This window comes from Schistocerca piceifrons, unplaced genomic scaffold (genome assembly GCF_021461385.2).
Source record: "Schistocerca piceifrons isolate TAMUIC-IGC-003096 unplaced genomic scaffold, iqSchPice1.1 HiC_scaffold_1682, whole genome shotgun sequence".
Classification (NCBI taxonomy): domain Eukaryota; kingdom Metazoa; phylum Arthropoda; class Insecta; order Orthoptera; family Acrididae; genus Schistocerca; species Schistocerca piceifrons.
In genome coordinates, this window is record NW_025727548.1 from 3,206,916 (window position 1) to 3,351,094 (window position 144,179).

At 40.5% G+C, this 144,179-nt stretch overlaps 1 protein-coding gene and 2 long non-coding RNA genes across 3 annotated transcripts in view; all 3 read right to left on the reverse strand.

The window, feature by feature from the left end:
• Positions 1–35,173: 35,173 nt before the first annotated feature.
• LOC124735540 lies at positions 35,174–75,748 on the reverse strand. Its single transcript, XR_007009444.1, has 3 exons — positions 75,559–75,748; positions 61,863–61,950; positions 35,174–35,222 (listed from the first exon to the last, which is right to left on the reverse strand). It is a non-coding gene; the product is annotated as an uncharacterized LOC124735540 (long non-coding RNA).
• A 47,743-nt stretch (positions 75,749–123,491) lies between these two features.
• Positions 123,492–135,397, reverse strand: LOC124735538. The gene is made up of 4 exons (XR_007009441.1): positions 135,238–135,397; positions 134,932–135,128; positions 134,629–134,813; positions 123,492–123,612 (listed from the first exon to the last, which is right to left on the reverse strand). It is a non-coding gene; the product is annotated as an uncharacterized LOC124735538 (long non-coding RNA).
• A 610-nt stretch (positions 135,398–136,007) lies between these two features.
• LOC124735545 overlaps positions 136,008–144,179 on the reverse strand; it is a 9,002-nt gene continuing 830 nt past the window's right edge. Inside the window, exons 2-4 of the mRNA XM_047248565.1 lie at positions 142,200–142,438; positions 136,163–136,255; positions 136,008–136,041 (exon numbers count right to left, since the gene is read on the reverse strand). Coding sequence (XP_047104521.1) covers positions 136,167–136,255; positions 142,200–142,438 — 328 coding nt within the window. The 3' untranslated portion in view covers positions 136,008–136,041; positions 136,163–136,166. The remainder of the gene's footprint in view (positions 136,042–136,162; positions 136,256–142,199; positions 142,439–144,179) is intronic.

Genomic DNA, 144,179 nt, shown 5'->3' on the forward strand with positions numbered 1-144,179 from the left:
GTGGTTTTAGAGTATTCATCTAGTTGATTCTGCTCTATAGCATCACACGTTCATAACAGTTTGTAATAATGCACCCGTTTTAATGTAGTTTTGTGTAATAATAGTGGAACAGCTTTCTGAAAAAATATATAAATAGTAACTCAGGTTGAATGAGCTTCAATTAAAAAAGAGGATCAAATGAGGAGCACTGGTCTTGCAAGAGTTGCAAGAGAACTTCTATGAAGTATGGATGGTCCAAGCTTACCCATCCAGTGTGGAAGTTAAGGCTGAATTTCAGGATGTGAATCAAGTGGTAAACCTGAAGATGCATCTATAGTGATGGGAAACTGGTAGTTAAGAATGAAGCACCTTCATACAGCTATGCAGCTTTTGGAAACATCCCACAATTCTTGACTTTTTAATTGTTGTAATTTTTATGACAATATGAATGGTTATTGGGTGTTGAGTGTTGTTATTGTCATTCATAATGTCTGCTTATCATATCTGGGTGGATTGGCATGAATGAAACATAATTTCATTGGGATTTGTTGCATAATTTCCTCCTTGGAAAAAGTCATGAAGCTTCAGGCTCAATTTATTGCCAAAACAAGTGCTAGTGTATGCCATCTCTATTAACAGCCACTCCAGATAAGAAAATGAGTACATTACACATTATAAACACTAATATTTATATTTTGAGAGTTCTATCTCAAAATTAATTAAAGATTGTATTATTAATTCTGTAGTGTCAGGGTTTGCAGTAAGTAATAAGCAACATATTAAGTATTTCTGGTAATTAACAGTTTTTTTAGTATAGTATAATGCAGATACCTTTTAGCTGAATTTTCTTGGTCAAAGACAATAACAGAATGGGAATGCAGATTGGCTGATCAGTTATTTTATGAATTTAATTGACCAGTGAGTAGACTACAACATGGTCACCTTTTGACTTATCCATACAATATCACTTCTGGAATACTATGTGGTTACTGACAAAGACCGCAAACATCACAACTCAAACTATAATGCTATGATATGTTATAAGCTGTGCTGCAAGCCAGTGGCTGATAGTGCTTAGGTAGATCATAATCAAACAATGTGCACTGTGTCATCTCAAAAACTGATCTGTTAGTTATTTCCATAGTACCATTTTCTTCTAGACTATGGAGGACACTAATCTTAGGCTCAGTCCAACTCTCTCTTGGAAATTAATCCAACTTAGAGTTTACAAACTCATTGCCATTGTCAAATCTAACAGCTTTGATGTTTGCATCAATCCTATTTTCTGTCAAAGTTTTAAACTAAAAAAAATAAAATTAAAACCTAATGCTTGATCTTCACTTTTGAGAAACTGGCACAATGTCCTGGAATAATCGCTCACTAGTACCTGTATGTACTCAGCCCTAGTATGTGATGTTTGCTCCATGGGACCACATAAATCCATATGCATCAAGCCAAGCACCTCTAATGCACATTCCCCTCCAGTCTCAGGAAATAAGAATTTAGACTTTTTACCAAGCACACATGATTTAATTTATGTTTGTCAACAAGTTCAAAATCACAACACTCCAACCTAGTGCCTACACCCTCTAAACATGACTTACGTCTAGCATGAACTGTAGCATGGCCATGTCTAGAATTCTGTAAGTCTTCCATGTTATTAATTTTACTAACAGACTGTAATGGGCCATCCTCCTCTAGCATTACTTTTCTTCAACAGTAATAGTTGATACCAGTAATATTTTTCAAATTTTGGACGTGTCAATATTATCTCAGCTGTTTTTCTGAAAAATTTCATATACTTCTGTACACAATATGTTATATTTCAGAATAAAATCTGTGGAAAGGAATTATTTTACTTTTGATGTTACAATCAATATCTACTAACTCTGAAGGTACAGTTAAAATTATTTTCTTTTAGAAACATTTGAAAATTATGAATTATTTGGCACACATAAAATTTTTATTATTAATTTTGCAATCTAGTGCTGTTTATTATGTTTATTTCTGAATTCATTTATAAAATAGTAATTGTACTTAATAGAAATTAATTTGTCAAGAAAAATAGTAAACCCCTTCGAATATTATTACGACTGCAGAGTGAAGTAGCAATAAGCATGCCTCTGATGTGAACAGACTGTTTTTGTATTTTGGATGAACAATGTAAAATTGGTTTTGTTGATGTGAAAATTCAAAACACTGTGTTATATATAAAAATGTGACAAAGTACATTAACATAAAAACAAAAACTCTGTAACAACAATCTTCAAAATTATTTAGATCAATTGAACCATGAGAACCTAAAATGTGAGAATTTCAGCTTCAAGAATCAGACCCCTAGACAAGACCAACTGGAGTCAACTCTACAAGAAAAGATAAGTAAACTAAAAAGTTTATTTTGATCTTACACCTGTCAAATCTTCAGAGAAGACTTTGCACATTGGTGAACAATAGCAACAGCTAGGAAGGATGGGGTAGATTACAAAGAAGAGCATGCTTATCTGAAACCAGTTCAACATGTTTTCATTTATAAATGTGATTTGTTTCTGAACCAGAAACAGTAGCTCTTACCTTTTGAATCTCTTATATACACCTTCATGAAAACAACATTTATGCCTTTCTTAATCAAAGTAGAAACTGGCAACAAATTAGTGGCTAAGCTACAGATTGGAATATCATTGCTGATTGAAGATATACCTGATGAATTGGCACTAGCATTTCACTTCTCTTCACAATTTTTTATTTGAAATTTTCTGGTACAAAATCTTTGAAACCATCCCTTTCTTGAAGTCGTGTCTGACGATGCTCTGAAATTGATGATCCACTCACTCCTGTTAACTCTGACACATCAAGTAAAAAAAAACAATGACTTTTCTTCTCATCTGGAATTGACCTTTGATGATTCTTGTTTGTGGGAACAATCAGACTTGAAGTGACCATACCTCCAGCAATTAAAGCATTTTATTTTTTTTTATTTTCTTGTTTTTCGTTGTAAAGCTGCTTTTATGATATGAAATTTTCATCTATTGTACTGGACTCTATAATTGCCCCTCTGGTAATGTAGATAAACTTCTGGTAAGCTTCACAGCATACTGAATGGAATTAGTTCATTGTAAATTTGTTTGTCTATGCTCTTAACTTTTGTTGGTTATATACAAAATAAGAATTACATAACCGTGAAGACTTTCTTCAGATCTGGATAATGTAGTGTGCAACAAAGCATTCCAAAGATTCATCCATTTAGTTTTGTTTTTATCAGCAAGCAGGTTTTTGAGGACATACCAAGCTTTGTTTGCCTTTGTTATGTTTCCCACATGTAATAAATGTAATAGCTTCATAGTTAAGTAACAGAAAATAATATGTCTCAGTGAGACACAGACATTGTGTGGTGAAAATTGTTGAGACTGGGCTAGCATAGGGATCAGTTCTAGGACCATTCTTTTTCATAATTACAATCAATGCTTTGCCACATCATATTTCCTAATTTATTAGCTGCCATACTGATGACACAATGATAATTGCAACTCATCAAGAAATATCAGTATTACAACAAATGTTATTGACAGGGGATCTCAAACTGATTCGATATTTCTAGATATCCAGAAGGCTTTTGACACCATTTCTCACAAGTGACATCTAATCAGATTGTGTACGTATGGAGTACCAGATTATCACTTCAGTTGTGTAACTGCATTCATGATTTCTTGTCAGAAACGTCACAGTACACAGTAATTGCTGGAAAATCAACTTTCAGAGGGAGAAATGATCATCATAGTAAAATAAAAGAAATCAGAGCTCATACAGGCAGATTTATGTGTTAATTTTTCCCATCCACTGTTCAAGAGTGGAATGGTAGGGACATAGTCTGAAGATGGCTTGAAGAATCCTCTGTGAGGCATTTAATTGTGAACTGCAGAGTAATCATGTAGATGTAGGTACAAATATATATGTCACTTGAATAATTAGACACTGTAGGGAAATGGTTCTCCTCTACCAAACTTCTGTGTAACACTGCAGGGCCTTTAATTTTCCATCATCTAACAGAATAGAAAATAGAATGGTTAAAATTTTGGAATTCCATATTGACTCCAAGCTGATCTGCGGAGAACATATCAATTACATCCACAGGAGAATATCTAGGGTAACATACCTAATGAGCATACTGAGAGATTTAGTTTAGAATATTTAACATTCATCTATTTTGAACTGTTTCATTCTCACATTTCATATGGACTGCTGGTATGGGGGGGGGGGGACTCTTTATATACAAGTGATATACTGAAGATATAAAAAAGTCCTAAGTGAAATGTGCAGGGCTGCACCAAGAGATCACTGTTTATTCTGTTAATATGTATATACACTCCTGGAAATGGAAAAAAGAACACATTGACACCGGTGTGTCAGACCCACCATACTTGCTCCGGACACTGCGAGAGGGCTGTACAAGCAATGATCACACGCACGGCACAGCGGAAACACCAGGAACCGCGGTGTTGGCCGTCGAATGGCGCTAGCTGCGCAGCATTTGTGCACCGCCGCCGTCAGTGTCAGCCAGTTTGCCGTGGCATACGGAGCTCCATCGCAGTCTTTAACACTGGTAGCATGCCGTGACAGCGTGGACGTGAACCGTATGTGCAGTTGATGGACTTTGAGCGAGGGCGTATAGTGGGCATGCGGGAGGCCGGGTGGACGTACCGCCGAATTGCTCAACACGTGGGGCGTGAGGTCTCCACAGTACATCGATGTTGGCCCCAGTGGTCGGCGGAAGGTGCACGTGCCCGTCGACCTGGGACCGGACCGCAGCGACGCACGGATGCACGCCAAGACCGTAGGATCCAACGCAGTGCCGTAGGGGACCGCACCGCCACTTCCCAGCAAATTAGGGACACTGTTGCTCCTTGGGTATTGGCGAGGACCATTCGCAACCGTCTCCATGAAGCTGGGCTACGGTCCCGCACACCGTTAGGCCGTCTTCCGCTCACGCCCCAACATCGTGCAGCCCGCCTCCAGTGGTGTCGCGACAGGCGTGAATGGAGGGACGAATGAAGACGTGTCATCTTCAGCGATGAGAGTCGCTTCTGCCTTGGTGCCAATGATGGTCGTATGCGTGTTTGGCGCCGTGCAGGTGAGCGCCACAATCAGGACTGCATACGACCGAGGCACACAGGGCCAACACCCGGCATCATGGTGAGGGGAGCAATCTCCTACACTGGCCGTACACCACTGGTGATCGTCGAGGGGACACTGAGTAGTGCACGGTACATCCAAACCGTCATCGAACCCATCGTTCTACCATTCCTAGACCGGCAAGGGAACTTGCTGTTCCAACAGGACAATGCACGTCCGCATGTATCCCGAGCCACCCAACGTGCTCTAGAAGGTGTAAGTCAACTACCCTGGCCAGCAAGATCTCCGGATCTGTCCCCCATTGAGCATGTTTGGGACTGGATGAAGCGTCGTCTCACGCGGTCTGCACGTCCAGCACGAACGCTGGTCCAACTGAGGCGCCAGGTGGAAATGGCATGGCAAGCCGTTCCACAGGACTACATCCAGCATCTCCATGATCGTCTCCATGGGAGAATAGCAGCCTGCATTGCTGCGAAAGGTGGATATACACTGTACTAGTGCCGACATTGTGCATGCTCTGTTGCCTGTGTCTATGTGCCTGTGGTTCTGTCAGTGTGATCATGTGATGTATCTGACCCCAGGAATGTGTCAATAAAGTTTCCCCTTCCTGGGACAATGAATTCACGGTGTTCTTATTTCAATTTCCAGGAGTGTATATTGTTCATCACTCTACATTAAACTAAATGTAGAATAATGTCAAATAACAGGAGATATAGACTAACACAACACTTGGAGAAAAATTAAAATGGATATTCCAAGACACAGATTGGTAAAAACACCTTATTTGCCCAGAGCCAGGTCCACAGAAATCCTTAACAAAGTACCGCACTCAGCATAGTCCATGTCTTGTAAAGTATTTCAAAGGAAATTGTAGAAATGGTTGGCTGAAAATCAATTTTGTAATGTGAAGGAATTTTTTGATTTACAGATTGTGAGCATATGTTAAAATTTAAAATGCATCTCTAAATGTCTATAATTATGTGTGTAATTAAGTGCATTTATATTATGTATGAGAAATCAAGAACATTGTATATATGGTCAATTATTAATAAAGAATGAAGATGAAGGCATGTGTTGCAGCACTTGCCCCAGGACATAGGTCCAAAATTTTTCATTCACTAGAATTAGTTTCATCTCAAACTTACATGCATTGTAATTATCTTTTTATTTTAGTTTCCCTAGCACTGGAGTCATGGTTTTTGTCAAACTGACATCTGAAGACATTTTTGGAAACCTGAACCATAACAAATAACACAAGTAACATGGACACATAAGGTAATACACTTATTCAATATTTATATTCCTACCAGCATGACATACATAGTTCACTGCAGAGATTAAGCCCACAACCTATCACAATTTGCTATTGTTTATGATATTATGGATAAATCATTCATAATTATTATATTCATGCATCAGCATTGCATCACACATACAGACGACAAAAGCAACAACACAGAGATAATCCATTGACTTGTAGATGGTTACAGCAAAGATTAAATCATGTGCTGGGTCACTAGGATAACCACAGAAGTGCTTTCATTTGCTTGATGTTCCCACAGCATGTGATAGGATATTGAAAACACAAATGCAAACTATACTTCTAATGATACATAGAAATTTATTAATATTCAGCTTACAGGCACACATGGTCACAACTGAAGTACAAACAACAGTGGTCACATTAGTTGACGAAGTCAACCAGAGTTCCTAGTTTTGCTCTGAATTCGAATTACTCATTGTGGGACTGTTGGACCTCTGTTTGCCATCTGTATTGTTGCCAGAGATGTATCGAGAAGACATTGGCAATAATTGCTACTTATTTTTGTCTGTGCTATGTTTGGTCTATGAAGTCAATCACAGGATTGGTAATATAAGTAATTTTTTTTCGTATTAATTATTTGTACCACCATTTTTATGGGTTGAAATCTTTCCATATAACATGAGTTTCATTTTTGCTTGTACTTTTAGGGCTCCATTCAAAAAAGAATTATCAGAAGAGGAAATTGAAAAGGTTCTAAATGAATGTTCCACTGACCACAAGCATTCTTAATTTGACTGGTCCATCAGGCAGGAAGAACAAATATGAGTTAGTGATCACAAAAGTGAATTAGAAATAGAAGCAGATCCTTTGGAGGGAAATGAACATATTCATCTTGAAGAAGATAAAATGCAACATCATGAAGAAGACAATGTTGGTGATGACAATGTAGATTTTATTTGTGCGTCTTTTGTTAGTAAAGATGATAAAACTAAACAGTCCAAGGAAAGTGTTATAGCCAGAACAGCAACATTGCCCTCAAGAAAAACAATAAAAATCCTTCCTTTTCCAAACAGGCTGGCTAAGGATATTACACAGGAACTGACAGTATTCAGCAAGATTACTAGTGCATAAATGATTGATTTACTTGTGGAATACACCAACTTCCATATTAGAAACCTGATATCACAAATCAACTATTCTAAAGAGAGCTGTGTAAAAGGGACTTCAAAGAAAGAGATCTGTGCTCTTGTTGGACCCCTTACCTTTATTGGCTTGAAGGGTTGAAATGAAACAAATGATGAAGAACTTTGGAATAATGATGGCAATGGAATGATAATTCTCAGAGCTTGTATGTTATACAGATGGTTCTTATTTCTCCTCAGAAGTGATAAGAACATAAAAATCTGAGAAAGATAAATTATCAGTGATCAGGTCATATTTGAATAAATTTGTTACAAGTTGTAAGGAAATCTATAGTTTGGGAGAGTTTGCAGCTGTAGTTGAGATGCTGACACCTTTTCGAGGAAGATGTTCATTTGTTCAATACATGTATAACAAACCAGTGAAGTATGACTTGACATTCTATTTTCGATGCCAAAACATTCTGCGCAGCACCAGTTGAGTTATATTGTGCAACACAAGCAGATGGCCCTTACAAGGTGTCAAACAAATCATATGATATTGGGCATTGACTTGTAGAAAATGTGAATGGAACCAATTGGAATATTCAGAATATTATTTTTGATATTTAATATACTAGTTATTCACTGACAGTTTCACTTTTGTACAAAAACATCACTTGTGTTGGAACTCTGGGAGAGAGAGAGAGAGGGAGAGAGAGAGAGAGAGAGAGAGAGAGAGAGAGAGAGAGAGAGAGAGAGAAAAGGAAATTCCTACTGCTGAAATTTAGGAGTGTAGGGTCTTCACTGTTTGGATACCAAAAGGATATCACAATTGTGTCAGATGTTCCAGAAATAAATAAATAAATATGTCGTTCTACCTAGCTCCAAGCACATGAAGGTGCAATTGATGAAGGAACCGATAAACTACACATTATCATGTACTACAACACTATAAAGGGATGGGCTGACACAGTTAACCAGATGTGTAGTAAATACTCTGTAACTTATGTAACTAGAAAATGGACAATGCCTTTATGGTTTGCTTCACTAAATATTGCTGGCACCCATGTCCATATATTGGTTCAGTTCAATGCAGGAAACCCAAGAGAACCAAGGAGGATATTTTTGAAACAGCTATCTTAACAACTTATGGAAGCTCATTTAGTTACACCAGCCTACACTCCTACGCTTCCAGATGACCTCAAAATATTTTTGGCACCTTATAAATTGGAAGAACCTTGAGAGCTGGAAGAGTCTCCAAACAAAAAGAAGAGTTGCTGCATTATGTGTTGTAGAAAAGAGAATGTTGTTATCATAATTCATTGTTGTGAGTGTAATATGGTTGTGTGCAGAAAGTATTCTTTCACTGTGTGTGAAAAGTGTGCATGTAACACAGTGGATGATCTGGAAGAACAGGATGAGTAAAATTTGTGTATATAATAACAAACAACAACAAATCTAATAAATAACCCGAATATAGTACAATTAGTGTTGTAGAAGTAGTATGCACTGCGAAATCAATGTAGGCCAAGTGTGATGTGAGATTATGATGTGTGTTAGAAATTAAATGATTAAAATTTATGTATGTAAAAATCAAAATAACATTAATTTTTTGCAGTAGCAAGCAGTATGTTTTGTGCCTCTAGAGAACGTGTGACAGTGTCAATCATGTGACCACTGATGTTAACAAAAACTGACACCACTGCTTGAGGGTTAAGGAACACGTGGTGTTCATGGATGGCACCAGCCTCTCTTGAATTCACAATTCCATTCATTTTTTAAAAGTCCTGTCATACTGAATATGCCATAAACACCATTCTCTAACATATCAGTTCAAATACATACTGTTCAAGACAAGAAATTATATCAGTGTACCCCTGCTTTGTCCGTCCCTCGTGGTCTCGCGGTAGCGTTCTCGCTTCCCGAGCACGGGGTCCCGGGTTCGATTCCCGGCGGGGTCAGGGATTTTTCCTGACTCGAGATGATTGGATGTTGTTGTGTCATTTTCATCATCATCATTCATCCCTATTACGGTCGGAGGAAGGCAACGGCAAACCACCTCCAGTCGGACCTTGCCTAGTAAGGCGGTGCGGGTCTCCCACATCGTTCCCCTACGCTCTGTAAAGAAGCATGGGACTTGATTTCATTTCACCCCTGCTTTGTTTAATTATTCCAGTATCTTTATGGGACTCCAAGAGAAATCCTTCCTAACCAGGACGCACTTTTTATCTCTCATCTCTTTAAGATGGACTTTGTTGATAATCTGGGTCTTTGAGAAGGATAGCCTCTGCTCTTTCTTCCTGAACTGAACACCTACTTCCAAATCTGCATCATCTATATACTTTTCAACTCATTCTTGAGTATTGATCTCCACCTTTCTCATGATTCAATAATATTCTTTGTTGATGTATAAAGCAATAACCACCAACAGAATATCTTCATTTTACAGTTGTCAACATTTTCCTATATAAAAAAATCACCTTGTTTACGGGCTTTGCACTTGTGGGTGTCACAGTCACAGTGGAATGCAGTAATTATCTCCAAATGTGTATCCTGCCCAGAAGATTCAGAAATTGATTTTTTGTGAGATTTCTTCTCATGCCAGCAACAGCTGAACAAGTTCCACCAATAACTGCCACAGTTTCTTCAGTATCCGCACCTTTTGTATAAATGATGAACTCTTTCAAATTTGATAGGTGTGTGTGTGTGTGTGTGTGTGTGTGTGTGTGTGTGTGTGTGTGTGTGTGTGTGTGTGTGTAAGAGCAGAAGCTCAAAAGCTACTGTGATTTTCCCATGTTCTAAATGTGCCTGTGCACCACTGTAATGTTAAAAGGCTCTGGTATGTGTTGTAACTGAATCAATAACTTCACTAATGATCTGTCATCTTTATGTTGTTCACGAGCTTTTACCTTGACTGTTTTTGTATGGTCACCTTCTTGTAGTTTCTTGGTGCTCACAGTGGAGATTTTCTAGATACTTAAACAATGTTTTTACATGAATGTTTTTCATCTTGTTGTGCCAAAGAGGTGAAACATGTTTTTCTAATGAATAGCATGTTCCATCACAGATCCCCCCATAGAGATGAAAGATATCATTTAAAGTAACTTAATTAATGAATTAGAAATTTGCTATAACATTGTGCTTTTTACTAAATTATTAACATTATTAAAATAAATGTCTTGTAAGACTGAAATCAGTTCCTCCTCTCAACATGGCATCAGCACCAGCACCTGCATGTGATGCATCACTGTCATCAGTGGCATTATCAGTAGCAGCATTAGAAAATGAAGCAACTGTAGATTAAAATTGAGCTGTTGGTTTGAAAAAGTGATGTATTTTTAATGACAAATTTCATTAAGGAATAAATATATTGGGAAGCAGTAGTTAGTATCCCTAGTTCCTTAAACAGGCTTCTGCATGATGTTCTTGAGTTCAAGCCACATATAACTCTTGTTGCATGGTTTTGTGCCTGGAAAACTTTAGCTTGGCTTGATGAATTACCTCAAAAATAATCCCATATGACGTTATGGAATGAAAGTAAGCATAGTGTGCCAGCTTTTTCATTTTTATATCTCCTATGTCTGACACAATTCGCATTGCAAATAGAGATTTCTTAAGACGCTTCAGCAGTTCTGTGGTGTGCTCCTCCTACTTGAATTTATTACCAAGCTGTAATCCCAAGAATTCAACACTGTCCATTTCTTCTATCTGCTTGTCATCGTATGTTAGGCATATACTTGTGGGACTTCCTTTACAAGTTCTGAATTGCATGTAATGTGTTTTTTTCAAAGTTTAGTAACAAGCAATTGGCTGGGAACCAGTGATTAATGTCCACAAATATGTTATTAGCTGATTTTTCTAAGGCTACACTTGATTTGCTATTTATTGCAATGTTCGTATCATCAGCAAACATAACAAACTTGGCATCTGGTAATGTTACTGATGAAAGGTCATTGATATACACAAGAAAAAGTAAGGGCTCTAAAATGAAACCTTGTGGGACACCACATGTTATTAGTTCCCAATTGGATGATGCCTGGTATCTTAATACATGTCTCTTTGCTGATAACACCCTTTGTTTCCTGCCAGATATATAAGATTTGAACCATTTGCAGCATTTCCTGTTACAGCATAATATTCTGATTTACTAGAGAGGATATTGTGATTTACACAATCAAATGCCTCTGACAGATCACAAAATATACCATTTGCCTGTAATTTTTTGTCTAATGAATTAAGTACATTTTCTCTGTAAGTGGTAGATAGCCTTCTCAGTATCAGATCCCTTTAGAAATCCAAATTGTGACCTTGACAGTATGTTAATTGTGGTAAACTGGTTATCTAGCCAATTGTACATTAGCTTTTCTAAAATTTTTGAGAATGCTGGCAAAAGTGAAATTGAACGGAAATTAGATGATATTTCTTTAGCTCCTTTCTTAAACAGGGGCTTAACTTCAGCATATTTCAACCATTTAGGAAATATTCCATTGATAAACAACTGGTTACACAGATAGCTTAATATGTTACTTAACTCAAAATCACATTCTTTGATTAACTTTGTTGATATCATCACACCCACTAGAAGTTTTTGATTTTAAAGACTTTATGATGGACATTACTTCTGCTGGGGTAGTGAGGGTCCAATTCATATTATGTAAGTTATTTGAAATGTCTGGCCTGAAGTATTCCATAGCAGCGTCTACAGAACCTGACAACCCCATCTTGTCAGTAATAGTTATAAAATGTTTGTTAAAAAGTTCTGCAACACTATACACATCTGTCACCAATGTATCATTTACTCTTAATGCTATTTGTCCCTCTTCATGTCTGATTCTACCAGTCTCCTCCTTCACTATATCCCATATTGTCTTTATTTTGTTATCTGATATGACTATCTTTTCCTTGTAATATATTTGCTTTGATGTCCATATTACAGTCTTTAATATTTATCAGTAGTTCTTGTAATGTGCTATAGCATCAACATCAGAACTATTTTGGATTGACAGATACAGTTTTCTTTTTGTTTTACAAGATACCTCTATTCCTTGAGTAATGAATGGCTTCTCTGTAGCCTTTGCTCTAACTTTGATTAGTTTTGGGGGAAAACAGTGTTCAAATAATGTAAGCACTTTATTAGCAAAAGTGTTATATTTTTCATTCATGCCATGAGCACTGTAAACATCACTCCAGTGAATGTCTCTGAGGAGTGTCCTAAAGTAATCAATTTTTGGCTTATTGATTACCATCTTGAGCTCAGATTTAACAGATTTTATATCCTGTGCAGTATTAACACTTAGCAGAAGGAACTGCATGTCATGGTCTGAGAGGCCATTGACTATTGGTTTTTAATATAATTTTGTTCATTGGACTTTTCTATAAAGATGTTATCAATGGCTGTTTGTGAGTAATTGGCTACCCTAGTGGGGAACTTTACAGCGGGAATGAAGTTGAATGATAGTGTTACTAACTCAAATAAGTTCTTATTGGAAGAGGTTGTAAGGAAATCTACATTGAAGCCACCAGCAACCACTATTTCTTTGTTTCTGGTTCTTAAATGGGTCAGTACAGCGTCAAGGTGGTTTATGAACAGATTAAAGTTAGCTGCAGAGGCTTGATATACACGTAATATTATGAAGGATTTTTGAGCAAAATTCTACTTCTCTTGCACATGTTTCCATATGCTGTTCTAGGCAAAATTTATGAATGTATATGGTCTTAAATTTATGACAGTTCCTGATGAATGTGGCAACTCCTCCTTTCTCCATTTCTGCTCTACAAAAGTCAGATGCTAACCTAAATCCTGTAACACTTAAAAGTTCTATACTAGTGGTCACATGATGTTCAGAGGGGCAGATTATGTAAGCTGAGTTTGAGGACTCTAATTCATTTATGCAGAGAATTAATTTATTAATTTTATTTCTCAGTCCTCAAATATTTTGATGCAATAAAGATAGCTGACATTTCACATTGACTGAGTTGAAATTTCTGCTGATTGTTGAAAATTCTTAACCAATAGCTGTTTGTGCTGATGTAATAAGCTACAATTATGTCTTTCGGTTTCTTTCTGAAACTGAAGGTTTTTCTCAATTCTAACCTCTCTTAAAACTTGGTTTCTTTCTGTCCTCCCTATCCTAAAAAGGGTCTTTTATGAATCCTATAACCACTGGTATTATATCACTCATGGCAATGCTTCCCCCCTTTTACTTTCCTGCTTTTTTCCCAGCCAGTTTACCCTTCCTTACACAAGCCATAAAAAAAGTTTCTCCAGTAACAGTACCATCAGGAGAAGGGAACAGAAATGCAGTTGAAGAAAATGTGTCAGCTGTTATGGGTAAGCAGAAAACAGTGCCTCCTCTCTGTCTAAACGATTTTTTAGTGGAACGCAGCAAGATGAAGAGGCTCAGTAGATAAGTAGTGCAACAGATACTGTAGTTTCTCACCAAAGAGGTTCAGTCTGAAGGGAATAACAATTTTGAGATTAAAATTTGCTACCTAAAAATTCAAGGAATAAAAGATAAAGAATTTTTTGGGAGTAGCCTACTTTTGGCCTGGATAATAAATTTGATTTTTTTGTTTGAGTGAACATTGGGCTACTGTTGGTGAACTCACAGTTGTGAAACTTGATAACTATAATACAGCAAATAGTTACTGTAGAAAATTGCATAGAAGAGGTCGTATAACAATCTATTTTAACCAGTCACTCAGTTGCTCCATTAGTAGGGTGGATGGAGAGTATTTCTGTGATGAACAGAATTTTGAAGCTACTGGTATAGTCGTTGATAGTTTTAAGTTAGTAGTAATATCCCTATACAAGACACCTAAGGGTACCACCAGCGTATTTCTAGAAAAACTGGACATGTTGTTGCATGTATTTAGAAAGCCAAAATAGTTGCATTGTGATGTTGTAATGGGTGGAGATCTGAATACAGATTTTGATGTAACAACACACAAATGTAGTGTCACTGAGCTGAAAAACCTTATAAGACAATGCAATTTATACCTTATCAATAATGAACCCACAAGACAAGCATGACTTGATAACATTTTTGTCAGTTTTGAAACTACAGAAGACTCATGTGATGTGACAGTATTTCTATTCTTGGCCCATGATTCTGTATCCTTAAATTGTAAAACTAAATTTTCTGCTGATAAGAGTAATATTGCAAGGCATATCCCAAAAGCTGTAATCACCAGACCTGTCACAAATTATAAAATTGTCGGGTTTTGTGAGTCCCTTGCAGACAGAGACTGGTTTGGCCAGTGTTACAGTGATACACATTATAGCTTATATAATGATTTATCAACAAAGTTAACATTTGAAAAGTTCTTTACAACATTTTTGACACAATTTAATGACAGCTATCTCTTAAAGAAATGCAAAATAATTGACAAAGGCTTCAAATCGAGGGCACAACTAAATAAAATCCATGGTATAGTGAACAAATAACAAATTTGAAAAACCAAGTGATGCTGTTGCAAATGTATAATAAAGTCTGAAGAATGACCATACCAGATCAGTCTATCTTACATATAGGAATGAGTATAAAAATGCCATTGTGGAAGCCAAAAATGCACACAATTCCAGCAGTATTGAGAACTCCACCAATAAGTGCTATGCTGTGTGGAAAGTAATAAATGGTATTGCTAAAAATGAAAGAAACAAGAAAATTGATGTGTCCCCAAAAATTCAATGATTTTGTTAAATCAGTTGAGAAAGAAGGAAATTCTATTATGAAACACGATATTAGTTTATAATTTCGTAGGCTTCCGCGGCCGGAGTCAGTCGACATAAAAGTTTTCTGGGTTTGGTACCGCGTCATAATGTAAAACTACTGCTGCTATAGAAAAGCCAACGTTTAGGCCACGATTGCAGCGGCCTTCTTCTGGGTCTAATGGTGCATTCTAGCTATACAGTGTCCTTTATATTTTGTTGTTAGTGTTCATTGCACATGCCATTATGTCATAATTTTAAAAGGATGTTAGTTTATTGGTCACTAAAGGAAGAAGGAGAGGGAACTTTATTTTAACAGGTTATTGCGGTGGAGGTAGAACATGACCTCTGTTGTCCATTAGCTCTTGTGTTATGTACCATGATTGGTGGCCACCGTCGAATGAGAAGTTGGCTGCTGTTTACCAACTGGTGGACGTCAGCCGCGCGGCGGCAGTTACTCGCCGCTAGTGCTCGTGCCTTGTGTGACAACCTTAGTAAGGCCTATCACTTTGCCTCCTACCTCTCTGATATCTTTACCATCCCAGACGATCCCCAGTTTGATTACTTCCTCTTCCCAGATGTCCACGATCGAACTGACACCTCTGTCCCTCCCCTCGCTCCTGGTTTCCAGTACTTGGACAACATTGCACACAACAAACTCAATGCCCCCATCACTACTCAGGATATCATCACTACGCTCCGCGCGAAATGCAACACCGCTCCCGGTCACGATCGTGTCACCTATCGCCACCTTCGTGAAGTTCCTGCCTCCTTCCTCTCCACCCTGGCCAGGCATCATAATGTGGTCATGTCCACTGGCTACCACCCCAACCAGTGGAAAACCTCCCATATCCTGATGTTCCTTAAACCCAACAAACCGCCATCCGCTGTCTCCTCCTACTGTCCCATCAGCCTTACCTCGGTCTTCAGCAAGGTCCTGGAATCCATCCTTACCCGACGCATTTACCAGCACCTCCGCCACCACCGCCTCCTTCCCATTACCCAGTGTGGCTTTCGGCCGTCCTTCTCTACCGATGACCTTCTCCTTCACCTCACTCATCTCCTCTATGAACAGCTCAACTCCCGTCACTCCACTATCTTCCTCTCCCTTGACCTTGAACACACCTATGACTGGGTTTGTCATTCCGGTCTCCTCTTCAAGCTCCAACCCTTCACCCTTCCTATCAACTACGTCTGTCCTTTCTTTCCCAACGTCCTACCTACGTCACCATCCAAAACACGGATTCTTACACCTTTTTCCCCTCGGCCGGTGTGCCCCAAGGTTCCATCCTTTCCCCTCTCCTATACCTTTTGTATACAGCGGACATGCCGCTGTCTACACCCCCCATCCACCTTCTCCAATACACCGATGACACCGCCTTCCTTGCCCTTGCCCCCACCCTGCAATGCTCCCAACACCTTCTCCAATCCCATCTTGACCAGTTCACTGCTTGGTGCAACCAGTGGTTGCTGAAGGACAATCCTTCTAAGACCTAGGCGATCACTGTAGGCAAAACCACACCTTTCTTCCGTCTCCTCGACTTCTATGTCAACATTTATGGCCATACTATCGCCCTCACCCCCACCCTTAAGTACCTTGACGTCACCCTTGACCATCGCCTCTCCTGGACCCCCCATCTCTGGACAATCCAAGCCAAGACACGCTCACGAGACTGTCTCCTCAAGCTCCTCTCTGGCTGCACATGCGGTCTGGGCCCCTCCACCATCCTCCACACATGTAAGTCCCTCATCCGCCCTATCCTCTGCTACGCCAGTGTCGGTTGGTCACAGCCAGTGTGCTCCCTGCCGCCGTTGGATAAGCAGCTGCCAGCAGCAAGTCGTATACTCTTAGCTCACTTACTTGTTACATAGTTTAATTCTTAATTTCTTTGCGAGTTTTTGGGCACTTGCTTTGTTTAATTCATAAATTTCGGGCGTATTATAGTATTTGAGAGTTGTAGCATCGCATTTTAGTTCCTGAATAGTGTAAAATCTCCTTCTGCCGCCAAGCAGTATGTCAGCAGTGCGCAAGTAGCAGCATTACTGCATTTGCTAGGCAGTCTTGTATTTTAAAAACTGTTTAAATTTTGTGTCGAACTGTTTGTGCTCTCTGTAGATTAGTTCAGACGTTCTTTGCACAACAGTATTTAGCATGGATAGGGACTGTGACTGCTGTGTTCATATGTGGGCTGAGTTGGCATCCCTTCGCCCCCAGCTTCAGGCAGTGTTGGCTTTGGTCACACAGCTTGAGGCTGTTGCCAATGGTCATCACTGTGGGGGTCCGGATGGGGGTTTGTCAGGGACGGCCAGCGCGCCCCACGCATCCCCTGATCAGACTATGGCTGTGGCTGCCCATGATACTGCCCACATTGAGACTGACCCCTCACCCGTGGTAGAGTGGGAGGTCGTCTCGAGGTGTGGCAGGGGGCGAAAGACATTCCGAAGGGCTGAACGGAAGGCCTCTCCAGTTTGTCTGACGAACCGGTTTCAGGCTCTGTCTCAGGCTGATACTGATCTCCGGCCAGACATGGCTGCTTGACCTGTTCCAGAGGTTGCCCCTCAGTCTGCAAGATCCAGGCGGTCGCACAGGGTGGGGTTACTGGTAGTTGGGAGCTCCAACGTCAGGCACGTAATGGGGCCCCTTAGGGATATGGCAGCAAGACAGGGGAAGGAAACCAATGTGCACTGCGTGTGCATACCGGGGGAGTCACTCCAGATGTGGAAAGGGTCCTTCCGGATGCCATGAAGGGTACAGGGTGCACCCATCTGCAAGTGGTCGCTCATGTCAGCACCAATGATGTGTGTCACTACAGATCAGAGGAAATCCTCTCTGGCTTCCGGTGGCTATCTGATTTGGTGAAGACTGCCAGTCTCACTAGCGGGATGAAAGCAGAGCTCACCATCTGCAGCATCGTTGACAGGACTGACTGCGGACCGTTGGTACAGAGCCAAGTGGAGGGTCTGAATCAGAGGCTGAGACGGTTCTGCGACCGTGTGGGCTGCAGATTCCTCGACTTGCGCCATAGGGTGGTGGGGTTTCAGGTTCCGTTGGATAGGTCAGGAGTCCACTACACACAGCAGGTGGCTACACAGGTAGCAGGGGTTGTGTGGCATGGACTGGGCGGTTTTTTAGATTAGATGGCCTCGGGCAAGTACAGAAAGGACAACAGCCTCAAAGGGTGCGAGGCAAAGTCAGGACATGCAAGGACCAAGCAGCAGTCGGTATTGCAACTGTAAACTGTCGAAGCTGCATTGGTAAAATACCAAAACTTCAAGCGCTGATAGAAAGCACTGAAGCTGAAATCGTTATAGGTACGGAAAGCTGGCTGAAGCCAGAGATAAATTCTGCCGAAATTTTTACAAAGGCACAGACGGTGCATGCAACTGGTGGTGGAGTGTTTGTCGCTGTTAGTAGTAGTTTATCCTGTAGTGAAGTAGAAGTGGATAGTTCCTGTGAATTATTATGGGTGGAGGTTACACTCAATAACTGAGCTAGGTTAATAATTGGCTCCTTTTACCGACCTCCCGACTCAAGCATTAATGGCAGAACAACTGAGAGAAAATCTGGAATACATTTCACATAAATTTTCTCAGCATGTTATAGTCTTAGGTGGAGATTTCAATTTACCAGATATAGACTGGGACACTCAGATGTTTAGGACGGGTGGTAGGGACAGTGCATCAAGTGACATTATACTGAGTGCACTATCCGAAAATTACCTCGAGCAATTAAACAGAGAACCGACTCATGTAGATAACATCTTGGACTTACTGATAACAAACAGACCTGATCTTTTCGACTCTGTAAACACAGAACAGGGAATCAGTGATCATAAGGCCATTGCAGCATTCCTGAATATGGAAGTAAATAGGAATATAAACAAAGGGAGGAAGGTTTATCTGTTTAGCAAGAGTAATAGAAGGCAGATTTCAGACTACCTAACAGATCAAAATGAAAATTTCTCTTCCGACACTGACAATGTTGAGTGTTTATGGAAAAAGTTCAAGGCAATTATAAAATGCGTTTTAGACAGGTATGGGCCGAGTAAAACTGTGAGGGATGGGAAAAATCCATTGTGATTCAACAACAAAGTTAGGAAACTACTGCAAAATCAAAGAGAGCTTCACTGCAAGTTTAAACACAGCCAAAACCTCTCAGACAAACAGAAGCTAAACGATGTCAAAGTTAGTGTAAGGAGGGCTATGAGTGAAGCATTCAGTGGATTTGAAAGTAAAATTCTATGTACCGACTTGACAGAAAATCCTAGGAAGTTCTGGTCTTGCGTTGAATCAGTAAGTGGCTTGAAACAGCATATCCAGACACTCTGGGATGATGATGGCATTGAAACAGAGGATGACACGCATAAAGCTGAAATACTAAACACCTTTCTCCAAAGCTGTTTCACAGAGGAAGACCGCACTTCAGTTCCCTCTCTAAATCCTCGTACAAACGAAAAAATGGTTGACATCGAAATAAGTGTCCAAGGAACAGAAAATCAACTAAAATCACTCAACAGAGGAAAGTCTACTGGACCTCATGGGATACCAATTCGATTCTACACCGAGTACGCGAAAGAACTTGCCCCCCTTCTAACAGCCGTGTACCACAAGTCTCTAGAGGAACTGAAGGTTCCAAATGATTGGAAAAGAGCATAGGTAGTCCCAGTCTTCAAGAAGGGTCATCGAGCAGATGTGCAAAACTATAGACCTATATCTCTGACATCGATCTGTTGTAGAATATTAGAACAATGTTTTTTGCTCGCGTATCAAGTCATTTCTGGAAACCCAGAATCTACTCTGTAGGAATCAACATGGATTCCTGAAACAGTGATCGTGTGAGACCCAACTTGCTTTATTTGTTCATGAGACCCAGAAAATATCAGATACAGACTCCCAGGTAGATGCCATTTTCCTTGACTTCCGGAAGGCGTTCGATACAGTTCTGCACTGTCGCCTGATAAACAAAGTAAGAGCCTACAGAATATCAGACCAGCTGTGTGGCTGGACTGAAGAGTTTTTAGCAAACAGAACTCAACATGTTGTTCTCAATGGAGAGACGTCTACAGATGTTAAAGTAACATCTGGCGTGCCACCGGGGAGTGTTATGGGACCATTGCTTTTCACAATACATATAAATGACATAGTAGATAGTGTTGGAAGTTCCATGTGGCTTTTCGTGGATGATGCTGTAGTATACAGAGAAGTTGCAACTTTAGAAAATTGCAGTGAAATGCAGGAAGATCTGTAGCGGATAGTCACTTGGTGCAGGGAGTGGCAACTGACCCTTAACATAGACAAATGTAATGTACTGTGAATTCATAGAAAGAAGGATCCTTTATTGTATGATAGCAGCTACTTCTGTAAAATATCTGGGAGTATGCGTGCGGAATGATTTGAAGTGGAATGATCAAATAAAATTAATTGTTGGTAAGGCGGCTGCCAGGTTGAGATTCATTGGGAGAGTCCTTAGAAAATGTAGTCCATCAACAAAGGAGGTGGCTTAAAAGACACTCGTGCGACCTATACTTGAGTATTTCTCATCAGTGTGGGATTCGTACCAGGTCGGGTTGACAGAAGAGAGAGAGAAGATCCAAAGAAGAGCGGCGTGTTTCGTCACAGGGTTATTTTCTAAGCCTGATAGCATTACGGAGATGATTAGCAAACTGAAGCGGCAGACTCTGCAAGAGAGGCGCTCTGCATCACAGTGTAGCTTGCTGTCCAGGTTTTGAGAGGGTGCATTTCTGGATGAGGTATCGAATATATTGCTCCCCCCTACTTATACCTCCCGAGGAGATCACAAATGTAAAATTAGAGAGATTTGAGCGCACACGGAGGCTTTCCGGCAGTCGTTCTTCCTGCAAACAATATGCGACTGGAACAGGAAAGGGAGGTATTGACAGTGGCACGTAAAGTGCCCTCTGCCACACACCGTTGAGTGGCTTGCGGAGTATAAACGTAGATGTAGATGTAGATGTATGCCCACCCTGCCTGGATCTCCGCCTTTCCTACCTTTTACAATTCCCTTCAAATTCTTGAACGTCCTGCTCTCTGCCTCACCTATCGCATCCGTCTCCCCTCCCCCACGCAGATCCTGTACGGCCTTATTCTGTTCCCACACCTCCTCCTTTTCCTCAAATGGATGCGGATCCTCTACGCCTCCCGTAAACTTGATTCCCCTCACCCACTTTTCTCTCCCATCCTCTTCCACCCCCTCCGCTGCCGCGCCTGTATTCCCACATCCCACCTGCTGTCCATCTCTCCAGTCTCGTTACCCTCTCCCTAGGTGGCTTCCACCCGCTCCCCATCCCTGATGATGCCTTCATCCCCTCCATCTACCCCTCCTATCAACTTTGATCCTCCCCTTCCACTTCCTGTGTTTTTTTCCTTAGGACACCCTCTCTCTCTTCTCTCCCTCCTCCCTTCCTCCCCCAGGCTTCCCCTACCCCCTATACCTTCTTTCCTCACCCCCATCTCCTCTGCCACTGGTATCTCCACTCTCCCCCCTCCCCTCCCTTTGTCGCCTTTTGGCAGGTCCCCGAACTCGCAGATGTCACGTCAACATTAGTGCGCTTGAAGGTCATCTCCATCAGTTGTGTGTGTGTACCGTCGTGTTTGTGCTTCAGTGTTTTTCGCCACCTACGCTCCATCATTCACGTGTGTTGTCTTAATCATCAGTGTTTGTGTACAGTGCTAACAGTTTCTTTGTTTTTCTTTGCGTGTGAACGGCTTCATGTTTTTTCGTTACTGCATCTACTGTTATTTGTCCACCGTTACGTTATGTGAACCATGGACCTCGCCGTTGGTGGGGAGGCTTGCGTGCCTCAGCGATACAGATAGCTGTACCGTAGGTGCAGGCACAATGGAGGGGTACCTGTTGAGAGGCCAGACAAACGCGTGGTTCCTGAAGAGGGGCAGCAGCCTTTTCAGTAGTTGCAAGTGCAACAGTCTGGATGATTGACTGATCTGGCCTTGTAACACAAACCAAAATGGCCTTGCTTTGCTGTACTGTAAACGGCTGAAAGCAAGGGGAAACTACAGCCGTAATTTTTCCCGAGGGCATGCAGCTTTACTGTATGGTTAAATGATGATGGCGTCCTCTTGGGTAAAATATTCCGGAGGTAGGTTAGAAAATTTAAAAAGGGAAATGGATAGGTTAAAGTTAGATACAGTGGGAATTAGTGAAGTTCGGTGGCAGGAGGAACAAGATTTTTGGTCAGGTGAATACAGGGTTATAAATACAAAATCAAATAGGGTAATGCAGGAGTAGGTTTAATAATGAATAAAAAAATAGGAGTGTGGGTAAGCTACTACAAACAGCATAGTGAATGCATTATTGTGGCCAAGATAGACATGAAGCCCACACCTACTACACTAGTACAAGTTTATATGCCAACTAGCTCTGCAGATGATGAAGAAATTGATGAAATGTATGATGAGAAAAAAGAAATTATTTAGGTAGTGAAGGCAGACGAAAATTTAATAGTCATGGGCGACTGGAATTCGATAGTAGGAAAAGGGAGAGAAGGAAACATAGTAGGTGAATATGGATTGGGGGAAATAAATGAAAGAGGAAGCCGTCTGGTAGAATTTTGCACAGAGAATAACTTAATCATAGCTAACACTTGGTTCAGGAATCATAAAAGAAGGCTGCACACATGGAAGAATCCTGGAAATACTAGAAGGTATCAGATAGATTATATAATGGTAAGACAGAGATTTAGGAACCAGGTATTAAATTGTAAGACATTTCCAGGGGCAAATGTGGACTCTGACCACAATCTATTGGTTATGAACTGTAGATTAAAACTGAAGAAACTGCAGAAAGGTGGGAATTTAAGGAGATGGGACCTGGACAGACTGATTAAACCAGAGGTTGTACAGAGTTTCAGGGAGAGCATAAGGGAACAATTGTCACAAATGGTGGAAAGAAATACAGTAGAAGAAGAATGGGTGGCTCTGAGGGATGAAGTAGTGAAGGCAGCAGAGGATCAAGTAGGTAAAAAGACGAGGGCTAGTAGAAATCCTTGGATAACAGAAGAAATATTGAATTTAATTGATGAAAGGAGAAAATATAAAAATGCAGTAAATGAAGCAGGCAAAAATGAGATCGACAGGAAGTGCAAAATGGCCAAGCAGGGATGGATGGCTAGAGAACAAATGTAAGGATGTAGAGGCTTATCTCATTAGGGGTAAGATAGATACTGTTTACAGGAAAATTAAAGAGACCTTTGAAGAAAAGAGAACCACTTGTATGAATATCAATAGCTCAGGTGGAAACCCAGTTCTAAGCAAAGAAGGGAAAACAGAAAGGTGGAAGGAGTATATAGAGGGTCTATACAAGGGCGACGTACTTGAGGACAATATTCTGGAAATGGAAGAGAATTTAGATGAAGACAAATACTGCATGAAGAGTTTGACAGAGCACTGAAAGACCTGAGTTGAAACAAAGCCCCGGGAGTAGACAACATTCCATTAGAACTACTGATAACCTTGGGAGACCCACCCCTGACAAAACTCTACCATCTGGTGAGCAAGATGTATGAGACAGGCGAAATACCCTCAGACTTCAAGAAGAATATAATAATTCCAATCCCAAAGAGAGCAGGTGTTGACAGATGTGAAAATTACCGAACTATCAGTTTAATAAGTCACAGCTGCGGAATACTAACGCATATTCTTTACAGACGAATGGAAAAACTGGTAGAAGCCGACCTTGAGGAAGATCAGTTTGCACTTCGTAGAAATATTGGAACATGTGAGGCAATACTGACCTTACGACTTATCTTAGAAGAAAGATTAAGGAAAGGCAAACCTATGTTTCTAGCATTTGTAGACTTAGAGAAAGCTTTTGACAAAGTTGACTGGAATACTCTCTTTCAAATTCTGAAGGTGGCAGGGGTAAAATACAGGGAGCGAAAGGCTATTTACAATTTGTACAGAAACCAGATGGCAGTTATAAGAGTCCAGGGACACGAAAGGGAAGCAGTGGTAGGGAAGGGAGTGAGACAGGGTTGTAGCCTCTCCCTGATGTTATTCAATCTGTATATTGAGGAAACAAAAGAAAAATTCGGAGTTGGTATTAAAATCCATGGAGAAGAATTAAAAACTTTGAGGTTCGCCGATGACATTGTAATTCTGTCAGAGACAACAAAGGACTTGGAAGAGCAGTTGAACGGAATGGACAGTGTCTTGAAAGGAGGATATAAAATGAACATCAACAAAAGCAAAACGAGGATAACGGAATGTAGTCGATTTAAGTCGGGTGATACTGAGGGAATTAGATTAGGAAATGAGACACTTAAAGAAGTAAAGGAGTTTTGCTATGTGAGGAGCAAAATAACTGACGATGGTCAAAGTAGAGAGGATATAAAATGTAGACTGGCAATGGCAAGGAAAGCGTTTCTGAAGAAGAGAAATTTGTTAATATCGAGTATAGATTTAAGTGTCAGGAAGTCGTTTCTGAAAGTATTTGTATGGAGTGTGACCTTGTATGGAAGTGAAACATGGACGATAAATAGTTTGGACAGGAAGAGAATAGAAGCTTTCGAAATGTGGTGCTACAGAAGAATGCTGAAGATTAGATGGGTAGATCACATAACTAACGAGGAGGCATTGCATATAATTGGAGAGAGGAGGAGTTTATGGCACAACTTGACAAGAAGAAGGGACCGATTGGTAGGACATGTTCTGAGGCATCAAGGGATCACAAATTTAGCATTGGAGGGCAGCGTGGAGGGTAAAATCGTAGAGGGAGACCAAGAGATGAATACACTAAGCAGATTCAGAGGGATATAGGTTGCAGTAAGTACTGAGAGATGAAGAAGCTTGCACAGGATAGAGTAGCATGGAGAGCTGCATCAAACCAGTCTCAGGACTGAAGACCACAACAACAACAACGTTATGTTCATTCTGTGTCTCCATTGTTTTCTCTTGTACTGCCTGTGGCTGAAGAGCGGCGTACTGTTTTGCTGCCAGCCCACCTTGTATAAGGTGTAAAATTTCAATAAAGAAAAAAAAAAAAAAGTAAGCTCAGCCTGCCAGTCTAACAATGCATACGTCTCAGGATATATCGCCTCGCATTAGACAGCGTATTTACTTTCGTGTTTTCTATACGAGTGAACGTGGTTGTCTTTTTGGTTTTCTTGACTCTGTTGTCCATTCTTGTTGTTGTCGTGAGGTCCTTCATTGGTCGTGTCTGTTCTCTCTCGTTGTGTTGTTATTCGCGGGCTGCTCCGCGGGTCCCACTGTGTTTCCGTCACTTCAACCCTGTGACTGTTCCAGTTGCCGTTACAACAAAGTCACTGAAAAAAGTTCTTAGTTCTGCCCAAGAGTCGATACCATGACGTCTGCACCTGTAGTGTGCTATTTAGCTACTGAAACTACAAATATAACAGTCCTGCATATTACTTTTGAACATATGTGGGATGCTACACTAATATGAAAGAAAAGTGTACAACACTTAAGCATGATAGCTGTAAACACACCGCTACTACAGGAAGAAATATTGGTGTTTAATGTCCCTTTGATGAGAGATGAAGAACCAGTTCCAGCTGAGGAAAGCTGAGGTTGGAAACTAGCAGAGGTCTTACTAGAGCAACAACACCAGAAAGTGTCTTAAAAGTTTAAATGTGTTTATGTGACGGGAAATTAAGCCACCTCCCCCCCCCCCCCCCCCCAATTGCAATAATAGTTTGCTACCACTTCACCAGTAGTGGAACAAGGGCGGCGTCACCCCCCTCTGCATTGTTGCCAAATTTATTCAAAATGGCGGCGATAGATATGGCAACATTGTAATGACATCATGGTGGGAAGTTCAAATTTTTGTGGGAAAAGTACGTCAATTGAGCTACCTCCGTTAACCTAACCTTTTTCCCCTTCTCCCCCATAAAATGCTGTACCTAAGAAAATTGCTGGAAAAGTTTGGCATGAAAATAGGCCACTTGGGCTACCTCCACTAACCTAAGTCATTGGACCACCACGTTTTCCTTGGAATTGCTGGGAAAAGGACTCATCCTGCACTGGGCTGCTGGAGAGGAAAGACTGTACTTTATTTATTTTCGGTGGGAAGTTGGAACAATTTATTTAGGGATGGATTTCACGGAGTTTATTTATTACACTGATGTGTTTGGGGTCACAATACACAGCATACAGAGCTGCAAAATACATATAAATCATGGAAATAATGCAGTATATTGATGTACAGACACACAACTCATAGATTGTCAAAGTAATGCATGTAAAACGCTCTGCAGACATGCTCACTAATTATGAACAGTTGAAATAATGCATTGCCCAGCCTACAGACCTGTTCACAAAATAGTACAACAGACACATTCACTACACATAAAATTGTCAATGCATATATAGAACTCAGCCCACATGCTCACAACACTTAAACAGCTGAAAATAATGCAGTGTGCAACCACTCACTGCACGTGAAATCACTTTCAAACTATTGTTAAGAAATTCGACTGCAGTATATCAGTGAATTGTTCCCTACAGAGGTCCAATGCACTTGTGCACCAGTATGGCCTGACCTGCAAAGTGACGATGTAACTATCAGCTGATGGGCCAATTGGTGTCCATTCGGGTCCTGCAAGCATTAGGTTCTGGCATCCCTTTCATAAATGACACTTGCAAAATTCCTGTCAAAACACATATTTACCTGGCCACTGTGGCTGATGCATAGCTGCAGGTCCAGTGCCGAGCAAGAGATGTTTGCATAGCAGTTCACGTTCGCAGGTGCAGCTAGAAGATTGTCAGGGTTACACTGACAGTCTATGTAAATAACAGCCAAATCTCCCTCTGGATGCACTATAGAAATCTGTTGCAGTGCTTTCAGTAACTGTTTATGAAAATATCCCACAATAGCACAGGGTGCATTCTTCCTAGTGATCCTAACGGGACATCTGTCCCACATACAAGACACCTCCGGCTACATACGTGTTTACCCAGCCACCGTGACTGAGGCATCACTGTGAGATGTTTCTCTAGCAGTTCACCCGTGCAGGTGCAGCTAAAAGATTGTCTGTGACATACTGACATCTAATGTCTATGTAAATAACAACCAACTCTCCCTCTTGACGTGCTATAGAAACCTTTTGAAGTGCTTCCCAGAATAACACAGGATACATTCTTCCTAGCAATTCTAACAGGGCAGCTGATCCGTTACATATCAGTCCCTGCACGTAAATCGTAAAGTGTCACAGAAACAGTTAACAGTCGCTATTGTTGTAAGAGCTTTCGTGATGTCTGAGCTTGCCTGCATGGAAATTCTTGTTCTAACAGGACCTGGTTACAAAAATAGCTCAGAATAATACCAACTGCATTCTCACTGATGGTCCTAATGGCACATCACGTGTTCCCTTCCTGGAAATCGTGACGTCCTGATTTCAACATGTCTCAGAGACAGTAAACATTCTCACTGTTAAAAGCATTCATCATGCCCGTGCATGCTTTTGAAAACACTGTTAATCATAAAAGCATTCTTGTTATTTGGAAAGAGAGACAATGGTCGCATCAATCCCTTCCAGGAAATAGTGATGTTCCATAAAAGCTCCTCATTATCTACCCATCCAAATGAGGCTCTCTCACTGGTCACCTCAGTCTATATATAAATCCACAACCAACCACACACCTCTGTGTGTGCGTGTGTTTTATTCTCCAAGATGAAGAGTGTAGCGGCAAGAGGCATACAGTTCTAGAGACAGGATTACCAACTGAATAAATAAGTGGTATTTTGAGTGTAAATTTTTGTGTGTATGTTAAATTTGCTTTATTAATTCCGTCTCCTTGTTATAGTACAGCTTCAGGAATTTATCTTGGAGTGTGAGGAGAGACAGGAGGGGGCTGGACCTTGGCAGACTCTCAACGTCCAGCCATCCATGGTGGGTTCACAGCTAGCATTGCCATATGAGTATAATTTTCCTTGTAATTTGTTCTTGTATAGTAGTGATTCAAAATCTTCTTATTTCATACTTTTTTTTCAATTTATGCATCTTGCTTTTTGTTGTTGTGAGCAAGACAAACCAGTTGCCTGATGCCGATTCTGACAAGGACAGTGATATGCCTGAATGGGACAGACAAAGGGTCATTGAACCAAAGGAGGATGAAATCTGGCCCTGCTAAATGATGATGATGATGACTTCTTTGAGGGTGTGGTGGAGATTTCTGATGAGGTGTTAATGCCTTGCAGCCAGAGCGAAAAATGTAATCACTCACTCTGCTTATAACCTTGAGATCGTCAGTATTCTTTCTTTCACTGTGCCAGCAGCGGTAAGCAATGTACTTAACTATTATTTTTTTATTTCTTCTTTTACAGCAGTCCCGTCTTCGCAGCCACAACACAGTGTGGCGCACATACCAATGGTGGCTAAATCTTCTTCATCCCCAAAGCGGCGCCCCGTAAGGCACGCATCACCTATAAGGATGCCGCTAGTTGCTGCGAGGGAACTGCAGCCACCGCTGCCCAAAACACCACCGCTCTGGCGTCCATGAGCCAAGCAACGAGCCACCACCTCTCAAGTTATTGGGTCAGTTCTGCAGCAGCAGCAGTAACAACAGCATTGAGAACCATCACCGCAGCCTGGCTGTTCCCATCAGTCTGACCTGGTAACACTGCAGCATCCTCCTGCATCATCATCATCATCATCATCATCATCATATGAGCCTTGTCAGAATCGGCGCAAAAGCCAATGGATTGGTGAATACCGACTGGCCCCTCCCTAACACCATCATCAACAGGGTGGACTCAGAATGAAAATGCGGGGCATGTCAATTGCCGGGTGGTTTCGTAAATCCACCTTGAGTGCTATACTGGCCCGGTTTTCCGAGATGGAGGTCGGAGGGTCAGCTAAAGCACTCAGCTGAATACTACACCTGGACATCCATATAGATGTCTATGATCTGGTAAATGGAGAATCAAGCTATATCAAGCTCCCTAAAGATATAGCTAACAAGAGAGCATGCAATAATGTTGAAAATAAAATCAAGCAGGTTTGTTTCGCATGATCAGTCCTGGCTTGTGAGAGAAATTACAACTACATAGATCATCCTCAGTATCCCAGTACACACCATGTAGGTGATAATATTCGTGGGTGTTATAACTTTGATGGTATCGATTTCCCCATCAAGATGCAGGACATACATAAATTTGAGGCACAAAATACTGGAATATTGGTTCATGTTTATGGCCTGGAGAAGAAAAGCAAGTCAGATGAGCGAGACAAGCACATTGTTGCCAGGCTCTTCCATTTCTCAAAATTTGCAGGTGAGCGTGAGCTGCATGTGAACATGCTGATCTTCTCTGAAGGTGATAATTATCACTACGTTTGGATCAAAGACATGTCTCAACCCCTTTACAGCCAGTTGTCGAAAAAGTAACATAAAAAGCGTATTTTCTTAAGGTGTCTGAATTATTTCTCCTCAGACAAGTTATTAGTGGCGTACCTAGCAGACTGCATTTCCAATGGACCGGTAGGTGCTATCACACCTACTGAGGAAAACAAATTCAAAAAGTTTAAGAATGCTCACCGCCAGGAGTAATGCCTGTTTGTAATGTATGTCAACTTTGAATGCCTCCTCGCTCCTGTGACGCACTGTGGAGGTAACCCTACAGCCTCACACGTCACATTTACAGAAAAACACGTACCATATTTGGCAGTGTATCAAACTGTATCGTCATATGATTCCAGTCTTAACTGCTACAAATGTTATGTCAGGGATAATCCTGAAGTTTGGCTGCTCACTGAGCTCAAAAAACTTTCAAGGGAAGTTGATAACCTTTACAGCGACAACATACCCATGACCAAATCGAAGGAGAATGAAAATTTGTATAATAATGAGGAGGGAAATGTCTACTTTGAAAAAAGAAAAAGAAGAAAAGGGAACTGCTTCTTCCATACATTAATTAGCTAGTGTTTTAATTTAACTCTTCAAACAGAGTGTTTCAGCAACTTTATACAGACCACAACCAGCTGCCTACATACTTGCAAACATAAACACAATATTTATTCTTGAGTACCCTTGAGTACACTGCACATAGAATGGCTACTACAATCTTTTATTTCAACTTTAAATATGTGGATATTTTCAGTTTCTTGTCATAAGCCAATATATAACCAATTATAACGTTTTGCACCAGAATAAATAAGCTCCATTCTGAAAACTAGAGATTTATATTTAATCTATATCAAAATTATATTTAATTCTAATATTGTGTTAGTGAATTTATGAATTCACCCTAAATTCACTTTTATCATCAACCAGAAATACCAGAATGGAGCATATGACTGACATGTAAGTATATGAAATCTTAGCTCCCTGAAGAGGCTTCTTCAAGATATTTACTTGTCAACTTGACAAAATGTTCTTATTTCAACTTCTGTAGCAATCATATTTTTTTTTTCATTTAAACTTCAACAACTTGCAGATTATACCATAGGACAGAACTGAGTCAGACAAGTGTGTGCAATGTAGTTGTAGTTGCAAATATGGAAAAACATTAGCTGTATAATGGAGTGACAACAAAATTTTTTTTGTGCTGGACTTAGAATTGTGACAGATTTCTGACTTATTGATAGCTGTCAGTTTACCATTAGCTACCTGTGTATTCTCCATGTATGTCGCCAACCTGCACTTGTACATCTGTTATGTATATTCCCATACAGGAGAGATATTTTAATTGAAAGTCACTAGCCCAGTATTGGTGGATAAATAAAATACTGCAGTGGCTTTGTTGTTCTGAAGTACAATGCAATGTTCCTTTAGATGTGCATCCATGTGGAAAGGAACAGGCACACATTGGACAACCGTCAACTGTATAACTGAATGACAATAATGAAAATTTGTGCTGGACCAGGACTCAAATGCGGATTTCCCACTTATCGCGAGTGGTCACCTTACCATTAGGCTATCTGAGCCAGACCCAAATTTCCATATGTTGTCAATCATGTGTCTGTAACCAGCATTCATATGTTAATTATGTATATTGCCATACAAGAGTGACATTTTTAATTGAAAGACACTTGCTAATTGTTGGTGGATAGTTATAGTATTGCAGTGCCTGTGTTGTTCATAATTATGATGCAATGTTCCTGAAATTGGAATGATCACATAGATAATATTTTGAGGGAGGCAAACCAAAGACTTCATTTTACTGGCAGAGAACTTAGAAGATGCAACAGGTCTACTAAGGAGATTGCCTACATTATAATTGTCCATCCTGTGCTAGGGTATGACTGTGCAGTATGGTACCCTTACCAGATGGGATTGACAGAGGACATTGAAAAAGCTGAGAGAGGGGCAGCTCATTTGGTATTATCAAAAAATAGGGGAGAGAGAGAGATGGACATGTTACGTGACTAATGATGCCAGCCATTAAAACAATACTGTTTTCCAGAGCAGTGATATCTTTTAAGCAAAGTCTGTTTTTCCCATTCACTGTTACAGAGTGAAACGGTAGAGGAATAGTAAAAGTGTTTTGATGAACCCTCTGCCAGGCACTTAAAGGTGACTTACAGAGTATTCGTGCAGGTGTAGCTCAAGGTGACACTACCTCAGAGGTGCAATGAGATTTATTGTTACTTCAACTGATGTTGCTAAATAAAATGATGTACTATCGTGTAGGAGATGTGATGAGATGAACAAAAATTTTGTCATACTCCTGTGTCATCTCTCACTACAGGACCGATACGTAGAGCTATCATCACTATCTGACTGCGTATGGGCTATTCTGATGTTGTGGTAGATAATTGCAGGTGGCCTTGTGATTGCGATTGAGTATGGAAACATAATAGCAGTGTAGAGTCTTACTGTGAATGGTGTTTTGCACTATCGTCAATATCTTGGCTATTTGTGTGTCAAGTCATGGCAATACAACTGTTGTGCAAATCTTATGGACAAAAAGTTCATAATTTTCACAAGATGTGTCTCTGCCAAGTAACATGGTTCAATGAAATGTGGGCCATTCATAGAAAGAATTGCTACAGTGTATTAGAGAAGGTTACTGAAAGAAGTGCGCAATGAGAACAGAAATAACTTCATTCAAAGTCGAATTACACTAAAGTGTCCGCATTTCATGATGGTCCCCTGGTATTACAAATGGCGGGACATGGGTCTTAACGGAATGTGTGATCACCACTGATGACAGTGCATGCTCTATTGCGTCCTCCTATGCTGACCATGCGTTTGGTAAAAAGTTCTTGTGGCAGTGCGTTTGATTCATCTACCAGCAGGACTGACAGCTGTTGGATGGTCATTGGTGAATGTGGATATGCTGAAACACGTTTTCCTACTGGATCTCACACGTGCTCAATGAAATTTACGTCACGGGACAGGCCAGCCCATTTGCCAAATATCCTCCTACTCCAAGAGCACCTCCAACAGAGCTGTTCAATGCGGCTGGACATTATTACTCATCAGGAGCCCTGTACGAAACTTAAGTGCTTTCATAGTTTTAAATAACGACAGTATTTGGGATAAGAATGTAGTTGGGATACAGATGGTTTGTGAACTGATAAAAATTCTTTAAAAATAAACCAAAAAAGTGAAATAATAATCATAAATTTATGACGCACACTTTTCTATATATTTCCACACAGAAAATTTGAACGAAATTGTTTCCAGAGCTTTAGTATATCTAATTGTAAATGATATATTGCATAAGAATTTGAGCTTCATGAACTTTTTATTTTTCATTTTCCTTAAGAGATAAGAAAATGTTGGTTGATTTATTTTGTCCTGAAATGGCTACATGCGACTGCCTGTAAGTAAAGAATGGATATGGTAAATACGATTTGAAACTTTGTCCCCATAACTTGCTTATAGTGACAGCAAATGCAATTTTAATTCGCTTCTTACCTGGTATTCACTAAGACCTCAAATAAATTCTAACTGTATTTCAGGATTCTGATTGCATTTCGTACTTCATGTAAGCACGTTAGGTCATAGCAGCAATACGTAAATCATAATTTATGTTGGCAGTGACTAATATTTTTGTCATTTCGAAAGGCATATTCGTATAGGAATGCCAACCTGTACAACGGGCAGAGATAATGGACTACTGCAGTGGTCACCGTTATAGTCTATGACGCTGATGTATACAAATTATCCAGTTAATAAGACGTAATTTGTAATAAGATAGGGCATGGGTGTGTGTGATGTCCTTAGATTAGTTAGGTTTAAGTAGTTCTAAGTTCTAGGGGACTTATGACCTAAGATGCTGAGTCCCATAGTGCTCAGTGCCATTTGAACCATTTTTTTTTTTTTTGTAATAAGATAAAATGAAAAGTGAGTCTCTTGTTCGTGAGTAAGAGGTTAGCTTCACAAACTACAGGTATGATGCCGGACATCTATGATGCCCTTTTGCCTACGATAGTTCAAAATTTTCGACAAATAGTAAGTCTCAGCACAAAACCGGTATGCAGTATGAGAAACGATTAAAAATTTTCTAATGATGCCTCATTCATCTCTGTACGATTAGCATGTCTTGAAGAAAAGGGATGTTGACTTGAGAAGTAATATATATGAATAAAACTGAAGCCAGTGCCGAATGCACCTCTGGAAAGACAAACGTGGGGAACAAGTATAATGTCGCAATAACATTATGCCTTTGCCCACCATTAACACCTGCATCATGAAAACAGTCATGTTAGACAATGTTCTAGGATGCATTAGCTATTACCACCTCTCACCACTTGGGGGAAGATTCAACTTCCCAGAAATAGTGTTTTGGTACAGCAGTGGATATCTACTATGTGATGTGCAATACCTGACATGTATTTACATTTCCCTAAAAGCTAAAAGTATCATTTTGCTACAATGGAAGAGTAAAAATAATGTGTTTCACTTTCTGACTTTCAGTAATAGAAAAAGATCAAAAAATGTTGTGTGAAAGAGCTGTTGGCTGTGGTCCAGCTCAAAACACTGTGATCTAGAGTTTGCCTATGTCACACCAGACTCTGGCCACCAATTGTGGAAGTCGGCTGATAGGGACCGATGGCCAGTCATGTGACTGTGACACGTCATTTACTGAACCAATGATGTATGCTGGTGCACTCGCTCTGCCAAGCATGAAATTATTTCCTTTTTATTTTGACTTTTCATGTGAAATATCTGTGATGAAGCGAATGAATACAGTGTGGTAACTTAACTGGTGTGACCTTTCTCAGGCAGAATATGTCAAGAGGGATGTTTAAGTGTCAAGATTTCCATGGGAAAAAAGTCAGGATTATTAGTTTGTAGCTGTGTCTGTGATGACCACAGATAAATTCTTCTCTATTATAAGTTTCTTTTCTCAGGCATTATCTCTCAATCTAGGACTGTTATACTCTGAAGATGGCTTCGAAAACATGAAGCTCTGGAAACTTTGTCTGTATTGAGAGTTCTGCCATGAAGAAATTGTGAGGCTGATGACGCATAACATACATTGCTACAGATAGGCTAAGTGGTTGGCAGTGAACGCCTTCAAGAATGCTGTTAAATTTCTGATGGAACAAGATGCTGAATGAAAGTGAATAAGCCAATGCATGTATCGTCGTGTAACTAATGCTCCAGTACAAAGCTAAAACAGATGCCCTACACTGATCTCAGTGAAGGTTGTTACGCGAACTATTAAACAATGATAAGTTACTCTCAATGAGTATTCTCATGTTGCTCAAATAATTTGTTTATTGTAAACAAAAATCAGTTTTAAATGCCAGGTAAACATTTCTGACTGTACTGATGTTAGCCTCACAATGATGTAATGTTTCTGTTGTGGTAACAGCAGAGCCACAGCGTCTCCAGCCAATAGGTGATGTCTTCTCTGTGCCCGTGACATCAGCACGTGGTGCTCATAGTGTGTTGGCTGCGCTTATAGTATGCGGATGCCCACCACAATAGAAAAAGAAAACATCGTCGATGATGAGCTGCTGGTCTCGTTGCCTGGAAGGTGGGTGTGCACCCCGATACTAATGACTTTGTCGCTGCAGGCTGACCTGTCACAGGGGACATTAGGAGTGTCCAAGACAACCGAGCACACCTGTGGACAACAAAGACACTGATTTAAGTGCTGGTGCCTATGCCACATAAGCGAAATGTCAAATTTCAAGTTTTATGCCAAAACACATAGACCTTACACATAAAGAGTAGAGGGAGGTGCATATCACAAGGAACAGTTCATCAAAAGGAGTCAGTTTCCAAGTATGAAACAAATTTTATACCGGAAACAATTATAACATTTTAGAAGTTTCGCCTCTTTAGCTGTTACCACAGATTTCAAACGTATAAGCTACAGTTTCTACATTTTATAGTTATATTAGGGGCATCCCCACATTTTAATCTTGTCATGTGGCTTTATGGTTAATGATACTTTGACATAGGTAATGATATAAATTAATTTTTGCCTAGTGAAGTTACTAGTGCCTATATTTTGTTAATTTTTGTTTGTTTCATTGTGCTCATAATGTTTGTTACTGTTTATACCATTAAGTTGCACCATAATATCCAAGAGTGTGACACTAGCTATGGATGAAACTGGCTAATCGCCTAACAACTTTCAGTACAATCTTCTCGTACTTCCAGCCATGTCAAGAAGTCATACTTCCATGTGTTTCTGGACAAGTTGCTATTAGCCCACTGTGAAGCAGTAACTGACTGTTGCCTGGTTGCTGTCCTCATCTTTACTTAGCCATGGAACCAGCTGCGGCTAAGGCCATCCACATAAGACTTTGAGGATATAGCCTTGGATACAACTCGCAGAAAGTCAAGTTGCTCTTACTACCTTTTCTACAACTCATTTGCTGTCTGTTTCTTTTACAGCAGAGCAATTCAAAGATGATGTCTTTAGACAGATGAATGATGTAACTAAGTACTGTAATAATTTACAAATTATCAAGGTCCAATTTTTGAAAGAATATTGGTCTACAGCAATTCAGTGATAACTGCTCATACACTTCTGGATCGAAGACTAGTTCAACCTGGTCAGGGCACAATGAAGTCATTCTGTAAGGCAATCTGTAATGAAGGCAATCTGTAAGTACTGATGTGGGGTGGCTGTACAGTTGTTGTTGTGGGTATAAAACTTTTGTTACCATTCTGTGTTTGGTGAAAACTTGTAGCACCACTCCATGATAATTACGAGAATTATGAACGTTTTCTTGAAAGAGTCTAATATTTTCATGGCCCTTACAGTACAGTGCAAAATATAACACAGGAGCTGTGGGAAGGTGGAAGACTCGTGCCACTTATGATGATGTGCACGGCAGGCAACAGAATTTCAATCATTCTGATGACCAATTTTAAGTAGAAAACTGGCAAATAATAGTGAGGAACATAAATAAAGTGTATATAGCAGCTGCCACAGGTGACCTTGGTGGAGAGGAGGTGCACTCAGTGGGGGAACAAGATTGCTGAATAGCTTGGTTGGGCAGCTGATGGGAAGTTCTATTGAACTTTGTAAGAATGGAGACACTAATGAGTGGGGGAGACATTCCTGCACCACTGAGTGTATGTGAAGAGTCACCTGACTTGCACCCCAGTTATTATTATGACATAACTGACAGATTAAATGCTACTGGTACTATTGGGATAGTGTGACAGTTTGACAAAAAGCAACTGACTGGAACAGGAACAATAAGAAGTAAAAATTCGTTGATGTGGCAAGTGTGAGGACTTCAGGCTCCAGAACAGTATATGAAAGACTGCAAGGAAGCAAGCACTTCTGAACTGCAAGGGAGAGAATTCAAACAAGAATGTTCATTACAAAACACAATAGTGCCTCTGGACAGCACTAATATGATTTACAAATTCGTATTTGATGGAGATGCCAAATATGACTGCCATCAAGGTTGGACAGCACTCATGCAGTGTGCTTTTAGACTCCCACACTCAATGGTGAATAGGAAGAGCAAAGATAGAAATTCGATGCCTGTGACTGAGTTGGGTAAAAAAAAGGCAAAATAAAAGAGTTGTTTTGTGGGGGAGAGCTGGTGCCCATTTCAGTTGATGTCAATCTGATTGTAAAAGTAGCAGTAGGTGGCTTAGAAAGTGAGGTACTGGTTGACAGCTGTTCACAGATTTCAGTGACTTCACCTAGCAAAATGAACACAGTACTACTGCTGACCTGTAACGTTAAAATTTTTGGTGCTACAGAGATGATGTCCAAAACAATCCAACATGAAGTCAAACTAGTTCAAAGTTGTGGTCACAGAATTGCACACGTTAGAGAATTCAGAAACTGTGTTAACATGATCATAGGTATCAATTCTTTAATATAAATTGTTGTGATGTAAATGTCGAGCGGTGTTGTATAATAATGTACATGCAGTGCTAATGTTGGTAATATGCACCTGTGTGTGGTTTTTCTGTATATTGTTGTTCTTGTTGTACGTACTTTGTGTTGAACCGGTACCTAATAAACCATGTGTATTTCCAAATATGGAAAAATTTATTTTTCTAAGAAAATCTCAGCAGGTTATGGGCCCAGGTGTGTGTTAAAAGGACACTTGTACAAAAATAATAACGTAGCTCTGTGCAAAAGGTTTTTAAAGTTATCTCCAAGAAGACGTTTTTGAAGTTGTTAATTCCATGCAACCACAATGGATTCAAGGAGAATTATCACCATCGGAGTTGTGGAAGACAAAACAAATTGGAACATTTGGAAATACAAAATAAGTATTTGTCTATGAGGAATTCCTGGTGCACTTGATGTTGTGGAAGGGAGGACAGTGAAACCTAGTATTATTTCTGAAAGTGCTACCGTTGAACAAAGGGCGATCTATAAAAGTGCTTTAGAAGCTTTTAACAAAGCAGACAGCAACGCTCTACTTGTTTTGACTACAAATGTGTTGGAAAAAACTTAGCAGAAAATAATGCATCTAAATACAGTGTATGAAGTGTGGACAGAATCACACAAAATATTTGATGGTGTCTCTGAAGACAAAGTTTACAACCTTTGTTTGGAGTTCTTTAGTTACAAAAAGGCTCCTGAAGATGATATTGTGACACATATTTCCTAACAGAAATATTTGTGGAGTGAATTGAAACCAGAAATGACCAAAGACATCGTAAATAATTCAGAAATGCCTGATTTGTTTTTGATTTGTAAAATATAAGGTACACTACCAGAAGACTATTTTTTGTTTAAATCTAGTTGGATGCTAACATCTAGAGATGACAGAACAATTGATAATTTAACAAATAAATTGTGTGCATATGAAAAAGCTCTTAGTACAAAGGAGGGTGATTTTAGTAAACAAGTAGCCCTCACTACAGACTCATCAAGGCTGTCATTTCAGCAAGTAAATCCAACAGAGAAAAAGAAGAAAAAGAAATTAATATGTAATTACTGCAAGAAACTTAACCATACAATTAAAGTGTGCAGAAAGTGGGTAGCGGATGGCAAACCTCCAAAACCAGCTACCACAGATACAAATATGCTACTTCTTGCTATGACATCTTCTGTGATGAACTCTGAATGTAGAAATGATGACTGGTATATAGACAATGGTGCAACAAGTCATATTACAAATGACAGGAATTGTTTCAAAACATTTCAGCGTTTTCTAACAAAACAGTCAGTTACTACAGCTAATGGTGACATAATTGAAGCAATTGGAAAAAGGTTCAATAGACATTGAAGCAGCAGTTGGAGGAAAATGGAACAGAATTACCTTGACAGATGTATGGTATGTACCTCAGATTCACAACAATCTATTCTCTGTTCTTGCAGTAAAGGATAAACATCCAGAAAGTAAATTCACATCAACTGCAGAAATTTGTCATCTTAAGATTGATAATGTTACTAGATTGGCAGTTGTCTGTGATTGCTTTGTAGGCCTTTTTAAACTTGCTGTAAGAAATGTGAAACCTAGCTCCCTCAGCGCTGTTAATACCACTAGCAGAGACAATACGTTGCAGCTTTATCATGAAACATTTGGAAACCAGAACATGCTGCCATGTGAAGTCTGTACTTTGTAGCGAGTTAAATAATGAGGTGGAAATGGATAGTGAACTTTGTGAAGGCTGTATTTATGTCAAGGCTCTTCGTTTACCATTTGGTAACAGAAAGAGGACAGCAGAACCAGGTGAACTTATTCACGCTGATGTGATAATGGGAAAGAATTTGACAACAAACAAGCAAAAGAGATTCTTCACAAAGAGGGTGTAATTCAACGCCTCTCAATGCCTTACACTCCAGAACAAAATGGGTGCAGTGAAAGAGAGAACTGCACAGTTGAGGAAACTGCCAGGGCCGTAATGCATGCACATGCAAACATTCCACAGAAAATTTGGGCAGAGACGGTGAACACCACAACCTACATTCTAAACTGAAAAGGGCCTTCCAGTATTCCAGGAACATATTCATATGAATTGTGGTATGGAAGGAAGCCTAGCCTGAAACATCCGCAGGTGATAGGCTCCACTTGCTATGCTCATATTCCAAAACAACAGAGGAGGAACATGGACCAAAAAGCACTGAAATGTGTCCTTATTGGATATGATCACAATGGGGGTTACAGAATTTATTGTGGAGAGGTGTGCAAACTCATTAGGTCACGAGATGTCATCTTCGAGGAGAGGCCACTGAAGAGTGAGAAAAGTTCAACTCTTCCAGTGAATGTTTTCAGTCATCAGGATCCAGTACCTCAGACTGAAGACCAATGGTATTGATAGCGAGAGTGAAGAGGATGGCAGTTCCTTGGATGTAGATGAAGACCCTCAGGAGGAAGATCAGGAAGACACAAGTGCAGAAGCTTTACCATGTCTGTGTGATCGGTTAACCCTCAGACCTCCACAAAAGTTTAATGATTATGTAATGAACCTCTCAATATCTTTCCAAGAACCAGAAACATACAGCGATGCCATGAAGTCTGTTCAAAACGATTTCTGGAAGGAAGTTATGGATTCTGAAATAAAAGCTCTTCAAGAAAATGGAACGAGGGATGTGGTTGACCTACCATATGCAAAGATGTCCATTCCTAATAGATCGGTGTATAAAGTCAAACAAATGCTGATGGCTCAGTCAATAAATTCAAGAAAGATTGGTGATTAAGGGTTATTCGCAACAGAGAGGAGTTGACTATGAGCAGACATTCAGAGCACATTCAGAGCACTGCTAAGTGTTGCTGCAAGGGAGAGCATTTATATTGATTTAAAAGAAACCATTTATATGCAACAACCTCAAGGATGTGATGATGGGTCTGGGAGAGTATGTTGCTTGAAGAAAAGTCCATACAGACTGAAACAGGCTCTGCATTGCTGGAATTAGAAGTACAGTAATCATCTCACTAAACTGGGCTTTCTGAGGAGTGAAGCTGATCCATGTCTTTATGTGAGACAGTAAGGCTGTAAGAAAATATTCCTTGTGCTTTATGTTGATGATGGTCTGATTGCAGCTCACAGTGAACAGGAATTTGAAGACATTGTCAGTGATTTAAGAGAAGAGTTTAAAATTACTTCAGTGCCTGCATCATTTTCTTAGGTCTGGAAATTGACCAACAAGAACGTGGAACTGTATGTGCAAGTCAGACTCATTACACAGGAAAACACCAGAGCGTTTCAACATGAAGAACTGCAAGGCTGTACCTACACCCATTATAAATGACAATGATACAGAAGAAAGTCCTTGCAACTCTGAATTTCCATACAGCCAAGCTGTTGGAGTACTGATGTTTCTGATGTGTGGGAGACGTCCTGACATTGCATATGCTGTCAGTGTTGTATCATGAAATCAACAGATTGTGATGTAGTGAAAGTTAAAAGAATCTTACAATACCTGAGAGGCACAACAAATTATGGACTTTTATATAAAAACAATTCTAGGAAGCAGGTTTTAGAGTGTTCTAGTGATGCTGACCACATTGGTGGTGATCTTGGCTCTGGGCTCTCAACATCTGGTGTCCTTTGTCTGTACTCTGGGGTACCCATCACCTGGATTAGTCAAAGGCAATCTTCTGCTGCCATATCCGCAACTGAAGCTGAGGTTGTGGCTGCCAGTGAAGCTGCTCAGGAAATTGTCTGGATCAAGAAGCTTCTGACAGAATTGGACCAATTGGAGGCAACACCAGTTCTGGAGGTTGACAATGAAGCTGCTATCTGGCTTGCCCAGAATCCCAAGTTTCACTGAAGAATGAAGCATATTCATATAAGGCATTTCTTTGTTTGTGAACTATTTAGTGCTTATGAAATCATAGTTGCAAAAGTAGATACTGTAGAACAACTTGCTGATATACTAAAAAAGCCTCTGTTTTCGATTAGATATCAGTATTTATGTAATAAGATTAGACTTTGCAAGTTATTAAATAAGGGAGAGTGTTAATGTATTTTACATCTTTGGTGTTCTTTAATAACTAAAGTCAGTATTTCATGTTCAGTGGTTAGTAATATGCACCTGTGTGTGGTTTCTCTGTATGTTGTTGTTGTTGTTGTTGTTGTACGTGCTTTGTGTTGAACCAGAACCTAATAAACCATGTGTATTTCCAAGTATGCAAATATTCGTTTTCTAACAAAATATCAGCATGCAGGAAAAGGCAGTCATCAGATCAGCGTAGTTAAACACTGTCAGAGTGAGCTAGAACTTGGACGGTCTGTTGAGTTCTGTTGGTAAGTGGGGTGTACTCAGCCCTTGTGAGGCAAACTGAGGAGCTACTTGTTGGAGAAGTAGCAGCTCCGGTCATGTAAACTGACTAACGGTCAGGAGTGCGATGTGCTGACCACATGCTCCTCCACATCCATATTCATTGATGCCTGTGGGCTGAGGATGACAAGGTGCCCATTTTGGTACCACTAGAACTTCATAGCACCTGTTCATGCTGAGTTTACTTAGGAAAAGGCAGTAGTAACACAATTTTTTTAGTAAAAGGAGCCATTTCTGGGAAATTTTGAACTTCCAAGTAGGACCAAAGGTTGTACCGAAAAAGAAGTATGAAATATAAGTTATATAAGTTTATATTGTTTTGGAGTTCAAAGGGAAGCAGAAAAAGGATGTAAGAGTTATCCTCTGGAAGGAGGACCAGAAACAGATCCGTGGAAAGTTGATGAAGGGATGGTGGATGAGGCACATTAAAAAGGGTATGAGGTTTCCTACTCTGTGGGAAACTTCACAGTGAGGCGACTGTCCGTACTTGAGCTGGGTAGAACAATGCATTCTTTCCTTCTTCTATTCTCTTCCTCTTTTGTTTAATATATTGTTGATAATCTTCAGTATGTGCTTATAGACAATTGAAGTGGGGAAGTCATTAAAATGGCAAGAGAATATGTGAAGTAAGTCAATGGTTGGATACAGGATGTCATGAAGATATCATGATAAATGTAAAATCCCAAAAGTAGAACAGTGTGAATAGAGTTTTGAAATACAGAGAAAATAACAAGGGGGACATGAAGTGAAAACAAGACAAAATTCTGGGTAAATCACAACATTGGAAGTAACACTCTGATATACAAGTATGAACAGTGTTTTTATGGTTTAAGTAAAATAGGTTACAAGAGGAATAAATATAATACAAATGTTACTTGGAACTAAAGTAACAGTGCGGAATGTATAATATATACGATTCCAAGGATCTGATGTTAAGAAGATGAGTGATTTGTGTCACAGACAGGTGTGTGACCTGTATATTTTATGTGATTGGCTAAGGAAATAAGAGACTGAGCAGTGTGGAGCACCAGAATAGGTGGACTCAGGAGTGTAAATATAAAAAGATCTAGTGATTGAGTAAATGTAGCAAAAGCAATCAAGAAAGTATCATTTTCAGTCTATGAAAAACAAAAAAGTACATTAATGGACAGGGAAAAAAGTCTATGAAGTCATGAGTGGTATTCCTTGGACAGAGTAAATCATAATGAGCAATAATGGTAAGCTTCCATCACTAAAGTCATGACTAAAATTATTCTGAAAGTATTTGGAAAAAGCAGCATAACAAATTAATCTGTGTGTAGTTAGAAAACAACCTTTGTTACATGGTGTGGAAAATGGTACCATTCAGGTGTCATTGTGAGGCTTATATTCTGAGATATATGAACCTAGCTCACATCTTGAGAAAGAGGGCTCTGGAGTAGCAATTGAAGTGGACCATGGTGTTGATGAGAAAGAAGGTGTCATGGCAGACATGGCGGACAGCAATACTCTCTTTTGTCCCATGCCTAGGGTTACATCTCAAGGTGGAGAATCATAATCACTTACCTCATATCCTATAGGTTAACACACCAGCACTAGCATGTGAAACTGGGTGGTGAAGTTAGATGCGAAGTGTTAAGTGGTACGACAAAGTAACTGTGATAACACTACATACATAGCATAAAGAGACACTCTTACTGAAATATGTTGTATTGGAATTAACTGGTGTTACTATCAGTGCATGTTTTCTTAAAATATATAGTGTTAAATGTTGGGGGGTGTTCTAGAAACTGGTAAGACTTGGTAAAGGAAATGAAAATGCCAGAATTGAAGGCTGTGAACAGTTGGGGCTAGGAGAAAATGTGAGAAAGTAAAATATACCTACATGATGTAGAAATAAAGGAAAGAGAAGTTTATCATGTACCGATATTCAGAGCTCATGGAAGTTTCAAAAACAATGTGAGAAGATTGATACATGGCAGTGGTAGATTCTTCCACTTTGTATGCTCAGCAAACTCATAGCTAATCTCTCGATAAATTAAAATAATGAAGGAAAGTGATAAGTATATGCAGTCACAGGATGATGGGCATACAATTTGATTACAGTAAGTTTTGTGAAAACATGCTTTGTGATTTGAGAGTTAGATCTCAAGATATATCAGTTTCAACTAAGCACTGACATTAGAATTTGTAGGACCACCTGAAGGCAAGAAGCTATCATTGTTGCATAGGTCGGAAATGGAGGGGGAAGGGGGGACAAGGGCACCACGTCATTAGGGCTGGCAGGAGAGCATAGTTGCTGAAAGTTTCTGGAGAGCTGACATAAGGTTTCGCTAAGGCACAAACAATTAGTAAGACTGAATTTCTGAGGACAGATATCCCTTGGAAATTAGTGAACAGATGAGTCCAAGGAAAGGACAATCAAGTAAAGAAAAATAGTACACCCAAAAAATGCATTTTACGACAGTAAAAATGAAACGAAAATTTTTCAGAGAGTTTTGCTAAAGAGTATCCACTGGAGAAAACAATATAGGACACTGCAGTTTTCATAGACAAATAACTGATAAAGTAGCTTGTCTGCTGTCACAGCAGCCTCATATGTTCTAAGTAAGACAGACAGGCCATTGAATGGAAGAAAATGTCTTGGAGCTTGGCTGATGTCGGACCTACTTCAGACTGTAATCTGCCTTGGTTACATCATCCACATAGGCAGTCTTTTTAGTTGCTGTTTCAATATTTATTTTTCCTGGTGGCAATATCTACAGACTTAGATGGAGGTAGTTTAAGTGAACAAAGCATATGGGAGGCCATACATCATGACTCAACCAACTGTCGGTCAGTGGGTTGAGACCTTCATTGGTATACTGGCTCATTGTTGTAACAGGATGTTGACGATGGCCGTGTGGTTGAGTCCAGGTTGTTAGTGTGATTTTTGTTCTGAAGAAATCATGTGATTTTATTAAAGGCAGAGTCCAAAACTTTCCTAAGAGCCACATGGCACAACATCAAAGGGATTTTAAGGTTATCTATGAGTATCTAAATACGACACAATGGGATTGTTTTGTATCCACATTAGTTTGTCTCCCAAACTCCCTGAATTCAGATAAGTACTGTTCTCAATTTTGCATAAATGTTGTGCATTCTTAATGTCAACGTCATTGGCAAGTAAGGGGCCTCAACAAAATAGTTGATTTTATCAGATAGTCTGTTCTTTCTGTGTTGGTACACTGACCCTTTTCCGAGTGTTATTGTAGTCATGCAAGATTCAGTGATGTGTGCAGACTGGAGTGCAGCATAAAAAGAACTGCCTCATAGGTACGGATTGTGTTGCTGGACTTAAGGCATGCAGTCTCTTAACGTAGGTCTATGATAAAATGAAATTCTGCACTCCTGTTAGATTGTCAATTACCGTCACATGCAAGTTGTTCCATATTATGTTACCGTACTGTGTATTGTCTTGGTTGTTTCTCTCTGTGCAGTCCAGTGTACTTATTTGTATTAACATCAAATTGATGAAATATGTTCACAAAATAACCAAGAGGAGGTCAGTTTTTAGTTCTTAACAAGCATGAAACAAAAATTTGTTTAATTCACATACTGTGTAAATTCTCTTATGTCTGTAAATAAGTAAAAATCTGTTCTTATTTTTAAACACACCCAGTGTTACATTAAACTTGTTGAAACTGGTGAAATTTTCCTGTTTGTAAAAGTTAACTTCTTGAAAACTAGCAGTCATAAAGCTTTGGGCAGCGGAAATGATAACAGTGGGATATGACAATGCCAAGCTCCAAATGGTGCGCTGGAGGCGATACCAGAGCAGCATGCTAGTTGTCAGCAGCCAACTGCTTTAAACTTGACCATATATGTCTTCTTGCCTCTATACACCCAAGATCCATATAGCATGTAGGAAGGTAGGAGATGAGGTACTGTTGGAAATGGACCTATGAGGGGCCATCATGAGTTGTGCTTGCATAGCTGAGTCAGTAGAGCACTTGCCCACAAATGGCAAAAGTTCCAGGTTCACGTACTGGTCTGGCACACAGCCTTACTCCACAGGAACTCTCAGATCAGTTCTTGCTCTCCTGCACAGTGAGAATTCATTATGTCCTCTCCAAGGCAGGCCATTCTCACATGTGTCATAAGGCCTATAACATCTATCCCTCAAATAATAGTTACCAACAGGTGCTGACATAAAGAAGAAATTGGTGCAGGAACAGCTCTTCATTGTGTCATTGTGCCCCTCATCAATAGTACTCCATGTCCCAATATATGAGGTATATATTATACAACTGTATGTTTTAAATGTAATCTCACTGTGTCACTACATTTACACAATTAAGGTTGCTGGGAACAAAACATGAGACAAACCTGAGCAGTATACAATAAAAGCATATGGGTGATACAGCAAGAATGCATTTATGCATGTTGGCATCAGCAAATACTACAGGACAACTTTGGCAGTTTCTTTACAAGCCTTTAAGATTTTCCACAGTAGATGCATTAGCTTTGCTGTGAATGTATTTATTGTAGAACATTTGACAAAGGCAACTGGAACAGCATGCAAAAGAAAATACTCTGTAATGAGTCACTAGATACCAATGATTGCTTATATCAAAACACTCACTGGATAAAACTCTCTGATCTTTGGAAACTTGTCAGCATAGACAGGATTCAAACCACCTAATTGTGTTTCATTGGAAAGCTGGTCACAGAGGCCATGATAATAATTAAGAATCTATTCTCTGCAAAATGGGTTTTTATTATTTCAGAGCCTCATTGCTCACTATTTTTTTAATGAGACAGAAATTAGCATCATCAACAATTTTACGAACATTGATTGTTTGATTCTTATTAATGCACACCACTGCTGCATCTCTGAGGCTTTGCAGAAATGCAGTGTCTGCCATAGACAGAGGTCATATTGGATGTGGTATACAATGAAATTAGTTAAGGCTTTCACTTCTCTGAGAGACAGATGTGCTTGTCTTGCACTGAATGACTTTTGAAATTTCTTACATGGTTATGCATTCAGAGTTAATGCCCTACACCGATGCTAACAGCATGCATCCAAGTAACAGCAATGCATTCATGTGTGTAGTCACATACAGTTGATAACCTATTAGTGTCATTTTGATCAGGGGCATGGAATTTGGGATTCTGGTCTGCTACTCATTTTGTTTACTTAGTAGCATTTCACTTGCAAGTGCTGGAATTTCCAACACTTAATGCAACATACAGAGCTGAGAGAGATCACGGAAAAACAATGTAGGATACACTAGATGCTGAAGAAAGATACCTTGATACAAAGGCAAATGCTTTTACTTGAGGTTGACAGATGAAGTGAATGTGTCATTGCTTACTAGGCCATTCATTCTTTTCATTGTGTTTATACATGCTGTACTGAAATAAAACTTTCACAGTTGTGAAACAACTTGAGGTGCTCATAAACAACAAAAGTAGATGAGAAATTGACACTGCACACTTATTGAAAATTACCTATCAAACTATTAAGTTCTATTTGTGCTTGCACAGGTTAAGATGAACATTAAAGATTAGCTGGAAAGCTTCTACTTTATGGGAAGAAACCATTGTTAATACCACAGTTCTCTTATTACTGCTTCTTGCTTTGAATTTACAGAATTCTAGTTATAATTATCACAGGACAAGTCTGCTTTCAAGTAACACTTTTAATCACTTTTTCGCAGAAGAAGCTGACTTGCACTGTGGTGTAGTGGTTATTATACTAAACTATTGAATGGGGGGTGCTGAGTTCAAAACTCACCTGCAGTATACCATTTTAATTTCTATATTCAGTTTGAGTACATTCTAGAAGTATCCACAAATGTCAAGAATCATCGTACTGGAATGTTCTATATATGTGTGTGTGTGTGCGAGTGTATACCTGTCCCTTTTTCCCCCTAAGGTAAGTCTTTCCGCTCCTGGGATTGGAATGACTCCTTACCCTCTTCCTTAAAACCCACATCCTTTTGTCTTTCCCTCTCCTTCCCTCTTTCCTGATGAAGCAACCGTGGGTTGCGAAAGCTTGAATTTTGTGTGTGTGTTTGTGTTTGTTAGTGTCTCTATCAACATACCAATGCTTTCATTTGGTAAGTTACATCGTATGTGTTTTGGCCAAAGGCTCTGAGCTCTTGTACGTGCAAGTGCTGAATAAATCTTCTTTAAGTGAAGTAAGTGTCCATCATTCATCTAAGTACACCTTCTTCTACATGACATTATTCTGGTGGAGATGCTGGGTATTGGAACTTGTGACGACACAGTTGCTCCCATCAGGCCACAACAGAGCCACCGTTAATGTGGCGAGAAACCTGAGTTTGGGCCATATTCAACAGATTGCAATCTACTGGAGACAGAAGAAGAAGAGGATATTACAATGACAGTGACTGTGTGCCACCACATGAGACATCCTTCTGGGTTCTCTGGTGATGATGGCCAAGATCCAAACAAGTGGCTGAAGGTATATGAGCGTTTGGCCAAATTTAACAAATGGGATAACATTGTGTGTTTGGCTAACGTATTTTTCTACTTGGAGGGTACTGCCAAGCAGTGGTATGAGAACAACGAGGAGAAGTTAACAAGCTGCGAAGTATTCCGGGTGGAACTGCGCAAGTATTTCAGTGACACACAGTGACAGAAAGGCAAGGCTGATGATAAATTAAAGTGCAGGGCACAGCATCCACAAGAAACTACTGCATCCTACATTCAAGACAGCTTCGAGCTGTGTAAAATAGTGGATCCTAGAATGAAGGAGGAAGATAAGGTTGCACATATCATGAAAGGTGTTGCTGAGGACATGTATCAAGCCCTACTCCTGAAGGAGGTTTCGACAGCAGACGACTTTATAAAATGGTGCCAGTATATTGAGACAATGCATCAAAAAAGAATTACATGCAAGAAGTTTGAACGGCCAGATTAGCACTGTAGACTATCAACCAATAAGCCAGAGAGCATACCATGTGTCAGCAACTGAACGTCAAATAATTTGCGATGAGATAGAGAAAATGATGAAAAACGACTTCATTCAACCTTCGCAGAGCCCATGGTCATCACCAGTGGCCCTTGTCAGGAAGAAGGATGGCAGTTGGTGCTTTTGTGTTGATTACAGGAAGCTTAATAAGATAACTAAAAAGAACATTTACCCTCTTCCACAAATTGATGATACACTAGATGGTCTGAAGGAGGCTAAGTTTTTCTCAACCATGGACATGTACCCGGGGTACTGGCATATTGAAGTAGATGCGGCTGATCATCAGAAAACTGCATTCATCACCCCTGAGGGCCTGTATTGGTTTAAGGTAATGCCATTTGGTTTGTGTAATGCACCAGCAACTTTTGAATGGATGATGGATAACCTTCTACGTTACCTGAAGTGGACGATTTGTCTTTGTTATTTAGATGACATTATAGTGTACTCAGAGACATGTGATGAACACATCAAAAGACTGAGGGCTGTTCGTAAGTGTCTGCAACAAGGCAGACTGAAAGTCTGTCTTTGGAGCAAAATAAATCAAAATACTTGGACACCTAGTGTCAAACTACGGTGTGTGGCCAGACCCAGAAAAGGTGAAATCTATAATGGAATTTCCTATTCCTAAAAGTATTAGAAATGTGGGAAGCTTCCTCATATTATATTCTTATTACCATTGTTTTATCAAAGACTTTTGTATCAAAGCCAGGCCACTCCATGAGATGCTAAATTTATCTGGAGTGGTGCTCAACAAGATTCTTTCAATGTGCTGTGAAAAGCTCTGAAGACTGACCCTGTAATTGGTCTGTATGATGAGAGAGCACCTACAGAACTACACACAGATGCCAGCGGTTATGGGCTTGGTGTTGTTCTGGTGCAAATTTCGGATGGAAAAGAAAAGGTTATAGCCTATACTTCTAGGGCACTTACAAAAACTGAGAGAAACTACTCAACTACAGAAAGAGAATGACTTGCTGTGATCTGGGCCATGTGCAAATTTTGACAGTATCCCTATGGAAGGCCATTCACAGTTGTTACACACCATCATTCATTTTGTCGGTTGACAGAATCGAACAGGACAACTCGCCAGGTGGGCACCATGTTTTCAAGAGTATGACATTACCGTAGTGTACAAAAGTGGAAGAAAACACCAAGATGCAGACTGCCTCTCAAGAAACCCTGTGCAAGACCATCAAGGCTTGGTGAAGATAGTGACTGTCTCACTACACTTCAGGATCTCTCTGCTTAGCAGAAGGAGGACGCCAATATATCTCAAATTATGCTTGCCCTAAATCAGTCAGAGGATGTGAAAGGACAATTTAAGGTAGTTAATGGATTACTTTGCAAGAAAAACTTTGATCCGTTTGGAAAGAGGTGGCTACCAGTGATTCCTGAACACATGTGCTCAGATGTTCTACAGAAATTCCATGACACACCTGAGGCTGGACATTTAGGATTTGTTAAGACATACGATAGAATCCGCAAGAGATTTTTCTGGCCAGGTTTATTTAGGAGTGTCCGTCACTATGTATCGTATTGCAGAGAGTGCCAGAGGAGAAAGGAAGTTCCTCAGAAACCATCTGGCCAACTCATACCAATTCCACCAGCCGAAACACCTTACCAGCATGTTGGGATTGACCTCCTTGGATGATTTCCAATGTCTGCTAGTGGAAATAGATGGATTATTGTTTGCACTGATTATCTGACACACTATAACATTACAAAAGCTGTGAAAACAGCTGAAGCATCCGAGGTAGCCAAATTCATTGTGGAAGACACTGTATTAAAACATGGTGACCCAAGGTCGTTAATTACAGATCGAGGGAAAGTTTTTCAATCGAATCTTGTGACAGAGATAAGCCGTCAGTAACATTAATCATCACATGATGACTGCCTACCATCCGCAAACTAATGGGCTTACTGAATGCCTTAATAAGACCTTGGACAACATGCTATCAATGTTCGTTAATGTTGAGCAGAGCAGCTGGGAGGGGTTGCTACCTTTCGTGATGTTTGCCTACAACACCGCAAAACAAGACACCACAGGATTTACGCCATTTTTCCTGGTGCATGGGCGTGAGGCGACTATGACAATGGACATTGTGTTTCCATTACATCTTATGGTGTGGACGATGACCACATCAGCCAGGTGTTAACCAGAGCTGAGGAAGCTTGGCAGTTAGCTCAACTCTGCATGTTGCAGGCTCAAGAAAATGATCGCTGAAGGTATGATGTGAGCTACCGCCCTGTTGTCTACCAGCCTGGTGACCTCGTTTGGATCTTCACTCCGGTTCAGAAGATTGGTCTCTCTGAGAAGCTCCTCAGGCCCTAATTTGGACCTTATAATGTTGTAAGACAGTTGTCTGATGTTACTTATGAAGTTGAAGATTTTGACCCCTACGCAAGATTAAGAAAGATCAGAGATACGGTCCAGGCCCTTCAAATTCCTACAAGGATCATGCTACCCAGGGTAAATTCAAAGTTCTGGTGACAGGCAACAAGCAGAAACATGATGAACAGCAGAGTGGCAAAAGAAGTTCTAAGAAGATCACCGCCAGGGTAAGCATCAGTCATCGAGGGTCAGGGTGTGCAGTATCGATGACTCGTTCCCGGACTAGGACAATGTAACACAGAGATGCAGTTCTCTTAAGGAGGGAGCAATATCACAGAACAAGCTGAGTAGATACTAAACTGTTGAAAGGAGGGTGCTGAGTTCATAACTCATCTGGATTGTACCATTTTAATTTCTATATTCGGTTAGAGTACATTCTAGAAGTATCCACAAATGTCAAGTATCACTGTACTGGAATGTTCTGTAGTTGTACATATACTGTATGTGTTCTAGCTGGAGGCAGTCCTCTCCCCACTCTTATATGTAGAAGTGCTGAATAAACCTTCATTAAGTGAAGTTAGAGTTCATCATTCATCTAAGTATACCTTATTCTATATGACAGTATTGTTCTGAACAGAAGTTTTTAATCTACACAGTGGCAATGACTCACTCAGTGATTTGCACCCCATAAAATTACCAAATGTTAATTATGTGATATGTGAAGATAACCAGAAAGTCAAAACTGATAGTAAATAATGAATTATTTATCAGCAGCTCTCAGCAGTTTTGTGAGTATAATTTTTTTCAAAGGCAGTGCAAAAGTTACAGTACAGCTGGTGTATGACTGCCACACTAGTGGCTCTGCCTCAGGTAGGATAAGGTATGCCTGGGAAGATAATGGGAAGTTATGTGCTAGGTAAGAACTTAGAACTGATCTTGCACCTGGGTTTTTTGAAGGAACAGAATCCATTTGGAGATGGGTTGTATTTAAAGTAGAATAATGATGGAGCAAGATATTTTTTAGCTGTGGTGGATGGTGGAATACCACTTTGGGAGGAGTGGGAAAGAATACAGGTAGAATGTATATCAATCCCGAAACCAAAGATGCACTTTTAATAATGTTAATCAACAACATATTTATATTTCAACAGTGCCAATGTCAGTTCCATGTTAAAATTAGGACGCAAAATAGAAATCTCACATTCAGTCTGTGTTGGGAAAAACCAAGTTACATCAACTGAATATTACAGCACCACACATTAGCATACGACCTGATACCAAATGTCTCACATCACTGTATACTTTACGTAAGTGTATTACAACAAATTATATCCATCATTGCAACAATAATGACACCTGTAAAGCTTTGATTAGCTAATTAAGTAACAGAGTGGTACTTCGAAAGTAATTTCTTGAACAAATTTTAAACAAACAACATAGTTTCATATTTTGATACAACCTATTTATTTAATAAAGAAACAACTTAACGATAATACCAAGTAATGTATTTGAATCTTAAGGAAATGTTAACTACAACATCTGAACTTTAATTAAAAAGGAAATCATCATTATATATTTTCAGTTATCGTATCCAACATAAAACACTATTTTGTACAGAAAATCACAAAATCCAAGACAATCATTACTATTTATAGACATCAAGCAACACATTGGAGTTCATGAAAACATTATCAACAAAAGCCAATTTGTAATTAAGAATAAGATCAATATTTTATATTTTGCATTATTGGGTCAGAAATAAAAGATTAAAATAATTCACAATTTCAGCCACAGAATATCTATCTGGCAATTTGTTTGATGTATAACTGTTGCAGCAAGAACTATTGTAATTAATTATTTTAGCTTTAAGTATTGTATTTGACTGTTTCAATAATTACTATTTTGTTTACTTGATTATTAAGAATATGTTTATATCTGTCAGCTGCAGAGGCAGGAGGAGAGAGATATTAGTTGTTGAGAGTTTTGTTATTTACTGTTGTGGAGTGGAGGAAATTCACAATAAATACCAAGGAGATGTAAAATGGTGTTAATTTTTAGAAAGCCTGGATTACAAAAATTATGATTATTCAGGCTGCAAAGAGAGATTTACACCCTGCATTCTACATGGAGGGTTGCCAAACATGGGATGAGTATTCCATTCTACTAAATTTCTCATAGCAACAAATACCTGTTTGAAAGTTCATTGCTGGCCATATTTAGAGTGTAAAGATTCATGCTTGATTAGTAGATGGTATGCTATAAGTCCTAGATAAAGTCCTTGCAGTGGTGGTTCAATCTTGTCTCCCATTGACTTGAAAAGGAGGCTCAAAGTTAGCATCTGCATCATATGAGTTACTATCACAAATCCTAAAACATTACAGAATTGGGTTTTTGTTGTTATGAAGGAGTATGTTTGAGTTTAGAAGCCTGATTGCCTCCTGGCTTGGTGTGGAAGACCAACACAGGAACAAGGTGGAGTTCCATACACTTGATCACTATAGGATGCTGAGTACGAAGCTAGGCTACTACAGGAAGTGGACTGAAATTCCTGAAAGGATTGTGGTGTTTGAGCCAGCTATAGATATGTGGCTGACTGGTGAAATGTCACTTTCCAGTGACAATATATTATTTATGAAAATTACATACAGAAGTGGTAAAAGTAAAGTACATGATGAAATCAAACTGTGCATCTTGATGACTTGAGTTCAGTGGAGTACTGCATGATATGACGAAAACTTTAATTTTTAATGGACTTAGGTCTTTATAGGTAATGATTACAAAACTTTTTAAATTATACTACTGGTAAACCAAAAATACTACTATCATAAACAATATGTCATATAAGGGCTGAACTGCAAATTGAACATGTATTGATATTGTTTGTCTGAAACTTATCTGGGTCTAGAGTATCAATGATTTGATTAAAACCACTTAAATTGAACAGAATCTTATAATGTCAACATGTGTTACTCTGTGCCCTAACCCTTCATGTAAGTGTATTTGCAATCAGATATGCAACATATTTCTGTGCCAAATTAAGTTTATATTGTTTGATTAGGTTAGGCCTCTAATTAAATCAGCTATGATTCACATGCGGTGTGCTGTGAGAAAACCAAGAGCACCATATAAATGAGCAAGAAACTGTGCTAAGTTTTCATACGCAGTGCTTATGTATGTAGAAACATTTTCTTGTGTTTGCTTGTTTTAAAAGTTTTTCATGATAGCACCATATCATTTTTTTTTTTTTTTTCATTTCCAGTCTCGAGTCCATATGGATGAGCCTTATTTATCTTCTCCAGAGCTAAGTTATTTTTAATGAATTTTTGTCAAGAACCTCTGAGGAAATAGTTTGAGGAAAGGTTTGATGTGGCAGACAGATTCTTTAAAAAAGTAACAATGCTAGTCACAGCAGTCAACCTGCTGTAAATCTAAATGTATTTAATTATTCAGTTTCAGAGTCTGATACTTGCCCACAGGTAAAATGAATGCCATTCAATATCTCCTTTTGAGCTGAATAGAAACTGATGGGGAGGCTGAGATTTGGAATACAATGCTCCTACTGTTTCAGTGATGCAAAATATCAACCATCATTCCACTATTGCATCAAGAAAGACTTTCAGTCTTCAATGAACAGAAAAAAGGAAGTAACTGACCAGGGTGTCTGCTAAAAACCCAACCCTCCATTCACCCCAAATGATATTCTGCATATGCATGACTACTCTGGAATTCACACTTCAGTACTGGCTCAAAGCGTTCAGTTTACAACTTTCACACGCCATCTCTAAGGTTTCACTATATAACAGTGCACGGGAAAATCGAACACTTAAATCTTTTCATGCGAGCTCTATTTTTATTATTTTGGTACAATGACCATTTCTCCCTCCGTTGGTGGGTGTCATCTAAATATTTTCACACATTGGAGAGAATGTTGTAGATTGAAATTTTGTCAAAAGATCTCAAATCAGTGAAAAATGCCTTTGTTTTAATGATTGCCAAGCCAACTCGCACATTATATCCATGACACTCTTTCCCTATTTTGCAATAATACAAAAGGAGCCACTCTTCTTTGAACTTCCTTGATGTCCTCCGTCAATACCATCTGGTAAGGATCCTATACTGCACAGCAGTACTCTTAGCGGAGGATGAACAAGCGTAGTTAGGCAGTCTCCTTAGCAGAGCTGTTGCATCCTCTAAGTGCTCTGCAGAAAAAAATGCAGTCTTTGGTTTGTTCCTCACAACATTATCTATGTGATTATTACAATTTAAGTCATTTGTAAGTACTTAGTTAAATTGACAGCCTTCAATTTTGTCTCTTTTATAGTGTAACCGAAATTTAACTGATTCCTTTTAGTAATCATGTCAATACTTTTTATTACTTAGGGCCAATTGCTAGTTTTTGCACTGTAGAGATATTTTGTCTCAACCATTCTGCACTTGATTTTGGTCTTCTGATGACTTTACTAGACACTAAATGACTCTATCATCTGCAAACAGCCCAAGAGGGCTACTCGGATTGTCTCCTAAACTGCTTGTAAAAATTGGGAACAGCAGAGGGCCTATGAGACTTCCTTGGAGAACACCAGAAATCACCACTGTTTCACACTATGACCTGCCATCAGTTAATCTGAACTACAATCTTTCTGAAAGGAATTCACAAATCCAGTCACACAACAGAGACGATACTCCATAGGGACACAATTTGTTGAGACGCCACCTGTGAGGAACGGTATCAAAAGTCTATTGGAAATCTAGATATATGGAAACAACACTTGAGATTCCTTGTTGGTAGCACTCATTACTTTGTGAGAATAAAGACATAGTTGTGTTTATCAAGAACGGTATTTTCTGAATCTGTGCTCACTGTGTGTCAGCAGATTGTTTTCCTCACAGTAACCTTCAAATGCAGTATATGTTACAGAGTCCTACTGTAAATCTATGTCTGTGATATGGACCTGTAAGCCATTGGATTACTCCTTCCTTTCTTCAGTAATAGTGTGACCAACACAACTTTCCAATTTTTAGGAATGTATCTTTCGCATTGTGAGCTATTTTACATGGTTGTTAAGTAAGGCGCTATTATATCAGCATACTCTGGAAGGAATCTTATTGGGATACAGTCTGGACCAGAAAACTTACTAAATGATTTAAGTTGTTTCGTTACACCGAGGATATCTACTACTAAGACACTCATGTTGGCAGCAGTTCTTAATTCGAATTCTAGAATATTAACCTCATCTTCTTTGGCAAAGAAATTTTGGAAAACTGTATTTAGTAACTTAGCTTTAGTGGTGCTTTCATCGGTAACATTACCATTGTTATCACAAAGTGAAAATATTGATTGTATATTGTCATTGGTGAACTTAAAATGCGACTAGAATCTCTGTGGATTTTCTACCAGATTTTAAAACTGAGTTTTGTTGTGGGAACTATTAAAAGCATCTGCTGCTGAAGTCTGGATGAAATTCAAAGAGTTTGTAAAAGTTGGCCTAACTTGTGGGTTTTATGATTAAGGAAGCTGATGTCTACATAGCAAGACATGGGTTCCAACAGCCCGTGCCCCTAATATGAATGACATGAAGTTACATTGGTTGACCTCTGTCTTTGTGTAAAACTGAGACTTTAGACATGAATCAGCATCATTAGTTGCTTATCTGATTCAGGAGACTATATGATTACAATTAATTATAGGTCTCATGACATACGAGCAGAAAATTAACCGGCAAATGAAGGAAATGAAAAAATACAACCATGTAGAAATATTTGACAACTTCTAAAATGAGAATGTGTATTTTGGATAAAACAGCTGTATATTGAAGTTAAATGACCCTACTCAACACTGGAAATAAGTCAAATCGATGAACAAAATGGTTAAGGGGTTGACACAACCAGCGTGCTCAGTTAATAAAAAGGGCATACCCAAAGCTGAGTTATGAACATCCCTGTCATTATCAAATCGGATTTTCTCTTCCAAAGTGTGGCCTACTGAGGGCCATAAACCACAAGCACCTCATACTGATGGGCCTTCTTGCCCAAAAATGGTCCCATGCTCAAACACAGTTGAGTGCCCATACATGGTTTACCAGTGCGTGGGAGCAGCCGCACTGATGGCTGATTGCAGTCCCCCACTGGAATCCCCTCCTGTTGCCAGAGAGGCAGGACTCTGTGTCTCTGCAGGGAGATCAGTGCATACATGGCAAATTCACATTGCGCCACAATAGTTAAACAGTAATGAAATCCTAAACTCAGATTGGAATGTATACCGCAGAGACAGGCTGGACAGTGAAGGGGGAGGCGTGTTTACAGTGATTAGAAGTGCAATAGTATCGAAGGAAATTGATGGAGATCTGAAATGTGAAATGATTTGGGTGAAGGTCACGGTTAGAGCAGGCTCAGACATGGTAATTGGATGCCTCTATAGGCCCCCTGGCTCAGCAGTTGTTGTGGCTGAGCACCTGAAGGATAATTTGGAAAATATTTTGAGTAGATTTCCCCACCATATTATAGTTCTGCGTGGAGATTTTAATTTGCGGGATATAGACTGGGAGGCTCAAACGTTCATAACGGGTGGCAGGGACAAAGAATCCAGTGAAATTTCTTTAAGTGCTATATCTGAAAACTACCTTGAGCAGTTAAACAGAGAACTGACTTGTGGTGATAACATATTAGACCTTCTGGTGACAAACAGACCCGAACTATTTGAAACAGTTAACGCAGAACAGGGAATCAGCGATCATAAAGCGGTTATGGCATCAATGATTTCAGCCGTAAATAGAAATATTAAAAAAGGTAGGAAGATTTTTCTGTTTAGCAAAAGTGACAAAAAGCAGATTAAATTGTACCTGATGGCTCAACACAAAAGTTTTGTCTCAAGTACAGATAGTGTTGAGGATCAGCGGACAAAGTTCAAAACCATCGTACAATATGCATTAGATGAGTATGTGCCAAGCAAGATCGTAAGAGATGGAAAAGAGTCACCGTGGTACAACAACCGAGTTAGAAAACTGCTGCGGAAGCAAAGGGAACTTCACAGCAAACATAAACATAGCCAAAGCCTTGCAGACAAACAAAAATTACGCGAAGCGAATTGTAGTGTGAGGTGGGCTATGGCGAGAGGCGTTCAATGAATTCGAAAGTAAAGTTCTATGTACTGACATGGCACAAAATCCTAAGAAATTTTGGTCTTATGTCAAAGCAGTAGGTGGATCAAAACAAAATGTCCAGACACTCTGTGACCAAAATGGTACTGAAACAGAGGATGACAGACTAAAGGCCGAAATACTAAATGTCTTTTTCCAAAGCTGTTTCACAGAGGAAGACTGCACTGTAGTTCCTTCTCTAGATTGTCGTACAGATGACAAAATGGTAGATATAGAAATAGACGACAGAGGGATAGAGAAACAATTAGAATTGCTCAAAAGAGGAAAGGCCGCTGGACCTGATGGGATACCAGTTCGATTTTACACAGAGGACGTGAAGGAACTTGCCCCCCTTCTTGCAGCGGTGTACCGTAGGTCTCTAGAAGAGCGTAGCGTTCCAAAGGATTGGAAAAGGGTGCAGGTCATCCCCGTTTTCAAGAAGGGACGTCGAACAGATGTGCAGAACTATAGACCTATATCTCTAACGTCGATCAGTTGTGGAATTTTGGAACACATATTATGTTCGAGTATAATGACTTTTCTGGAGACTAGAAATCTACTCTGTAGGAATCAGCATGGGTTTCAAAAAAGACGGTTGTGTGAAACCCAGCTCACGCTATTCGTCCACGAGACTCAGAGGGCCATAGGCATGGGTTCGCAGGTAGATGCCGTGTTTCTTGACTTCCACAAGGCATTCGATACAGTTCCCCCCAGTCGTTTAATGAACAAAGTAAGAGCATATGGACTATCAGACCAATTGTGTGATTGGATTGAAGAGTTCCTAGATAACAGAACGCAGCATGTCATTCTCAATGGAGAGAAGTCTTCCGAAGTGAGAGTGATTTCAGGTGTGCCGCAGGGGAGTGTCATAGGACCGTTGCTATTCACAATATACAAAAATGACCTTATGGATGGCATCGGAAGTTCACTGAGGTTTTTTGCCGATGATGCTGTGGTGTATCGAGAGGTTGTAACAAAGGAAAATTGTACTGAAATACAGGAGGATCTGCAGCGAATTGACGCATGGTGCAGGGAATGGCAATTGAATCTCTCAATGTAGACAAGTGTAATGTCCTGCGAATACATAGAAAGATAGATCCCTTATCATTTAGCTATAAAATAACAGGTCAGCAACTGGAAGCAGTTAATTCCATAAATTATCTGGGAGTACCCATTAGGAGTGATTTAAAATGGAATGATCATATAAAATTGATTGTCGGTAAAGCAGATGCCAGACTGAGATTCATTGGAAGAATCCTAAGGAAATGCAATCCGAAAACAAAGGAAGTAGGTTACAGTACGCTTGTTCGCCCACTGCTTGAATACTGCTCAGCAGTGTGGGATCCATACCAGATAGGGTTGATAGAAGAGATAGAGAAGATCCAAGCTATTTCAAAGACTTATCAACACAGTAATGGCAAAAAGGTGCAACAATCAAATGATCTTACAAAACATAGAGGAGCAGGTATTAACTGCCAAAGTTTTACGTGTAGTCCATAGAGTTTCTACAACACTAGCATACTAGATTACACTCAAGACAAGTCTGTGAAATTTAGCAGCATTTACAGTTTTCTATGTGCGAAAATATTTGTAAGGTTCTTGTAAGAAGTCTGTATGTTGTTTCTTGAAACCAGCTGCCACATGCATGGACAGATGACGGATTTTAATTTAGGATGCATGAGAGTGTATCATTCCCATCCCAATGTTTTTGTTGTAATCCAATGGAAAGGAAGGCAGATCAGAGTTTAACGGCCTGTCAACAGTGAGGTCATTGGAGAAGGAGCACAAGCTTGGACCACGAAATGATGGGAAGGAAATTAGCCATGGCCATTTCAAAGGAACCATCTTGGCATTTCCTGGAGTGATTTAGGGATATGACAGAGAGCCTATACCTGGATGGCCGAAGGGAATTTGGACTGTCATTCTCCAGAATGCAAGTCCAGTATGCTAATCATGGAATCATCTCGTTTGGTGCTGCCAACATTTATAGTTTAATATATGATATGATACAAGATACATGTATACAGTATGACCTGCAGATGCTAAATTGTGTATGAAGTATTTTGATTAAAGGATTTACAAAAGAAACGTAAAACAAGAATAGGGACTGTAAAAAAAGCTAAGACATGTAGTTCGCTCATAAAGGCGTCAGGCCCTCTCATGAAAAAAGGATCCCATGTGCATTGGCAAGTGAGTGCACTATACAGAGGTGACAGGCAAGACTGTGGTTTAGCCAGTGCCTGGGAGCAGCCGTACTGGGAAGATGATGTCACTAATGGCTCGATGTAGTCCCCAGTGCCAACTACTCCTCTTGCCAGACAGAGAGGACTGTACGTTTCTGTAAAGAGATCAGTGCACGTAGTGGGACTTCACTCTGTGCCTAGTAGCTATCCTGGGAAAGCTAGTGTCTAAGCTGTGTTAACCAGAAGTTTCAATAATCAACTACTCCATAAAACATTGCAGCTATCAGTTGTGTTTAACTATTTACGTGGGACACTAGATAAGATGCAAAACTTGAAAGAGTTTTTGGACACTCAGTTCATTGCTTCCCAAACAGATGGTAGGATAGCATTGAGACAAATTTGTGTTCTTGTTCTGAATACAGAATGGAATCTGTCAAAATGTTGCTCACAGCAACAGGTATCTCCCAGACACCACAAACCAGCATATCTCATTCATGCTGGAAAGGGTCATGTGTTATGGGACATTGCATAATGTTAGTTCCATTCCATTCTCTTAGACAGATTGGAAATATGTCCACTATTGCCTAGTAATAAGTCTTCCCCTGGCGCATCTCGCTGGTTTGTATGCCCAATCATTCGTTCTCATGCTAGCATAAAAGTGTTCTTCTGAGGTGCAAAGTGGTAGCACCTAATCTGTCTGGTTGCTGAAAAATAACTAAAATACATAATGTGGAACATCATATTTGTTGTACTCTGTCAAATTCAAATACTATCTTAATTATTTTAAAAGCTGTGAGAGAATAGCCATGGGGGATACTAATGCCATCTATGGATTTGGACATTCATCTCAGTCATGGCTAAGTTTGTGTGGTGTTTGTTTGTCTGAATTCGAAAGGGTCTAGTTCCTGCTCCATAATCTATGAAGACATGTCCAGTTGATATTCGAGGAACTAGATTAAATACAAATAACTTTTGGATCATCTTCATATTATAAGCGTGTTGGAACTTTCATAGAGGGAAGAATGATGGCTCGCCAGCTCTGGCACTTAATGCTAAATGTATGGCTCGTTCTACATGTGCATGTATCTTGCCTAATCCCCCGTCACAGACTCTGTGTAACATTGTTAGATAAGGTCTTTGTTGATCCAGAGTCACACAATGGTGGTGCACCTGGGGTTGAAGAAAGGCTTTACAAAGCAATAAAAGGGAAAACATGACTGTACCCCTTGTCTTGCCACAGAGGAATTCAAAACACTCAGAACCTTAAATTTTTTTAAATGAGAATTTTACGTTTATTAACTAGCTTTGTTTCTCATAAAATGTGGGTCTGAGGAATAGCACCAATACTTTGAAACTGAGAATGGTGTCTCCCAGACTCATATTCTGTACATTAAAAAGACCACGCATATGGTTAAAATTCATACACACCTATTCTTAGTGGAGAACTAAAGCCCTGTGGCTTCCATCACCAAAGTCTTTCATCTCCTCAGCTTGAATTATATTTGATAGGCAGTGCCTGAAAGATAGGAGCCAGGTGAGAGGATTGTTCAGTTTTCTACAACTATATGGCAATATCTGCAAAACAGAAACCAGAGTTTTGTACTACATATTGTTTTATAAAATCCGGGAAAATTCATGGTGTTAAAGCCATCACCATCTAATGGTTTCTGCTGCAGTCTTTTATTGAATTTCAAAACACTGATGAACACAATTGTTCTTACTGATGAAATTTCCGACGCTATGTCATTTTAATCTCAAGTGTACTCTCACAATGACGACTTTGTGATGGTACCTCAATAGCAAATTCTAAGTGTTCAGTTAGCATGATATTTTAAACTATAGATCAATTTCATATGACCAGCAAAAAAGTTTATTTTTGTTATAGTTAGAAGTGACTACGTTTGTTTGAGTCTAGTCTCAAACTTGAGAGCCAATTGTCTAGAAAATATCATGAAAAATCCAGAATAAAGATTTAATATGATATTCTCTCACATACATTTTATGTTCTGTTATTACTTTTGCATGAATATCAGAAACACAGATGGAAACCCAGTTCTAAGCAAAGAAGGGAAAGCAGAAAGGTGAAAGGAGTATATAGAGGGTCTATGCAAGGGCAATGTTCATGAGGACAAAATTATGGAAATGGAAGAGGATGTAGATGAAGATGAAATGGGAGATATGATACTGTGTGAACAGTTTGACAGAGCACTGAAAGACCTAAGTCAAAACAAGGCCCCGGGAGTAGACAGCATTCCATTAGAACTACTGATAACCTTGGGAGACCCACCCCTGACAAAACTCTACCATCTGGTGAGCAACATGTATGAGACAGGTGAAATACCCTCAGACTTCAAGAAGAATATAATAATTCCAATCCCAAAGAAAGCAGGTGTTGACAGATGTCAAAATTACCAAACTATCAGTTTGATAAGCCACGGCTACAAAATACTAACACAAATTCTTTACAGGTGAATGGAAAAACTGGTAGAAGCCGACCTCGGGGAAGATCAGTTCGGATTCCATAGAAATGTTGGAACACATGAGGCAATACTGACCCTACGACTTATCTTAGAAAATAGATTAAGGAGAGGCAAACCTATGTTTCTGACATTTGTTGACTTAGAGAAATCTTTTGACAATTTGATGAAATACTCCCTTTCAAATTCTGAAGGTGGCAGAGGTAAAATACAGGGATCAGATGGCTATTTACAATTTGTTCAGAAACCAGATGGCAGTTATAACAGTCGAGGGGCATGAAAGGGAAGCAGTGGTTGGGAAGGGAGTGAGACAGAGTTGTAGACTATCCCCAAAGTTATTCAATCTATATATTGAGCAAGCAGTAAAGGAAACAAAAGAAAAATTTGGAGTAGGAATTAAAATCTATGGAGAAGAAATAAAAACTCTGAGTTTCACCGATGACATTGTAATTCTGTCAGAGACAGGAAAGGACCTGGAAGAGCAGCTGAACAAAATGGTCTTGAAAGGGGGATATAAAATGAGCATCAACAAGAGCAAAATGAGGATATTGGAATGTAGTCAAATTAAATCGGGTGATGCTGAGGGAAATACATTAGGTAATGAGACCCTTAAAGTAGTAAATGAGTTTTGCTATTTGGGGAGCAAAATAACTGATGAGGTCGAAGTGGAGAGGATATAAAATGTAGACTGGCAATGGAAAGGAAAGCGTTTCTGAAGAAGAGAAATTTGTTAAGATCGAGTATAGATTTAAGTGTCAGGAAGTCTTATCTGAAAGTATTTGTATGGACTGTAGCCATGTATGGAAGTGAAATGTTGACGATAAATAGTTTAGACAAGAAGAGAATAGAAACTTTCGAAATGTGGTGCTACAGAAGAATGCTGAAGATTAGATGGGTAGATCACATAACTAATGAGGAGTTATTCGATAGAATTGGAGAGAAGAGAAATTTGTGGCAGAACTAGACTAGAAGAAGAGATCGGTTGGTAGAAAATATTCTGAGGCATCTAGGGATCACCAGTTTAGTTTTGGAGGACAGCCTGGAAGGTAAAAATCATAGAGCGAGACCAAGAGATGAATACACTTAACAGATTCAGAAGGATGTAGGTTGCAGTACATACTGGGAGATGAAGAAGCTTGCATAGGATAGAGTAGCATGGAGAGCTGCATCTAGCCAGTCTCTGGACTGAAGACCACAACAACAACATTACTCTTGTTCCCCATGTAATTAAAATGAACTGATGGCTGGTTTTCCCGCAGAAGATCTGAATCATGTGGGCAGTGTGAGCAGACAATGAGGAACATGTGTTGCCGTCATTCAGCACTGCCACAGATCCGGATGTGCATGTCGTCTGACTGGTTCAGTCACGTTAGGAAAATGTTCGGCAGTATGATGCAGATAGTATAATAGAATGCTTCTTCAGTGTACAAAATTCATTGTGCCTATACCTATGTTTCATCTCAGCTACGATGTGAAGACAATTCTCTCTCTTGTGTTTATTACGTAATTTTACACCATATCTTCATGAATGAAGGGTCGAAAACTTCATTAAGTGAGAGTTTTTTTGTACCTAGCAGACAATAGCTATGAATACTAAGTTGATACACCATACAGAAACTTTTTTGTTTACTGCTGTGCTTTCTCCACTCCCAGTTTAATCCCACAGGATGCTACATTTCTGAGTAACCAGGATTTACTGTGAAGGCAATGAAAATTATCTGGATTAGAGTCTGGATTAAAATATATTTTGTAACTTCTTTGCTTCTGCATCTTTTTGAAATTATCTTTCATGTGTGTGACTTCTGTTAAAGTGTTTAGTTTCACTGATGTAACACATTAGAAAATTGGAGGCATCCACATCATGTCTTATGGTACATGTCCGCAAGTGCTTAGTATGTTGGTATCAGTGGGAAAAACTGCAAACACACACATCATTCTTTCACCTATTTGAAAGTCTGTGAAAATTATTCCACTTGTGTGAGAAACAGTTTCAGATGAATCAAGTCCTCGGTAAGATTTCAATATGGCTTAAGTGAAATAGTTCAACAGTTTGACAGATGGTTATGTGATGGTCTTACGTTGGTATTCACTCTCATGCCCAGCATGTATTATGTCTGATCACTGGGACTGTCATAAGTCTTCTAATCATCCACGTCTCCTATTGATGTATGTCATACAACTGTGACAGACCTTTGATGCTATGTGAAGTGTAGAATGTACAGAGCTTAATATGGAAACACTCCGAGGTATGCATATTTGAACACAAATGCAGATTGTAGTAAAGCCTGCAGATTACAATACTGTATTTGATCACGAACTGCACCTGTGCAATATCCTCAATTCATTACAAGATTCACAGCCTGGTGCATTATGTCAGAGCTAAATGAATTCAAATAGTGGAACATTGTTGGTGCTATTATTGTGGGTACTTGCACCTGTGCAATATCCTCAATTCATTACAAGATTCACAGCCTGGTGCATTATGTCAGTGCTAAATGAATTCAAATGGTGGAACATTGTTGGTGCTATTATGTTGGGTACTTCCGTAAACCAAAAGAGGTGATGTGTTTGGTGTTTCAAGAGGCACCATATCGAAGATATTTTGCACCGAATACAGGGAAAGTGGAAAAACGCCTTCTGCTAAGTCACAACGTGGACAAAAGTGTGTGTTGAGTGATCGTGATGTATGGTGTTTGAAGAGGATTTTGAAGAAATATAAGAGCATACGAATTAGTGGGCAAGCTAGAATTTCAAAACCACTCATCAGTGATGCAAATGCCTGTAGCAGGAACACGTGGTGCCAAAGACATAATACCTGGATTATGGAGGAACGGATAAATGTCATTTTGTCTGGTGGCTCTCATTTCACGTTCTTTCCAACTTACCTGAGGAGCAAACATGATTGGCAATTGGTGATGATATGAGCAGCAGTATCATGGTATTTTAAGAGCCCTATGATTATTTTGCAAGGCCTCATTAATGCCACGGATTATGTGACCAGTATAGCTGATCAAGTACATCACACGGCTAATGCCCTCAATAAAGCTACTTGTACTTTCCCGTCTATTCAGCTCAATCTCGCCTGTATAGCCTCTATATCCCCATTCAACACTTTCCTGGTATTTGCTGCATACCGTTCCAGGTCTGATGTCAACTCCCGCACTGTTCTAGTGACATTCAATATCCCCTGCTACACGTTATCTATACGTGTCGTGTGCCAATCCACTTTCGATTTTGTCTCCTCCGCCAACTCCTGCACCTCCCTCACCGTACTATTTAAGCTCCTTATATCTTCCTCGTCCACGGTTCCAAACACTGTTTTCAGCAATTTTCCCCCTGCATCGTTCGCAGGAAACGAGGGTTTGCAGGACCACTTCCATTACTTGTTGCAGCTGCCTTCTCAGCTTTTTGTATGAGAGCCTCAATTCCTGATACTCGTTCCATATGTCTTGAAACAACCCCTCCTTATCCGTAGCCGCCTGTAGCACCGTAAACCTATCCTGTAGTGTCCGTACATCATTCCTCACTCCCCATATATTATACGTGAACACAATTGTCCACCTGCGGCTTGACAATACCACATCTAATTGTCTTGCAAACAAAATTCTCTTATCTAGTAGTGCTGTGTTGCAAGACACCAGGTCCCCTGTTCTCACTATTCGTGTAGTCCAGGACTGGTTTTATGAGCATGAGAATGAAACTTCCCTTGTCACCAAAGTCACTATATCTCAGTATTGTAGGTGCCCCGGTGGTCCCGGTCACCTACGGTGGACTGGAGGCCAAGTGGTGACCTCCCCAGTTGTCAGGATTCTAGGAAATGACTGTGGACGCGTCAGAAACGCCAAAGAAACATTATTAATTCATGACACCTTTATTGCTGCCGAGTACAATGTGGCCCATGTAACACAGGCTGTCTGAGCTTGGTGATATCAACGACCTTCCCCGAGCCCTCGGAGCGATGACACCAGCTCCGGGCCACACCAGCCTGGCTAGGACAGCGCCGCGTGCTGTGACGTAGCTATGGAATGCCCTTACCTTGGCCGTGCGTGGCTGGCAGCGCCTGGCTGGCCGGCCGGCTCGGCTGCAGACAGCAGGTCGCTGCACGTAGTAGGATCCGGGTTGGAGTCCCAGTGCTGTCGGCACAAGAGGCATTCTCGTAGTGCAGAGTGCACTCTATCCCACCCCGTCTTCTTCCCTGCTCCTCCTGGTGGCTCGTCTGCGGTGGACGGGCGGAATGGGCTGCAATCCCCCAGTGTCATCGGCTCACCCGGTTGTGACGGCCTAGGCCCCGCACAATCTCGACGATGGCTCACTGATGTGCTCAGCATTGGCAGCGAGAGAGTCTGCCGCGATGTCTGCTAATCCTGGGTTGATGATTGACAGTGGCAACCTGTCGCCTCATGTCTGCTGCTGGATGGGCCACCCTTACTGCAACATCTCCTTAATAAAGATTAACATGTTGATCACTGAGCTGAGCGCTATGCAGCAACACAGTGCACATCTAATGGCAAGTCTAACTGCTATCAAAGCTGGCGTATTTAAAGGAAGCACGAGCGACGTACTGACGTCATGCTCGTTTGTAGTGAACGCATTCGTTCCACTTATACTGCTGATTCATCTGTTGTACTGGCCTCTTAGGTGTTCTTGCGACAGAGTTACGTGTTTTCATGGCAGACTTACGCAAAGTTATGAAATGCAGTACAGCTGACGCTATACCTCTGTCTTACACTCTACGAAAATCTCTGTCTAACACAAACCCGCGTGCTAAGCAATTCTCTCTCGCCTGTTGTGTGTAACCCGGCCACTGCCCCTGCGTGACGACACATTCCGATACATGTGCAATCCTCTTACCTCTTGGCTAACCTACTGCCTCTGGCTCTTGGCATAGGCAACGAAACTTTGACAATGTTCCACGCTTCCAACTCTTTACTATTCCGCAACACTACACATCCCCCTCCTTTAAGAAAATTGGTCCCGAATTTTACAATTCTGGACTTACTGGTTGTGGACACCATACTTCCTTATTCTCAACAGGTAACTTACAACTACTCCTTCCACACTGTCAAACTTTTCCTATTCGCTAATAATTTATTTACACTTATACTGATTCCAATCTTATCATTGGTTATCTATTTACATTATGTTCCACTATTCCCAATCCATCCCATAGGTATTTGATGTACGGTTGTTATTTCAGAATGAGACATCTTTTTCCATATATAAAAGTAAGTTGCACAAATAAACACTAAAACTAAGATTATGCTTGTCGTTGACATACTAAATATAATTGTGTTTTGCTTACGTTTCTCCCGATATTGCTGCACGTGTGCAGTAGTTGATTAACTGAGATCTGCTCTTTTTCTGAGATAATCAGGCTATCTAAAGGTTGTAGCATTGTGGGATTCAAGGACTCATTAATAAATGTTAGGTTCTGGCAAGGCAATATGTGTGGTGGTTCCTCTGGATAATACAAGGTAGGCTGTGTCATGTTAATCATTGTTGTACCCATGAAAGTAGCTGGTAGGTGAAAATGCTTCCCCACTATTTCACATCCAGTGCCATTAATCAATAACCCACTGCCCTGAAATTCAAGCTTTGATATATCAGTCACTCTACCATTTCTGTAACAAGTGGCAACTACGGTCTCTAGTTCGAACACAGAGTAAATCCAATGTTCCCCAACTTTCTGAAATTTCGATCTCGGAAGTAACATCATCTTTTCGCATTCTAAGGTTCCCATATTCCCCAAGAACAACTGCATCTCACATGAATGATTGTGGGATGCCACCTCCTTTGCTGGACAAATAAAAACACTTCCCCTGAAACAGTCTGTCAAATCTTCCGTAGACATTACCACATGAGCACTCCTCCGTCTTGACACTAGCAACACTTCCCGAGTTTGCACTTGCACCCACTTTCCAAGTGCACCCCATCTAATTGGATACAGGTGTACAGTATAACACTGGTACTGAGAATTGATACCCATCACTGGTATTTGCACTTCTACATGTATTCTCGCCTGATCTGTAATTACTCTCACTTTAGACATGAAATACAATAACAGTAAATTCCGCTTCGCCGGAGGCACAACATGATGCACTCCTTCTGAGAATTCTTTCTGTGCTTTCAGCAACGCCATCAGCAGCTGATCTGGACCTAACAAAGGGGCACTCAATTGCCCATGCACTGCGTGATGCATAGCTTCATATAACGCTTCCAATTCGACACGCGCATCATCCACCCTGTCTGCTAATGCCCTCAGTAAAGCTACTTATACTTTCCCATCTATTCAGCTCAATCTCGCCTGTATATCCTCTATATCCCCATTCAATACTTTCCTGGTATTTGCTGCATACCGTTCCAGGTCTGACGTCAACTCCTGCACTGTTCTAGTGACATTCAATATCCCCTGCTCCATGTTACCTGTATGTGTCGTGTGCCAATCCACTTTCGACTTTGTCTCCTCCGCCAACTCCTGCACCTCCCTCACCGTACTATTTAAGCTCCTTATATCTTCCTCGTCCATGGTTCCAAACACTGTTTTCAGCAATTTTCCCCCTGCAACCAACCACCCTCGTTTCCTGCGAACAAGGGTTTGCGGGACCACTTCCATTACTTGTTGCAGCTGCCTTCTCAGCTTTTTGTATGAGAGCCTCAATTCCTGATACTCGTTCCATATGTCTTGAAACAACCCCTCCTTCTTAGTGGCCGCCTGTAGCACCGTAAACCTATCCTGTAGTGTCCGTACATCATTCCTCACTCCCCATATATTATACGTGAACACAATTGTCCACCTGCAGCTTGACAATACCACATCTAATTGTCTTGCAAACAAAATTCCCTTATCTAGTGGTTGCACCTGCACCACCTCTCGTCTGCAACAGTGTAGCAATACCAGACTGACGAAAAGTTTTCCAGGCCACATCCTGGCATGGCACCTAAAGGAAAAGGAAGCCATGTCAATCGCTCCCTTCCTTACTACGTCTAAAACACACAAATGACAAGTAAAAACAACACATACCCTATTACCTAATAACAATAAATAAGACATGTCCCTCCCCAAGGACACTTAATCTACGTATCTCTAGACCTAAGTTCTGCTGTTCTTTTAGCTTTGGTAACCTCACACTCTTTGTTACTACTAGAGAAATCTGCGATAACGCATCCACTGTGCCCTTAAACGGCTTAATCCTACTCACATGAACTACTGACGACTTGGTTGGTAACTGCATCTTTATGTTCACTGGAGACACTATTTCATTTACCTGATACGGTCCAGAATTTTCGTCAAAAACTTCTTTGTTTTACCCTTCGGAACATAAGGATTAGCCAACAGTACCCACTGACCAATTCTGTATTGCAGCAGTTTACCTGTTCTTTGCCCAATACTCTCTTGTTTCTCCAAAGCTTTAGTATTAGCACGCCGTACCCTTTGCCAAATCTCTCTCAATTTCTTGGCGAAATTCTTCACTGACTCATCCTGTAAACCCACCTGCAGGTTGAGCACATCAAATGGTGATGGCATTTTCTGACCATAAATTACCTCATACGGAGAGAGCCCCATTCCTGTATGAACTTTCACATTATATGCGCTTGTCAAAAGATTTAAATATACATCCCAATCCATGTGTTCTGAATTTACGTAATGACTAATCATCTTAACTAACATCCTATGAACCCGTTCTGTTCGTCCATTCGACCGAGGATGAAATGGGCTTGTCCGCAATTCCTTAACTTTCAATAAACAGAATAACTGCTTCATCAGCTCCGACATAAAGTTACTACCCTGATCTGTAACTATAGTATCAGGCACACAATACTTTGGCAACCAGTTATTTACTAAGGCTTGCACAACAGCTCTTGCCTTCTGATCTGGAATAGCTACCATTACCAGGTATCGGGAAAAATGATACGTATCAATTACCCGCTTGGGTCTTGTTAAATCCTCCGATTATGTCTAATCCGATGAATGCGAACGGATGATCCGCTTCAGGTAGTCTCTGTAACTGAATTTTCTGGACTTAAATGTGCTCTCTGCCCACACAGTATACAATTTTGCACATACTGCTCTACATCATTGCGACGTGTCTTCCACCAAAACCTTTCAGCTACCAGTCTATCAGTCATTCTTTTAACACCATGACCCAACAATACATGGTTGTGCACTTGTTTCAACACTTCTTTCCTCAGTCACTCCGGTACTACGACACGTAGTCCGCACTTCGTCTTCCTGCAAAGCAACCCATCCTGCATTTCAAACTGCGGTCTTGTTAATGGATGTGCAATTTCCGCGAACCCCTTTACGTATCATCTGTAGTAATTACATAAACCGACATATTGCTGAACTTGTTTAGTGGTATGTGGTACTGTAAAACCACGCACAGCCAACATTAGATGAGGATCTGTTCTTATCCCATCCTGACTGATAATATGCCCAAGATAAGTCACTTGTGTCTGAGCAAACTGACATTTCTCAACATTAAGCGTAAAATGTGCCGCTCTTAGCCTACTAAATACTTCGTCCAGTCATTCCACATGCTCTTCTATATTACGTGAAAAAGTAACAATATCATCGAGGTATACCATAGCAATCTTCGGTTTCAGTCCCCGAAGCACACCATCTAACAGACGCTGGAAAGTAGGCAGGGGCGTTTTTCAACCCAAATGGCATTCTACGATACTGAAAGTGACCAAGGCTTGTTGTAAAGGCCATCTTCGGTCTATCCTTGGGACTTACTTCTATCTGATGGTACCCACTCTTTAGATCTAGTGTCGAAAAATATTTACACCGACCTAGGTTATCCAATGTTTCCGTGATGTTCGGTATTGGATACGCATCTGTTACAGTTCGTGCGTTCAAAAAACGATAGTCACAACAAAACCTATACTTTTTAGTACCATCCAATGACTTCTTAGGAACTACCACTATGTTGGCAGACCACAGGCTTTCACTGTTCTTTATAATACCATCCCTTAGCTGTTGATTAATAAATTCTTCCACTAGTGGTTGTAGGTGTTTTGCTATCCTGTACGGTTTTCTATAGACCGGCAGACTGTCACCAGTCAGTATATGGTGCTGTGTAACAGGAGTTGCTAGTAATGGGCCTTCTGAATTAAACAAATCTAATTACTCTAATAACAAAGCTTCCATAGCTCTCCGATCACCATTCTCCAAATGACGAATTTTATCACGTAGTACAGATGTCTTGATGGTATGCTTAACGTTATAATCACCTTGGGATTCACCTATATCCTCATTGTTGAGTATTTCCATACTTGCTACCACTAAACCCTTTGGGAGATCCATTTCATCTGCCCCAAAATTATCTACACTGACCGGGATCATCAGTTCCCCATTTATATCCGTTGTGTGCGCAACGCTCCTCCTAATAAAACAATGCATTTCATCCAATGCTTCATCGCTCTGCAGTGGCTCCACCACACATAGTCTCTGCTGTGGTACATTGGTACCTACTGACAACCAAACTAACTTACCTGTATCTGAAGGCTCTTTGACTTGCATAATCATCTTTAATGCCCTTGTACGCGGTTCAATTGGTGACATCTTAGCAACGGATGCACCTCGCGATGTAGAAACAATTACAGCTGTTGTACCCATTGAAAACAAGTTCCCACTAAGTTCAACTGTACACTGTGAAAGACTAATTTTGGCATGGTGTTTATCAAGGAAGTCCAGTCCAAGAATCACTGAATAACCTTGTCCCACAGTTGGCAACACCTCCATTTGCTCTCCGAACTCTACAGTTCCAATCTTAAAAACGAGCAGTGTTGTACCCAATGATTGCAACTCATTATTCGCTACACTCCACGTAATTTATACCTAGGAGTACCTAGACTTCTCGTACACATGAGGTCTAGAATAGTAACAGATACATGTGCCCTTGTATCAATCAAACACTTACATCTGTTATTCCTTACAACACCCATCAAGCAACAATTCATCTCTGTACTAGTTTTCACCATACTTCAGCTTACCAGGAATGTCTTTCGACGGACAAAATACTCCCGTTCTCGTTTAACGCTTTTTCCTGTTTATTCCCGTTACCATTCTGCTTACTATGACACTCATTCGCCTTGTGACCGTAGCGTTTACAAGCATAGCACTGCGGCTGTCTGCATTGAGCCTTCACGTGACCTTTCCTGCCACAACAGTAACAATTCCTCTCCGACGCAAAGATGTGTTTATCATTTCGAACCCTTGTTGCAATGTCTATCTCCTGCAAATGCATTGCAATATCCAGTGCTGCAGCTAAATACCCAGAATTCTCCGTCCTAACCCTATGAGAAAATTCTGCGGGAATTCCCCTGAGGAATACATTGAGGGCTCTGTTTTCCGCCTCTTGTATTAATACACGATCCACATCAGGATTACCCAATAATTCATAGGTCTGCAAATTAATTTTCTGTATCCTATCTGAAAAAGACTCCACTGTCTCATTGACCTTCTGTGTCAAATTAGCTAACTTCTCCCAAAAAAATCATGCACTATTCTGCTTATGATATCTTAGTCGTAACCCATCAGCCAACTCTTCAAACATGCTCACCTTACTAAGCGTCTCACGGTACATCACGAATGTATTGGCTTCCCCTGCAAGTCGCAAATTTGCCATACATAACGTAATTACGTCCGACCAATTGCTCATTGCAGTTGTTGCCAAAACATCGTTAATGAATGCTGTGACATTCTCTGTTGTTTTACCCGAGAAAGGTGTGATCAGGCTAGCTACTGAAGGATATATTGCAAGGTTGGACATTGCTACTGACTTGCAATCACTTGAACCCGTTTGCGACTCTTATGCCAAATGCAAGGTCTCCATTTGCGTCATTATTTCTACATGACGTAGCTTATGCTGCGCATTCTCTTCTAACAATTTTGAGACTTGCTCCGTAAGCTATACTCACTTCAGTACTAACAGATCTTGTTTCCGGCATGATCTGTGCAAATTACCAACAACTTACTCTATACTGAATTTACTGCTCAAAACAACAACTACACTAGCTACTCAACTCCTTGTCACAGTTGAGCACTACACACAAGAAGACAAACAAGACTCACAATACAAAACTAAATAAAATTAATCCTTCCACCTTGTTATTGCCCAGCGACACTCTCTACAATTGTGTGCTGCATGACCAAACCCTCTAGAAATTGAACATTCTACTGGTACAAACTTTGTGCATGGCACCCCATGCCCCATTCAACTACACACAGTACATCTAACTGGTACCAAGTACGTTTCCCAACTGTTTCCCTTAAACTCAGATAAATTTGCTGTTTCTGCAGATCTCACAAAGTGCACTCCCAACAAAGAACGTGCATCCACAGTTATTAACAAAAATCGCCTCATGCACTTACCACAGCTGCAAAGTACTAACGCGCATTCTTTACAGACGAATCGAAAAAGTGGTAGAAGCCGACCTCGGGGAAGATCAGTTTGGATTCCGTAGAAATGTTGGAACACGTGAGGCAATTCTAACCTTACGACTTACCTTAGAAGAAAGGTTAAGAAAAGGCAAACCTACGTTTCTAGCATTTGTAGACTTAGAGAAAGCTTTTGACAATGTTAACTGGAATACTCTCTTTCAAATTCTGAAGGTGGCAGGGGTAAAATACAGGGAGCGAAAGGCTATTTACAATTTGTACAGAAACCAGATGGCAGTTATAAGAGTCGAAGGGCATGAAAGGGAAGCAGTGGTTGTGAAAGGAGTGAGACAGGGTTGTAGCCTCTCCCCGTAGTCATTCAATCTGTATATTGAGCAAGCAGTAAAGGAAACAAAAGAAAAATTTGGAGTAGGTATTAAAATTCATGAAGAAGAAGTAAAAACTTTGAGGTTCGCCGATGACATTGTAATTCTGTCAGAGACAGCAAAGGACTTGGAAGAGCAGTTGAACGGAATGGACAGTGTCTTGAAAGGAGGATATAAGATGAACATCAACAAAAGCAAAATGAGGATAATGGAATGTAGTCAAATTAAATCGGGTGATGCTGAGGGAATTAGATTAGGAAATGAGATACTTAAAGTAGTAAAGGAGTTTTGCTATTTGGGGAGCAAAATAACTGATGGTGGTCGAAGTAGAGAGGATATAAAATGTAGACTAGCAATGGGAAGGAAATCGTTTCTGAAAAAGAGAAATTTGTTAACATCGAGTCTAGATTTAAGTGTCAGGAAGTCGTTTCTGAAAGTATTTGTATGGAGTGTAGCCATATATGGAAGTGAAACATGGACGATAACTAGTTTGGACAAGAAGAGAATAGAAGCTTTCGAAATGTGGTGCTACAGAAGAATGCTGAAGATAGGGTGGGTAGATCACGTAACTAATGAGGAGGTATTGAATAGGATTGGGGAGAAGAGAAGTTTGTGGCACAACTTGACTAGAAGAAGAGATCGGTTGGTAGGACATGTTTTGAGGCATCAAGGGATCACAAATTTAGCATTGGAGGGCAGCGTGGAGAGTAAAAATCGTAGAGGGAGACCAAGAGATGAATACACTAAGCAGATTCAGAAGGATGTAGGTTGCAGTAGGTACTGGGAGCTGAAGGAGCTTGCACAGGATAGAGTAGCATGGAGAGCTGCATTAAACCAGTCCCAGGACTGAAGAACACAACAACAACAACAGGACTTACCACAAGTCTGCATAGAGTCGACAGTTCTGACCGCAACTCTGTGGTGTCAGTCCTGCAGCGGCGGTGTTGACGACTCCAGATACCTGATCTGTAGGCCAGTGCTGTAATGGATGGTTCGAACACTTCTGATACCAAATCTGTAGGCGGTGGGCGCAAGGACTTCTGACACCAAATCTGTAGGTGCCCATGTGGTCCCGGTCGCCTACGGTGGACTGGAGGCCGAGCGGTGACCTCTCCACTTGTCAGGATGCTAGGAAATGACTGTGGACACGTCAGAAATGCGAAACAAACATGATTAATTCATGACACCTTTATTCCTGCCAAGTACAATGTGGCCCATGTAACACAGGCTGGCTGAGCTTGGTGATATCAATGACCTTCCCCGAGTCCTCGGAGCGATGACACCAGCTCCGGGCTGCACCAGTCTTGCTAGCACAGCGCCGCGAGCTGTGACGTAGCGATGGAATGCCCTTACTTTGGCCGTGCGTGGCTGGCGGCGCCCGGCTGGCACAAGAGGCATTCTCGCAGTGCGGAGTGCACTCTGTCCCACCCCATCTTCTTCCCTGCTCCTCCTGGTGGCTCGTCCACGGTGGATGGGTGGAATGGGCTGCATTCGCCCAGCGTCATCGGCTCACCCGGTTGTACCAGATGGCGGATGCGCAGGGCCTAGGCCCTGCACAATCTTGATGACGGCTCACTGATGTGGTCAGCATTGGCAACGAGAGAGTCTGCCGCGATGTCTGCTAATTCTGGGTTGATGATTGACAGCAGCAGTAGAGAGGAGCAGAGCTGGTACTGTCCCCTCACGTCTGCTGCTGGATGGGCTGCCCTTACTGCAACATCTCTTTAATAAAGATCAACGAAATAAATGTTAATTACCATGATTTTTTGTTACAATGTATTCATACGTTGACTTGAAAATGGTACTTCCTGCCGAAAGTAGTCGACAAAAAAGCATTGTTCAATGATAGCAACTTCTGGTGGTAACAGATTAGTACAGTGAGAACGCTTTATGAAAATAAATAAAAGGTTTTGTATTAAAAGGTGATGACTGATCCTGTCCACTACTGATATTCAAAGATATCGGGACCGCGTCTCTTGGTAATGCTTACCCCAGCGGCCTTCCAGGCGGTGGCGGCATTATGCAATGAGGCTTTAAAGCCCTGTATGTGCATTGGTTCATGGTCTTGGCACTTCCACCGTATGCAAGAGTGAGTGAGTCTTGTGGGACAGCGGGGGAACTGTTCACATGTGAAGATGACACACGGTGATACCTCTAACGAAAGCTCTGCAGCAGAATTGATGGTAGATGTTCACAAGGTCATCTGCATGTGATGTGGAGTTCAAGCAGTACTTTGGAGTTTAAACTGAGCATTGTCTGGAAGGTGTTATGCTTGCCGGCTCAACTAATTCACCATCGAGATAATGAGCAGGTGTGTGTGCACACACTCAAATGAGCTGCCTGTTTCAGTTACAGGACAATGGGCGCAACGAGTGTGGCTAGTATCATCTGATAAATTGACACAATGTCATCATATTACCTGTGGGATTATCCAGTGGGAAGACAGAAGGATCATGCAGATGAATGATCAGTGAGTGTTACTGTTTGATACACAAATATTTGTAAGCCTTGTTATGAAAGTAAGCAACTGATTCATTTCACTTAAGGGGGTACACAAGAGTAGAAATTTTCTTTTTAGCCTAATTTCAATTTGCTTAAAATGTTCCCCAGAGAGTCTGTTTTTAAGATTCATTCGTATAAAATGTATCATAAATGTTAACATACGTTAAAACAGTGATTTATTGCATGGCCGTCTCGCACATCTGAGTGCTCATGTGCAACTGATGTAACACAGCAACAGTTACTGACGGAACAGGGGTCATGGTATTTGTAGATAGTGCCACATATGGCATTACTATCGACTAAAATACTGTTCTCAATGTGATTTCTCTTTGTAACATGGTTCATTTTGGTAAACAGTCTGAGAGCACGTAATTGTCCGTTGTCTGCTTAACTTGTCATTTTGCTCGTTTTTCTATACAAAGTAAAATGTGAGTGCCTGGAAATGACAAACAAAGTTAATTATACAGATAACAAAGGTTCTAAAAGTAATACCAATGATGCAAAAAAAAGGATATGATTTTTGTAAGTGGATGCCAGTTAATTGATATAATGTGACAAAATGAGATTGTTTCTACATCAGTGGAAAAAAACCAACTTGTACAATGCTAGCATTGTCAATTAAAGTTTTGTTCAGTTTCATTATTAAAAAAGATATGTTGAAACTTTAAACACTTGTTTTTTTTAAAACAACATTTTCCACATTGGTTGGAGCTATAACTAGTGGAATATACATGCAATTACACCATACCTTTCCAGAGTGCCGTCAGTTAGTTTAAAACAATTTTCAAAAAGATATCCCTATGTATTGTGTACTATGTCAGTTTCAAAGTAGCTTTTGAAATTTTGTTCTAGGTTGGAATTTGTGGCATTCAGAGATCCTTTCATCGATGTTGTGCAGTGTCCTCTGGGCGCAAGTTTTTTCTTTAAAAATTCATTATACAATTTTAAGTCTGTACAAGAAAGGTCCAAAGAAAGTTTTATAATCTGTTTCTTGTTTTATTTTTTAAAAAAAAACATGAATATAGGTTCCAAAATAGAGTGTCACCCTGCTCTAGCCCCTTAGGAGTCTCAAGGTGTTTGTGAGCATTCATTTTTGTTGTATATTGTGAGTGGTATATTCTATATCCAAGCAATTCCCTGATTTCTGCATTTTGGTTTTGGCTGAGTGGCGTTACGTTTTGGGTACTAATGTTGATGTTTATTGGTCTACTCTTTGTAACAAAATATTTCTCCTTTAAATTGTTTTGAAAGTTGATATAGATTGACAGTTATGCTCTTCATTAGGATTAGTGATTTGTTCCCTTTAGAGAGAGAGACAGAAAGAAAGAGATTATGGCTAACCTGTGATTCATGTCAAGCAAGGTGCTTCTGAAATGATGTTGTGACAAAGTTGTTTTAATCTTTTAATGCCTGGTAAAATCTTGTTGTTTAAGTCATAGTTAAGATTACCATTTTAATCAATGGGGCATCTGATTTAAGAGATATTTTGGTTCTGATACTTGGTTTTCAGATCACATTACTAAGAAAGTGTTCTCCTTTCCTTAGAGTGTAAAGCATTTACTGACTTCTTTCATTTTAAGACGTATCTTGTAACTGTTTTTTACATGTGTTTTAGATTACTGAAGAATGAGATTCTGTGTGTATCATAATTAACCTGTTTGAGACAGCCCACTGTGATTTTGGGAGGCTGGAATCTGAGGTTATTTGGAAGCTGTTATGAGCAGTTAGATTTTACTAAGGAATTTTTTTTATTTTAATGTTTATGTTGTGCACATATTAAAGGGCAATTATTGTTATAAATTTTATTTTTGGGACATCCACAAGTGTTCTGAAACCTGTTCATGACAAATAAATCTGTCAAAGTTGTAAAATATTTTTATTGATCGAAGTCTTGCACGACAGAAGTCACAATACACTACCATGGTTTTGGGCACTTAGCTTCATCAGCAGCCATATCTGAAATACAGCAGTAGTAGGACACATCCACATCCATACAAAAAGTAGACAAATATCTACCATAGGTGAACTATCAAATAACATCCCAAACTGTGGCTGCAAAGAACCCCAAATTTTCATCATGGCCTTGGAAAATGCCTCTTGCAGGAAGATTGGGACCAGGAATGCAGGAAGTCAGAAGCAGGTACAGTACGCTTGTTTGACCCATGCGCCTACGGGAAGCAGACTACATTGACATAAGGTTTCTTCTTGTATAATTAATTGATTTCATTACATAAACATCACAACTTCAGACTCTTAGCATATACGGGTTGTTGTTTCTTCGAATGTCTGAACATCGCATCTACATACTTTGGGATGACCTTAAATTCCAAACATTTGTTTTTAATCTTTGTTTCCATACATTTGACTAATTTATGACATAGATTGAGATACTCTTCCATAGCCCCATGGGTCGCACAGGTGCGCTGTTGTCAGCATTTGGCTGCATGCATTCCTGGTGACAATTTTGTGACAAGAGGAATTTTCTCAGGCCACAGTTGAAAGTTGGGGTTCTTCGAAAACACAATTTGGGATGTTATTTGATGGTCCACCTATGGTAGTTGTTTGTATACTAGTTCTTTGAGCATGGTCATGATGTTGCTCTACTGATAGATTTTCAGATACATCTGATGGTACGGCTAAGATCCTGAATCCATGGCAGTGTATAGTGTCTTCTGTCATGCAAGACGTTGATCAATAAAAATATTTTACAGGTACAGATGAATTGCTTATCATGAACATGAAATAATTGTTATCCTTCATTATTTTTTAAAGATGGCCATTTTAATTAGAGCTATCTGATGAAATAAAATTTTGTAAAATATTGTACATGTTATTTCTTGGTGAGTGCATCTGGCTCCTTCCATAACCAAGTTAAATGTTCTGTCTTGGAATAATTTGGAGGTAGCTAAAAGTAAGAAACCTTATATAAGAAAGAGGTGACCTGCAGTTGTAGGTAATAAATGAAATACAGTTTCAATCAGAACCACAAAAAATTCAGCCACTCTTAATACAAACGGTAGTTGCAAAGTGAAAATTATCAGCTAAAACAAATAAAATTAAGCAAGTTTTTGATTGTTTGCAAGGACTTGTCAGCATCTCCTTGATACAGTATCATGGCAATACTCTAGTGCAACCAAAAGAAAATAGCAACCATCTCCACTTTTATCACTGGGCTGCACCATGTTGGCTTGGCTCACCTAGCTGAATGACAAGATAGCGTGGCGCGTGGCTATCAGTATGGACCAGATCTGCAGACATCCAGGGGACAGTGTTGTACCTTGGCACTCTTTATAGATTTTCCCATCTATACAGCAATGTAATAGAAGTTCAATGTATTTACTTATTCCATTTTGGTATGTTGGCATTCACCCTGTGCCTGTTGCAGTCTTTTTCCTGAAATTACAAAAATCACTCCAGAGAATAAGGTGACTCCAGTTGTGAAAATCTGTTCCCAGGTACTACATGGTCATGTACCTAGGAATAAATAATCTACTCAAATTTAATAGTCTTGCAGTCAAGAAAATCTTGTCTGTACTAATTTAATACATCGCAACCTGGCACCGGTTCCGTACCTTTCTTAGTGCAATCAGAATGTTAATATCATTGTGGGTTTGTTTGCTATACTATGAGTCTTTATAGCATAGATGAGCGGGAGAAAATCTACTTGGTTGGAGGGGGCTAGGTTACAGAAGACTGATAATTCTCTTGGATTTGGTAGGAATTTTTGCTGATGAGGCAAGATATTACGCTTTTTTTAACAAATTTATTGATATAATGAACACCTTTGCTCAGTGAGGTGTTGGACCAAAACCACTTATCAGAATGTCAGATGCTTTCAATAAGTATTAGAAAGGATCTCTTCAGAGACAAGTGTTTGGCTGTCAGTCAGTCTGCTATCTGCTGGCCACTCGGTCTAACTAATCAATCAACACTGGGAACTGCATCACTGGTACTCACAGGCCATTTCACCCACTGTACAAGTGACAGGTACCAAGCAATAACTAGGTCCTGGTATTTGATGAAATTCCACTAGTCTAACTTTTTGAGAAAGCGAGAGACAGTCTCTGTTCAGCATTATTCCAATGAATGTTGTAAAGTGCTACTTAGCTTACATTTGCTGTGTGTCCACCATAGTCTGTCACCATCTTCTCTACACTAGATGAAGTGTTTACAGCTCCATTGGGTGCTGGTGCAGAGCATCCCTGCCCCCTGGATGCTCTGTACTGACACTGAGAACCTCCCCACTCACAGCTACATGACTCTTGTATAACATTATTAATAGACTCTGATTGCACAAAGCCCTCTTTAATTTCTTTCTGGATCATTCCTTTGAAACCTTCCCATCACATGTGATCACCTTAGTGCTTGACTATCTCTCTACATCGTACTTGAGGTTCTTACATTATGTGTTGTGGAAAGTTCTGTATGATTCCATTAAGAATGACCCTCCACACCATTGGTAACATGTCAAGTGTTCTGCTTGCTCATGTGTTTGACCAGCCTCGAAAATGGAAATAGTGTGCAGCTCCTTTGAGGAGTATTATTTGCTCTCAATACACCATTCAGCTCTCCTCTATGATGCACACACGCTGTCTTGCATACGGTATCCAGCTCACTTCTGTTGTCATGATCTGACATGTAATAAAATTTATTAAACTTTTCTGAGGACACCACAAATAGCTTGTATTACATTATTATTACAGTGTACACTAATAACCACTAAGTGATACCAAATTAAGAAGTATTACCAGAAACCATTTTTGGGTCAAAAACTGTTTTAAATAGTCTATTGGCAATTAAAACAAATTTCCATTTTCAAGACAGGGAAAATTGTTATGAAATCAGAGGGACTCAGCTAGTTTACAGATATTTTGTGTTTCATTGTTGAAGACCTTCTGTTTCAGTTTACTATATAGTGTACGACTGACCAAGTATGGCTTCACTGCCCACACGTTATGTAAATAGTTTCAAAATTACACTGAATTTTACGAGCAACGAAAGTATGTAACTGAATAATTAAAATATGCTCCAAATAGCTTCAATGTATTTCACAGCCCTTAATTAACAGATCTTGTAATACTGGCAAACGCTGCCCAACACATAGCCTCATGTCTCACTCCAACAGAAACTGTAGAAAATGATGGAAACTGCTGATAGTGCTTTCTACTGCGTATACCTTCACATGATTCTAAAATCAGTCACAGTCGCCAACCAGTCAGGTGCACTATCCTCCAACTACAACTCTCTTCCCTCCTTGTATTGTCTATAATGTTGATACAGTAAGTGTTAAAAGGTGAAGATATTTGTGATACAAATTGCACCATGGCATCAGGATTGCCAGAACAAAAATTGCTAGGCACATTGCTTCCTACATAGCTGTGTAGTGCCACAGGCCTTTCATGATATAAGAGAGATAGCACACACTTATGCGGAGTGCAGCTCGTCTGAACTTCAGAGCACCAGACAGATAACTAGTTGCAGGAGACATTATGTTAACACTGTGTGATACTTCCTCTAGACTTGATAATGTCCTCAATTCAGCACAGAAGAGAGTCAACAAGTTTTCTCAGTTATGCCGTGTCCATGTGAAACCCCTGATGGATTAGGTTCCGTAGAGCCAAGGGAATGGAGGAATATTGATCCCTACATTTCACCTTTTGATCCAGGCAGCCCCAGGCATTTTCAGTGGTACTAAGATCGAGTTATTTAGCTTCCCCCTCCCCCCGCCACCGCCCCCCCCCTCCATGTGTGATTTCATACTACATCTGCACCTGTGGTCCGGGGGTAGAGTCTTTGGTTAGTAAAAACGAATTCTCTCCCAGGTTTGAATCCCACCACTTCTTAAATTTTGATTAATAATAAGCATTGAACAATGAATCTTGTTCATATGAGCCCCTCACAAACTGACCATGATCCAAGACACCATTTACTCTGCAAATGTTGATATTGCACTCCTATTGGATCAATTGCCTGCAACTCGTTAACACCTGCACAAAAATAATGTCCTCAATTCGGCACAGAAGAGAGTCCCATTTGACAGTTCTCATTCGTAAATCAACATAGACTGCAGGCAATCAATGACAACTGAGAGAGTCGCACAAGTTGAATGCCATTGGAGTTGGTTGGCAGACCCTTGTGTTCACTTGAAGTCCCCACCAAGCATCACATCATCTTGTGAACCTGTGAAGAACAGTGTGATCTTCTCTGTGAAGCATGTTATGTCGGTCATGATGGCAACTAGAGTCAGGTGGTGCTTAGATATTAATGATACACATGCCAAATAGAGTGAGGGTCATCCCCCATGTGGAGGGGAGGTATATGACGTCCTGTGCATGGAGCCCATCATGTAAGAGGATGGCGACACCGCTGCCAGTGTTGGAGGCAAGAGCAACATGGGTGGCGTACCCGGTGGGCACTTGGAAGTCGGTGACTGACACCTCCAGCAGGAGTGCAATATCAACATTCGCAGAGTAAATGGTGTCTCGAAACATGGTCAGTTTGTGAGGGGCTCATATGCAGAAGATTCATTGTTCAATGATGATTATTAATCAAAATTTAAGCAGTGGTGGGATTTGAACCTGGAAGAGAAATCATTTTTACTAACCAAAGACGCTAGCCCTGGACCACAAGAGCAGATGTAGTACACTGAAATCACACTTTGGGGTAGAGGAGGGTAGGGGGGGGGGGGGGGGGGGAAGCTAAATAACTTGATCTTAGTACCACTGAAAATGTGCCTGGGGCTGGCTGGATCAAAAGATAAAATGTAGGGATCAATATCCCTGCATTCCTTTGGCTCTAAAGAACATAATCCGTCAGGGGTTCCACCTGGACACAGTGTAAGTGAGAAAACTTGTTGACTTTCTTCCGTACTGAATTGAGGACATTATCAAGTCTAGAGGCGGTATCACACAGTGCAACAGTGCAACTGTTGATTGAGGCTAGATGCTTCCTCTAATTATTTTTTATATATTATTGAACTTATTGATAAATGATTATGAACTTTATTCGTTTTGCAGTGTTGTAACATTTCTGCTGGCGTGTACCCGGTTTGATTTGGATTCATTGGTCAGTCCACATATCGCAAGCATAGGTCCTAATATTTTTCATTATTTTCTCTTTTCGTGAACCATCATACCCTTACATTCTCTGGTTTATGAAGCTGATAAATTTTGTGCTATACTCATACTTGTGATAGAGTATGTTCTTCTGGGCAGTGTCCATTATTGTGAGTTTTTCGAGTTGGCTCACTCATCATAGACTTAGACTCTGAAATTTTTTCTTCTCTTTTGATTATTTTGAGGGTGTAACTTTATAGATGTAAACTTGCAATTTTTAATTCTAGTACTTCAAGTTGCCTCTGCACTTATTTCTAGTTTGGTGTTGTAATATTGTAGTTTTGACTTTGTATCATTTGTTTTGGGACAGAATGTTCCATAGATCTGGAAATCTGAATGCTTTGTCCTCATATACACTCCTGGAAATGGAAAAAAGAACACATTGACACCGGTGTGTCAGACCCACCATACTTGCTCCGGACACTGCGAGAGGGCTGTACAAGCAATGATCACACGCACGGCACAGCGGACACACCAGGAACCGCGGTGTTGGCCGTCGAATGGCGCTAGCTGCGCAGCATTTGTGCACCGCCGCCGTCAGTGTCAGCCAGTTTGCCGTGGCATACGGAGCTCCATCACAGTCTTTAACACTGGTAGCATGCCGCGACAGCATGGACGTGAACCGTATGTGCAGTTGACGGACTTTGAGCGAGGGCGTATAGTGGGCATGCGGGAGGCCGGGTGGACGTACCGCCGAATTGCTCAACACGTGGGGCGTGAGGTCTCCACAGTACATCGATGTTGTCGCCAGTGGTCGGCGGAAGGTGCACGTGCCCGTCGACCTGGGACCGGACCGCAGCGACGCACGGATGCACGCCAAGACCGTAGGATCCTACGCAGTGATGTAGGGGACCGCACCGCCACTTCCCAGCAAATTAGGGACACTGTTGCTCCTGGGGTATCGGCGAGGACCATTCGCAACCGTCTCCATGAAGCTGGGCTACGGTCCCGCATACCGTTAGGCCTTCTTCCGCTCACGCCCCAACATCGTACAGCCCGCCTCCAGTGGTGTCGCGACAGGCGTGAATGGAGGGACGAATGGAGACGTGTCGTCTTCAGCGATGAGAGTCGCTTCTGCCTTGGTGCCAATGATGGTCGTATGCGTGTTTGGCGCCGTGCAGGTGAGCGCCACAATCAGGACTGCATACGACCGAGGCACACAGGGCCAACACCCAGCATCATGGTGTGGGGAGCGATCTCCTACACTGGCCGTACACCACTGGTGATCGTCGAGGGGACACTGAATAGTGCACGGTACATCCAAACCGTCATCAAACCCATCGTTCTACCATTCCTAGACCGGCAAGGGAACTTGCTGTTCCAACAGGACAATGCACGTCCGCATGTATCCCGTGCCACCCAACGTGCTCTAGAAGGTGTAAGTCAACTACCCTGGCCAGCAAGATCTCCGGATCTGTCCCCCATTGAGCATGTTTGGGACTGGATGAAGCGTCGTCTCACGCGGTCTGCACGTCCAGCACGAACGCTGGTCCAACTGAGGCGCCAGGTGGAAATGGCATGGCAAGCCGTTCCACAGGACTACATCCAGCATCTCTACGATCGTCTCCATGGGAGAATAGCAGCCTGCATTGCTGCGAAAGGTGGATATACACTGTACTAGTGCCGACATTGTGCATGCTCTGTTGCCTGTGTCTATGTGCCTGTGGTTCTGTCAGTGTGATCATGTGATGTATCTGACCCCAGGAATGTGTCAATAAAGTTTCCCCTTCCTGGGACAATGAATTCACGGTGTTCTTATTTCAATTTCCAGGAGTGTATGTATAGATTGTGACGTGTATAGTAGATATTTTTCTTATGTTTTGAGCAACTTCATGTGAATTTTGTCCACAATTTTGGAAATTGTTGCCATATGTTAATTTTACCACTTCACTACTCTGGTTTCACACTTATTTGGACTATAGACAAATTGTATGCAACAAGAACTCTGTTTATGGTAAGCAGAAATTTGTCAGATGCTATGCATTTCCTTATATACCTTTTGCAGTTTTTGTAAGCTAACCTATACTTACGTTCATAGGGAAATGACGATCATTCAACCTTAAATTTTCTTGTAATTTTGGAATTTAACTTTGAGAATCTGTATTCTACCTTTTGGCATCATTTTGTATACCATTTGGCAAACCTTACAGTAGGTCACAAAATATTGTAAACACATTGTTCCCATATTATATGAGGGGCATGTTGTAATGGCACCTACTGCTGTAGATATACTTTTTCTCAACAGTAGTTGTTGATATCAGTATTATTTTTTGAATTTTGGACGGGCCAATAATATCTCAGCTGCTTTTCTGAAAACTTCCATATAATTTTATACACAGTACCACACCGTATTATAGTTCAAGCTAAAATTTATGAAAAGGAATTACTTTATAAAATATTTCAGTTTTGATGATATAACTTGTAAGTACTAGTCCCGAATGTACAGTTAAAATTATTATTATTATCTTCCTTCACTTTCTCAGACGTTAAGTCCGGTTAAAGATGGAGTGACGCGGACCTTGATCAAGCATTACTTCCTTTTAACTGTACGGTATGTGTTATATTGCATTTAGGAACTTTCGGGTAATTGAACATGTATCAATAATTACGGATTTCTGTAGTTGTACATATATGTTTGGATGTAGCTGTATTGCATTGATGTACTGGTGGATATTGTGTGGTATGACTCCTGTAGTTGATAGTATAATTGGTATGATGTCAACTTTATCCTGATGCCACATGTCTTTGACTTCCTCAGCCAGTTGGATGTATTTTTCAATTTTTTCTCCTGTTTTCTTTTGTATATTTGTTGTATTGGGTATGGATATTTCGATTAGTTGTGTTAATTTCTTCTTTTTATTGGTGAGTATGATGTCAGGTTTGTTATGTGGCGTTGTTTCATCTGTTATAATGGTTCTGTTCCAGTATAATTTGTATTCATCATTCTCCAGTACATTTTGTGGTGTATACTTGTATGTAGAAACGTGTTGTTTTAAAAGTTTATGTTGTAAGGCAAGCTGTTGATGTATTATTTTTGTGACATTGTCATGTCTTCTGGGGTATTCTGTATTTGCTAGTATTGTACATCCGCTTGTGATGTGATCTACTGTTTCTATTTGTTGTTTACAAAGTCTGCATTTATCCGTTGTGGTATTGGGATCTTTAATAATATGCTTGCTGTAATACCTGGTGTTTATTGTTTGATCCTGTATTGCAATCATGAATCCTTCTGTCTCACTGTATATATTGCCTTTTCTTAGCCATGTGTTGGATGCGTCTTGATCGATGTGTGGCTGTGTCAAATGATACGGGTGCTTGCCATGAAGTGTTTTCTTTTTCCAATTTACTTTCTTCATATCTGTTGATGTTATGCGATCTAAAGGGTTGTAGAAGTGGTTATGAAATTGCAGTGGTGTAGCCGATGTATTTATATGAGTGATTGCCTTGTGTATTTTGCTAGTTTCTGCTCGTTCTAGAAAGAATTTTCTTAAATTGTCTACCTGTCCATAATGTAGGTTTTTTATGTCGATAAATCCCCTTCCTCCTTCCTTTCTGCTTAATGTGAATCTTTCTGTTGCTGAATGTATGTGATGTATTCTATATTTGTGGCATTGTGATCGTGTAAGTGTATTTAGTGCTTCTAGGTCTGTGTTACTCCATTTCACTACTCCAAATGAGTAGGTCAATATTGGTATGGCATAAGTATTTATAGCTTTTGTCTTGTTTCTTGCTGTCAATTCTGTTTTCAGTATTTTTGTTAGTCTTTGTCTATATTTTTCTTTTAGTTCTTCTTTAATATTTGTATTATCTATTCCTATTTTTTGTCTGTATCCTAGATATTTATAGGCATCCGTTTTTTCCATCGCTTCTATGCAGTCGCTGTGGTTATCCAATATGTAATCTTCTTGTTTAGTGTGTTTTCCCTTGACTATGCTATTTTTCTTACATTTGTCTGTTCCAAAAGCCATACTTATATCATTGCTGAATCCTTCTGTTATCTTTAGTAATTGGTTGAGTTGTTGATTTGTTGCTGCCAGTAGTTTTAGATCATCCATGTATAGCAAATGTGTGATTTTGTGTGGGTATGTTCCAGTAATATTGTATCCATAATTTGTATTATTTAGCATGTTGGATAGTGGTTTCAGAGCAAGGCAGAACCAAAAAGGACTTAATGAGTCTCCTTGGTATATTCCACGCTTAATCTGTATTGGCTGTGATGTGATATTATTTGAATTTGTTTGGATATTATGTGTGGTTTTCCAATTTTTCATTACTATGTTTAGGAACTGTATCAATTTAGGATTTACTTTGTATATTTCCAATATTTGTAGTAACCATGAGTGGGGTACACTATCAAAAGCTTTTTGGTAATCAATGTATGCATAGTGTAGCGACCTTTGTTTAGTTTTAGCTTGATATGTCACCTCTGCATCTATTATCAGTTGCTCTTTACATCCTCGTGCTCCTTTGCAACAGCCTTTTTGTTCTTCATTTATAATTTTGTTCTGTGTTGTATGTGTCATTAATTTCTGTTTAATGACTGAAGTTAATATTTTGTATATTGTTGGTAGGCATGTAATGGGGCGATATTTAGCTGGGTTCGCTGTGTCTGCTTGATCTTTAGATTTCAGATATGTTATTCCGTGTGTAAGTGTATCAGGGAATGTGTATGGGTCTGCAATGTAACTGTTAAATAATTTAGTTAGATGTGAATGTGTTGAGGTGAACTTCTTTAACCAGAAATTTGCTATTTTATCATTTCCAGGGGCTTTCCAATTGTGAATACAATTAATTGCTTGGGTGACTTCATGTTGCAAAATTATCACTTCAGGCATTTGTGGTATCATCTTGTATGTGTCTGTTTCTGCTTGTATCCATTGTGCATGCCTGTTATGTTGTACCGGGTTTGACCATATGTTGCTCCAGAAGTGTTCCATGTCTGTTATGTTTGGTGGATTGTTCATTTTAATGTGTGTGTTATCTATTGTCTGGTAAAATTTCTTTTGGTTTGTGTTGAATGTTTGGTTTTGTTTCCTTCTATTTTCACTTTTTTTGTATCTTCTGAGTCGTTTGGCTAATGCTTGTAATTTCTGCTTCTTTTCGTCTAATTGCTCTGTCACTTCTTGTTGTGAGATTTTACCTAACCTTTTTCGTTTTTTTTCCGAGATTTCATTTCTTATAAATTGTGTTAGCTGTCCGATGTCTTTTCTCAGTTTTTCTATTTTGATCTGTAGCCTGTATTGTCATGCTGGTTTTGTGGGTTTCTTTTGTGTGTTGGTTGGTTCTGATCTCTGCCTAGTGTGTATATTTAGTGTAGTGAGTGCTCCTATGTAAACCAGTAGTTGTAACTCTTCCATAGTTGTGTTTTCATTTATTTTGTTGTGTATGATTGTGTTGATAGTTTTTATTGTTGTTTCGACTTGTGGGTTATTTGGTGGTCTATGCAAGAATGGTCTAATGTCTGTATTTGTGTCTTTGTATTCTATATATGTTAGCTGAAATTTTTCTTCTATATCTAACATCTGTGTCACTTCGTGTTCTATTTGTGCTTGTTCTGGTGGCTGTCTTAAGATTTCGTTTTCCTCTGATTGTTTAATTGGTGCATGTTATTATTATTATTATTATTATTATTATTATTATTATTATTATTTTAAACATTTGAAATTAGAAATTATTGGCACACTTAAAATTTCTATTATTAATTACACAATCCTGTACTATTTACTATGTTTATTTCTGGATTCATTTATGAAATAATAATTGAAATTAATAATGTAACAGAAACTAATAGAAACTCATTTGATAAGAAAAACTGTAAGCCCTTTCGAATATTTTTATTTCCACTCAGTGTGAGAGTCCTAAACATGTCTCTGAGGTGTGATCAGAAGTATTTTTGTATATTTGCGTGAACAATGTAATTTTAGCATTGTTAACATGAAAAATCAAAATTATGTATGCTATACTAAAATATGAGAAAATATATTTCCATAAAAAATGCAGCAACAATAATCCTAAGATTTATTTAGTTCAAACAAACTATGAGGACCTGTTGTGAAATATTCAGGTTCAAGAATCAGACCCCCAGACAAGAAGAATGGGAGCCAACTCAATATTACACACTAAGTACTCTATAAAGTTTATTGTAAGCTTTGCTCCTTTCAAACCTTCATAAAAGACTTTGCTGGACATTGTTTAAAGTGGACAATAAATTGGAATCAGGAAGGAGGGGGGAGATTACAGGCTCCTCATGCTACTCTATCCTGTGCAAGTATCTTGATCTCTAAGGCCGGTATTACACTATCAAATTTCTTTGTCCAATATCTTTGTCAAAGATATTTGATGGTGTAATAGGGACTTTGTCAAATGTTGTCCAATATTTGATCAAATCTAGGACCTCGCTGTAGATTTGATCAAAGAAATCGCTTGTCTTCTGTTCACTGCAATGTGACATGTTACCACATGGAGCACTAGCATCGCTGCACCGTTCTGTCGTCTGTAGTGTTTTTATAAACATTGACGGTAAATACAATTGGTGTATGCTGACAACTATAAAATTAATAGAGATGTATGAAGCTGATGAGGCGATTTACAACGTGAGGCACCCTCAATACAAAAATAGATTAAGAAGATTGGAGACCTGACCTGACCTGACCTGACCTGACCTAACCTAACCAAACATAACCCTCTCCTGTAGCAAGGAATCGGAGTGTTACAGTGAGCCTGTCTTCTGAAGATGTAGCAGTTCTTAAGTGAATATTGTGCTTTGTGATATGAGGATACACTTCACTGAGCACATACAGAAATGTATGCTCATCCATTCTTAAGTAATTGATGTATGACTTGACGTCTTCCACTGTAAGCTCACGTAACAAGTTTTGTTGAATGCTTTTATCGTGTCGTCATAAAACCCATGGCTTCACCCAGATTAGATTAGTTTTTCGTTTCATAGATCTGTGCTGAGGAGATCCTCGTGGATGTGGAACATGTCAATTTTTTTAAAACCTGAAATAACGATACTAATAGTATGAATAAATACGTCATTTGTTTCTATTAAAAATTTCGTCAATGGAGTAGGAGTTGGCCACTAGTAAGTCTTTCAGGCTCCTTTAAAAATGATCTTTATTTGTAACTAAATTTTTTATGTTTGCCAAATTATTGAAGATGAGTGTTCCGCAGTAGTGGACCCCTTTTTGAACTAAAGTAAGTCCTTTTAAGTCCTTGTGCAGATCATTTTTGTTCCTGGTATTGTATGTATGAACTGAGTTGTTTGTTGGAAAAAGACATATATTATTTACGACAAATTTCATTAAGGAGTAAATATACTGCGAGGCAGTAGTTAGTATACCCAGTTCTTTGAAGAGGTTTCTGCAGGATGTCCGTGAATTTACTCCACAATTAATACATATTACACGCTTTTGGACTCTGAAAACTTTTGTCTGACTTGAGGATTTACCCCAAAATATTATCCCATATGACATTATGGAATGAAAGTAGGCAAAGTATGCAAGCTTTTTCATTTTTATGTTGCCTATGTCTGCTAACACTCGAATTGCAAATACAGATTTGTTAAGGCGGTTCTGCAGTTCTGTGGTGTGCTCCTCCCAACTGAATTTATTATCAAGTTGTAATCCCAGGAATTTAAGACTGTCAACCTCGTATGTATGGTTCCTTCCCCCCCCCCCCCCCCCCCCCCTCCCCCCACTTCTGTTCCGTATGTGCACACAATGCAATCGCTGTACGTGCAACTGTTGCGGTTAATAACAGGTTGTTGGCAGCCATCTTGAACTTTGACGAAAAATTTGATGACAGTGTAATACCCCTTCTAGCGCTACGTCAAAGATCTTTGTCAAATATATTTGACAGAATATTTGATCACATCTTTGATCAAATCTTTGACAAAGAAATTTGATAGTGTAATACCGGCCTAAGTAACCGCTGCAACCTACATCCTTCTGAATCTGCTTAGTATATTCATCTGTTGGTCTCCCTATATGATTTTTACCCCCCACAATTCCCTTCCATACTAAATTGAGGAGCCCTTGATTCCTCAGAACAAGTCGTACCAACTGATCCCTTCTCCTAGTCAAGTTGTTCCACAAATTCCTCTTCTCCTCAATTCTATTAGTACCTCTTCATTAGTTACATGATCTACCCATCTAATCTTCAGAATTTTTCTGTAGCACCACATTTTGAAAGCTTCTATTCTCATCTTGTATAAACTATTTATGGTGCATGTTTTACTTCCATACATGGCTACACTCCATACAAATACTTTCAGAAAGGACTTCCTCACACTTACATCTATACCAAATTTCTCTTCTTCAGAATCGCTTTCCTTGCCATATCCAGTCTACATTTTATATCCTCTCGACTCTGATTGTCCTCAGTTATTTTGCTTCTCAAATAGCAAAACTCATCTACTACTTTAATTGTCTCATTTCCAAATCTAATTCCCTCAGCATCACCTGATTTAATTCAACTACATTCCATTATCCTCATTTTGCTATTGTTGATGTTCATCTTACATTCTCCTTTCAAGACACTGTCCATTTCATTCAACTCCTCTTGCAGGTCCTTTTCTGTCTGTGACAGAATTACAATGCCATTGGTAAACATCAAAGTTTTTATTTCTTCTCCGTGGATTTTAATTCCTGCTCTGAATTTTTCTTTAGTTTCCTTCACTGCTTGCTCAATATACAGACTGAGTAACATCTGGGATAGGCTACAACTCTCTCTCACTCCCTTCTCTATCACTGCTTTGTTTTCATGCCCCTCAACTCTTATAACTGCCATCTGGTTTCTGAACAAATTGTAAATAGCCATTTGATCACTGAATTTTCCCCCTGTCACCTTCAGAATTTGAAAGGAATAATTCATCAACATTGTCAAAAGCTTTCTCTAAGTCAACAAATGCTAGAAATGTAGGTTTGCCTTTCCTTATATTATGTTCGAATGTAAGTCATAGGGTCAGTATTGCCCTGTGTGTTCCAACATTTCTATGGAATCCAAACTGATCGTCCCTTAGGTTGGCTTCTACCAGGTTTTTCCATTCATCTGTGAAGAATTTAAGTTAGTATTTTGCAATCGTGACTAATTAAACTCATAGTTCAGTAATTTTCACACCTGTCAATAATTGCTTTCCTTGGGATTGGAATTATTTTATTCTTCTTTAAGTATGAGTGAGGGTATTTCACCTGTCTCATACATCTTGCCCACCAGACAGAAGAGTTTGGTCATGGCTGGCACTCCCAAGGCTACCAGTAGTTCTAATGGAATGTTGTCTACTCCTGGGCCCTTGTTTCTACTTAGGTCTTTCGGTACTCTGTCAACTTCTTCACGCAGTATCATATCTTCCATCTCATCTTCATCTATGTCCTCTTCCATGTTCTTAATATTGTCCTCAAGTACATCATACTTGTATAGACCTTCTATGTACTTCTTCCACCTTTCAGCTTTCCCTTTTTTGCTTAGGACTTGTTTACCATTTGAGCTCTTGATATTCATACAGGTGGTTCCCTTTTCCCTAAAGGTCTCTCTAATTTCTCTGTAGGTAGCATCTATGTTACCCCTAGTGGTGTATGCTTCTACATAATTACATTTAGTTTCTTCGTTCATCAATTAAATCCAGTATCTCTAGCCCTCATCCTTTCACCTACTTCATCCTCTACTGCCTTCACTATTTTATCTCTCAAAACTAGCCGTTCTTCTTCCATGGTATTCCTTTTCTCTGTTACTGTCAATTGTTCCATAACGCTCCCTCTGAAACTTTATACAACCTCTAGTTCCTACCTTTCTGCAGTTTCTTCAGTTTTAACCTTCTGTAATAGCCAATAAACAGTGGTCAGAGTTGATGTCTGCCCCTGGAAATGTCTCAAAATTTAAAACCTGGTTCCTAAATCTCTATCTTACCATTATATAATCTATCTGACACTTTCCAGTGCCTCCAGGTCTCTTCCACATATACAACCTTCTTTTATGACTCTTAAACCAAGTGTTACCAATGATTAAGTTACACTCTGTGCAAAATTCTACTAGGCAGCATCCTCTTTCATTCCTTACCCTCATTCCATATTCACCTACCACTTTTCCTGCTATCGAATTCCAGTCATCCATGACTATTAAATTTTCATCTCCCTTAACTTTTTGAACAATTTCTTTTATCTGATCATACATTTCTTCAATTTCTTCATCATCTGTGGAGGTAGTTGGCATATAAACTTGTACTACTGTGGTAGGCATGGGCTTCATGTGTATCTTGGCTACAAAAATGCATTCAACATGCTCTTCATAGTATCTTATCCATTTTCTTATTTTTTTTTTTTTATTCATTATTGAACCTACTCCTGGATTATCCACATTTGATTCATAACCATGTATTCACCTGACCAGAAGTCTTGTTTCTCCTGCCACCAAACTTCACTAATTCCTACTATACCTAAATTTAACCTGTCTATTTCCCTTTTAAAATTTTCTAACCTACCTGCTCAATTAAGGGATCTGACATTCCAATCCATAGAATGCCAGTTTTGTTTCTCCTGATAATGACATCCTCCTGAGTAGTCCCTGCACAGAGATCCAAATGGGGGACTATTTTACCTCCAGAATATTTTACCCTATAGGATGCCATCATCATGTAAACACACAGTAAAGCTGCATGCCCTCGGGAAAAATTAGGACTGTACTTTCTCCTTGCTTTCAGCTGTTCACAGTACCAGCACAGCAAGGCCGTTTTGATTGATGTTACAAGGCCAGATCAGTCAATCATCCAGACTGTTGCCCTTGCAACTACTGAAAAGGCTGCTGCCCCTCTTCAGGAACCACACATTTGTTTAGCCTCTTAACAGATACCCTTCCATTGTGGTTGCACCTATGGTACGGCTATCTGCATCACTGAGGCACACAAGCCTCTCCACCAAAGGCAAGGTCCATGTTTCATGGGTGTTACTGAATAATATCTGGGGAAAACTGGAAGTATCAAGAGAGAGAGGTCGTCAGGTGGCGGGTTGGGGTGGGGAAGAAAGAGTGAGTGAGAGAGAGAGAGAGAGAGAGAGAGAGAGAGAGAGAGAGAGAGAGAGAGAGAGAGAGAACTGTTTGGATTTTTACTACAATTACCATCGTTCTGTAAGTTAATTGTATCTGTTACTGAACAAATGACAGTCTCTTAAAATTTTTGAAGTTCAACCATTGTGTTGAAGAAGTAAGAACTCATTTGTGTTTTTAGGCTCTCGTGGCAGATGATAGTATGTGGTGCTGATGGCCATGGCCACCTGAAAATGGCAAGTTAGCTTCCTGAAATATTGGACCATTTGGATGATGCCACCTGGCTTAATACCTGAGATTTTGAGAGTTCATTTAACTAAATTGGCAACAGTGTGTACTGTGAAACACAGTGTGTATTATATCCATTTGCAGTGATCTGGAAAGTATTCTTATTACAATATGGAGAAAAAGATCACTCAAGTAGTATGCTGAATAGCAAATTACTCTTTTACAAGTCTCTAGAAATTCAGAGGTACAAATACTCTGGAAATAAGCCTCATTCTTAGCGAAGCTGGATGTCAGGGAGGACGTGGCAGTCTTAATATAATTTACTGAACAAAAACATTTTAACGTAAAATCTTTTAATGCAAAGGCCACAATTTTCAATATATAGTCAAAGGACAGTGATTAGTTTTGGTTGTTCTTCACAACCATCTTCAGATCATAACTTCACAAGATGATGATAATAGACGTTGAAAACGCCCAGTGTCATTAATAAATATTGAATCACAGGCCCATGATTTGCAACTGTTTAGCATGTGTTATAGTGAGAACAGTATAAGCAATGGTAACAAGAATTGTCAGCTATTCCATAGCCTAGCTAGCAAAGGAGTGATCCAGCATGGCATATAAAATAGTCATCTGCAGTGGGATTTTGGAACATATACTATGTTTATTTACTTATTTATTTCATGTTCCGTAGATCCAGTTAGTGAGTCAATCACAAGGACATGGAACATGTCAAATTTTACAGGTTTTGATTTAAACTTACAATAGATACAAGGGCAATTCAATGCCAAATTTTACATAATTTAAGTAAGATATGCTATAAATACAGCAATAGATACAATGTCAACTAGATAACATAACAACAATTTAACAGGAAAGGGAGTTTCAAATAAAGGTTATAAATAAGAGCACGAAGTTAAATCAGATATTAGGCCTACAAGAGTAAATACAGGTACAGCCAATCTGTTGCTACAAAAAGTGTGACAATGCTCAAATGCTCAATAAAATCAGTTGAACTGGTTCTAGACACAATAAGTTTAGTGATGGTATACATTTTCTTTCAAATATTCACCCACAGTATAAAAAGATTTCTCTGTCAGGTAATCCTTGAGAACTTGTTTAAATTTTGGCAGTTCTGTATGAACACATTTGATATGTAGTGGGAGAGCATTGAACAGCTTAATGCTGGAGTAGTAAACTCCTTCTTGTACCAGATGAGATGTTTCATTTCGACATGTTGATTGTTTTTGTTTCTGGTGTTGTAGCCATGGAATTTACTGTTGTCTTGGTAGATAGAATAATTTTTGCACACAAAGGTCAGCAAGGAAAAAATGTACTGTGAGGCAGTTGTTAGGATACCTATCTTTTGAAACAAGTGCCTGCAAGAGTGTCTTTGATGGACCTCACACATTATTCTGATTGCTTTTTTTTGGATGGTGAAAACTTTTTTTGCAAGTGGTTGGTTCCCCAAGAATATGATAGCATTTGAGATCAATGAGCGGAAGTAGCCAAAGTAGGCAACCTTAATGGAGTAACTTCAGCCACTGAAGAAATTACCCGTAATGCAAATGTTGCTGAGCTAAGTTTTTTACATAGATGGAGAATGTGAACTGAGCAATTACATTTGCTGTCTATATAAGCACCCAGGAATTTTGTATCTTCAACTTTCTGTATTGGTTGATCTCTACATTTTATGTTAATTTCATTGAGATTACTTTGTGATGTACAGAACCTCATATAATGAGTTTTATTTGCATTGAGTGAGAAACCATTTGAGGAGAACCAATTTAAAATACGTTTGAACATTATGAATTGCCTCAAAGAACATGACTTATTAACATATAGCTACAATATATTCAGAAAATACTGTTCTTGTAAAATATAATTAGCTCTTTATTCTCATGAAGTAATGAGTGCTATCAACAGCAGATGTCAGATTGATTACATATATTTTAGATTTCCAGAAGGCTTTTGACACCATTCCTCACAAGTGACTTCTAAACAAATTGTGTGCCTATTGAGTATTGCTTCAGTTGTGTGACTGGATTCTTGAGTTCCAGTCAGATAGACAACAGTTCATAGCGACTGACAGAAAGTCATTGAGTAAAACAGAAGTAATAACTGGCATTTCCCAAGGAAATGTGATACATCACCTGCTGTTCCTGATCTACATAAATGACTTATGAGTCAATCTGAGCAGACCTTTACCTTTTTTTGCAGAAGAAGCCATCATTTACCATCAGGTAAAGTCTTCAGCTGATGAAAACCAAATGTGTAATGATTTATACAATATATATCATGTAAAATGTGGTAACTGACTATAAATAATTAAAAAGTATGAAGTCATCCACATGGGTACTAAAAGAAGTCCGCTAAAGTTTGGTTACACAATAAGTCAGCATAATCTAAAGACCATAAATCCAACCTGATACTTAGTGATCAGAATTATAAATAACTTAAATTGGAAAAATCATGTAGATAATGTTTTAAAGAAAGCAAACCGCTGTGCGGGTTTAGCCGAGCGTTCTAAGGCCCTACAGTCATGGACTGTGCGGCTGGTCCCGGTGGAGGTTCAAGTCCTTCCTCGGGCATGGGTGTGTGTGTTTGTCCTTAGGATAATTTAGTTTAAGTAGTGTGTAAGCTTAGGGACTGATGACCTTAGCAGTTAAGTCCCACAAGATTTCACACACATTTTAACATTTGAGGAAAGCAAACCAAGAACAGCAGTTTATTGGCAGAACACTTAGCAAGTGCAACAAGTCTACAAAAGAGATTGTTTACACATGCTTGCCTGTCCTATTCTGGAGAACTGCTGTGTGGTGTATGATCTACTCAGCTGGGACTCATGGAAGACATCAAAAAATTCAAGAAGGGCAGCTGATTCTGTATTATTGCAAAATAGAGAAGAGAGTGCTATGGGCATGATATGTGAATTGGGGTGCTTATCTTTAAAAGAAGGGCATTTTTCATTGTGGCAGGATCTTCTCATGAAATTTCAATCACCAACTTTCTCCTCCAATTGTGAAGATATTCTGTTGGTACCCACCTATATACAGAGAAGTGATTGCCATAATAAAATCAGAAAAATCATAGCTTGCTCTGAAAGATTTCAAAACTCCTTTTTCCCATGCACTAGTACCCTGACAGGATGTCCATTAGAGCTCGGAGGAAGGATAATCTTGGCAGACAAAGTAGGAAATTGATCCAACAACTTGTGCACTGACAGATGGACACACAGGAGAAACAGTGATGGACTGCAAACTAAGAGAAGAATGCAAATATGTGTGCAGTGGCTGAAGATGGGTTCCACATGTAATTAAAGTGGTGTTACTTGAAGTGAATCACAAATACTACAAGAGAAATTATCAGATTTCAATGGTGTCACTAAAAGTTGAATTTGTTCAAACGTTTTGGTGCCACTAACTTTCGGCCATGACAAGTTAGTGCCATGCGACTGCAATCCAGCAGCTGCCTTTTGAGACACCAGCAGAATATATATGGCTTTTTTGTGTCAGAAAATGTCAATGAACAATGTGTTGAGAATCACAGAAACTGGAATTTGAAGAATCTACTTGATAAAATGATATGCAGTATAAAAAATAGTTTTTGAGTAGCTTGTAACAATATCTTTCCACTATGTGTACTGAAAAATTATTAAAATACAAGTGAGGTAATTTTTGTGAGTTGGATATAAGTGTGTTTTTACTGAACTCACAAGCTGTACAGGATGGGAATTTCATGTTGTATGATAACATGCCAGATGAAAGAGTATACATTAATAAGAGCAATATTATTATTTATTATTATTCATATATGGACCCAATAGCACCATGCGAGGTAGAATCAATCAATGTCACTTTTGATGGTTGGACTTTCTTTGTGTCCAAGTTTGTTTCATCCTTTCAGAATGAAGTCTTTTTCTTTCGTCAGACCATAGTGTTCCATTCCATTTTCTAATTTCCCTCTGACAAACTTTCCTATGGAATATCTTTTGTCTGAATGTTTTTCTATCTGTAACATCTCCCTGAGTTATACTGACTACTTTAAGATCATCCTTAATTGCAGTGATCCATTTAATTTGCTCAGTTTTGCCCTTACTTCTGTTTTTGTTGAGTTTTACTATTTGTTTTGTCATCCTAGTGCATCTCATTCCATTAATGTGCCCATAAAATTTAAATCTTCATTTTCTCATGTCACTATTTATGTCCGCGTATTCTTCTATTTCCTTATTACTTCTCAGCCTATGAGTTTCTCCATCAGTAATATTGGGGGCCTAATATTTTCCTAATAACCTTTCTTCTTTCTTTTAAATTTCTTCAATATCCATCTTTCTATTTAAAATTAAAGTTTCTGCTCCATAAGACATTCAGGTTTGATTACAATGGATTAATGCCTAAGTTCACTGAATTTAGAACGCGATTTTTTACTATAAATATGTTTTTAATGCCTCTAATGAGCATGTGATAGCAAATTTACACCCTGAATGCATAAATGTTCATACCACATGGTCTATGGGTAATACTTTTTTTGTAAATAAATTACACTGAAGGTACACCAATAAATCTGAATAACTAATAACAGAAGGCCATTTCCCAGCAGCTCAGTTTATTTCACAACTGGGGGAAAGTAAAGAACTGTGGTTAATGTGAACTGGCCTGACTGTATCCAGTTTCTGGTAGTGACAATATAATCTGCTCATAAGTGCACTTAAAGGTCTGAAAATTATGGTTACAAGAGAATGTCTTGGAGGCTAGATTCTAGCAAAACATATTAGATTATGAAAGGCTAAATATCAGGTGTATGCAATAGTTTGTATCAATGATGTAGCCATTAAGGGGCAGGGGAGAGTAGTTGCCCCTCTCTTCTTGCCTACAAAAAATCGCCACAAATGAAACCTACACCATTCCTAACCTAGCAGACAGATGCCACAATATGTCATGAATATTCATTAACAGAAAGTGTTCCCAGAATCATTTACTGTGATATCTCAAAACTATTTCATCATTTGTCCAAAAATTAACATTTACTATCTTTCTGCCCCCCACCAAGCCTAAAACTCAGATTTTGAGTATACACTTGCTTTGTGTACTTCATGACAGAATCAATGAATGACTATGAGTAGCAACTGCAGACGCAAGCATGAGTTTTGTGGAAGTCCTGCAGTATCATGACCAGCACTGAGTCAACACTGCTGTGAAACAAGTGAGCAAAGAGTAGGACAGGGTGCTGTTAACTGAAATAAAATCTCATATGTGTGCAGTGCCTGTCACCACAATTGGGAGATAGGAATATTCTAAACATCAAACAATGTTGACATGTAGCCTTGGCCTGCTCAATCACCACGTATATCTCCAATCGAGCATCTATGGGAGATAATCAGATGACAACCAGCTTTATCCACAACCAGCATTAATTATCCCTGTATTGACTCTGACCAAGTACAACAGACATGGAACTCCATTCAACAAACTGATATCCAGAAGCTGCACAGCAAAATGAATGCACGTTTGCATGTTTGCATTCAACATTCTGGCAGTTATGTTAGTTATTAATGTATCAACATTTCACATTGGCATTGGTTTTTCTCACGTTTATATTAACCTGTGATCCTGCAACATAATCACTTAAATATGTTTCCTAGAAAAGTGTATTCCTGAAATTTCATTACTCTACAGTTATTATTTCTTGGTGTTGGAACTTTTTATCCATCAGTTGACTGATACTACCAGTTCCACAAAACCTTATTTTATCTAGGAGGATACTGTGATTTACACAATCAAGCATCTTAGACAGATCACGGAAAATGCCAACCTGTGATGTTATGTTGTATAATGTAAATAGGTCAGTGTGTTACTTTCTGTTGTGAGCTCTGCTTCTCCAAAAATAACTATTGTACACAGCCATTATTGAAAAGAAATTGTTTCACTACTATGGTGGACTCAAATTACTCCTTATTAGGGTATAACTTTCCAGCTGTTTATGGCAGCTTATGCTTCATAATGTTCATTTGACTGAAACTAGTAGTGAAGCGAATTGTGCAGATGAAGGTCCACGATGAATTTTAACAATTATTTTCCAGCTGAATATCCCCATCTGCAAACATACATAGATTAAAAACATACCTGCTACCTGGGACTGATCATGCATAAACCCTCCATTTGAACCAACAATGATGTTATCCTGTTCTGTGGCCTGCTGTCCTGTCCCTCATTTCACTATGTTCCATATAGGACTACATTCCATATGGCTTATGTCTGTTGTTGGAATGATTTTTGATGTAAGGTGCACATTTATTATTTGAAACGACTTTCTTAGTCACCTTGCGTCATTTTTGGAGTATGCAACTACTGCAGGATCTTTACCTGTTCTTGCCAACAGATACATTTCCCTTTTCCTTTCACATTATGCTTTAATTTGGCTAGTAATCCAAGTTTCTTTACTTGGATGTTTAATGTCCTTTCTGATTATTTTACGAGGAAAGCTGTTTTCAAACAACTATATGACTTTATCATGGAATAAATTAAATTTTACTTCAGCATTTAATTCACTATAATTTTTATCCCAGGTCATGTGTTGTAAACTATTTGTGGCACCAATGAAATTAACACCAACATCGATATGCATTCATCTTTGGACTCTAAGCCTTATCTTTGGCTGTTCTGCCATGTTCAGTTCAGTTATTTGTGATCCTTGTATGTGTTAAGGTTAATAAATGAACTATTGCTAAAAGGGTGTGATTATTCGTGCAACCAACCCGGTAATCCTCCTCACTGGTGACCCCGAGTTGCAACGTCTTCTGTTTTCGCCATTTTACTGTGTCTGCAAGCTCCGCGTCAGTTATTTTCATGTGTATTACATCGACACAGCATTTGAACAATGACTTCGGCCCAGCGCCTAACGCCGGATTTTGTGATCAACATGCATCGTGTTGCAGGTGATGTACACCCACCAGGACTGCAACGCGATGCCTTTCACTCAATGATTCCGCCAATTTCACCAGACGTTTTTGAGCCTGCAACAATAGGTGAGGTTAGGAGTGCACATGACTCCAGCCATCAAACGCCTTTGTTCCCACCTCATGTGCCCTCCCTCATCGACTGTGCAGTTACCTCTTATGGATCTCCGTGCAGTGCGGGACCAATGCCAATTTCTGCAAATGCTTCGACGGACAACTTACTACCGCCAAGACAACGATTTGCCATGCCGCAATCTGTGCAGTACCACATGAATACCTGCTATGTGGCCGGAACTGCTTCGTTCACAGGTGTATCTCCTCAGCATCTGACCACGCCCGCGCCTGCCTTGGTTCAGCGTCAGCACATGCCATCCTACTTCGATACCTCGGCCTGCTACAGGAACAATAATTTGTTATCTGTGCCTGACCTCCACCTCCGTCCCACTGCTACGCATCAGTGTTTTGTGCCACGACATTCACCTTATCCGCACACCATTTTGAGTGGAGTGACTATGAACAGTGAACATTCACACATTCCGTCCCACGTTCGACATCATTTCACACACTGTGCTTCTGGACAGCCTGCACCTCCGCAGCCTCCCTGCAACACAGGTGGCCCCGGCTCTGATCATACGTCGACCTTTCCGTGGACTAACACGTGTTCTCAAACTTTGAACTTTTTCTCACCTGTCACCCCCGCGCCGGCTCCAGTCGAGCTTCCACTACTGTTCTCGGCACATCTCGGTGCCTCATCTGTATCAGTCTTCCACGATGCGTCAATCCAAACACACCCGCAATGTTTTGAGCTTCCGCAACTACAATTGACACATTACAGTGTCTCACCCATGTCGGCGTTCCGCATTGTGATGGATCACGCTCAACCACAATGCGTCACCTTCACGCTGCCACGTGACCAGCCATCGTCGTCTCATCCCCTGGAGGCACACTCTCCTGGAATACTACAGCAACAACAGCTCAATTCAGGCAGGCCCCGACAAATTCAATGCAACCTGTTCTTCCGAAAATTCTACAACACTTACCAATGCTGCCGCCATTTAATCCCGACAGAGCAACAACCTGGTTCAAAATTGTGGACGAAGTGTTCGACCATTACAAACTCAACGAGTCAACCATGCTTCTGTGCCTCATCACCCACCTGCATGACCAGGAGGACTAGATTGCTGACCTGGTCGACGCCCCGGACTCATCTACTTGGTACACTCTAGCCAAAAAGACAGTTCTACATCGGCTTGCACACTCAACTGAGGCAGCAATACGGCAAGTGCTCCACGTCGAGCAACTAGGCAATGACAAACCTTCCCAGCTCTGGAGATGGCTGCGTGCCATGGTCAGCGCCGATGTACACTCTGACACAGCTCTCCTCGCCATCTGGTCAGGTAAACTATTTCCTCACATCCCCTTTGCTCTGGCTCAAAGGTCTCCTGAACCTGTCGAGCAAAGAATGACAATTGCCGCAAGCTACATGATGCATCTCTGTTCTATTTCACCAGCCACTGCCTACCTGACAAGTCTCAGGTTCACGCTCATCGCCCTGCGGCCGGATGCAGCTGGGGCCGTACTGAGCCGACCATTCCACTCGCTCCGGGAAGCAGTAAACAAGCAACTGGGACGTCACTGACTCTGCCCACGGTCACACCCCCTCCTGCAACTGAATTGCCGCTGCCACCTAACCTCCGCCACTGCCACTGGCAATGAACTTTCCACAGGAAATGCAACCTCACTACCCGTACTGTTACTTCCACACACGGTTTGGTGAGGCGGCATGGAACGGCCATCTACCCTGCTACTTCCCAAACGCCAATTGCAGGTAGGTCCAGGTGCCACCTCCTGCGCACAACATGACATGCACCCCCTGGTGCTCCATTCTGTCCAGGAACGACCAGATAATTGTGGATGACTTTACATTAAAGACATTTCATCGGGATACCTTTTCCTAGTGGACACAAGCACCGATGTTTCGCTGCTGCCTACATCCTTAGTGTCGTCGAACATCTGCCCCCATCATACTTCACTGCAAGCCATGAATTCAACTAAACTACAATGCTCGGGTTCAACTTCCCACGTCGTCTCACTCTCCACAAACTGCAAACTTGAGTGGACTTTTTTAGTGTGTGAAATTGATGAACCTATCCTGGGCATTGACTTCTTGCAACACCACAAACTTTCACCATACCTAGTGCGAAACACCGTGTTTCATCATCCGTCCAAGACTCACTTCCCCTGTGCTCTGTTGAGCAATGCCCCCCCCCCCTCCCCCTTGACACATCGGTCCGGGCTCATCTCATCTGTACATGCTCGTCTCTGTCGACGACGTTACAAGAAACCACCCACAAGTGCCTTGTCGAGCTTGAACATGTCACTCGCCTATGCAAGGAAAACTTTGAGCTCTCCCTCCGGCTCCACAAAACACAGCTCCATATCTCTGATGCGGCAAAGGAATTACAGACACTACAGCAAGGACAAAGCAAGGTCAGTAAGTCCGCCGAATCTGCTTGCAATCCCAGCAATCGAGCCTCCGTGGGTTTACCCCCCCCCCCCCTCCCTCCCCGCTACCCTCGCAACTGTGCTATCAAGACTGCCATAACGTGTACTGCCAATTCCGCAGGGCCACACCCTCCTAACACGGCAGCGTTTGACACTCGGCCAGACATAAGTGCGCATGCGCGACGAACGTCACGTGTTCCCAAACCGACGACCCCTACCCCGCCCCTTGTGGGCAGCACCTCAAACTATGCAACTTTGGCTCCTGCGCGCCGCCATGCAACCACCACTGACAACACAAACAGTGCACCCGTGCCAAGCATTTCGCCCACGACTGTGCTGCCACAGGCCGCACCCATGGCAATGGACTCACTAACGGCCCACGAGCTCTACCGAGCTCACCCAACCATGGTGCCACTGCCTCGGGCCAGCGGCCATCTTGTCACGTTGACTCATGGGACACTTTGCTGCCTCGTCTCCCGTCAGATCCGCCGAGTGGCTCCGAACACCCCGATCACGCCTCGCCTGCCCCGCCCGCCACACATTGTAAACAAACCGCCTTCCGTGCCACTGGCAACATTTCCGTCATCACCAACGGCGCGGTTCACAAGCTTCGCCTCATGCCAGGACCCCCGATCTCCAGTAACCCATGTTGACTTTGTCCCGAGCCCCACTCCGACCTTAAAAAACATATTTCTGAACTACTAACCTCTGGCGTCATTGAACCCTCTGCCAGTAGCTGGTCTACGCCCATACATATGACACCCGAGAAAGACGGGTTCTGGCGCATGTGCAGAGACTACCGTCGACTAAACGCATGAACAATTATGGACACCTACCCCATACCCAACATTGCCAACTTTACCAGTTCCCTCGCAGGTGCGACCACATTCTCTGTCATTGATTGCAAATGGGCCTACCACCAGATCCCCATGGCACCTGAAGACATCAAGAAGACAGCAATCATCACCCCAATCGGTTTATTTCAGTTTTGATTCATGCCCTTTGGTCTGAAAAACGCAACCCAGACCTGGCAATGTTTCATCAAGGAAGTGCTATTCGACCTAAAATTCTGCTTTGCGTATCTTGATGACATTCTTGTGTTCAGCTCCTCCGTTGAGGACAACATTCGACATGTGCACACTGTTATGAACACACCCACACCAGCAGGCATCGAGACCAACCAGAACAAATTGCAGCTACATCAACCTGCTGTCACTTTTCTTGGTTTTCGGGTCTCTCCCGACAGCATTTCACTGCCCCCTGAGAAAGTGCAAACAATACTAAACCTACTGAGACCTTCGTCATTCAAAGAGCTCCTACACTTTCTGGGGTCAGTTAATTATTATCGCCAACATCTACCTTGGGCTGTGGAGATTCAGGCTCCACTGACGGACACCTTGGCAGGCACCAACACTTCTGGATCTCGGCCCGTTCCATGGACTCCAGCTATGACTGACTCTTTCACTGCCCTCAAAAATCTTCTTGCCGAGGCCTGCACCATCGCGCATCCTCATCCCAATGCACAGCTTTTCATCACCACAGACACAAGCGATACTGTCATTGGAGCTGTCCTTAGCCAGACAATCAACGGCCAGACTTTGCCTCTGCAGTTTTTCTCGTGCAAGCTCACCAATGCACAATGGAAATATTCCACATTTGACAGGGAGTTGCTCATGGTCTACGAAATGATTAAACCTTTTAAGACTGACATTAAAGGACGCCCTTTCTATGTTTTAACGGACCACAAACCCCTGGCTGCGGCCATTGCAAACCCGCCAGCTGACCCGCCTCCTCGCCGCTTCAGATACGTGGACTTCATATCCCAGTTCACCACTGATGTCAGACACATAAAGGGTGCTGACAATATAGTTGCTGATTTCCTTTCACGAGTCGATGCCGTCCATTCTGTGAACTGCCTAACCTCCAACCCGCCGACGAGGAAACACAAAACCTGATTTCAGACTCTACTTCTTCACTACACTTCATCCGCACCACCTTCCCTGGCATTTCTGGTGAGATGTGGTGCGACGACAGTACGGGCTAGTTATGCCCCGTCATCCCAACCACGTTCTGTTGAGCTGTCTTCAACGCATTGCGTAATTTAGCGCACCCCAATGTTCGTGCGTCTGCCCGCCTCATAGCGGAGCGCTTTGTGTGGGGAAATGACAACAAGGACTGCCAGCAATGGCCACGCTCCTGTATCACCTGCCAACACTGCAAAGTACACAAGCACACTTCACCCTCCCTTGGCGCCTTTTCGATCCCTCCTGGGCGTTTCCAGCATATTCATATTGACATTGTCGGCCCTCTCTCCCCCTCTAACGGCTTTCATTATGTTCTCTCGTCTATCGACCAAACAACTCACTGGGTCGAGGCTGTTCCCCTCCCCAATATTATGGCAGAAACTGTTGCTTGAGCTTTCGTCAAGTCATGAGTATCACGTTTCGGATGTCCAGCTATCATCACGACTGACCAGGGCAGACAATTTGAGTCGGCCCTGTTCAACGGGATTTGTAACATTTGCGGCATCCAGCACATCCGTACCACAGCGTATCACCCGCAAAGTAACGGGCTAGTCAAGCGCTGGCACCGCACTTTCAAGGCGGCTCTTCGATGCCACAACTCTCTATGGACAGAGGCCCTTCCCCTTGTGCTACTCAGCAATAGCTGAGTTCATATATGGCCAGAACATTGTTCTCCCTGGCGAACTTGTGAGCCCTTCTGCTTCTCTCCCTCAGTCTGACTTACCTTCCTTTGTGGACTGCGTCAGACGCCACTTATTCAACCTCCATATTCCTCTGCCCACCAGCCATTCCTGCCCTAAGGTTCACGTCCTGAAATCTGTGGACAATTGCGAGTGCATCATCCTCTGAGATGACACTGTCTGTGCTCCCCTCCAACCTCCATATACCGGCCTGTACCGAGTCCTCCGGCACTCAGCCAACACCTATGACATCCAGATGAAAGATCCAGCTGTTACAGTCTCTCTCAGCATACTTAAGCCTGCTCATGTTGAGCCTTCTTCTAACCCCCTTCAGGCCACGACCACACCAATCACTGTCGTGGCTCACAACACTCCAACCACTCCCTCCACGTTGGACTTACACACTCCATCGAGTGGCTTCCAGCTCCAATTGTCGAGCTCTCCTCCAACCTCACCCTATACTCGTGTCTCACGCACTCCGCCAAGTGACCACATGCTCCCGAGCCTTCTTCTAACCCCCTTCAGGCCACGACCACACCAATCACTGTTGTGGCTCACAACGCTCCAACCACTCCCTCCACGTTGGACTTACACACTCCATCGAGTGGCTTCCAGCTCCAATTGTCGAGCTCTCCTCCAACCTCACCCTATACTCGTGTCTCACGCACTCCGCCGAGTGACCACATGCTCCCCACGTGAACTTACCTATGATCATGCCCTCGCCATTGGGCCCTTGGACCTCTCCACCGTCGCCTGTCTCACCCTGTCGAGGTTTCTCATGCCCCCCCCCCCCCCCCCCTACGTCTTGAACGTGCCCTCGCTCAAGGTGCTGTCCCCCTTGACATAATCCACAACAAGTCAATATTACTGCACAATTATACACTGTTCGTCATGTGTTTCTCGTCATCCAGTGCTCAACAAAAAGACTGACAGCAAGTAATCTCTCAGCCAAAATGGCCTTCATCAGAAACAGACGACATATATGCACACAGACAATCATACAAATCCAACTCTCACACACATATGACCACAGTCTGGTTACTGAATCCAGACTGTCAGCTTCAGCAGCTAGGGTTCATGATCATGTGTGTGTGAGATGCTGTTCAGATGGGTGCTGGTTGGTGGTGCTATGATAATTATTTGGTGGCACCTGAAGATAAAATTTTAAGCTCCAAAATCAGTTGTGAAATAAATTAAGAACATTACTGGCAACTGGAGAGCTATAAATGTCGTTGCAATGATGGAGGAGGCACAAAAGATGACGAAGTTGTCTCCAAACAAAGAAGAACACAGGGCGAGGTAATATTATATTACTACTGTCAAGATTATATTATATTAAAATGTAAATGGACAGATAAAAAATCTACTCTCCAAGCAGTGGCAGGGAAATACATGCACAAAAAGATTTAACTTTCATGAGCTTTTTGAGGTAGTGGCTCCTTCTTCTGGCAGAAGAGTTGAAGGGGAAGAAAGAGGGGTGAAGGGAAAGGACTGGAGAGATTTAGGGAAAGGGGTACAGTTTAGAAAAGTCATCCAGAAACCTAGTTCTGGTTGACTTTTGTAAACTCGACGCCTTTCCTGTTTGCCTTACATAGCACCTGTTATCCTAGTTTTATTCTGGGCACCACTCTGTCTGGAAGGTGAATCTAGAGCAAGAAGTGATCACCAGTAAAAGTCATCAACCACTTTCCACTGAGCAGTGTGCATGTGGGATGGAGAGCAAACAGAAAGACAAAGAGGAATCAACGACACTAATGAATTGCTGCAGTGAATGCTCCACCCTCTTGCATTGCTGCAGTGAATGCTCCACCCTCTGTTCAGGGCTGTGTTGTTTACGAAAATACTCACTCCTTCTTCAGCCTTCTCTGTCCTAAGATCATATTTTTTGTGGTAGCCACAACCATGGAGTCCAATGGTGAAATATAGCTTAAAATGTACCTGTTGAAATCTTACACACTTTGGTCTTTCCTGAGCTAATGGTCATGGACCCACCACATGTGCCCAAAAGCAATTGATTTTCCACTTTAGTGTGAGAGCTGCCTTAGCAGTGAGGTTTTTCTGCTGTTTTCCCACTGTTATTCCTCCTTGGTGGGTAGTCTGCAACGAGGGTTGGTGAGAGGAACTTGCTGATCTCCAAGGCAGACATCGACATTGATACCACCTAGCTGTTTTCCCATTGTTATTCCTCCTTGGTGGGGAGTCTGCAACGAGGGAGGGTGAGAGGACTTGCTGATCTCCAAGGCAGACATCGACATTGATACCACCTATGACATGGTCATCATCTGATCCGTCAGATAGGATGAAAATCACATAGCCTGATGGTTTTGGACCTGTTTTTTCCGGCCTGTTGTTTTTAATCCTCAGGTTCAAGTTTTGGGAAATTGGTAAGGCTGTTTTAACAGATTTTTTTCTGTTTCTCTCTGCCACGAAGGTGTAGTATTCTTCCCACAATATGTTGTGCAGCCACCATTGTTTCAGTTGTAAGTGGAAGCTTCGAGGGTACATATATAACTGTAGGTTGGGCTCTGTTCAGCTGTCAGTGTCTGGTTGCCACTACAAGTCTTTTGTACAGGCTGGTACAGTTTTGAGATGAAGGACTTCACTGAAGTAGGTGGCTGTGTGGCCTTATGTCTTCTTCACCTCAAAGTATGAGATATGTTCTCCAGGTATATGTGTGCTGAGAGAAAGTGAAACTGAGGATACTGACAGCAGTACCTCAGCCAAAGTTTGGGCCTTCAAAATGAGTGGACATAGTTCACAATTAAGTGTACATGTGAAGAGCTTTCAGCTGAACAGTAAGCCATATAAAATTTAAAAAAAGTCAGCAAGAATTTAAGGAAAATAGTTATAAAATAAATCATCTTTGCTACAAAATTTCTATTATGTTAATATATATGTTTGTCTACAAAACAGTACAGTATCATGTAGTTTTAGTATACTGATGAGAAAATATTGTGGTATTGTACTACAAATATTCTCAATGTTTTGGACGTTATGTAATGTGGCGTCGATAGTTACGACGTAACAACATAGGTGCACGCTCTCGTAAGTTGGCTCTATGAGAGAAGACTAACTATGCTGACCACAGCACCATCTGGCAGATGCTGTGCAGCTCAGCGAGTGCCATCTTGATTTCTGGCCCTTTTTCATCAAGAGCAGATGGGCTGGAAATATCGCATCTACTACCAAATGGGCTAGCTTGCTATTGAGACTTTGTATTAGTTACATTCAATTAGAGTTTGGACAGCAATGAGTATTTGTTAGTTTTGAGATTATATAGAACAGTCATCCTAACTTCACAGGATTAGACATGGACTATGGCTTCACACCTACGTGCTCACCCTGTCCAAAGTTATGTATGCATTTGATATTTACTTGTGTTTTTGACTCTATTAAAAGTGTTAAAGTTACATGCAGTACCGAAGTGCTTCAGCTCTCCTGCTCCTACTCGCTTCCTTCACTCTCAGCCTATATTACAGAAGCAGTTCACAGGAGCAGACCCATGCATCGCCTATCCAGGAGGGATACAAAAAAGTGTCGATGAGTATGGGATTTTTTTTTTTCTCCTCTTACCTATGTTTTTTGTTTGGCACTGCTTTATCTTTTTTGTGCTATCTCTGTGTGACTGAGTGAATGTGCAGTCCCACTCTTCGCTCTAAGAAATGATTTTGTGTCAATGATGGCTTCGCAACAGGAACAGGCTTCACTGTCCGATATTGTATGGTTTCAGGTTCAGCAAATGACGCCACTGCTTGCTGCTGTGAATGGACTTGTCACACTACAAACTGCAGCTGCCTTGGCACCTCTGATGCCCCTGCCTGTGCCACAGATGATACCTTCGGTGCCGCCATTCTGTGCCATCAATCCGAACTCTGGACGCTGGCCAGAATACATTGCCCAGCTTGAGGCTTAACTTGCCGCATACAACATACCAGGTACAGAGCAGCTTGCCTTTTTCATTGCCAATGTTGGTGTTATGTAATACCCTGCACTCATAAAATTGTTTCCCACCACCCTCCCAGAAACTAAAAATTTCGCCAAAGTGATAGCAGCTTTAAACTCCCACTTCTGTAACAGTGTAAATGTGGTGGCTGCACTCTACAAATTTTTCCGTCCCCTGCATGGTCCTACTCAGTCAAATAATTCATGGTTAGCTGTGACTTTAATTGCTCCTGTGGACTCTCCTATGTGAATATCATGATTCGGGATGCTATAGTGCAGAATGTGGCGGATCACCGCATCCACGAAAAACTCCTAAGATTTAAAAACCCATCTTTGCAGGAAGTAGTAGACTTGTTAGACAGACAAGATACACTACATAGGGCTACTTCCACATTCGACATGACCTCAGGTGTGTGTACTGTTAGTGAGGCACAACACACGTCCTCCCGCCCTGCCCCGGCACAGGGAGCCACGCCGCGCTGCTTGTGCACAAGTAAACAATTTTCCAACCAGGCACCCACTAAGCAACTGAAATCTTATCTGAATTGCTTTCTTGCCCACCCTCAGGACAGTTGCCCATCCTATCATTCACAGTGTTATTTTTGCAATAAGAAAGGACATGTGCAAGGTGTGTGTAGTAAGAGACACACAAAATCTCAGAATGTTTCATGTTCGCGTGACTCATGTGGGCATCACTGCAATGGAAACTGCCGTGATCATAGTTCCCATCATCAGTCTTCTGCTTCACATGCTTCTACAGCTCGTAGTGTGCATGAACAAGTTTTGCCAGACACTTCCTCTCGCATTCAGCATGATGCGAATAAACTTTTTGTGGCTTTGAACATTTGTGGACGTTCTGTTTGTATATAGCTGGACACTGGTGCGTGTGTTTCTATACTCAACTGATCAATGTATGACCTGCTTGGTTTGTCCCGACTTCGTCGTTCGCGTTCCACACTGACTGCATTTCCTGAACAGGAAATCTCAATGCTAGGTGTGTGTAGTTTGCAAGCCATGTATTGTGCGATGACAATAACTGTGTCTTTTTATGTTCTCCACTCTAGTAATGCTCCGAACATGTTTGGCATGGACACATTTGAACTTTTTGGCCTTGCATTTCAGGACAATGTACTTTGCATCAAAGCTTGTGACCATGCAGACAGTGTGGCTACACTATGCGATGATTTTTCTGAATTCTTTTCTGAGGGCCTTGGTTATGCCACAGACTTTGCAGTGCATATTGTAGTTAGAGACAATGCCATGCCTGTTTTCTGGCGTGCACGTCCGGTACCACATGCACAATGCGACGCTGTGGCTGCTAAACTTCAGCATTTGCAAGGCAGTGGTGTCCTTGAACCAGTTTCTGCTTTGCAATGGGCTTTGCCTATAGTGTGTGTGTCAAAAAACTAAATGGTCATCTCAGTACTTGTTCTGACTTTAAGTCTACAGTCAATCCCCAGACGGTGGTAGCTACAGTTCCCTTATCATGCCCTGAAGACATTTTTGTTAAGCTTGGTGCAGGTAAATTCTTTTCCACGATTGACTTGCGGGACGCATACTTTCAAATTCCGCTCAACGAACAGTCATGGCAATATTTTGTGATCAACACCCACCTTGGATAGTTCAGGTTTCGCCGCCTTCCGTTCAGTTGTACTTCAGCTCCTGCTTTTTTTCAGTTGTACTTGCAGCAGTTGTGCACCAGTGTCCCTGGTTGTTCCAATTATGTGGACGATATTGTCGTATCAGGTCACACCCGTGACGAACATCTGCAGAATTTGCGTGCCTTATTTACTGTACTTTTGCAGGCAGGACTCTAGTGTAACAGAAACAAGTGCAATTTTTTTAAAACCGAGATTCAGTATTTAGGACATATGATTAACGGACAGGGTATCCACCACTCACCATCACATCTCCATGCGATTAGGGACTTGCCAGTACCCAGGAACTTGAAAGAACTTGTCTGTGTTAGGCAGAATTACATATTATGTTTGGTTTGTACCAAATGCAGTGCACATTGCAGCACCTTTGCATTGCCTTCGGGGTAAGAACATTCTTTTTGTTTGGTCTTCAGACTGTGATGCTGCTTTCCACAACCTCAAATCTGCTCTGTTGAGTGATCGCTGTTTGATTCCTTCCGATCCCTGCTAACCAGTTGTTTTGGCTGCCGATGCATCTTCTCATGGCATCGGAGCAGTTCTGTTGCACCATATTACTTCTGTTGATCGCCCGGTCACTTTTGCGTCTAAATTGCTCAGTTCTGCCCAGCAAAACTATTCTCATATCAAGAAAGAGGCTTTAGCTATTGTATATGGAGTGACCAAGTTTCACGATTTATTGTACGATGTTCAATTTGGTCACCGACCATAAGCCTTTGCAATCGTTGTTTCACCTGTCAAAGGCAGTTCCAGCCCATACTGCACAAAAGTTGCAACGTTGGTCTTTGTTTTTGTCAAACTGCAATTATGAAATTTTGTTTTGGCCTAAGGCCAATGCTCTGTCTCATCTACCTGTCCGTCCTGATGAAGTGTTTGATTCTTCGGAATTGCCAAGCATGTTCATTGATTCGCAAGATTTCAATGATGGTTTTCCAGTGGATTTTCGTCGCATTGCTTCCATGACAGCTGCTGATGCTTCTCTGCAGATTGTTTTGCAGTATATTCGAACTCAATGGCCTCTGTCTGCTATGCGGATTAGTGATTGCAGTCGGAAATCCTGTGCTTACTGTACGTCATTGAGGTATAGTGCGGACGAAGCAATTAGTGTATCATCACTGCACTTCCGTCGGTGTTGATAACCAAATTGAGAATTTGCTTGCTAATTGTCGCTCTTGCACAGAGAACCAGTGTGCTCCCCGCCAGTGCTTCTTTGCAGGGCCGACTCCTACTGCACCTTGGCAGCATGTGCATATTGATTTTGCGGGTCCTTTCTGGGGCACCCACTGGTTGCTAGTCATTGATGCTTACAGCAACGTTGCTTTTGTTGTACCTATGTCTTGTACCACATCTGCCAGTACTATTCAGACCTTGACGTCTATTTCTTCCATTGAGGGCCTTCCTGAAGTCATTGTCTCCGACATTGGCCCGCAATTTGTGTCCTCTGAGTTTTAAGTGTTCTGCGCTGCTAATGGCATTCGCCATCTGACCTCAGCCCCATTCCACCCCCAGTTGAATGGCAAGGTTGAACACTTTGTGCATACGTTTATGTCACAGATGAACAAGTTGCGTGCCACACGCTCTTGCAAGCCTGCGCTATGGGCTTCCTTTGATTGATATCTCTCCCAGCTGCATGGCACCTGTTCCCCAGTGGAACCACTGTATGGCTGCACACATCGGTTGCTATTGCAGGTGTTGCACCCACCGCTGCACGCTCCGATTGCTTCGCCTTGTTATGGCTGGGCGCCACATGATTTGGTTTTCTATCATGTTTTCTCTGTCAGGCAGCACTGGGAGCAGGGGCGCGTTCTTCGTCAGCTTGGCCATGCCTTGTGTGTGATTTCTGGTCCCTCTGGCACTGTCAAGCAACGCCATAACCAGATCCATTTGTGACGTCCTCGGTTTTTTGCTGCTGGTTCTTTTCCAGCAGAATTGGATGCTCTGCAGCTTCCGTTGCAACAGCCCACAACTCAACCAACAGCGGCTCCGCTGCTCCTGCCTATGGTGCTGGCACCCCTGACTGCACCATTGGTCTGGTCTGCGGCACTGGGCGGGTGCCTCTCGTCACCACCATGGCCCCCCCTCCAGCTGCCATCGCTGTCGTCTTACTTCGTGGTGCCTGAGTCGATGAATGCTGAGGCTTACGTCATGCCGCCACTGTCGTCCATGGAAGTTGTTGCTCTGACTCTTTGTCTGAGCATACCCAATGGTGGTGCGCGTCACAGGCAGGTTTTGCAAAGGACATTTTCCTCTGCCCCTCACAAGCAATTCAAGGATGCAGGTGGGAAGCCATCCCTGCAATTCAGCTGTCCGCCCCCTCAATTGTGCCGCTCCTGGGTCCCTCCCCCCATCGTCGGGAGCCCTATTCCATGACGGTGCACTGTTGCAGAAGTTTATAAATCAGTGTTGATGTAACACTGGTCTCAATGATGGACTGTGAAGGAGTGGGCTGGGTTTTGATCCTGTGGTGTTGTGCAACATTTCACGTATAAAGCAGTGGCCATGTTGATTGAGCTCCAAGGAAGCTCCAGAGCACTGCAATACAAGTGGTATGCCTAGGAGGGCGAAGAAATTAATTCTGTTTGTTGGTGTCAAAGTGTTCTAGTTTAAGTGTTTCATTATGTTCTTGGTTTTTGAATCTATTATGCTTGCAACTTGGAAGTAAATGAAGGTATTTTCTGACGAGATGTTTTTGGATAACTTACTTGGGGCAGAAATTATAACACTGTGTTTGCTTAATGTATTATTGAAATTTATGAGCCTAATCATTGCAAACCACACAAGGGTATTTAAAATTTTGATTATTTTACCACTGTTTTGCTGGATTGTAAAGTTTTGCTTTACAAAACTGGAGTGAGTTGTTTTAAGCATTTTAAAGACAGATAGAAGATCCAAGTTATTGGGGATGATTCTGAAAGGTCAAGGCATGTGTGTAATGACAATGGTAAAATAATTGTTATGTTACATAATTAATCATCTATTCAAAAAAGAATCCTCCTATATTGAAGTATGACCCACTCAAGCGATCACCCTCCCATATCCTATTTTGTCCAAGGGGGTTTGAATTATGTGGATTTTAATCATTTGTAGACTGTCGAATTATCGAGGCAACTGTTTCTTAATATCTCTCCAGGGTTGCCACAAGTTTCCTCAAGTGAAATTCCCTGATATTTCTCTGATTTCCAGATAGGTTTTGCATTTTTCCCTGACAAATTTTGATCTCAAGAGTAAGGACAGATGTAAGTTGATAAAAAAAGTAAGGACTTCTGCATTTCTAAACTTCTGAACAAAAATGTTAAGTACTAACATCAACATCTTTTGTGATGAACTGTTTTTAGATGGAGAAAGCAAGCAAAATGGTATATATGTTTCATTAAGACCACTGATGTTATTTTACTTCAATAAAGCAAAACACATTTGATGACAACAATAGGCACTTTGCTGGAGTCGCAAGACAGATTTAAAATACCTTCTCTATTTCCCGAAATAACCTCAGAAAAAAGTAAACCTCTTGAAGAAAATATGTAAGGTGGGGAAGAGTTGTGTAAACCAACATTATAAGTGCCTGCCAATAAAATGTTGCTTCTACTAAGTTTGTTATTGTCGGTTATTATCCACTGTGTTATGTCCATTATTCCAGAGGTATTGTGTGATTTCTTCTTCTTCTTTTTTTTTTTTTCAAGAAATACATGGGTACATAGAATACAAACTGCAGTGACTGCCACAATTTTCTTTGTCTTATCATCCATACTTTCTAAAATATAAACTGCTTTAGAAGTGCCAAAATGTACTAGAATAAATAAAAAGTCTATAAAATGCTGCACTGTTCAATGTACTTGCATTGAGACAGTTGCAATTCCCGAAACCCATCGCCTGTGGCCTCTGGCCTGCTGAGGAACACCACAGTCCATGGTTAAACCATGAAAATCCATTGCATTCTGCCAGACACAGCCTGAAGACTGGCTTGATGCAGCTCTCCACATTACTCTATCTCACACAAGGCTCTGCATCTCTAAATAGCTACTGTACTCGCATCCTTTCGAACCTGAGTACTGTGTTCATCTCTTGGCCTCCCTCTATAAGGTACCCCTCGCACTTCCCTCTAATATTAAATTTGTGATACTCTGATGTGTCAGAATGTGTCCCATCAGCCAATCCCTTCTTCTAGTCATGCAGTGCCACAAACTTCTTTTTTCTCCAATTTTATTCAGTAATTCCTCATTGGTTACATGACCTACCCATCCAGTTTTGAGTATTCTTCTGTAGCACCACATTTCAAAAGCCTCTGTTTCTTCCTGTCTAAAGTGTTTATCATCCACATACATACAGAACTACACTCCATAGAAATACTTCCAGAAAAATACTTCCTAAAATTTAAATCTTTATTCAACATTAATAAATTTCTCTTCTTTAGAAACACTTTTCTTGCCACTGCCAATCCACATTTTTACATCCTCTCTCTTTGACCACCATTAGTTATTTTGCTGCTCAAACAGCAAAACTCATGTAATACTTTAAATGCCTCATTTCCTAATCTGATTCCATCTGCATCACCTGACTACATTCCCTCATCCTTGTTTTGCTTTTGTTAATGTTCATCTTTTAACCTCCTTTCAAGACACTGTCCATTCTATTCAACTGCTCTTCCAAGTTCTTTGCTGTCTCTGACAGATTTACAATCTCACTAGTAAACCTCAAAGTTTTTATTTCTTCTCCTTGGTCTTTAATCCTACTCCTCATTTTTCTTTGGTTTCTTTACTGATTACTAAATGTACAGATCGAACAATATCAGGGATAGGCTACAACCACATCTCTCTCTCTTCTCAACCACTGCTTCCCTTTCATGCCCCTTGACTCATAATCGACATATGGTTTCTGAACAAGTTGTAAATAACCTTTGGCTCCCTGTTTTTTAGCTGTGCTACTATCAAAATTTTATTCCAGTCAGCAGTGTCAAAAGCTTTCTTTAAGTTTATAAATGCTGTAAAAGTGGGTTTGCTTTTCCTTAATTTATCTTCTAAGAAATATCACAGAGTCAATATTGCCTCACATGTCCCTACATTTGTCTGGGATTCAAACAGATCTTCCCCAAGGTCAGCTTCTACCAGTTTTTTCATTCTTTGACAAATAATTCATGTTAGTATTTCACTCATTAAATGTACTGTTTGATAATATCCATACCTATCAACATCTGCTTTCTTTGGAATTAGAATATTATGCTCTTCTTCTTTTGTTAGGAGGGAAACAACTATTTTGAAAAAAGAAAAAAAAGGGGGAACTACGTTTCCCATACATTAATTAGCTGGTGTTTTAACACTTCAAACAGAGTATTTCAGCAACTTTATGCAGACCACAACCAGCTGCCTACATATTTGCAAACATAAACACAATTTATATTACTCAGTACCCTTGAGTACACTGGACATAGAATGGCTACTAAATTCTTTTATTTTGACTTTAAATATTTGGATATTTTTAGTTTCCAGTCATAAGCCAATTTATAAACAATTATAACTTTTTGCACCAGAATAAATAAGCTCCATTCTGAATACTCGAGGTGGTATGTAATCTATATTAAAATTATATTTAATTCTAAATTGTGTTGCCGGCCGGTGTGGCTGAGCGTTTCTAGGTGCTTCAGTCTGGGACCGTGCAACCGCTACGGTCGCAGGTTCGAATCCGCCTCGGGCATGGATATGTGTGATGTCGTTAGGTTAGTTAGGTTTAAGTAGGTCTAAGTTCTAGGGGATTGATGACCTCACATGTTAAGTCCCATAGTGCTCAGAGCCATTTGAACCATTTTTTTCTAAATTGTGTTAGTGAATTTATGAATTCACCATAAATTCACTTTTATCATGAACCAGAAATACCAGTATGGAGTACATGTACTGTTATGTAAGTATATGAATTCTTAGCTCCCTGAAGAGGCTTCTTCAAGATATTTACTTGTCAACTTGTCAAAATGTTCTTATTTCAACTTCTGTGGCAATAATATTTCTTTTCATTTAAACTTCAACAAATTGCAGATTATACCATAGGACAGAACTGAGTCAGACAAGTACATGAAATGTATTTGTAGTTGCAAATATGGACAAACATTAGCTGTATAATGGAGTGACAATGAAATTTTTTTGTGCTGGACCTAGACTTGCGGCAGATTTCTGTCTTACTAATAGCTGTCAGTTTACCATTAGGTTACCCGAGCATTTCCCACTTATCGGGAGTGATCACTTTACCATTAGGCTATCTGAGTGTGACCCACAGCCAGACCCAAATTTCCATATGTTGTCATTATGCCACACACAGCCAGACCCAAATTTCCATATGTTGTCAACCATGCATCTACAACCGGCATTCGTATGTTAATTATGTATATTGCCATACAGGGGTGACATTTTTAACTGAAAGTCGCTTGCTAAGTGTCGATGGATGGTTACAATATTGAAGTGCCTGTGTTGTTCATAATTATGCTGCAATGTTCCTGAAATCGGAACGATCACATAGATAATATTTTGGGGGAGGCAAACCAAAGACTTCATCTTACTGGTAGAGCACTTAAAATATGCAACAGGTCTACTAAGTAGATTGCCTGCATTATGCTTGCCCATCCTCTGCTAGGGTATGATTGTGCAGTATGGTTCCCTTACCAGATGGGACTGACAAGAGGACATCGAAAAAGTTCAGAGAAGGGCAGCTCATTTGGTATTATCAAAAATTATGGGAGAGAGAGATGGACATGATACATGACTAATGATTCCATTCATTCAAACAAAACTGTTTTTCAGAGCAGTGATCTCTTTTCAGCTAAGTTCGTTTTTCCCTTTCACTGTTACAGAGTGGAATGGTAGAGGAATAGTGAAAGTGCTTTGATGAACCCTCTGCCAGGCACCTAAAGGTGGCTTACACAGTATTCATGTAGGTGTAGCTCAAGGTGACACTACCTCAAGAGATGCAATGAGATTTATTGTGGCTTCAACTGACATTGCTAAATAAAATTATGTAACATCATGTAGGAGGTATTTTATGTACAAAAATTAATTTTGAATGGTGATAATAACTGCAGATCAAGATGTGATGAGATGAACAAAAATTATGTCATACTCCTGTGTCATGTCTCACAACAGGACTTGTACGTAGAGCTATCATCACTATATGACTGTGTGTGGGCTATTCTCGGTGTTGTGTTAGATAATTGCAGATGGCCTTATGATTGCGATTGAGTAGAGAAACATAATAGCTGCGTAGAATCTTATTGTGAATCATGTTTTGCAGTATCTTCAATATCATGGTTATTTGTGTATCAAATCATGGCAATATAGCTGTTGTGCAAACCCTATGGACAAAAAGTTCATAATTTTTGCTAGATATGTCTCTGCCAAGTAATATGGTTCAATGAAATGTGGACCACTCATAGAAAGAATTGCTGCAGTGTGTTGAAGAAGGTCACTGAAACAAGTGTGCAATGAGAAGAACAGAAATAACAATTTCATTCAAAGTAGAATTACACTAAAGTGTCTGCATTTCATGATGGTCCCCAGGTTTACAAATAGCGGGACATGGTTCTTAAAGGAATGTGTGATCACCACTGATGACAGCAAGGTTGGTAATAAGTTTTTGTGGCAGGGTGTTTGATTCATCTGCCAGCAGGATTGACAGCTGTTGGATGGTCCTTGGTGAATGTGGATATGCTGCAATACATTTCCCTAATGGATCTCACACGTGCTCGATGGGATTTACGTCACGAGAACGGACAGGCCAGCCCATTCGCCAAATATCCTCTCACTGCAAGAGAACCTCCAACTGTGCTGTTCGATGCAGCTGGACATTATTATTCATCAGGGGCCCTGTACAAAACTTTAGCACTTTCATAATTTTAAATAATGACAGTATTTGGGATAAGAATGTAGTTGGGATAAGAATAGTTGTGTGAACTGAAAAAAAAAAAAAATTCTTTAAAAATAAACTGAAAAAGCGAAATAATAATCATAAATTTATGACGCACCATTTTCTACATATTTCCACACAGAAAATTTGAATGAAATTCCTTCCAGGGCTTTAGAATACCTCGTTGTAAACGATATGTCATACAAGAATTAGAGCTTCATGAACTTTATATTTTTGATTTTCCTTAAGGGATACGAAAATGTTAGTTGGTTTAGTTAGTCCTGAAATGGCAGCATGCAACTGCCTCTAAGTAAAGAATGGATATGGTAAATACGATCCTGTGTTTTTAAACTTTTGTCCCTGTAATTTGCTTGTAGTGACAGCGAATGCAATTTTAATTCGCTTCTTATCTGGTATTCACTAAGACCTCAATAAATTCTAACTGTATTTTGGGATTTTGATTGCATTTATTACTTCACGTAAGCAAGTTGGGGCGAAGCAACAATACGTAAATCACAATTTATGATGATTATGACTAATATCTTTGTCGTTTTGAAACGTATATTCATTTAGAAAAGTCAACTGTACGATGGGCAGAGATAATGGACTACTGCAGTGGTCACCGTTATTATCTGTGACACTGCTGTTTACAAATTATCCAGTTAATAAGAAGTTATTTGTAATAAGAAAATATGAAAACCGAGTCTCTTGTTCCTGAGTAAGAGGTTAGCTTCACAAAATACAGGTATGATGCTGGGCATCCATGATGCCCTTTTGCCTATGATAGCTCAAGATTTTCTAATGATGCCTCATTCATCTCTGTACGATAAGAATGTCTTGAAGAAGAGGGATGTTGACTTGAGAAATAATATATATGAATGAAACCGAAGCCAGTGCCAAATGCACCTCCAGAAAGGCAAACGAGGGAAACAAGTACAGTGTCGCAATAACATTGACAGGTGGGCGTGGAGGTCAGTTCGATCAAGTAACATTATGTGTTTGCCCACCATTAACACCTGCACCACAAAAACAATCATGTTCAACAATGTTCCTGGATGCATTACCTATTACTACCTCTTGCCACATTGGGGAAGATTCAACTTCCCAGAAATAGTGTTCTGGTACAGCAGTGGATATCTACTATGTGATGTGCAATACCTGACATGTATTTACATTCCCCTGTAAGCTGAAAGTATCAATTTGCTACAATGGAAGAGTAAAAATGATGTATTTCACTTTCTGACTTTTAGTAACAGAAAAAGATCCAAAAATGTTGTGCAAAAGAGCTGTTGGCTGTGGTCCAGCTCAAAACACTGTGCTCTAGAGTTTACTTTGTCACACCAGACTCCAGCCACCAATCATGGAAGTCGGCTGATAGGGATAGATGTCCACTCAGGTGACTGCAACACGTCATTTCCTGAACCAATGATGTATGCTGGTGCACTAGCTCTGCCAAGCATGAAATTATTTCCTTTTTATTATGACTTTTCATGAGAAATATCTGTCATGAAATGAATGAACATATTGCAGTAACTAAATTGGTGTGGCCATTTCTCAGGCAGAGTATGTCATGAGAGATGTTTAAGTGTTAAGATTTCCATGGGAAAAAAGTCAGGATTATTAGTTTGTAGCTGTGTCTGTGACAACCACAGATAAATTCTTCTCTATTATAAGTTTGTTTTCCCAGGCATAATCTCTCGATCTGCGACTGTTATTCTCTGAAGATAGTTTCGGACATATGAAGCTCTGGAAAACTGATCTCTATTGAGAGTTCTGCCATGAAGAAATTGCAAGGTTGGTGACGCATAACATACATTGCTACAGATAGGCTTAGTAGTTGGCAGTGAATGCGTTCAACAATGCTGACAGATTTCTGATGAAACAAGATGCTGAATGAAAGAGAATAGGCCAATGCATGTACCATTGTGTAAATAATGCTCTAGTACAAAGGTAAAACAGATGCCCTACACTGATCCCAGTGAAGGTTTTTTATGAGAACTATTAAAAAACAATAGTTACACTCAATGAGTATTCTCATGTTGCTCAAATAATTTGTTTATTGTAAACAAAAATCAGTTTTAAATGCCAGGCAAACATTACTGACTGTACTGATTTTAGCCTCACAATGACGTAACGCTTCTGTTGTGGTAGCAGCAGAGCCACAGCGTCTCCATCCAACAGGTGGTGTCTTGTCAGTGTCCATGACGTCGGCACCTGGTGCTGCTAGTGTGTTGGCTGCACTTATAGTAGGCGGATGCCCACCACAATAGGAAAAAAATCCTCAGCGGTGATGAGCTGTCCCCGTTGCCTGGAAGGTGGGTGTCCACCCCAATACTAATGACTTTCTCACTGCTGGCTGACCTGTCACAGGGGACATTAGGCCTGTCCAAGACAACTGAGCACACCTGTGGACAACAATGATGCTGATTTAAGTGCTGGTGCCTATGCCACACGAGAGAAATCTCAAATTTCAAGTTGTATGCCAAAACACATAGATCTTACACATAATGAGAAGATGGAGGTGCATATCACAAGGAAAAGTTCATAAAAAGGAGTCAGTTTCCAAGTCTGAAACAAATTTTAAACTGGAAACAATTATTACGTTTTAGAAGTTTCGCCTCTTTAGCTGTTACCACAGATTTCAAACATATAAGCTACAGTTTCTACGTTTCATAGTTATATGAGGGACTTACTCACATTTTAGTCTTGCCATGTGGCTTAGTGGTTAATGATACTTTGACAAAGGTAATGATATGATGTAATTTTTGCCTAGTGAAGTTACTAGTGCCTATATTTTGTTAATTTTTGTTTGTTTCAATGTGCTCATAATGTTTGTTACTGTTTATACCATTAAGTTGCACCATAATACCCAAGAGTGTGAAACTAGCTATGGATGAAACTGGCTAATCGCCTAACATCTTTCAGTACAACCTTCTCGTACTTCCAGCCATGTCAAGAAGTCATACTTCCATGTGTTTCTGGACAAGTGCTACTAGCCCCCTGTGAAGTGGTAACCGACTGTTGCCTGGTTGCTGTCCTCATCTTTATTTAGCCATGGAACCAGCTGCTGCTAAGGCCATCCACATAAGACTTTGAGGATACAGCCTGGGATACAACTTGCAGAAAGTCAAGTTGCTCTTACTACCTTTTCTACAACTCATTCACTGTCTGCTTCTTTTACAGCAGAGCAGTTCAAAGATGATGTCTTCAGACAGGTGAATCATTTACAAGTTATCAAGCTCCAATTTTTGAAAGAATATTGGTCTACAGCAATTCAGCAAGAACTGCTCATAGATTTCTGGACCGAAGACTAGTATCAACCTGGTCAGGGCATAATGAAGTCATTCTGTAAGCACTGATGTGGGGGTGGCTGTACAGTTGTTGCTGAGGGTATAAAACTTTTGTTACCATACTGTGTTTTGTGAGATCTTGTAGCACCACTCCATGACAATTATGAGAATTATGAACGTTTTCTCGAAAGAGTCTAATATTCTCATGGCCCTTACAGTATAGTGCAAAATATACCACAGCAAATGCGGGAAGGTGGAAGACTGGTGCCCCTTATGATGATGTGCACGACAGGCAACAGAATATCAATCATTGTGATGACCAGTTTTAAGTAATAGTGAAGAACATAAATTGAGTGTGGATAGCAGCTGCCACAGATTACCTTGGTGGCAAGGAGGTGCACTCAGTGAGGGAACAAGATTGCTGAATAGCTTGGTTGGGCAGTTGATAGGAAGTTCTAGTGAACTTGGTAGGAATGGAGACACTGATGAGTGGGGGAGACATTCCTGCACCACCGAGTGTGTGTGTGTGTGAAGAGCCACCGGACTTACACACCAGTTATTATTATGACACAAGTGACGAATTAAACACTGCTGGTACTATAGGGATGGTGTGACAGTTTGACAAAAAGCAATTGACTGGAACTGGAACAATAAGAAGTAAAAATTCATTGATGTGGCAAGTCTGGGAACTTCAGGCTGCAGAGCAGTATATAAAAGACTGCAAGGAAGCAAGCACTTCTGAACTGCAAGTGAGAGAATTCAAACAAGCATGTTCATTACAAAACGCAAGAGTGCCTCCGGACGGAAGTAATATGATTTATAAATTCGTATGATTTATAAATTCGTATTTGATGGAGATTCCAAATATGAACTGCCATCTAGGTTGGACAGTGCTCATGCAGTGTGATTTTTGACTCCCAGGAAGAGCAAAGATAGAAATTCGATGCCTGTGACTGAGTTTGGTAAAAAAAAGCCAAATAAAAGAGTTGTTTTGTGGAGGAGAGTTGGTGCCCATTTCAGCTGATGTCAATCCAATTGTAAGAGTAGCAGTAGGTGGCTTAGAAAGTGAGGTATTGGTTGACAGCTGTTCACAGATTTCAGTGACTTCACCCAGCAAAATGGACAAAGTACTACTGCTGATCTGTAATGTTAAAATTTATGATGCTACAGGGATGGTGTCCAAAAACGATCCAACATGAAGTCAAACTACTCTTGCAGTTCAAAGTTGTGGTCACAGAATTACACACATTAGAGAATTCAGAAACTCAGTGTCAACATGATCACAGGTATTGATTTTTTAATATGAATTGTTGTGATGTAAATTTCGAGTGGTGTTGTATAATAATGTACGTGCAGTGTTAATGTATTTTACATCTTTGGTGCTCTTTAACAACTAAATAATTAAAGTCAGTATTTTATGTTCAGTGGTTGGTAATACACACCTGTGTGTGGTTTTTCTGTATATTGTTATTGTTGTTGTATGTGCTTTGTGTTCAACCGGTACCTCCATGTGTATTTCCAAACAGGAAAATATTCATTTTCTAACAAAATCTCAGCAGGTTATGGGCCCAGGTGCATGTTAAAAGGACACTTGTATGAAAATAATAACGTAGCTCTGTGTGAAAGGTTTGTAAAGTTATCTCCAAGAAGACGTCTTTGAAGTTGTTAATTCCACGCAACCAATGATGGATTCAATGAGAATTATCAACATCGGAGTTGTGGAAGGCAAAACAAATTGGAGCACTTGGAAATACAAAATAAGTATTTGTCTACAAGGAATTCCTGGTGCACTTGATCTTGTGGAAGGCAGTTTAGTGAAACCTAGTATTATTTCTGAAAGTGCTACGGTTGAACAAAGAGTGATCTACAAAAGTGCTTTAGAAACTTTTAACAAAGCAGACAGCAATGCTCTACTTGTTTTGACTACAAATATGTCGGAAAAAACTTTGCGGAACATAATGCGTCTAAATACAGCATGTGAAGTGTGGACAGAATTACACAAAATATTTGATGGTGTTTCTGAAGACAAAATGTACAACCTTTGTTTGCAGTTCTTTAGTTACAAAAAGGCTCCTGAAGATGATATTGTGACACACATTTCCAAACTGAAAAATTTGTGGAGTTAATTGAAACAGGAAATTACTAAAGATATTGTAAATAATTCAGAAATGCCTTATTTGTTTTTGATTTGTAAAATATTAGGTACACTACCAGAAGACTATTTTTCGTTTAAATCTAGTTGGATGCTAACATCTAGAGATGACAGAACAATTGATAATTTAACAAATCAATTGTGTGCACATGAAAAAGCTCTGAGTACAATGGAGGGTGATTTTAGTAAACAAGAAGTCCTCACTACAGACTCATCAAGGCTGTCATTCAGCAAGTAAATCCAATGGAGAAAAAGAAGTATAAGAAATTAATATGTAATTACTGCAAGAAACCGAACCATACAATTAAAGTGTGCAGAAAGTGGGCAGCAGATGGCAAACCTCCAAAACCAGCTACAACAGATACAAATATACTACTTCTTTCTGTGACATCTTCAGTGATGAACTCTGAATGTAGAAATGCGGACTGGTATACAGACAATGGTGCAACAAGTCATATTACAAATGACAGGAATTGTTTCAAAACATTTCAGCCTTTTCTAACAAAACACTCAGTTACTACAGCTAATGGGGACATAATTGAAGCAATTGGAAAAGGCTCAGTAGACTCTGAAGCAGCAGTTGGAGGAAAATGGAACAGAATTACCTTGACAGATGTATGGTATGTACCTCAGATTCACAAGAATTTATTCTCTGTTCTTGCAGCACAGGATAAACATCCAGAAAGTAAATTCACATCAAGCGCAGAATTTTGTCATCTTAAGATTGATAATGTCACTAGATTGGTAGGTGACAGTGATTGCTTTGTAGGCCTTTTTAAACTTGCTGTAAGAAATGTGAAACCTAGCTCCCTCAGCAAAGTTAACACCACTAGCAGAGACAATACGTTGCAGCTTTATCACGAAAGATTTGGAAACCATACAAGCGTGATGTGAAGTCTGTACTTTGTAGCGAATTAAATATTGAGGTGGAAATGGACAGTGAACTTTGTGAAGGCTGTATTTATGGCAAGACTCATCGTTTACCATTTGGCAACAGAAAGAGGACAGCAGAACCAGGTGAGCTTATTCACGCTGATGTATGTGTTCCGTTTCATGTACCTTCTGTGTCAGGGCACCGGTATTTTATTCTTTTCAAAGATGATTATACAAAGTTTAGGGCAACACATTTCATACAAGAAAAGTCTGGAGTTGCAGAAAAGTTAAGGCAGTTCATTGCTGAAGCAAAAGCTGCTGGACATACCACCAAGGAACTTCTGAGTGATAATGGGAAAGAATTTGACAACAAACAAGCAAAAGAGATTCTTCACAAAGATGGTGTAATTCAACGCCTCACAATGCCTTACACTCCAGAACAAAATGGGTGCAGTGAAGGAGAGAACTGCACAGTTGTGGAAACTGTCAGAGCCATAATGCATGCACATGCAAACACTCCACAGGAACTTTGGGCAGAGATGGTGAACACCACAACCTACATTCTATCTGAACAGGGCCTTCCAGTATTCCAGGAACATCTCCATATGAATTGTGGTATGGAAAGAAGCCAAGACTGAAACATCCGCAGGTGATAGGCTCCACTTGCTATGCTCATGTTCCAAAACAACAGAGAAGGAAGATGGACCGAAAACCACTGAAAGGTGTCCTCATTGGATATGATCACAATGAGGGTTACAGAATTTATTGTGGAGAGGTGTGCAAACTCATTAGGTCACGAGATGTCATCTTCGAGGAGAGGCCACTGAAGAGTGAGAAAAGTTCAACTCTTCCAGTGAGTGTTTTCAATCATCAGGATCCAGCACCTCAGACTGAAGACCAATGGTATTGATAGTGAGAGTGAAGAGGATGGCAGTTCCTTGGATGTAGATGAAGACGCTTAGGAGGAAGATCAGGAAGTCACAAGTGGAGAAGCTTTACCATGTCTGCGTGATTGGTTAACCCTCAGACGTCCACAAAAATTTAATGATTATGTAATGAACCTCTCACTATCTTTCCAAGAACCAGAAACAGACAGCGATGCCATGAAGTTTGTTCAACACGATTTCTAGAAGGAAGCTATGGATTCTGAAATAAAAGCTCTTCAAGAAAATAGAATGTGGGTTGTGGTTGACCTACCATATCCAAAGAGGTCCATTCCTAATAGACGGGTGTATAAAGTCAAAACAAATGCTGAAGGCCCAGTCAATAAATTCAAGGCAAGATTGGTGATTAAGGGTTATTCGCAGCAGAAAGGAGCTGACTATGGCCAGACTTTCAGTTCTGTAGCTAGAGTGTCTACCATTTGAGCACTACTAAGTGTTGCTGCAAGTGAGAGCATGACACTTTTACAAATTGATGTTTCAACGGCTTTTCTTTATGGTGATTTAAAAGAAACAATTTATATGCAACAACCTCAAGGATGTGACGATGGGTCTGGGAGAGCATGTCACTTGAAGAAAAGTCTATACGCACTGAAACAGGCTCCACATTGCTGGAATGAGAAGATCAGTAATCATATCACTAAACTGGGCTTTCTGAGGAGTGAAGCTGATCCTTGTCTTTTCGTGAGACAGTAAGGCTGTAAGAAAATATTCCTTGTGCTTTATGTTGATGATGGTCTGATCGCAGCTCACAGTGAACAGGAACTTGAAGACATTGTCAGTGATTTAAGAGAAGAGTTTAAAATTACTTCAGTGCCTGCATCATTTTTCTTAGGTCTGGAAATTGACCAACAAGAACGTGGAACTGTATGTGTAAGTCAGACTCATTACACAGGAAAATACCAGAGCGTTTCAACATGAAGAACTGCAAGGCTGTAACTACACCCATTATAAATTACAATGATACAGAAGAAAGTCCTCGCAACTCTGAATTTCCATACAGCCAAGCTGTTGGAGCACTGATGTTTCTGATGTGTGGGAGACGTCCTGACATTGCATATGCTGTCAGTGTTGTATCATGAAATCAACAGATTGTGATGTAGTGAAAGTTAAAAGAATCTTACGATACTTGAGAGGCACAACAAATTATGGACTTTTATATAAAAACAATTCTAAGAGGCAGGTTTTAGAGTGTTCTAGTGATGCTGACCACATTGGAGGTGATCTTGGCTCTGGGCTCTCAACATATGGTGTCCTTTGTCTGTACTTTGGGACACCTATTTCCTGGATTAGTCAAAAGGCAATCTTCTGTTGCCATAGCCACAACTGAAGCTGAGGTTGTGGCTGCCAGTGACGCTGCTTGGGAAATTGTCTGGATCAAGAAGCTTCTGACAGAAATGGACCAATTGGAGGCAACACCAGTTCTGCAGGCTGACAACAAAACTGCTATCTGGCTTGCCCAGAAACCTGAGTTTCACTGAAGAATGAAGCATATTCATATAAGGCATTTCTTTGTCTGTGAACTAGTCAACGCTTATGAAATCACAGTTGCAAAAGTAGACACTGTAGAACAACATGCTGATATACTAAAAAAGCCACTGTTTTACATTAGATATCAGTATTTATGTAATAAGATTAGACTTTCCAAGTTATTAAATAAGGAAGATCGTTAATGTGTTTCACATCTTTGGTGTTCTTTAATAACTAAATAACTAAAGTCAGTATTTCATGTTCAGTGGTTGGTAATACGCACATGTGTGTGGTTTCTCTGTATGTTGTTGTTGTTGTATGTGCTTTGTGTTGAACCGGTACCTAATAAACCATGTGTATTTCCAAGTATGCAAATATTCGTTTTCTAACAAAATCTCAGCATGCAGTAAAAGGCAGTCATCAGATCAGCGAAGTTAAACGCTGTCAGACAGGGCTATGACTTGAATGGGTGACCATTCGGTCTACCGAGCGCTGTTGGTAAGTGGGCTGTACTCAGCCCTTGTGAGGTAAACTGAGGAGCTACTTGATGGAGGTGGCAGTTCCAGTCATGTAAACTGACTAACGGTCAGTAGTGTGATGTTCTGACCACATGCCCCTCCACATCCCCACTGACGCCTGTGGGCTGAGGATGACATGGCGCCCAGTCGGTACCGCTAGAACTTCATGGTGCCTGTCCACGCAGAGTTTAGTTAGGAAAAGGCAGTAGTAACACAATTTTTGTAGCAAAAGGAGCCATTTCTGGGCAATTTTGAACTTCCAAGTAGGACCAAAGGTTCAAACGAAAAAGAAATATGAAATATAAGTTTATATCGTTTTAGAGTTCAAAGGGAAGCAGAAAAAGGATGTAAGAGTTATCCTCTGGAAGGAGGACCAGAAACAGATGCGTGGGAAGTTGATGAAGGGATGGTAGATGAGGCACATTAAAAAGCGTACGAGGGTTCCTGCTCTATGGGAAACTTCACAGCGAGGCGACTGTGCGTACTTGAGCCGGGTAGAACAATGCATTCTTTCCTTGTTCTATTCTCTTCCCCTTTTGTTTAATCTATTGTTGGTAGTCTTCAGTATGTACATATAGACAACTGAGAAGTGAGGAAGTTATTGAAATGCAAGAGAATATGTGAAGTAAGTCAATGGTTGGATACAGGATGTCATGAAGATATCATGATAAACGTAAAATCCTGAAAGTAGAACAGTGTGAATAGGGTTTTGAAATACAGAGAAAATAACAAGGGGGACATGAAGTGAAAACAAGACAAAATTCTGGGCAAACCATGATATTGGAAGTAACGCTCTGTGATATACAAGTATGAACAGTGTTTTTATGTTTTAAGTTAAATAGGTTACAAGAGGAATAAATCTAATAGAAATGTAACTTGGAACTAAAGTAACAGTGCGGAATGTGTAATATACACGAGGGCAAGAATCTGATGTTAAGAAGATTAGTGATTTGTGTCACAAACAGGTGTGTGATCTGCATATTTTATGTATTTGGCTAAGGAAATAAGAGACTGAGCAGTGTGGAGCACCAGAATAGGTGGACTTAGAAGTATAAATATAAAAAGGTCCAATGATTTAGTAAATGTAGCAAATGCAATCAAGACAGTATGATTTTCAGTGTATGAAAACCAAAAAAGTACAATAATGGACAGGGAAAAGTCTATGGAGTCATGAGTGGTATTCATTGGACAGAGTAAATCATAATGAGTAATAATGGTAAGCTTCCATCACTGAAGTCATGACTAAAATTATTCTGAAAATATTTGGAAAAAGTAGTGTAACAAATTAATCTGTGTGTAGTTAGAATACAAACTTTGTTACATGGTGTGGAAAATGGTGGCCTTCAGGTGTTATTGTGAGGCTTTTATTCTGAGATTTATGAACCTATCTCACATTAGAGAAAGATGGCTCTGGAGTAGGGATTGGAGTGGACCATGGCGTTGATGAGGAAGAAGGTGTCATGGGAGACATGGTGGACAGCAATACTCTCTTTTGTCCCATGCCTAGGGTTAGATCTCAAGGTGGAGGATCATAATCACTTACCTCATATCTTATAGGTTAACACACCAGCACTAGCATGTGAAACTGTGTGGTGAAGTTAGATGTGAAGTGTTAAGTGGTACGACAAAGTAACTGTGATAACACTACATACATAGCATAAAGAGATACTCTTACTGAAATTTGTTGTATTAGAATTAACTTAAAAATTTTATATATGTATCCTCATGACAAATAAAATGATGTAACTACCAGTGCATGTTTTCTTTAAAATATATAGTGTTGAAAGTTAGGGGGGGGGGGGGGGGGGAAGTTCTAAAAACTGGTAAGACTTGCAAAGGACATGAAAAGGCCAGAATTGAATACTGTGACCAGTTGGGGGCAGGAGAAAATGTGAGAAAATGAAATATACCTGCATGACGTAGAAATAAAGAAAGTGAAGTTTATCATGTACCGATATTCAGTGCTCATGAATGTTTCAAAAACAATATGAGAAGGTTGAGACATGGCAGAGGTAGATTCTTGCATGCTCAGCACACTCATAGCTAATCTGTCGATAAATTAAAATAATGAAGGAGAGTGATTAGTATATGCAATCACAGGATGATGTACATACAATTTGATTAGAGAGGGCCTTGTGAAAACATGCTTTGTGATTTGAGTGTTAGATCTCAAGATATATCAGTTGCAACTAAGCACTGAAATTAGAATTTGTAGGACCACCTGAAGGGAGGAAGCTACCATTGTTGCATAGGGACGAAAGGGCGGGGGAAGGGGGGACAAGGGCACCATGTCATTAGGGCAGGCAGGAGAACATAGTTGCAGAAAGTTTCGGAGAGCTGACATAAGGTTTCGCTAAGGCACAAACAATTCGTAAGATTGAATTTTTGAAGGCAGATATCCCTTGGAAATCAGCGAACGGACTAGTCCAAGGAATGGACGACCAAGGAAAAAAAATACTACTTCCGAAAAAAGCATTTTAAGGCAATAAAAATTAAGTGAAAATTTTTCAGAGAGTGCTGCTAAAGAGTATCCACTGGAGAAACCAATATAGGACACTGCAGTTTCGATAGACAAATAATCGATAAAGTGGCTTGCCTGATGTCACAGCAGCCTCAAAAGTTCTAGGTAAGACAGACAGGCCATTGAATGGAAGAAAAGTCTTGGGGCCTGGCTGATGTCGGACCTACTTCAGACTGTAATCCGCCATGGTTACATCATATGCTTTCTATTTGTTCATTTCATATTAAATAAGACTAAATAGATACAATCACATAGGCAATCTTTTTAGTTGCCGTTTCAGTATTTATTTTTCCTGGTGGCAATATCTACAGACTTAGATGGAGGTAGTTTAAGTGAACAAAGCATATGGGAGGTCATACATCGTGACTCAACCAACTGTCGGTCAGTGGGTTGAGGGCTTCATTGCTATACTGGCTCATTGTTGTAACAAGATGTTGAAGATCGCTGTGTGGTTGAGTCTAGGTTGTTGGTGTGATTTTTGTTCTGAAGAAATCGTGTGATTTTATTGAAGGCAAAGTCCAAAACTTTCCTAAGAGCTACATGGCACAACATCAAAGAGATTTTAAGGTTATCTATGAGTAAATAAATATGACACAACGCGATTGTTTTGTATCCACATTAGTTTGTCTCCCAAACTCCCTGAACTCAGGTAAGTACTGTTGTCAATTTTGCACAAATGTTTTGCATTCTTACCGTCAACTTCATTGGCAAGTAAGGGGCCTCGAAAAAATTGTTGATTTTACCAGATAGTTTGTTCTTTCTCTGTTGGTGCACTGACCCTTTTCCAAGTGTTATTGTAGTCATCCAAGATTCAGTGATGTGTGCAGACCGGAGTGCAGCATAAAAAGAACTGCATCATAGGTAGGGATTGTGTGGCTGGACTTAAGGCATGCAGTCACTCAACGTAGTTCTACGACAAAATGAAATCCTGCACTCCTGTTAGATCGTCGATTACCGTCACATGCAAGTTGTTCCAAATTACGTAATCGTAGTGTGTATTGCCTTTGTTCTTTCTCTCAGTGCAGTCCAATGTATTTATTTGTATTAACATCAAATTGATAAACTATGTTCACAAAATAACCGAGAGAAGGTCAACTATGTTACAGTTTAAGTTGAAATTTCAATGAATGTTGTTGATCAGTAGAACACAGGTAGCTAACACAAACAACAGTCGGAAGTTACCGGTAAATAATGGTTTGTGTCTATTAGTGTGGCTTTCACAAAGTGACAATCTGAGAGAGAAAAGGTTGTAATGAAATATTTCTATCTGTAACATCGCTAACTGTGGTGAAAAACGGACCAAATTTGTGAATGAGCAACTCTGTAGTTTTAGCCCGAACTGAAAAGTTAAGCAATGACAAACAAAAAACGGAATGGTCTGCAGGTGCTTACTAAGATGTGTGATCGCATGTTGGTGTTAGAAATGTAGAATGGTGATATGGGAGGAAATAAGAATAGTCCAACATAGTTGGGAAGACGTTTGACACTAATCTGTGTGTGCTCTGGAGTCAACAAAAAGTCTTTCCCACCCAACACGTGTAAGTACACTGTGAATGAAAGCATTAAGTTTCATCAAACTGCACTGTTGTCGATGAAGGTAAATAAATAACCAAGTGTAAGATCACAAAAAAGTAGTAGATTGGAACATATACTCACCATTCTCCTTGTTCTCGAGGCTGAAGGCTGTTCTGCATGGTGTGCGGAATGCTGATTTCTCCAAGGTAAAATTAGCTCCTTCCTGGCCAACATTTCTGAGTAGTACTAGACACCGAAGGCCAATTTGTCTAGCTAGAAGGGTAGTTGCTGTTCTGGACCAAAATGCTCCTCACCGCCAAGTAGACCTGATTAGACAGTGAAGAAACTGGTTACATTTCATCAAAGTGTATATTTATAGATCATGGTAAAATTGCAAAAGAATATAAGAACACAGTATCACAACGGACTGAAACATGTACTCACAGTCCCATCTCTTGCGCTCGAGTTTGAAGACTGTTTTATCTAGTTAGCAGAATGGTTGCTACTCTGCGCCAAATTCAGCTCCTTTCTAGTCACCAGGCCTGAGTAGTACTTGGCTGTGAAGGCTGTTTTGTTAGCGAGCAGAATACCTGCTGCCCTGGACCAATATAGTCGCCCTCCAGCCAGCAGCTTTGAGTAGGCTGTGAAAAAAACGGTTACTTTTTATCAAAATGTACCCAAATCGTTAGAGGTAAAAAATATAAACAAGTGTGTGAACAAAATATCAAGCAGACTGGATCATGTACTCACCATTCTACTTCCTGTTGTCGAGTCTGAACACCATCTTGCCTGGTGACCGGAATGCTTCCTGCTGTGGGCTGAAATCAGCTTCTTCACGGACAATAGATCTGAGTAGTGGTTGGCTCTGAATGCCGTTTTGTCAAGTGTTCAGAACAGTTTCTGCTTTGGGCCAAAATCGGCACACTGCCAGCAAGCAGGCCTGAGTAACTGTGAACAAAAGAACTATGTTTCATTAAAATAAACCCCAGTTGATCAATGTGAAAAATATAAACCAGTGTAAGAAGACATTATCACAGGACACTGGATTGTGTACTCACCATTTTAGCTCCTTTGGTCGAGTTCGAAGGCCGTTTTGCATGGCGAGCAGAATTCTTGCTGCTCCACGCTATAATCAGATCCTTTACGGCCAACAGCCCTGACCAGTGCTTGGTCCTGAAGGGTATTTTGTTTAGACAGCACAACACTTGCTGCTCTGGGCCAGTATAGTCACTCTTCTGTCCAGCAGGAATGCGTAGACTGTGAGCAAAAAGGTTACATGTTATCAAGATGTACCCATATCGATAGGGGTAAAAAATATAAACAAGTGTGTGTACAAAATATCAAGCAGACTGGATCATATACTCACCATCCTACTTATTGTGCTCTAGTCTGAATGGCGTTTCGTGTGGTGAGCGGAATTCTTTCTGCTCTGGACTAAATCCAGCTTCTTCCCAGCCTACAGGTCTGAGTAGTGCTGGCCCTGAGGGCCGTATTGTGGAGTGTGCAGAACAGGTGTTCCTTGGGGCCAAAATTGGCACACTCCTGGCTACCATGCTTGAGAAGAGTGTGAACAAAAGGGATAAAGTTTATCAAAATGTACCCAAATTGACAGAGCTAAAACAATATAAACAAGTTTATGAACGCAATATCACAGCAGTGTTGATTGTATACTAACCAGTCTACTTCTCATGCTCAACCTCTAGCGAGCAGAATGCTGGCTCCGCATGGGGCAAAACAAATTCCTGTATATCTGACATGCCTGAGTGCACTGTAAAGAAAAAGATTAACTTTCATGAAAATGCACCCTGGTTTACAAAGGTAAGAAATATAAACTGGTGTAAGAACACAATAAAATTTACAAAACTGATTAGTTAGTTGTGCAGTAAATTTAATCTCAACTGTTTACACCAAGAGAGCTGTAAGTTTACAGTGTAGAAAACATTGGGTAAAATGTTATTATGATCAAAACACAAATGTCGCGTGAGTATCTACAGCAAATAGCTTAGTTCTTGTGTTACATGCTGAGCAGTGGTGGAGCAATTTTGTAGTGTTTTGGAGAGTGGATTGTAAGCATTTTATCCATTGCTGTAAATTTTCTTTTATTTAATGCTGGTTAAGACAGTCATTCAGCCATCCAACACACCATTCAAGCAGTTCTATCTTTGCAGCATAAGTTCAGAAAATTTTCATCCCTCGACTACACTATCTCACACACACACACACACACACACACACACACACACACACACACACACAAACAAACAAACACACATTAATTTCAGAGTTGCTGACTGCATAGGTCATCACAGTGGGTTTATTTTTTTTAGGAATAACTGTCTTATTTCCATATTGTCTGCAATGAAGATGCTCAATAATAGGTTCAAGGCAATGACATTGGTATCAGGCAGAAGCGGCGGGATGGTGGAAGGTCTCCTGTATCCCACATACAGAATCTGATGAAGTAGTATGCATGTTCCGTATTTCCGTCGCTGGTAGGCAAACACAATGTGGTTAATGTCATCTCACACTCTGTATTGCAATATAGTGAGCCCACTCTCCTACTTATGTAAACATGTGGTTTAAATTGTTATTGCTTGAATTTTAGAAGTGCCAATGCTTCATAAGCACCTTGCAGTATAGTTCACCTAGTATACATGTGGAGTTGTCGTATATCCACTGCCTTATAAAAAAAGAGTGAAACTCCCAGAAACCACGGTCAGATAACAATGTAACTGCGTCTATGTTCACACAATCCATGCATTTAAAACTTCCTGACAGATTAAAACTGCGTGCTGGACCAAGACTCGAAGTCTTGAAGTTTCATATTAGCACACACTCCTCTTCAGAGTGAAAATCTCATTCGGGATCCACATATTTCTAAAAAATTAGTGTAGCAATTCTCTAAGACAGAATGGTCACCAAACTGTGTTAGTGGTGTTCATGTTTGGTGTTGTACCAGAACTGGTAGGATATATAAGGAACGTGAACAGCTTCAAATGTTGAGTGCTCACTGTAAATGACATTGATATGCTGCGTACACATGAGAGACAGCATTACCAGCTCCTGACTGGACTGAAAGTAGCCTCACAATGGGCATCCATTGGGTTGGATGGTCAAATAATGCAGTGTCAAGATGTCACATTGGTTTAAAATTGAACACACACACACACACACACACACACACACACACACACACACACACTCAGCAATAAATCATTGTTCTACGTTACCCTGACGACTATGGTCAACGAGTGTGGTGGCGGCATGGGGAGTGGTCTCATTCATCCACTGGTTTGGATAGACACAATTTGTTTGCACCTGGTCTCATATTGAGAGGAGCTATCAGATATCATTTCGGGTCATGGCTGGTAGAGATTAACTGAACTGTGATAGTACACTGGTTTGACATGGACATGCTGCACCATCATGCGTTATCTCTCATGTGACAGTATCATGTTGCATTTTTTTAACAGCACAATGCCTATCCACACATGGACGTATATCCTGTCTGCGTAACTGAGATACCCCTATGGCCTGCAAGATCCCTAGATCTATCTCTGATGGTGCATGATTTAGACCAGTTCGAACATCAATGACGTCGTCATTCCTGTATCCAGAATATCAAGTACGATTACAATCGTTGTGGGTTGGGATGCCTCAGGAGAAACCCTTTCTAACCAATTTAGATCATGCATCCAGGCAGGAGGGATTTCAGCATTTTGCTGATAAATGAAGTAATTTTGACTCAGTGTGTTAATCACTGAAATAGCATCATGTATCCTCTCAACTCATGAAATTTCATTTTGTCTCCTCCGCCTTTTCTGGGCATTTCTCTATTTTAGTCAAACATTGCAACTCGGACTCCACTACAGCGATGTCCTCTGATAGAGGAAGATGTTATCCGTTTGTGTCTTAATGATTCATTTTATTTCGATTACAGATGACATGTTGTGGATCTCATCGTACTCTTGACTGCTCCTGGTAATCTCTTATTTCGCTAACCTCTCAACCATGTTAGGCCAATTAGGATGACTATTTATCCTATCTGCAAAAAGGAACAAAAATATTGTTTCAGGCCATTGGAGGAAGTATATCTGAAACAGTAAATTTTATCAGTGGTGTTAGTTCCTCTGTGACGAATATTTATAGAAAGGGAACTAACAAGAACTTATTTGGAAATGAAAGTATTTGCATGTGTAAATGCAATTGGCTTCTTGCAGCATCAATTGACAGTGACAGTAACATTTCAGAAGACATTTCTCTCCTTACATCTTTGCATTTTGAAAACTGACTTTTCATGAATATGAATTTTTCACTTTTATTCATTAATTACTTCTTCTTCTTTTGAGACTGGCTTTGTTCTGCATCATGCACAGGGTCAGCAGTGTTTAGTACAGAACTGGCATGGTTAATTTTATGGGATGGCTGGATTACTTTCCTGCCACCACCCCATAACCCCCGTCCCCCCTCCGGGATGGAATCAGTGTACCCCAGCTGCCTGCGATGTGAATAAACCATGAAACAGTGCGAGCAAGAGCATCCTAAAACTTCATCGTAAATATTTCAATTCTAGACAAAGGAGTGCACCTCTTGTGGGTTAATTTTAAGGGGTTGCCAGATTACTGGTCTGGGTGCATGTATTGGTTCAGTACAGAATTGTGTCATAAAACTGTTGATCCAGTCCTGACACAAGCTAGCTGGTCCACAGCTGATGTAACTGGTCCTTGATATCCTGGATCGTTTCACTGGGATGGAGATGGCATACGAGCTGATGTCTCATATATTCTATTGGGTACAGAGCTAATAGCTAAACATAACACAGAGCGCTGATAGGGACGCATGTTGCATGTGGATGATCGTTGTCCTCTTGAAAAATGGCGCCATGGTACTGTCTCATAGAAGGCACCACATGAAGATGCAGGATGTAAGTGACGTACTATTGTGCTGTCAGAGTTACCTTGGTCAATACCAGCCACGACCGGAAGTGATACCCGATTTTTCCCTCCACTGGAAGAATCACACAGCAATACTCTAAATGCAGCCTTTTGTGTTGTGGTGTTGATGCCAGCCCACACCTGGCGTAGTAATCCCCTACTCTGGCTGCTGGTTGTCTCTGACCAATGTTGCAGGATGACACAGAATGTAGAGGGAGTCCATTAATTGTTCTCAGATAGCAGACAAGGATATCTAAGGGTTACAATATGTTTCATGCACAATAAGGAGAATCTCCCTTGTGGTGTAATCATAAGTGTTTCATTGGAACCATGACGATGAGTATGCCTGCCCTCATATTCCCTGCCATGCAGGATTAGCCGAGCGGTCTAAGGTGCTGCAGTCATGGACTGTGCAGCTGGTCCTGGTGGAGTCCTCCCTCGGGCATGGGTGTGTGTGTTTCTCCTTAGGATAATTTAGGTTAAGTAGTGTGTAAGCTTAGGGACTGGTGACCTTAGCAGTTAAGTCCCATAAGATTTCACACACATTTTACTCACATTCATATTCCCTTGCAGTCCACCATCGGGCCACTGTCACATCTGAATGTTTCAAAAACTTACACCTGCCATGAGGACTCTTTGAATCTCTGTCAGGTGCTATAACTCCGTTTCACAACAGTTCACAGCGTCTCTGTGCCCTTCACAGTCATCACTTAATGTTGACGCTGTTTTGCCTCTTATAATTTTACCAGGCCTAGTAACAACACTAAATATGAACAACAGTAATGCATGTATGTATGTATGGTGTCTGTTCTTTCTAACATGTCCAAAAGAACAGACACCTCAAAATAATATCTTCTGTGGGGATGCACTTACTTGTCTGAATCCTTGTGCGACTCATGTGATGGGAGATAATGGACAGAGGACACTACATCTGTAGTGTGTGGCATGTAGGAATTTGGGCATGGCAGGAGCTGTGCTCAGGTGCCTTAAGTGATTAAAGGAACTGCTATAGAGAAGTGGAGCATCCGGATTCGAGTTCTGGTCCAACACAAATTTTCACATGTCGCCATTGGATTTAATACAATGCCTGTATGTAGCTGTGTCTGTAAGATTTCTAACACTAGAGCACTCTGGTGGGCCATTCTACCAGTCACAGAGAACTGCCACTCTAATCGTTTACTTACCATCGATGGTGTACAGGTATACAAAGTCACACTTGACATCCAGCCAAGTCTTCTGGGTGCTTCATTAATTAATTTATTTATTTTCAGGCAATATAATTTGTAGTCAGTTTGGAAGTGATTTTGTTAAATATGTGCTTTATCAGCTATCTGTCGACCTAACTGTTGATATCACAGTGGAAGAGTACTGCATTAAGATTCTACAGTTTGATGGAATGGTAGACATCACTGTCTTCCCAACTCCTTTGTCGCGCCCGCCCTGCACCGCCCCCCCCCCCCCATTTTTCTGTGTCCCCTTCCTCTATTGGCTTCCCCCTCCCCCTTATTTGCCCCCCCCCCCCCCCCCCCCCCCCCCGCCACTCCATACCCATATGCCATTGTACTCTATATTGCAGTATTTTCCGTGAGTGTTCAGTGTTGTACGTCCCCTTTTTAAAGTGTTGCGAACAGAAACCAAACTGTCACCATGTTTTTTAATTGTGCCTGTCTGTTTCCTAAGCGTTTTTAATCAGCATCACTGACCTCTTTGTTTTTTATTTTTCTTCACAACTTTTTTGCCATGTACAAGTTTTAAACAGTCACCATTTTATCACCTCTTTATACTGTTATATCTTCTTATTATGTTTTTTAAATTTATCTGTAGGCTGCAGAGTGGCGTATTATGCTGCTGCCAGCCTGCCCCCCTTCTGGGGGGGGGGGGGGATCAAAATACAATAAGGGAAGAAATAAATAAAGAATGAAAAAGAGGTAGACATCTCGCAGGAAATGAATTTTTGTCTAAAGAACCAGTTTCGAAATGGGTGTTCAATGTTGTCAATGTAGAAGCGAAATGCCCTAAGGAGAAACTTCAAAAGTGCATTTAAAAAGCTCAAAGTCAGTTCAAAGGTCTCTCAGCATTGTTGAATTTCTGTAGGTTAGTCATGGATCAATCATTACTTCCTGGAGAAAAAAAAAAAGTGAACTTAAAACAGTAGTTTTGCGAAAATGGTGAATACCGTTTTGCTAATGATTGAAGTGGCAGAACTTCATTAAGGTTGACACAAAAATCATATGCTACTTAATGTGGGGCGGTTGACTATACTTTTGCTATCGCATTAACCAAAGCTCGTTTCTGATTTAATTCACTATGTGCTTGGGTCAAAAGCGGAGCGCAAAAAAAGAACCTGCGACAATTTTATCATCTGCCAAACAATTTCTTTACTCAGAAAGAGGTATCGAGGAAATCTCATCAGAAGCGTTTGCTACAGTCAAATGACATGTTTCATCCACATTTGAACTTATTCGGCACAGAAAAGTGTAAGAATCTATCGAACCTTCACAGCTCCATGAAGCCAACTAGAGTTCTGAGACCTATAGCTATATACGATCATAGACTTTGGATGAAACTTCTGAAGTTCCTCAAAACGGGATCCATAATTTTTGCATTCCCTGGCAAAATTCTGCAGATTGAAGCAAAGGCTAGGTCACAGGATTGGGCCCAAACAGTACATACAGTGCTTGCCTCACATGAACATTTGTGACATTTCCAGGGTGTGGTACAGGTGCGCAGGAAGTAGCGGCGCCTACTAAATTGCATACAAGAAGTTGCCCCACTTACCAGCGACAAGGCTCAGGCTGTCCACGGACATCTCTCTTGCAGCACCCTCCTCTGCTGCTCCTGCTGCTGCTGCTGCTGCTGGTGGTGGTGGTGGTGGTGGTGCAGCAGGTGGCCCAGACCAATCTTCGTTCTTCGCTACCCGTTCATCAGACTTGCTGCAAGGACGAGAAACATGCTTCAGTATATGACCAGACTGCACATTGACTAACGTTTCTACAACTTCCACTACTATGGACACCCTGGTAATAAAAAAGAGAGTCATGCTCATTAGATTAGCACAGCTAACGAAAGCTCTTAGTGCTCTGCCCAATTTTGAAGAATGTCTTTGGCCTAGCTTGTTCTGAGTTTCCCTAAGGTTCTTCCACTCTAGTTCCAGGACTGTTTGCTGGCGTTATATCTTGAGGAACCATTCCTTAACAGTGGTTGGAATTTTTAACGCTTGCCTTCCAGATTACTTGTGTTGACACATGCTATTGAAGAAAAAAGTGAGTCACATGTGTGGCCTAGGATTTAGATGAAGTGGCGTTTGGACTGAGAGCTGTGTACATGAGGGACTCAATTTATTTTGTTTAACATCAACAGATTAGAAATACAGTTTCCTTAAGTAAGATATTTCTGTAGCCTATAAAGATCCCAACACTGGGCTCCAAACAACCAATAAAAAGTATCTTCCATCAAATAACCTTACCTTAGGACAATCGTACACAGCTAACAATGACAAAAATTTACAATGCTTGGCACATAATGAGTAATAATATGTGAGACAACTTCAGTAGCAAAAGACAGAATATAAAAACACTCTAGGACCTAACTAGGATCATAACACAAAACTGCGTATTTGTTTACTACCACCACTGTCACCATATAATACCACAACTAACTACACATTATGCTCTGTAAAAGTTCATTTGCAGCTGCAAGTGTTTTTTTTTTTCAGAAACAATTTATCTAATAATGCAACGAATTGATTTTTGACATAGAACAGGTAACAAGATGAATTTCAAGCAGAATAGTCTCAACAAGAGAGTTATGTTCACAGCATAATTTAAGCTAACATTTTAGGATCAATACAATTAATCACACTCACATCATGTATTTAACAAACTGAAGTGCTCTCATTCACTGCACACACACCCACACATCTATGTGCAATCAATAACCAACCACACCTTGTCACACAACAACCAAAGACTTGCAAGTGGAATGCTTTTGCTATCAGATGTACCAAATGTACAGCTAGTATACCACATGATACACTGTACCAACCATAAAGTCACCAGCATGCAACTGTCAGCTGCAAAAGTTCTCAGTTAGTGCTCCTCTTGATATGCCGAAGCCAGGTTCTCTGCCTCAACTGGGATCACTGTCCATCTGGCTGTGAACAGGCACCAACCACTCCACCAAGTTGTTATGTCCACACAGTGGCCATGCCCCTCACAGACTGTTGTGACATTCATGTGACAGAAGTGTAGTGCATCAAATTCTTGAGGCCCTCAGGAACAATTCTGCCCAGAACCTGCACATTCGTCTCCATGTAGCTGCCCAGTAACTCCAACATCTTCAGGTCCGCCCCACAATATGGACACATTGGCCACCATGACATTTTGGCCACTGGTTCTTCTCTGTAGGCTTGTTCGCCTCTTAAAAATTGGTGATCGTGCTGGAAGACATTGCTGGTTCCTCTAGTTGCAGCTGACTCATTATACCACCATACATGCTTGATACTAGCTCGACCACAGTGGCACTCACAGCAGTCACATATATGGGCTGTCTGCCACTTTGGGTCCACAGAATGACACTCCATTCAAACTTACTCTCTGGACACAGCAAAATAAATCATACCACTCGACTTGGCACCCATGGTTGGGATACACTGAACAGAAGAGCATACATGGCATAGGATCTGTGATATCAGTACATATGTCACCATTTAGCCAATGTTGTGAGGACACAGCACCGATTCAAGGAAAATCACTACCT